At 42.7% G+C, this 134,130-nt stretch overlaps 3 protein-coding genes and 2 non-coding genes across 5 annotated transcripts; 3 read left to right on the top strand and 2 right to left on the bottom strand.

Moving 5' to 3' along the window:
• The first annotated feature begins 7,895 nt into the window (after nt 1-7,895).
• On the top strand, nt 7,896-8,014 carry LOC126033570 (5S ribosomal RNA). Its single transcript, XR_007504466.1, has one exon. It is a non-coding gene; the product is annotated as a 5S ribosomal RNA (ribosomal RNA).
• A 4,997-nt stretch (nt 8,015-13,011) lies between these two features.
• TUBD1 (tubulin delta 1) lies at nt 13,012-37,337 on the bottom strand. Its single transcript, XM_049772061.1, has 8 exons — nt 37,159-37,337; nt 31,469-31,616; nt 30,170-30,386; nt 26,092-26,323; nt 24,015-24,179; nt 21,435-21,575; nt 17,187-17,370; nt 13,012-13,143 (listed from the first exon to the last, which is right to left on the bottom strand). Exons 1-8 carry the CDS (start codon nt 37,328-37,330, stop codon nt 13,041-13,043), a joined length of 1,362 nt encoding a protein of 453 aa, XP_049628018.1. The 5' UTR covers nt 37,331-37,337; the 3' UTR covers nt 13,012-13,040.
• Nucleotides 37,338-38,984: 1,647 nt separating this feature from the next.
• RPS6KB1 (ribosomal protein S6 kinase B1) lies at nt 38,985-88,114 on the top strand. The gene is made up of 15 exons (XM_049771776.1): nt 38,985-39,171; nt 54,031-54,080; nt 55,415-55,535; nt 57,639-57,707; nt 64,565-64,712; nt 69,259-69,316; nt 70,772-70,872; nt 73,879-73,969; nt 74,150-74,240; nt 75,939-76,046; nt 76,694-76,756; nt 76,937-77,014; nt 79,372-79,479; nt 83,970-84,082; nt 87,291-88,114. Exons 1-15 carry the CDS (start codon nt 39,031-39,033, stop codon nt 87,526-87,528), a joined length of 1,578 nt encoding a protein of 525 aa, XP_049627733.1. The 5' UTR covers nt 38,985-39,030; the 3' UTR covers nt 87,529-88,114.
• Nucleotides 52,931-53,037, top strand: LOC126025089 (U6 spliceosomal RNA). The gene has a single exon (XR_007501140.1). It is a non-coding gene; the product is annotated as a U6 spliceosomal RNA (small nuclear RNA).
• Nucleotides 88,115-95,525: 7,411 nt separating the features above from the next.
• On the bottom strand, nt 95,526-113,057 carry RNFT1 (ring finger protein, transmembrane 1). The gene is made up of 9 exons (XM_049772231.1): nt 112,997-113,057; nt 110,976-111,439; nt 110,149-110,225; nt 106,878-106,978; nt 104,611-104,764; nt 103,901-104,059; nt 102,041-102,106; nt 96,522-96,623; nt 95,526-95,833 (listed from the first exon to the last, which is right to left on the bottom strand). Exons 2-9 carry the CDS (start codon nt 111,382-111,384, stop codon nt 95,699-95,701), a joined length of 1,203 nt encoding a protein of 400 aa, XP_049628188.1. The 5' UTR covers nt 111,385-111,439; nt 112,997-113,057; the 3' UTR covers nt 95,526-95,698.
• Between the last annotated feature and the right edge of the window lie 21,073 nt (nt 113,058-134,130).

Genomic DNA, 134,130 nt, shown 5'->3' with positions numbered 1-134,130 from the left:
AATATGTTGGCTCTAGGGATTGAACTTGACCTCTGTTTCTAAGGCAGGTATATCTGTTACCACCCTCTTCTCTGATATAACCTCTCCCCTCCCCCAACTTTTTTTGGGGGATTTGAACTACACCAGTGACGCTCAGGGGTTAGTCCTGGTTATGCACTCAGAAATCGCTCCTGGCTTGGGGGACCATATGGGATGCCAGGGGATCAAACTGTGGTCCGTCCTAGGTCAGTACATGCAAGGCAAACGCCCTACCGCTTGTGCCACTGCTCTGACCCCAATAGTGCTCCAACTTTTTTGTTTATTTATTTTGGGGCCACACCCAGTGCTCCTGGCTCTGCACTCAGGAATCACTCCTGGCAGTGTTCAGAGAACCATATTGGATATCAGGGATTAAATCTGTGTCAGCTGAGTGCAAGGCAAATCCTATACCTGCTGTACTATCGCTCTGCTCCCCTCACCAGTTATATTTAAGTAATAATCGGGAACCATAAAACTAGACTTCATTACTGCATTTATCATAGACAAAGGAGATGCATTCTGGTAGGAAAATATTATTTTAAAAGTGATACATATTGGGCCCGGAGAGATGGCACAGTGGCGTTTGCCTTGCAAGCAGCCCATCCAGGACCAAAGGTGGTTGGTTCGAATCCCGGTGTCCCATATGGTCCCCCGTGCCTGCCAGGAGCTATTTCTGAGCAGACAGCCAGGAGTAACCCCTGAGCACCGCCGGGTGTGGCCCAAAAACCAAAAAAAAAAAAAAGTGATACATAATTAGTTATTTCTTTTTTTCAGGTGGGAGGGGGATTTGAACCATACCCAGAAGTGCTCAAGGTTTATTCCTGGCTCTGTACTCAGGGATTGCTCCTGGTTGGGCTCAAGGGACCATGTCTGGTGCTGGGGATTGAGTCTGGATTCATTGCATTTCAGGCAAATGCCCTTCTCTCCATCTGACCCAGTTGTGTGTGTATGTGTTTTTTTCTAACCATTCTTAGCTATTTTTCATTATTGCAAAGCCATCAAGTTTCTGTGTGAGTTGTTTTCCAGTTCGTAGTTCTTTGCAGGAACCACCAGTTCCCAGTCTGCCTTTCATGTCTCTCTACTTGCTTGGCTCCCTAGAGTCTAAATGCCTGGGATTTTCTCTCTTCTCTTTGGCTCGAATGCCATATCTTCTCTGCTGTGGGCTGACACTATGTTCCCCAGAAACTCGAAATATTTACATTGTTTATCTTTAACTTCTCGTGCAAGCATTCCTCTTGTGGAAATGGGATTCCAGTTATTAACAAAGCTGACATGGCCTTGTCTCAGACATGCCAGTGTGGAGGAGTAGGAAGTTTTTCAGTTCTAAATTTTAAGTCGTAACTTTTTTTTTATCTCACATCCTTGAAACTCATAAGAAAAAATATGATTAATGCTGAACAGATTTCTCTTAAATAACTAATCATCTGCCAAATGACAAGTTAGTGGGTAAAGTCATAAGATGGGAAGAGCAAGGAAAAGTTGACCGCCAAAAGCTGAGCTCATAGAGAGAGGAGAGTGGGATAGGCACATATGGAGCATGTTTGGAAGCAAAACATTGGACAAGAATTCAAGTGTGATAAACATGGTGGTTAGGAGAGGAATCACTGGTATGTACACTGCAGAGAGGTCCAGAGGCAACAAGGAGACACTACAGACAACTTACACCCTCCACTAAAGGGGCCCAGTTCATAGTTTTTCCTCTTTCGTGTAAAGATGTACATGAAGAAGAACTTGACCAAGATAAAAAGAAAAAGTATTTATAAAGGAGCTAGAATTGGGTTACTCCTGGCTACGTGCTCAGAAATCACTCCTGGTTTGGGAATCATATCCGTCACCGGGAAATCGAATCGCTATCCATCCTAGGTCAGCTATGTGCAAGGCAAGCGCCCTACTGTGCCACTGCTCAGGCCCCTAAAGCCTTTTTGTTTGTTTGTTTTTTGTTTTTTTGGGTCACACCCGGGAGCGCTCAGGGGCTACTCCTCTATGCTCAGAAATCGCTCCTGAGACCATATGGGATGCCGAGATTCGAACCACCATCCTTCTGCATGCAAGGCAAACGCTCTACCTCTATACTATCTCTCCGGCTCGTATCAGCATTTTATATTTTTCATTTAATTAATTTATTTTTTTAATAATTATCTTTATTTAAACACCGTGATTACAAATATGATTATAGTTGTATGATTACAGTCATGTAAAGAACACCCCCCTTCACCAGTGCAAAATTCCCATCACCTAAGAAGTCTTTCAGAAATGGAGTTTAGAGAAGAAATATGGAGGTTGCTCACAGAACTCAAAGAAAGTATAAATCAGAACACTAATAAAAATCAAGAGAATATGAAGATAGCTTAATGAATTTTTTTTTTTTTTGGTTTTTGGGCCACACCCAGTAACGCTCAGGAGTTGCTCCTGGCTATGTGCTCAGAAGTTGCTCCTGGCTTGGGGGACCATATGGGACACCGGGGGATCGAACCGCGGTCCGTCCAAGGCTAGCGCAGGCAAGGCACCTTACCTCCAGCGCCACCACCCGGCCCCAGCTTAATGAATTCTTAAGAAAAGTAAAATCGGGCCCGGAGAGATAGCACAGCGGTGTTTGCCTTGCAAGCAGCCGATCCAGGACCAAAGGTGGTTGGTTCGAATCCCGGTGTCCCATATCCCCGTGCCTGCCAGGAGCTATTTCTGAGCAGATAGCCAGGAGTAACCCCTGAGCACTGCCGAGTGTGGCCCAAAAACCAAAAAAAAAAAAAAAAAAAAAAAAAAAAGAAAAGTAAAATCAGAATTTAACACCTTAATTAAAAATGTAAATAGTTGGGGCTGGCGCGGTGGTGCTAGAGGTAAGGTGCCTGCCTTGCCTGCGCTAGCCTGGACGGACTGCGGCGTCCACATAGGTCCATATAGGACCATATAGACGTCCCATATGGTCCCCCAAGCCAGGAGCGACTTCTGAGCACATAGCCAGGAGTAACCCCTGAGCGTCACTGGGTGTGGCCCCCCCCCCAAAAAAAAAGTAAGAAGCTTTCTTATAATTTACCCAGATTCTATCCCTGGTATTCCATATGGTCCACCAAGGCCACCAGTTTTCTCTGAGCACTGAGCCAGGAGTAACCCTAAGTACCATCAGGTGTGACCCCCAAACAAAACAAAGTAAGTAGTCATCTTGAGGGCCAGCAAGATAGTTCAAAGGTTAGAGTGCATCCTTTGCCAACAGGAGGGTTGAGTTTATCCCAAACACTGCCAGAAACAACCCCCAATCAGAGACTGTGCTAGGGGCATCCTCTGAGCTCTACTGTGCGACCCTAAAACAAAACAAAGGCAGCAGTCTAAGTTTATACTGTCCTTACTGCCTATGAGGGTTGCATCCTGTTTTTGTGGCAATGTCTCGATGACATTTTATACTAGATATGCCAATAACCTAAGGAAGGCATAAATGCTCAGATCTGGGGCCGGGTGGTGGCACTGGAGGTAAGGTGCCTGCCTTGCCTGCGCTAGCCTTGGACGGACCGCGGTTCGATCCCCCGGTGTCCCATATGGTCCCCCAAGCCAGGAGCAACTTCTGAGCACATAGCCAGGAGCAACTCCTGAGCATTACTGGGTGTGGCCCAAAAACCAAAAAAAAAAAAAAATGCTCAGATCTTTTGTACAAGAAAGTCATGGTTCTAATGTCTTGCCTGGTTGGCCATTTTACTGATCAAAGTATACTTCCAAATGCCACCACTTAATCTGAGTTTTGGCATCAGCTTTTTATATTATTATTATTGTTGTTGTTGTTGTAGTGGTGGTGGTGGTGGTGGTGGTGGTGGTGCTCAGGGATTACTCTTGGCTCTGCATTCAGAAATCGCTCCTGGAAGGCAAAAGGGACCATATGGGATGCTGGAATTCGAACCACCATCAGTCCTGGATCTGCTGCATGCAAGGCAAACGCCCTACCACTGTGCTACCTCTCCAGTCCTTCATATTATTTGTTTTTTTGTTTTGTTTTTTTGTTTTGTTTTGTTTTGTTTTGTTTTTGGGTCACACCCGGCAGTGCTCAGGGGTTACTCCTGGCTCCACGCTCAGAAGTCACTCCTGGCAGGCTCGGGGGACCATATGGGGCGCCGGGATTCGAACCGATGACCTTCTGCATGAGAGGCAAACGCCTTACCTCCATGCTATCTCTCCGGCCCCCATATTATTTGTTAAGTTTAACTTTTTTTGGAGGGGTTTTTTTTGGGTCACAGCCAGTGGCACTCAGGGATTTCTCCTGGCTCTGCACTCAGAAGCCAATCCTGACAGGCTCAGGGGACCATAGGTTCGTACTGTGGTGGCTGTGTGCAAGGCCTTCCCGCTGTGCTATGGCTCCAGCCCCTAAGTTTAACTGTTTTTTTTTTTTTTTTTGGTCACACCCGGCAGGCAGTGCTCAGGGGTTACTCCTGGCTCTATGCTTAGAAATCACCCCCAGCAAGCTCGGGGGACCATATGGGATGCCGGGATTTGAACCACAGTCCTTCTGTATGCAAGGCAAACACCTTATCTCCATGCAGTCTCTCTGGCCCCAAGTTTAAAACTTTAAAAAAAAAATTTTTGGTGGGGGAGAAACCCATCCCCTGCATTACTCAGGGATCACTCTTTTTTTTTTTTTTTTTTTGTGGTTTTTGGGCCACACCCGGTGGTGCTCAGGGGTTACTCCTGGCTCCATGCTCAGAAATTGCTCCTGGCAGGCACGGGGGACCATATGGGACTCCGGGATTCCAACCCATGACCTTCTGCATGAAAGGCAAATGCCTTACCTCCATGCTATCTCTCCGGCCCCCAGGGATCACTCTTGGCCATACTCAGGGAACCATTCTGAGGGCTAAATTGAAGTTAGATGAATGAAATGCAAGAAGCTTAACTTCTCTGATCCAAAATTTAAAGTTTAAAAATTACAATGTGTTTTTCTTTTGACCAGTCCTAGTGGTGCATGGGGTGTCATTCTTGGTGGTGCCTGGGGGACCATGTGGAGCCAGATATTGAATCCAGGCCTCCTGCATGCAAATCATTTGCTTAATCCTTTGAGCTAAAAATAACAATTCCAATATGAAAAGTTTAATACTATTCCAATAGAGAAGACACTTTTTTCCATGCAAATGTTTAAACCAGGTTTGCAAATATTGAGGTATTCATACATATAGTACAGCTGTGGAACATAATAGTCAACTTGCAAAAGTGAAAGATTCCAGTCATTCATTATTTATTTTTGGTTTGCACCTGCCTTTTATTCCAAGAATTGCCATATTAGAGATGCTTTGGGGGTTCCACCCTTCAGTGTTCAGGGGATATTCTTGGCTATGCTAAAAAATATCCCCTGGTGGAACCTACAGGAACTATATGCAAGGCAAACACCGTAACTTCTGTACTCTCTATAACTCTCTGGCCCACCAAAATCAGAAATAGGGCCCGGAGAGATAGCACAGTGGCGTTTGCCTTGCAAGCAGCTGATCCAGGACCAAAGGTGGTTGGTTCAAATCCCGGTGTCCCATATGGTCCCCTGTGCCTGCCAGGAGCTATTTCTGAGCAGACAGTTAGGAGTAACCCCTGAGCAATGCCAGGTGTGGCCCAAAAACAAAAACAAAAACCAAAATCAGAAATAATATATTTGGGGCTGGAACAGTGGCACAAGCGGTAGGGTGTTTGCCTTGCACATGCTGACCTAGGCGGACTCGCAATTGGATCCTCTAGTGTCCCATATGGTCCCCAAAGCCAGGAGCGATTTCTGAGTGCATAGCCAGGAGTCACCCCTGAGCATCACTGGGTGTGGCTCAAAAAACAAAAACAAAAACAAAAAATTAGAAATAATATATTTATTTCCCTTCATTAATACCCTTTGAATTTTTCTCTCAAATATAAAGGTTTTATCAAGTTTCTGTTTGTTAGTTTATTTTTGCTGTTCCATGGATCAAATTCAGGTTGACACATCCAAAGCAAGTGTTCTACACTGAGCATTTATAATAATTTTAACTAGTTAATTAACTTTTTAATTTGGGGCTACACCTGGTTAGTTTTCAGGGCTAATCCAAGCTCATTGCTAAAGGATCATATGGTTACAGAGATTAATTGGGTTTTCTTTTATCTTTTTTTTTTTGTTTTGTTTTTTTGTTTTTGGGTCAAACCCAGCAGCGCTCAGGGGTTACTCCTGGCTCTACGCTCAGAAATTGCCCCTGGCAGGCTCGAGGGACCATATGGGATGCCGGGATTTGAACCACCATCCTTCTTCATGCAAGACAAATGCCTTACCTTCATGCTACCTCTCTGGCCCTGATTAATTGGGTTTTCTACAAGCAGAACTTGTGCTCCAGCCCACTGAAGATTTACCCGAACCTTATGAAATTTTTATTTAATTTTGGGCCACTCCTTGTGATGCTCAGGAGTTACTTCTGACTCCACACTCAGCAATCACTCAGAAATTCTCAGGGGACCATATGGGATGCCAGGGACAGAACCCGGTTTGGCTGCGTGCAAGGCAAATATGTGCCCTATCCACTAAGGCTCTAGTGCCAGCCTAGACCCTTATGAATTTTTCAAAACCTCATTTCTAGCAATGTTCTTCAGAGTTTGCTTAAACCCTGAGTGAGATGATTCAGTTACAGATCTTCAAATTGATGCAGATTTGGTTTGAGAAGTTGTTTTGGTCTTTGACATTTTTTCAATGCTAAATCATTTTAACTTCGTTTTGAAAAATTATGATCTAATTAATTTTCAAGTGTACTTGGGTTCAACAAAATTGTAGCAGTGGGGTGTGCCTTTTAGCAACTGAAGAGACCACTTTTTTGCATTCCTTAGAAGTAAGATTTTTCAGTATTTTAAATCATAGCAACAGTTGATAAGAAAAACAGCAAAAAGGTAATCATTTCCATATGCAAAGAAATGAAGCAATCAATGAGGCTGTGAAGTGTCACTTCTCCCTATAAAATGAAGTCACCATTGGTACATTTAACAGAAAGGGTAACTTTTTCTATTTATTTTCCTTTTATATCTTTTCTTTTTGGTTTTTGGGCCACACCCATTTTGACGCTCAGGGGTTACTCCTGGCTATGAGCTCAGAAATCACTCCTGGCTTGGGGGACCATATGGGATGCCGGGGGATCGAACCACGGTCTGTCCTATGCTAGCGCTAGCAAGGCAGACACCTTACCTCTAGCGCCACCTTCCCGGCCCCCCTTTTATATCTTTTCATTCATTGCATGCTGCAGGCATTTTTCTGAAACATATCACACTCTTCAGTTGTCAATTTCCAAGGATGTGTTGTCCATATGAGCGAAGCCCACATATGTTTATCAGTTTTAGCAAATATGATCATTTTCTCCACTTAGTGCAATTTGGGTGAAAGGTCTAAACCCTATATAGAAAAACTAATCATCTTCTCACCTTCTAAATATATAGAAATAATTGTATTTAGTTGGATAAATTAGTTTTTGTTCTAAATTCTGAAATGTAAAAGAAAAACCCTAAGTTTTTCATGCTCAGAAAAGTAAAAAGAAGCAAGCAAACACTTATTTTCTTTTGTATTTAAACATGATGTAAATGTGTTAATAAAATCCTGAATTTGGGGCCCGGAGAGATAGCACAGCAGCGTTTGCCTTGCAAGCAGCCGATCCAGGACCAAAGGTGGTTGGTTCGAATCCCGGTGTCCCATATGGTCCCCCATGCCTACCAGGAGCTATTTCTGAGCAGACAGCCAGGAGTAGCCCCTGAGCACCGCCGGGTTTGGCCCAAAAACCAAAAAAAAATCCTGAATTTGTTTTTTGATATCATTGGTCAAACCACTGACCAACAATATCATAGGCACCCTGACACGTATTCTAAACAGCTGATTAAAAGGGAAACATTTACTCCTTTATAGAATAAAAGTAAAAAAAAAAGTCTATGGCCATACCACACTGAACGCGCCCGATCTTGTCTGATCTCGAAAGCTAAGCAGGGTCGGGCTTGGTTAGTACTTGGATGGGAGACTGCCTGGGAATACCAGGTGCTGTAGGCTTATACATACATATATACATACATATGCAAACAATTTCTTACCTAATAGAGATGTGAACACAAAGTTTGTAATGCAGTTAGGCCTTCTACCCTGAACATTGGCATAATAATTTGGCTTAGGCCTCTGAAGAATGGGCATTGCCCATACACCCCTGATAAATGAATACCATCTATGGAAACAACCACAATTGTCTATAACATTACCAGCATCCAAACCTCTATCAGGGAAGACCTACTACTGCTCTGGCATTGAGTGCTCTCAATGCCCAGACGACTCAGCAACAGCCTGCTTGCAGGGCAGATCGCTCCGCATCTAATGGTGTGCTGAAACTAGAGGATGCTCCACATCAGCCTGATTTCGATGAAAGAAATGCATAGAATCCAGAATCTTTAAATACAGGAACCTGATACCAACAACAGCTAAAGTGTGAAAAAGTTTCACTGGGACCACGGAGAATGACTCGGGTTGGACAGACTGGTGTGCCTGGAACCCAGAGTTGGTCTTATGCCAATAAACTTCAGGGGTGAGGCCTTCTTGTAATCAGGCCAAGGATTTTTTCCGTTTTCCCCATATTTTTCTGGGCCTATGCAAACAACGGCGATTGCCACTGTCACACCTTTACTATTTTTTTTAACCCTTATCCTTTAAGGAAAAAAAAAAACAATTTACTGAACTTAGAAACAAATAACTGTAGTAGAATGCCTGTCTCAAATACAGGCAGGGGATGGGAGGGGGGCATTGGGAGAGGGGAATGTTACACTGGTGAAGGGGGGTGTTCTGTTTGTGATTGTAATCCAACTATAATTATGTTATTTAAATAAAAAATATATTAAAAATGTAAAAAAGGGCCCGGAGAGATAGCACAGCGGCGTTTGCCTTGCAAGCAGCCGATCCAGGACCAAAGGTGGTTGGTTCGAATCCCGGTGTCCCATATGGTCCCCCGTGCCTGCCAGGAGCTATTTCTGAGCAGACAGCTAGAAGTAACCCCTGAGCATCGCCGGGTGTGGCCCCCCCCCCAAAAAAAAACAAAAACCAAAAAAAAACCAAAAAAAAAAAAAGTAAAAAAAAAAAATATATATATCTATATAAAGCTCACACTGTAATATTTTACAACAGCCCCCTCTTGTGGTGCAAAGTATGCACTTCAAATATAAACACATTTAAATGAACAGGATGGCTCTTTGTTTTTGTTTCTGTGCCACATCCAGGGATGCTCAGGGGTTCCTCCTGGCTCTGTACTCAGGAATCACTCTTGGCTGTGCTCAGGAGACTATAGAGAATGCTGGGGCTGAGAGGAGCGGGGCTGGCCGAGGTGTGCATTGAGCCTGAGTAGATCACGCGTAAGGCCAAGTGTCCTACTTGCTGTACTATTGTTCTGACCCCTACAGCTATTTCTTTTTTCTTTTTTTTGGTTTTTGGGCCACACCCGGTACTGCTCAGGGGTTACTCCTGGCTATGCGCTCAGAAGTCGCTCCTGGCTTGGGGGACCATATGGGACACCGGGGGGATCGAACCGCGGTCTGTCCAAGGCTAGCGCAGGCAAGGCAGACACCTTACCTCTAGCGCCACCACCCGGCCCCTACAGCTATTTCTTTAGTTTAAAACTATTGCAGTGGTTTTCCTCTGTGAACTTTCACTTCTTCCACTTGTGCCTTTCCAAATAAATATATAGTTGTGCTGTTTAAGAAATTGTTCTGGGGGCCGGAGAGATAGCATGGAGGTAAGGTGTTTGCCTCTCATGCAGGAGGTCATCGGTTCGAATCCCGGCGTCCCATATATGGTCCTCCCGTGCCTGCCAGGAGCAATTTCTGAGCCTGGAGCCAGGAATAACCCCTGAGCACTGCCGGGTGTGACCCAAAAACCACAAAAAAAAAAAAAAAAAAAAGAAATTGTTCTGGACCGCGCGGGTTCATTTGCAAATATACTTTTTAAGCATTATCCAAAAACGTTCCTGATCCTAGACTGTTCCTAGGAATAGAATCAGGATGCCCAAGATTCTGATAAAACACTCAAATTGACCTTTAGTGTCTAGTTTTTTATGTATTGCCTCTCCCCTCACCCCTTTGTCTCTCCTACCTCCTCATACCCAAACCCTGAACCATTATCTTCCCCTTATTCAACCCTTCTTATCCTCAGTTCTTAATTGGGTAGACACCAAGACTGACCTTCTGCCCCAACACCACCATCCAGCTCCTCATTGAAAGACACCCTTTTGGTCCCCAGCTCATGCCTCTACAAACAACTACAACCAACACGCCTGTTGACCCATGCTTGGTGTCCCCTCATGCCCCCTTCAAACTATGGACTGTTGCATGATACCAGAATCAGCTTCAGCATAACCCCTAGTTCAAGGACAATATAGGGTTCCGTAATGCGGCAAAACATGTCTCAAACTCAACTATCTCCTGTTGTCTTCAAATACCCTTGTTTTCTTTCTTTTTTTCTTTTTAAAACATAAAAGGGTCACATGTATCTCTTTTGTATATCTCAGATGTATTCCCTTAACATCTATAACTCTTTTTGAATATCCTCATATAGTGACAATTTTGCCCACTAGATTAGTTATTTGATTGTTTGATTTTTCCCCGTGAGATCTGTTTTATAAGCAATACCGGTAGAAGAGTAACTCTATATAAATTTCACGTTTATACCAAGTTACGGGAAATGTTGGACTTTATTCGTTGGCCCCCAGATGCACCAACAATATCTTGTGTCATTGCTTCTCTCTTACATAGGCACATTAAAATGGGAAAATAATACATATGCAAACAAGTTCTTATCGAATAGAGATGGGAACACAAATTTGGTAATTTAATTAGGCCTTTTACCCTGAACATTTGCATGATTTGGCTCAGGCCTCAGAAGAATGGGCATCGCTCACACACACCTGAACAATGGATACCATCTATGGAAACAACCACAATTGTCTTTAACATTCCCAGGATCCAAATCTCTACCAGAGAAGACCTACCACTGCTTTGGCATTGACTTACTCCAAAGAGTACTCCCAACACCCAGGCGACTCAGCAACAGTCTGCATGGAGGGCAGATCGCTCTACATTTAATGATATGCTAAAACTAGAGGATGTTCCACATCAGCCTGACATCGATGAAAGAAATGCACAGAATCGAGTCTTTTTTTTTTTTTTTTTTTTTTGGTTTTTGGGCCACACCCGGTGACGCTCAGGGGTTACTCCTGGCTATGCGCTCAGAAGTCGCTCCTGGCTTGGGGGACCATATGGGACGCCGGGGGATCGAACCACGGTCCGTCCTAGGCTAGCGCAGGCAAGGCAGGCACCTTACCTCCAGCGCCACCGCCCGGCCCCAGAATCGAGTCTTTAAATATAAGAGTCTGATACCAATTATAGCTAAAGTGTGAAAAAGTTTCACAGGGACCTTGAGAATGACTGGAGTTGGATAGACTGGTATGCCTGGAACCCAGAGTCTGTCTTATGCCAATAAACTGCTGGGGTGAGGCCTTTTTGTAATCAGGTCAAAGATTTTTTTTTCCATTTTCTCCATTTTTCTGGATCTATGCAAACATTGGCGATTGCCACTACCACACCTTTACTATATATTTTTACTCTTATCCTTTAAGGAAAAAAAATACAACTTACTGAACTTAAAAACAAATTACTGTAGTAGAATGCCTGTCTCGAATACAGGCAAGGGATGGGAAGGGGGGGTTAATGTTGCACTGGTTAAGGGGGGTGTTCTGGTTATGACTGTAACCCAAATATGATCATGTTACTTAAATAAAGGTAAAGTGTCTGCCTTGCAAGCGCTAGCCAAGGAAAGATCGCAACCGCAATTCAATCCCCCGGCATCCCATATGGTCCCCCCAAGCCAGGGGCAATTTCTGAGTTCTTAGCCAGGAGTAACCCCTGAGCATCAAATGGGTATGGACTTAAAAACCAAAAAAAAAAAAAAAAAAAAAAAAAAAAAAAGAAATCGTTCTGGGGCTGGAGAGATAGCATGAAGAAAGGCATTTGCCTTGCATGCAGAAGAGAGTGGTTTGAATCTCAGCATCCCATATGGTCCCCCAAGCCTTCCAGGAGTAATTTCTGAGCCAGGAGTAACCCCTGAGCGTTGCAGGGTATAACCCAAAAACAAAACAAAATCAAACAAACAAACAAACAAAAAAAAATCATCCTGAAGTCAGAGATAGTTCAATATACTGAGCACATGCTTTGCATGCAGAAGGTCTCAATTCTATTCCAGCACCATTTTTCCACCTTCCAGCACCACCAGGAATAACTCCCAAGCACAGAGTAGAAAGTAGAGCCTGATGGGGCCAGAGAGATAGCACAGTGGTAGGGCATTTGCCTTGCATGCAACTGACCTGAGAGGGACCCGGTTCAATTCCCGACATCCCATATGGTACCCAGCCTGACAGGGGCGATTTCTGAATACAGAGTCAGGAGTGACCCCTGATCACCACTGGGTGTGGCACAAAAACCAATCAATCATGTTTAAAAAAAAGTAGAGCTGAGTATCACAAGGTGTGACTCAAATACCAAGAAGAAAATAAGCAAACCCAGAAAGAATCAACATTCATTTTATTACTTAATTTAACAGATAGGACTTTGAAAACATGATACAAAAAGCAATATTCAAAATATTTTAGTTATAAAGTTATTTACAGGTGGTTCAGAGAGGTAGGACAGTGGGCTAAGCAAGTGCTTTTACATGTCAGAAATCTGGGTTCTATCTCTAGTACCACATAATTTCATCCCCACTATCAGCCCTGGGGGTGACCCCCACCAAGCACAGTGCTGGGAATAGTCCTGAGCACCATCATATATGACCCCAAAACAAACAAACAAACAAACAATCAATTACTGAAGGGTTCTGGAGTTGGTTCAAAGGGCTGGATCCATGTTATGTATGTGGGAAGCTCAGCTTCAATCCCCATATTCACGGGATCTTTCAAGCACTCCCAAGCATTGAGCTGGGAATAACCCTCCCAAAATAAACAAACAAAAACAGAAAAGGACTTTAGGAGCTCTTCGCCCTTTGTTCAAATTTACAGGTTGCAGTAACTGGAAACAACCTGTTCTAACAATGTGAAACTGTCCAGAAAGTCTTCTTCTTCGATTCCAAATTTTGTGTACTGATGAATGTAGGCCCTAAAAAAAAAAAGGAAGAAAACATTAAACAAAGCATTTCATGCAAATAAATAATACTTGAACAATAAATAGAGCTTTCCTAATTCATGGACATTTTGGAGATGGTAGAATCTCTTAAAATTTTTATATATACATCAATGTTTATGTCAAACATTAACAAACCCTCAAAACATTTGTCATATAACTAAAACCCAAGTACAAACGTGATTGTAATCATGGTGCTTAGATAAAGATAAATTAAAGAAACATTTGGGGCCGGAGAAATAGCATGGAGGTAAGGCGTTTGCCTTTCATGCAGAAGGTCATTGGTTCGAATCCTGGCAATCCATATGGTCCTTGAGCTTGCTAGGAGCAATTTCTGAGCGTGGAGCCAGGCGTAACCTTGAGCACTGCCGGGTGTGACCCAAAAACAAAACAAAACAAAAACAAAAAACAACGTTTATCAGTGGGGTCAGAACAACAGCAGAGCCAATTGGCCTCAGCCACTGTACAGCAGGGAAGGCATCTGAGTTGCAAACAGTTAACCTGGTTTCAATGCTTGGCATCTCATATGGTTCCTTGGGCTGATAGGAGCAATTTCTGAGTGCAGAGCCAGAAGTACTTGTGGGTATGGCTCAAAAAAATAAATAAAAACACAGGACCTCATGTGCCAGAGCGATAGCACAGCAGTAGGGCATTTGCCTTACATGCAGCTGATTTGGGACAAACCTGGGTTCAATCCCTGGCACCCCATATGGCCACCCAAACGATTTTTGAGAGAACAGCTTGGTGTAGCCCCAAAACCAAAACCAAAAGAAAAAAACAACCTCAAAAACAAAAACACAGAGCCAGTAGTAAGCCCTGAGCACCACTGGGTATGGCCTCCAAACAAACAAAATAAAGATAGCAGAGCCAGAAATTGTCCTGAGAATTAATGTGATCCAAACTTCCCCATTATATAGAAAGTGTCCATTAAGTTTCTTGCCTTTTGTTTGTTTGTTTTGGGATCATATTTGTCTGGCACCATGTCTCCAGTCTTTCCTCTCACCCCAACAAACAAACACAGAGTAACAATGAGTCTTCACTAGTCAGGCACTATAAGCACTATTTTATATATATATATATATATATATATATATATATGTTTTTGGGTAATACCCATCAGCGCTCAGGGGTTCCTCCTGGCTCTATGCTCAGAAATTGCTCATGGCAGGCTCAGGGGACCGACCATATGGGATGCCGGGATTCAAACCACCCTCCTTCTGCTTGCAAGGCAAACATCCTATCTCCATGCTATCTCTTTGGCCCCAAATGTATATATTTTTTTATTTTGAGAACCTCCCAAGCAGTGTTCATGAGGTTTGAGGGCCCACCTGCAATTCTCAATCAATCAGACTAATGGTTTTAAGAAGAGCCCAAGGATAATACACTGTTTAGGTTCTGCAGTGTTGGGGAGACCTGGATGACTCTGCCAGGGCTATACCAGATGGTGCTTTGGAAACCATGTGGTGCAGGAAATCTAATCCAGGTCAGGTCATGTAAGACATATATAATAACTGCTCTACTAGGGGCCGGAGAGATAGCACAACGTTAGGGTATTTGCCTTGCATGCAGCCGATCCAGGACGGACATTGGTTCAAATCCTGGCATCCCATATGGTCCCCCACACCTGCGAGGAGTAACCCCTGAGTGCCGTAGGGTGTGACCCAAAAACAAAAGCAAAAACCCAAAAAACCCAAAACCTGCTATACTAGTTCCTATCCCTTGTACTAGGTGTTTATAATATTTTCCTCATTTAATCCTCAACACATGCCCAGATAAAGATATGTCCTAAAATGACATGTTTAAAGTGTTACCACAAAGTGGTAGCCATGCTTGACTGTGATAAAAATTAAATGAAAATCTGGGAATAGGAGGGAAACTGGCAGAGGTTTATGGGTATAAGGGGAAGTGAAGGAATTGGTGAAGAATTCTGTCCATAAGAAAGGACTGAATCAGGGGAAAGACAAGAGTTAATTTCTGAGTGCAGAGCCAGAAGTAACCCCTGATTACCCAAAAGCAAAAACAAAAAATAAATAAAATTAAAAAAATTAAAATAAGAAGCCAGAGAGATAGCATGGAGGTAAGGCGTTTGCCTTTCAAGCAGAAGGATGGGATCCCGGTATCCCCCTGAGCCTGCCTGGAGCGATTTCTGAGCATAAAGCCAGTAGTAACCTGAGTGCTACCGAATGTGACCCAAAAAGCCCCCCAAAAAAATAAAAAAGAAAAAAAGAAAAGTCTGAATCACAGGAACACAGAAACTGAAGCAAAAACAGTCAGTGCAAAACCCTGCAATTTAGCTTTGTGAGCCTGCCTGCTTGCTTGTTTCTGTGTTTGAAAACATAAAAATGGAATGGACCCTTTGTTTGGGGACAGAGTTGGCAGAGTTGCTTGAATTCTTGGTCTGTGCAAATAAATTCCTTTTTTTTTTCTACCCACCTAGAGCTGCAATCTCCATTCCTTGAACTTTCCTTAACAGGACTGGATATCTCAATTCTTTGAAATTCATGCTAATGAATCTCAACTTCAAAAAGAAAGTTGCTAGGAGATACTGCCTCATGAAGGATATTGGGTCACCCAGGTGGAGGTCCCAGACTCATGAAAGGGTTCAGTTCCTTTCTCAGATGCCCATGGGGCCTCCTTTCCCCCTTGACCATTTGAGGGTACAGTGAAACTACCATCAGTGAAGCAAGATATAGCCTTACTAGACCTCAAATTTACCATCATCTTTTTTGGTTTGTTTTGGGGCGAGACTACAAGGACTCTGTGCTCAGGAGTGACCATGGGCGATACTTGGGGGACCATACACGATGTAAACCAGTATCAGTGATATGCAAGGGAAGGTGCCTTAATAGCTTTGGACTCTCTCTAGCTCTGCGAACACTTTGATCTTGGACCTCTCAGCCTCCAGATGTTTTTGTTTTTGTTTGGGTTTTAGGTCATAGCCAGAGGCACTCAGGGGTTACTCCTGGTTCTGCACTCAGAAGTTACTCCTGGCAGGCTCAGGGAACCATATGGGATGATGGGGACTGAACCCGAGTCAACTACTTACAAGGCAAATGCCCTACCCACCATGTTATTGATCTGGCCCCCTAGATTTTTGTTTGGTTTGGGGCCACTCCTGGTAATGCTCAGGGGTAGCTCCTGGCTCTGCACTCAGGGATTACTACTGGTGATGCCCAGGGAACCATATGGGATGCTGGGGATCGAACCCTGGTCAGTTGTATGCCAGGCCAAGTGCTCTACGTGCTTTACTATCAATCCAGCTCCTCAGTTTCCAGGTGCCTAAGAAATAAACTACTGAAGCCAGAGCGGTGGTACAAGCAGTAGGGTGTTTGCCTTGCACATGGCTAGGACGGACTGCGGTTTGATCCCCTGGTATCCCATATGGTCCCCCAAGTCAGGAGCAATTTCTGAGCGAATAGCCAGGAGTAAGCCCTGAGCATCAATGGGTGTGTCCCCACCCCAAAAGAAAGAAACTTCTGGGCCCGGAGAGATAGCACAGTGGTGTTTGCCTTGCAAGCAGCCGATCCAGGACCAAAGGTGGTTGGTTCGAATCCCGGTGTCCCATATGGTCCCCCGTGCCTGCCAGGAGCTATTTCTGAGCAGACAGCCAGGAGTAACCCCTGAGCACCGCCGGGTGTGGCCCAAAAACCAAAAAAAAAAAAAAAAAGAAAGAAACTTCTGTTATTTCTTCTGTTTATGAGCTATCCAATATATTTATTTTCATTAGATCAGCCCAAGTAAGTCAGTTACAGACCCTACATTGTGTTTAACATTACATTATCTAGGGGCTGGAGAGAGCATGAAGGTAAGGTGCTTGCCTTGCATGCAGAAGGACTGTGGTTCTAATCCTGGCATCCCATATGGTCCCCCGAGCCTGCCAGGAGCGATTTCTGAGCATAGAGCCAGGAGTAACCTTAGTGTTGCCGGGTGTGACCCAAAAACCAAAAAACCAAAACAAAAAACCAAAAAATTAATTATCTATTACATTAGAAAAGCTTGTTAACTGATGTTTTACTTACTTTGAAGCAAACATATTCCATGCTTTGCCCACAATCATATCAAGCGGCTTCACTAAGAACTGACTGTTGCTGACTAGGGTGGCGGACTTCTCATACTTGCTAAAGGCTCGCTGGGTTTTCCACACAGTGAAAGCATTGTCAGGCTTTAACCAGGAAGTATATAGAGCTGGATCTTTAAAGCCCCCTAGAGGAAAACAAAGTAAGTCATTTTTATAACAGAAATCATCAATTAGGAGCCGGAGAGATAGCATGGAGGTAAGGCATTTGCCTTGCATGCAGAAGGTCAATGGTTCGAATCCTGGCATCCCATATGGTCCCCTGAGCCTGCCAGGAGCGATTTCTGAGCGTAGAGCCAGGAGTAAGCCCTGAATGCTGCCGGGTGTGACCCAAAAAACCAAAACCAAACAAACAAACAAAACAAAACAAAACAAACAAACAAAAAAGAAACCACCAATTAGGGAAAGAAGTCAATAAACATACTTCCTTATTCCTTTCACCATGAATTTCCATTTATCTTCTTTGTTTTTGTTTGAGTTTTTTATTTGGAGGGGGAGCATATTTGATGGTGCTCAGGGCTTATTCCTGAGCACTCAGGGCTCACACTTGGTGGAGCCCAGGGAACCATATGTGGTGCTGAATTGAACCTGGATCAGCTTTGTGCAAGGCAAGTACCCTGCCCACCGTGTGTTCTCTCTAGCTTCAACTTGTATCTTTTTTGTTGTGGTTGTTGAAGGCCTCATACATGCAAGGAAATAGTTCACTGAGCTGCACCCGGTCCTTGTTTTATTCTATATTTGTTAAAACTTTTTGTTTGGGGGCAGAGAGTTAGTATAGTAAGATGCTTGCCTCATACTTGGCAACCTGGGTTTGATCTCTTTTTTGTTTGTTTTTTTGGGGGCCATATCTGGCTGTGCTCAGGGGATTCTCCTGGCTCTGTGTTCAGAAATATTTTTGGCAGACTCAGGGGACCATATGGAATACCAGGACTCAAACCCGGGTCCATCTGGGTTGGCAGCATGCAAGCAAACACACTACCACTGTGCTATTATTTGGTCCCTGGGTTTGATCTCTTGAGTCCATAACAGTTCCCTGAGCCCTGCTAGGATGTTTCCTGAGTGTAGATCAAGGAGTAAACCCCAAATATTGCTGATATGGCATCAAAACATACACACATACATACAGACTATATCAAAATTTTGTTTTAGGTGCCGGAGTGATAGACAGAGGGTAAGGCATTTGCCTTGCAGTTGGCAGATCCAGGTTCAATCCTTGGCATTCCCATATCGTTCCCTGAACCTGCCAGGAATAACTTCTGAGCACAGAGCCATGAGTAATCTAAGCACCACTGGGTATGGCGCCCTCTCCCCCCAAAAAGGGAGCTTTTTGTTTTGTTTTTTCAGTTTTGGGGTCACACTCAACACTGCTTAGGGACTACTCCTGGCACAGTTCTCCAGAGTTCCTCTCAGATGTGCTAGGGGAACATGAGATGTTGGCAATAAACAGGGGCTTCTTACAGTCAAATTATTCATTCTACTTCTTTCAGCTCTCCTCCTGGCCTTTTATTTTGCCCTAGTTAAGATAGTTTTAGGGTTAGAGATGTAGCCTTTCAGAATAGCACCTGCCTTGCATGTGAGGCCAGTGTTCAACACCTAACATACAGAAAAAAAAAAAACACAGGTTAGTTTTATAATACCTTGAGGCATATAATCCATACTCCAATTTGGAGGGGGTTTATTTTATTTTCTGAGCCACAACTAGCCATGCTCAGAACTTATTCCTGTTTCTATGCTATGGGTAACTTCTGGTTATGTTTAGGGGACCGTATGTGGTGCCAGAAATTGAAACTGGGTCAATGATGAGCAAGGCAAACGACTTAGCTCCTCTACTATCTCTCTAGACCCGTGTTCCTAGTTTTAATAAAAAGTAATTTTTCAGTGAAGTAAGATAGTTTTTTTGTAAACTTATTTAGATAGATATGAGAGGAGAGAAGGGGAGGACTTTGTGTTCAAGAGAGAACACAGTCTCTCCAAAGTGGAAATAGGCAAAGACACAGAGACAAGCAAAATGAGAGACATGTTTATAGGAGAACCTGGGCCTGAAGAGCAAGTCTAGAAAGTAATTTTTATCAGGGCTGGACAGAGAGTTCAAAGGGTTGTAACACAATGCAGGAGGCCCAGGTTTGTTTCTGTTGTTGTTGGCTTTTTATATCACACCAGGTGATACTCAGGGGTAACTCCTGGTTCTGCACTCAAAATTTTCCTGATGGTGCACAGGCGACCACACGGGATGCTAGAACTCAAATAAGTTGCATGAGAGGCAAGCACTCTCCCTACTATCATTCTCCCTACTATCACTCTGGCTCCAAGGAAGGCCAGGTTTGATCTCTGATGCTGCATGGTCCCCTCGGTACAGAGTAGGGATCAACTCCTAACTATGGTCACTAAGCCAGAAAACCCCTCTAAGTACTGCTGAATATGCACCCACCCTAAAAAAATAAGAGTAGCTCAGACTAGGGCCGGAGCAATGGCGCAGTGGTAGGGTGTTTGCCTTGCACGTGGCTGACCTAGGACGGACCACTGTTTGATCCCCTGATGTCCAATATGGTTCCCCAAGCCAGGAGTGATTTCTGAGCATATAGCTAGGAGTAACCCCTGAGCGTCACTGGGTGTGGCCCAAAAACCTAAAGAAAATAATAACTCTGACTATTCAGAGTCTTTTCACCTATTTACCATATTTGCCATATTTTTATTGTAAATAAAATGGTAATTTTATTTTATTTTATTTTTTAAAAATCATTTATATTAAAAAAAATCATTTATATTGGGGGCAGAGAGATAGTATAGCAGGCTGGGCACTTGCCTTGTGGGGAGGAGGAGCACAGTGGACAGTGCTCAGGATACTCCTGGTTCTGTATGCAGAAATCACTTTTAGGAAGCCGGAGAGATAGCATGGAGGTAGGCCATTTGCCTTGCATGCAGAAGGACGGCAACTCGAATCCCAGCATCCCATATGGTCCCCCGAGCCTGCCAGGAGCGATTTCTGAGCATAGAGCCAGGAGTAACCCCTGAGCGCTGCTGGGTGTGACCCCCCCCCCAAAAAAAAAAAAAAAAAAAAAAAAAAAAAGACACTCTTAGAATAAGCTTGAGGAGGGCCCGGAGATAGCACAGCGGCGTTTGCCTTGCAAGCAGCTGATACAGGACCAAAGGTGGTTGGTTCGAATCCCGGTGTCCCATATGGTCCCCCGTGCCTGCCAGGAGCCATTTCTGAGCAGACAGCCAGGAGTAATCCCTGAGCACCGCCGGGTGTGGCCCAAAAACCAAACCAAAACAAAACAAAACAAAACAAAGAATAAGCTTGAGGAACCATATAGGATACTAGGGATTGAACTCCAGTTGGCCTACCTGCTGTATTACAGCTCTGGTCTTTGATTCTCTAATATTGTTAGCATGAAAGATGCCACAGTAAATGTCTGTACAAGAACCCCTGGATAAGGGGCCCAGACAGAAGTCAGAGAGAGAGTTCTGGGCCAGCATGTGTGGGGTCTGGGGTTAGAGAATGGCCAGTCATTCAAGCTCACTCCTGCATAATTAGGTGACTAAAGCTCAATCATGTCTTAGACCAGAGGGAGGAAGCCACCAACAGGGATAGCAGAGTATTTAGATTTAGAAGAATTAAACCCTATCTTGCTTAAACAGCTAATTTTTTTCTCCCTCAGGGGAGAGCGCTCATGCAGCTTTTTTTGTCTCATTTTATGCTGATATAAAGGTTACACTTTGCTGTAAAACACAGAGTTTCCAAAGCTGGAGTGATAGTACAGTGAGTAAGCCTGCCCTGCAAGTGGCTAATCTGGGTTCATTCCCCAGCAACCCAAATGGTCTGCCAAGCGCTGCCAGGAGTGATTTCTTTTCTTTTTCTTTTTACTTTTTTGATTTTTGGTTTTTGGGTCACACCCGGCAGCGCTCAGGGTACTCCCGGCTCTACGCTCAGAAATTACTCCTGGCAGGCTCGGGGGACCATATGGGAATGCCGGGATTTGAACCACCGTCCTTCTGCATGCAAGGCAAATGCCTGACCTCCAAGCTATCTCTCCAGCCCCAGGAGTGATTCTGAATGTGGAGCCAGGTGGAACCCCTAATGACTGCCAGGTGTGGCCCAAAACCAACCAACCAAACAATTCAGGGTCTTCTTTCTTTCACTAAGTATGTGAGCAAAACTCACCTTTTTATGGCCCCAGTGGCTTCTGCTTACCCAGATCTGCACTGTGCACTTCTTTCCCACGCAGGATAACCAAATTTGCCAGGGAAGTATTGAAGCGCAGCTCTGAGCTCAGCGCCTTCTTGCCGAGAGCAGACTGTCCTGAGAATGGAGGCCGGACCTGCCAATCAATACCTACAACCAGAAAAAAGCAGATATTACAAATGACTTTTGGGGGTGGGGTGGGGGAGCATAACAGTAATGTTCAGGGGTTACTCCTACCTATGCACTTAGAAATCATTCTAGGGGGACAGAACAATAGCACAGTGGTAGGGCTTTTGCCTTGCACATAACAGACCCAGGATGGACCCAGTTCTATCCCTGGCATCCCATATGGTCCCCCAGACTGCCAGGAATGATTTCTGAGTGCAGAGCCAGGAGTAAACCCCTGAGTACCACTGGGTATGGCCCCAAAACAAAACAAAACAAAAACAAAAAAGAAATTACTTCTAGTGATATTCGAGGAACCATATGGGGTGCTGGGGATTGAACCCCAGTCAGCTGTGTATAAGGTAAACATCCTACCCACTTTACTATCTCTCCAGCCCTGGATGTTACAAATGATTTAAACAAGAGAAAAATGCAGCATGGGGGCCGGAGAGATAGTATGGAGGTAAGGCGTTTGCCTTTCATGCAGTAGGACGGTGGTTCAAATCCCGGCATCCCAGATGGTCCCCTGTGCCTACGAGAGGCAATTTCTGAGCATAGAGCCAGGAGTAACCCCTGAGTGCTGCCGGGTGTCACCCAAAAACAAAACAAAAAAGATAAATGCAGTGTGATTTGTATATTTTATATAAACTTTCATTTGACATTTAAGAGCTTTTTTTTTTGGGAGGGGGCCACACCCGGCAATGCTCAGGGGTTACTCCTGGCTATCTGCTCAGAAATAGCTCCTGGCAGGCACGGGGGACCATAAGGGACACTGGGATTTGAACCAACCACCTTTGGTCCTGGATCGGCTGCATGCAAGGCAAACGCCACTGTGCTATCTCTCCAGGCCCTTAAGAGCTATTTTTTTAAAAAAAAATTATTGATTGATTGATTGGTTTCTGGGACCCCAATGGAGCTCAGGGGTCCTCTTGGCTCTGCACTCAGAAATCGCGCCGGCAGGCTAAGGGCCCATATGGGATGTTGGTAATTGAACCATCAGGTCCTTCCGGAGTCTGCCGCATGCAAGGCAAATGCCCTACCACTGTGCTATCTCTCCGGCCCCTTTTCCTTTTCTTTTGGATTTTTGGGCCACATCTGGTGATGATCAGGGGTTACCCCTGGCTATGTGCTCAGAAATTGCTCCTGGCTTGGAGGATCATATGGGACGCTCGGGACTGAACCCAGGTCTGTCCTGCATCAGCCATGTGCAAGGCAAACGCCCTACCGCTGTGCTATCGCTCCAGCCCCAGAGCTATTTTTTCTATTAAATGTGTAAAACATTTTTCTGGTTCACCTAAAGTGTTTTCAACTACCCAATTCTGAGAAAAGTATAAAATAGTCTTTCCTGAGTATTTAAAGAGTGGTGGTAGGTGCAAAGACTAACTATGTAATAATAGGGATGTTCATGTAATAATAGAGATGGAACTCAAGAGATTCAGCTAAGGCAAACAAACTAGACTTTGTAGATTACAGACTGCATGATCCCTTTATAGAATATTCTGGGAAAGTATGTTTGTATATTACATTACTTTGATTAAAAATGGAATGAAAGAAAAAAAACAAACAAAAATACCAAATCTTAAAAGGGGCCGGTGAGGTGGCACTAGAGGTAAGGTGTCTGCCTTGCCAGTGCTAGCCAAGGAAGGACCACGGTTTGATCCCCTGGCGTCCCATATGGTCCCCCCAAGCCAGGGGCAATTTCTGAGTGTTTAGCCAGGAGTAACCCCTGAGTATCAAACGGGTGTGGTCCGAAAAAACAAACAAACAAACAAAAAAAAAAAACCCAAATCTTAAAAATGAAATAAATAGGGGCCGGCGAGGTGGCGCTAGAGGTAAGGTGTCTGCCTTGCCAGTGCTAGCCAAGGAAGGACCGCAGTTCGATCCCCCGGCATCCCATATGGTCCCCCCAAGCCAGGGGTGATTTCTGAGTGTTTAGCCAGGAGTAACCCCTGAGCATCAAACGGGTGTGGCCCCAAAAGAAACAAAAAACAAAAAACAAACAAAAAAGGAATGAATAGGGGTTGACGAGGTGGTGCTAGAGGTAAGGTATCTGCCTTGCAAGCGCTAGTCAAGGAAAGATTGCGACCGTGGTTTGATCCCCTGGCGACCCATATGGTCCCCCCAAGCCAGGGGCAATTTCTGAGCGCTTAGCCAGGAGTAACCCCTGAGCATCAAATGGGTGTGGCCTGAAAACCAAAACCAAAAAAATAAATGGAATGAATAATAACACACTCAGAAATCTGCAGAGAAAACAACATTTGAAGTGATTAAGAAGCACAGAGACTATAATTTTTTCTGGTGCTTCTCTGGCCTGAAGAACAAGGTCCAGTGGTTTCCATCAGCTCCGGCCAGTTCAGACCAAGAGCTTCAGAGCTGGCATCTTTCCTAGCTTGTGGGCTGCATACTTTTTAAAATACCCTTTACCTTCTTCCATTTTCGCATTAGAAATGAGCATCTGTCTCAAATGCTTCAAGAGGCCAGCCCAAGTAAATGAGCTATATGCCAGCAAGTTCTCAGACATTTGTGGAATGTTACGAACACCCAGCATCTTAAATTCAGGATGCGGAACTAAACTCTCCATTAAATCTCCTGTGAAGGAAAAAAAAAAATCAGAATTAGATTTTTGTTTGTTTACTTTGAAGCCACACCCAATCCCAATGGTGCTCAGGGGTTACTCCTGGCTATGCTCAGAAATTGCCCCTGGCTTGAGGGACCTCATGGAACGCCGAGGAATTGAACTTCGGTCTGTTCTAGGCTAGTGCACTCAAGGCAGACGCCTTACACCCTGCACCACCGCTCTGGCTCTCAGGGTTTACTCTTGGTGGCTCTGCACTCTGAAATCATACCTAGCAGGCTTGGGGGAACCATATGAGATGCAGGGAATCAAAGCCGGGTCTATCTCGGGTCAGCTGCATGCAAACAAATGCCCTTTCACTGTGCTATATTGCTCTGGCCCCAGAATTCTCTCTTTACAGTCCACTATAGTTTGGCATTTATTTTAGAATGACATAAAACAAACATAATTTTGGGGCCAGAATGATAGTATATTGGGTTGGGTGCTTGCCTTGCACATATGACCAACCCAGGTTTGATCTCTAGCATCCTAATGGTCCCTTAAGTCCACCAGGAATAATTTCTGAGAACAGAGTTAGGAGTAGTCACTGAGGATTGGTGGATATGGTCCCCAAAACAAACAAACAAAAACAAACAACCCCACCCAAATAACCTCACAATTTTTGAAAAAGAAAAAGAAATTCTGAAGCTGGGTAACAGGGAATGTAAACAAATTATTTAGCCAAATCTTAGAAAAACAAAGCAAGAATGAGGAAATATTTTATTGTCATTCCGTGTTTAGTAACTACTACTTTAGAAAAAATTTCTAGTTCTATTATATATTTATATGGGCTAAATGGTATTTTAGAATCTGTTAAGAGAAAAATCTACTAGAAAAATGAACCTGGAGATCCAGTACAGTAGGTAAGACACTTACAGTTGACCAGATTTGATCACCAGTATTACATATGCCTGCTAGAAAGTGAATCCTTAGTGCAGAATGGATGTGATATCCCCCCTGCCCCAAACAAAAGTAAAAGAAGAGAGACTGAAGCAATAGCACAGCAGATAGGGTGTTTGCCTTGCACACAGCAGACCTGGCTTCAGTCTCCTGCATCCCATATGGTCTCTTGAGCCTGTCAGGAGTAACTGCTGATTGCAGAGCCAGGAGTAACTCGAGTGCCACCAGGTGTGGCCTCAAAACCAAAATAAAATAAAAAAACAAAACAGAGCCAGTAGATATCTATCACTTCTTTGGTTTGTTTGTTAGTTTGTTTTTGGATCACACCCGGCAGTGCTCAGGGGTTACTCCTGGCTCTGTGCTCAGAAATCATCCTGGCAGGCTCGGGTGGCCATATGGGATGCTGGGAATCGAACCCAGGTCCATCCCAGGTCGACATCTATCACTTTTGAAAAGAAATTTATTAACTTCTCAAATCTTCTCAGAGATAAGAAATGCTTCAGGAAGGTTTCTCAACTAAAGAAGACCTAACATGTTTTTTTTTTTGAGGGGCGCACACCCAGTGGTGCTTAGAGGTTACTCTTGGCTCTGCACTCAGAAATCGCTCCTGGCTGGCTCTCGGGACCATATGGGACAGTCTGTCCTGGGTCTCTCCTGGGTTGGCTGTGTGCAAGGGAAAGGCCCTACTGCTATGCTATCTCTCCATATCTTTTTTTGTTTGTTTTATTGGATCACACCCAGCTGCGCTCAGAGGTTATTCCTGGCTCTATGCTCAGAGATTGCTCCTGGCAGGCTCAGGGGACCATACGGGATGCTGGGATTTGAACCACTGACCTTCTGCATGCAAGTCAAAGACCTTACCTCCATGCTATCTCTCCGGCCCCTCTCCATATCTTTAGGCAGAGGGAGGACAGGGAAAAATACCTCTGAGGTTTTCAGAAGAGAGATTTTGCTGCTATTTTCAGTGGGGGTGGGAGTGGTACACACCTAATGGATTTCTCCGGTAGTTACACAAGCCCTCTGAAGAATATGTAGGCTGGAACACACTTCCCAGCTGATGTGCAAGGACTTGATTTATATCACTGAAAGAGATCTGCTTGATTTTCATCAATTTCGCACAGATCTTATGAAGAGTGTCATTCTCATGGACTAGAAGAGCTTCCGAAGACCGGTACAAGTGAGAAAGAGTCAAAATGGAATTGTAGTTCTGAACAATAACCTGCACAGGAAGAGAGTCAGTAAGAAAGTCAGGCTAGATTAGTGGTTAAAAAGGTAGCTTCTGGGGGCCAGAGTGATAGCACAATGAGAACGGTGGTTACCTTGCACGCACCAACCCAGGACTCTTTTTGTTTTAGTTTTCTTTCTTTTGGTCACACTGGTGGTGCTCAGGGGTTACCCCTGGCTCTGCACTGAGAAATTGCTCCTGGCAGGCACAAGGGACCAGATGGGATGCCAGGATTCAAACCACCATCTGTCCTGGAATGGCTGTGGGCAAGGCAAATTCACTACCACTGTGCTATCTCTCTGGCCTCTCCAACCCAGTTTTGATCCACGGCATCTCATATGGTCCTCGAGCCTGCCAGGAGTAATTTGAGTGCAGAGCCAGGAGTAACCCGAGCACTGCCAGGTGTGGCCCCAAAACAAAACAAAAAAGATAGCTTCTGGGGTGGAAGAGATGGTACAAGGGTTAAGGCATTCACCTTGTATGGGACAAACATGGTTCAATACCTGACACCACTTGGTCCTCCAAGTGAGCACAGAGCTAGGAGTAGCTTCTGAGCACTCTCTAGTATGGCACAACCCTCCCATCCCTCAACAACTCCTTAAAAAATAAAAGGTAGGGGCTGGAACGGTGGTGTAAGCAGTAGGGCTTTTTGCCCTGCACACGCTAACCTAGGACAGACTACGGTTCGATCCCCTGGCATAACATATGGTCCCCCAAGCAAGGAGCAATTTCTGAGCACATAGCCGGGAGTAACCCCTGAGCATCACCGGATATGACCCTAAAAGCAAAATAAATAAGTAAATAAAAAAATAAAATAAAAGGTAGCTTCTGAAGGTATTTTGTCCAGGTTTACATTCTGGCTCTATGACTTTCCAGATTTTGGGGGGCAGGGAAGCAAGCCATACCCAGCCATGCTCAGAGGTTACTCCTGGCTCTGCACTAAGAAATAACTCCTGGCAGTGCTCAGGGAAACATGAGACACTGGGGATCAAACCCAAGCCAGACATGTGTACAAGTACCCACCCCCAGATATAATCTTTTTTTTTTTGGTTTTTGGTTTTTGGTTTTTGGGTCCCACCCGGCGGTGCTCAGGGGTTACTCCTGGCTGTCTGCTCAGAAATAGCTCCTGAGGCCCGGAGAGATAGCACAGCGGTGCTTGCCTTGCAAGCAGCCGATCCAGGACCAAAGGTGGTTGGTTCGAATCCCGGCATCCCATATGGTCCCCCGTGCCTGCCAGGAGTTATTTCTGAGCAGACAGCCAGGAGTAACCCCTGAGCACCACCAGGTGTGACCCAAAAACAAAACAAAAAAAAAAGAAATAGCTCCTGACAGGCACGGGGGACCATATGGGACACCAAGATTCGAACCAACCACCTTTGGTCCTGGATCGGCTGCTTGCAAGGCAAACGCCTCTGTGCTGTCTCTCCGGGCCCCAGATATAATCTTTTTTTTTTTTTTTTTTGGTTTTTGGGCCACACCCAGTAACGCTCAGGGGTTACTCCTGGCTACGCGCTCAGAAGTTGCTCCTGGCTTGGGGGACCATATGGGACACCAGGGGATCGAACCGCGGTCCGTCCAAGGCTAGCGCAGGCAAGGCAGGCACCTTACCTTTAGCGCCACCGCCCGGCCCCCAGATATAATCTTAATGATTTAAATCTCTATACCTCAGTTACCTCATTTATAAAATTATATAAAAATTATGGCAGGGGTGCAAAGAGATAGTACAGCAGGTATGGTACTTGTGTCTTGCATGAGGCTGACCTGGGTTTGATTCCTGGCTCCCTTATATGGTTTCCAGAGCATGGCCAGAGGTGAGCACAAAGCCAGAAGTAAGCTTTGACCACCACAATGTGTGGTCCAAAACAAAAACAAGAGAATTATGGGGCAGAGAGATTGTATTGTCTACTACGCTGCACGCAGCTAACCCTGGTTCAACCTTTGGTTCTTTTTGTTGTTTTTTCTGGGGCCACACCCAGGGTACTCAAGGGTTACTCCTAGCTCTGCACTCAGAAATTGTTCCTGGCAGGCTCAGGGGACCATATGGGATGCTGGAAATTAAACCCAGGTACATCCTGGGTTGGCTGCGTGCAAGGCAGATGCCCTACTGTTGTGCTATCTCTCTGGCCCCACTTGGTTCAATCTTTGGCACTGCATATAGTTCCTGAGCACACCCAGGAATGACTCTGAGTACTTCCAAGAATGACTTCTGAGCATTTCCTGCTATGACACTGAGCACAGAGCCAGGAGCAGTAGCCTCTGAGCACTACCAGGGTGAGGCTCATACCTCATACTGCCCCTACCCCCAAATTATATTAGCCTCTCAGAGTAGTAAGGACTGATATACAAGTAAAACTCTTATCTTCTTTGGTTTTTGATTTTGGGCCACACCTGGCATCGCTCAGGGATTATTCTTGGCAGGCTCGGGGAACCATATGGGATGCTGGGGATCAAACATGGGTCCTTCCCATTAGGCAGCATGCAAGGCAAACACCCTACTGCTATGCTATCACTCTGGCCCAAGTAAAACACTTATTTAAGGGCTTGATAAATAATGAATACTACTACACCTTTCTATATCATTTTCTATAATGACTTGTTTTACTTTCACTTTTTTTTTTTTTTTTTTGAGGGAGCACAGCTATTCTAAGGATTTACACTGGGCTATATGCTTAGGGAACTAAATGTGGTGCCTTGAATTGGACCCAGTCAGCAAGGTGAGCACTTTAATCTTTGTACTATCTCTCTGCCCCACTCACTTCTACATTTTTTTTGGGGGTCACACTCGGCAGCGTTCAGGGGTTACTCCTGGCTCTATGCTCAGAAATTGCTCCCGGCAGGCTCAGGGGACCCCTCACTTATACTTTATTATTTCTCTTACTGTGCTATAGATGAAAAATTGGCTTAAATATAAATTTCCCCTCAAACAAAAGAAGTGAAAAGTCTTTATAGGGTGGCAATGGCACCCCCAAGTCCCCAATATGAAGCCAAAGACCCTGCTTTCCATAAAATCAGAGAAGCAAAGCTAGAAATGGTTTTCTTTTTCTTAAACTTGATTGATTTATTGGTTTTTGGTCCACACCCAGTGGTGCTCAGAAGTCACTCCTGTCTCTGCACTTAGAAATTGCCCCTGGCGGGGCTGGAGAGATAGCACAGTGGTAAGGCGTTTGCCTTACATGCGGAAGGTCGCTGGTTCAAATCCTGGCATCCCATATGGTCCCCGGAGCCTGCCGGGGGTGATTCTGAGTGTAGAGCCAGGAATAACCCCTGAGCATTGCCGGGTGTGACCCAAAAAAACAAAAAAACAAACAAACAAAAAAATTGCCCCTGGCAAGCTGGGGGACCATATGCGATGCAGGGAATTGAACCAGTTCTCTCCCTGGGTCTGTGGCATGCAAGGCAAATGCCCTATCTCTGTGCTATCTCTGGCCCCTACCAATGGTTTTCTGAGAAGAGTTACTTGTTTGCTGTCTTTGGGATATGTTTGTTGGTGGGAATCTTTTCTGTTTTAGTTTTGGGGCCACACTCAGCAATACTCAGGGGTTACTACTGGCTTTGTTGCTCAAGGACTGAACCTGCATGAGCCACATGCAAGGCAGATGATGCCTTATCTGCTGTACTGTTACTCCAGTCCTTGCTTGGACTTATTTATTTTTTTTGGGTGGGGGCACAGCTGGCAGTGCTCAGGGGTTACTCCTGGCTCAGAAATTGCTCCTGGTAGGCTTGGGAGACCATATGGGATGCCGGGATTCAAACCACCGTCCTTCTGCATTCAAGGCAAACTCCCTACCTCCATGCTATCTCTCCGGCCCCCAAATATGAATATTTCAAATAAGTTTATACCTCACCAGTTCCATAAGGCCATATAATCTGATTCATTTTCAAAGAGTTTGAGTACTGGTCTTGCAAATTCTGTGTAATGAAGGCTCCTAGCCCCGATCCTGTACCCCCAGCCATACTCATTATAATGAAAAAGCCACTCAAAGAGTCACATTTCTCCACTTCCTTCTGGATTAGGTTCATTATAGATTCTTCATGTCTGGGTCCATGAACAGAGTAACTATAAAATGAAAAAAAAAATCCATTTCAATTTGAACAGCAATGTAAAGCATATATCAACATACAGGATAGTGAAGGCTTTTTATTTTATTTTGGGAAACTGTGCTCAGGGCTACCTTCTCTCTCTCTCTCTCTCTCTCTCTCTCTCTCTCTCTCTCTCTCTCTCTCTCTCTCTCTCTCTCTCTCCCTCCCTCCCTCCCTCCCTCCCTCCCCCCCTCAGCTGTACTCAGGTTTATTCTTGATTCTGCTCAGAGATCACTTCTGATACGCTTAAGGGACCATATGGAGTACCAAAGAATGACCTTGGGTTTATCAATTTTGTACTATTTCTCCAGCCCTCTACAGGGCATGTCTTTAATTAAAGAAGTGAATAAAAAAAGGGGGGAGGAGAGATTGTTTTGTTTTGTTTTTTCGGGCCACACCCTTTTAATGCTCAGGGGTTACTCCTGGCTAAGCACTCAGAAATTGCCCCTGGCTTGGGGGACCATATGGGACGCCGGGGGATCGAACCGCGGTCCTTTCTTGGCTAGCGCTTCCAAGGCAGACACCTTACCTCTAGTGCCACCTCACCGGCCCCATGTTTTAACTTTTTTTTAATGGTTAGGATAGGGGGCTACACATAGCAATGCTCCTGCATAATTTCTGACTGCACTCAGGAATTACTCCTGATGGTTCTCAGGAACCATATGGGATGCTGGGGATCAAACCTGGTCATCCACATACAAGACAAGCAAGCCCACATCTTCTATATTATCTCCACCCCCAACAATTTGAAGATTTTGTGCTTGTTGTAACAGGTTGTAAAAATACCATTGATTGGAGCCGAAGAGATAGCACAGCAGCATTTGCCTTGCAAGCAGCCGATCCAGGACCAAAGGTGGTTGGTTCGAATCCCGGCATCCCATATGGTCCCCCGTGCCTGCCAGGAGTTATTTCTGAGCAGACAGCCAGGAGTAACCCCTGAGCACCGCCGGGTGTGGCCCAAAAACCAAAAACCAAAAAAAAAAAACCAAAAACCAAAAAACAAAAACCATTGATTGTGCAGCTATATTTAAAATGAAGACCATGAGAACTTATTCTTACCCATATGCCCAGTTGTTTCCAGAACCTTGTTTTTGACATAAGCATGCTTGCTGACCATATTTCCATCTGCCAGAGTGGGCAGCCTTTGAGAGTATTTGATTGATAACTTTTGGTTCCATGTCAATAAGTACAGCTCGAGCAACTGGAACTTAGAGGAGGAGGAAAAAAAGAATATTAACAAAGAAATATTTCATGTATATTATTTGGGTTAAATCAGAACAGATATTTAAAAATCAAGAGAATCCATAAAAACAAAAACAAACAAAATAAAACAAGACAAAATCTAGAGGCCAGAGAGATAGTACAGAATTTTTCTTGCGCATGGCTGAACCAGGTTCTCTCTCTATGGTCCCCATCCTGCCAGGAGTGATCTCTGAATGCAGAGCCAGGAGTAAGTCCTGAGCCTGATGTGGTCCAAAAATAAACAAAACAACAACAACAATAATAACAAATTCAGCCAGAGGCTGGAGTATAGAAAAGATGTGGGGCATTTGCCTAGCATGCGGTTGACCTGGTTTGACCCCCAGCATCCTGGTCCCTCAAGCACCACTAGAAATGACTTCTGAGTGCAGAGCCAGGAGTAATCCCTAAACACTGTCAAGTGTAGGGGCCAGAGTGATAGCTCAGTGGTAGGTGTTTGCCTTGCATGCGACCAACCCAGGATGGGATGGATCTGGGTTTGATTCTTGGCATCCCATATGGTCCCTTGAGCCTGCCTGGAACAATTTCTGAGGGCAGAGCCAGGAGTAACCCCTAAGTGCTGCCAGGTGTGGACCCAAAAATGAAAACCAAAACCAAAACCAAATAAACACTGTCAAGTGTAGCCTAAAAAATATCCAAAGGTGTTAGATAAAAAAAAAAATGGTTGGAAAAAACAAACAAACAAAATAAACCAAAAAAGGGTTGGAGGAGCCAGAGCAATAGCACAGCAGTAAGGCGTTTGTCTTGCAGGTGGCCAATCCGGGATGGGATGGACTGGGTTCAATTCCTGGCATCCTATATGGTTCCTTGAGCCTGCCAGGAGTGATTTGAGTGCAGAGTGCCCTTGAGTGTGACCCAAAACCAAAAACCAAAAAAACACAACAAAAAACAAAGAGTGATCCCTGAGTACAGAGCCTGGAATAAGCCCTGACCACTACTGGGTGAGAACCCCAAACCAAGACAATAAGGACAAATAAAAAATATAAAAGCCAGGGGCCGGAGAGATAGGATGGAGATAAGGCGTTTGCCTTTCATGCAGAAGGTCATTGGTTTGAATCCCGGCACCCCATATGGTTCCCCCGAGCCTGCCAGGAGCGATTTCTGAGAGTAAAGCCAGGATTAACCCCTGAGCACTGCCGGGTGTGACCCGAAAACAAAACAAAAAACCAAAAAACATAAAAGCCAAACAAATGTCACGGAAACAATAACCTCAGGTCTATTAAGGAGGGAAGAAGAGATAAATGGGGTTGAAAGGCAGCCAGAGCTCAGATACTGAAGTTCTTGTGTACAAGGCTAAATATTGAAAATTTGGAGCTGGAAGGCGGTAAGGCCTTGCATGTGTTAGCCTAGGACAGACAGACCACAGTTTGATTCCCAGGCATCCCATATGTTCCCCCCAAGCCAGGAGTGATTTCTGAGCGCATAGCCAGGAATAACCCCCTGAGCATCAATGGGTGTGGCCCCAAAACAAAACAAACAAAAAACCAAACAAATAATAAATATTGAAATGTTATCTTTCTTTACCACTGGAAAATCAGAGGAAGAGTCAGACGTCTTTTGTTTTGTTTTTTTGGGCCACACTCAGTGGCGCTCTGGGGTTACTCCTGGCTCTAAGCTCAGAAATCACTCCTGGCAGGTTTGGGGGAATCATACAGGATACCAGGAATTGAATCCAGATCTGTCCCGGGTCGACTGCTACGCTATCACTCTGTTCCTCAGACATCTTTTTATTTGTGGAAGGAAGGCAGGAAGATTTGAGGACCAACCACAGCTGGCAGACTGGAAGGTTACTCCTTGCTGTGCTTGAGATTCCCAGAAATGCTCAGGGGACATATGGTGCTGAGGATCAAATCTGAGCCTCCAGCAAGAAAAGCTGCACTCAGCTCACTTTACAGTCCAGGGTAGAGGGCTTTTCTTTTTTCTTTCCTTCCTTCCTTCCTTCCTTCCTTCCTTCCTTCCTTCCTTCCTTCCTTCCTTCCTTCCTTACTTCCTTCCCTCCCTCCCTCCCTCCCTCCCTCCCTCCCTCCCTCCCTCCCTCCTTTCTTTCTTTCTTTCTTTCTTTCTTTCTTTCTTTCTTTCTTTCTTTCTTTCTTTCTTTCTTTCTTTCTTTCCTCCCTCCCTCCTTCCCTCCTTTCTTCCCTCCTTTCTTTCTTTCTTTCTTTCTTTCTTTCTTTCTTTCTTTCTCTTTCTTTCTTTCTTTCTTTCTTTCTTTCTTTCTTTTTTCTTTCTTTCTTTCTTTCTTTCTTTTCTTTCTTTCTCTTTCTTTCTTTCTTTCTTTCCTCCCTCCCTCCTTCCCCTCCTCCCTTCCCCTCCCTCCTTCCCTCCCTCACTCCCCTCCCTCCCTCCCCTCCCTCCCTCCCTCCATCCTTCCCCTCCCCCTCCCTCCCCTCCCTCCCTCCCTCCCTCTCTCTCCTCTCTCTCTCTCTCCTCTCCTCTCTCTCTCTTTCTTTCTTTCTTTCTTTCTTTCTTTCTTTCTTTCTTTCTTTCTTTCTTTCTTTCTTTCTTTCTTTCTTTCTTTCTTTCTTATTTTTCCCCACCCTCCCTCCCCTCTCCAGAGGGCTTTTCTAACAAAGCAGTATAGAGGTCAGAAGTGATAGGCTGGAAAACTCCAAGTGTTTTGAAACAATATGGGTAAGAGAAGACAAGACCGAACTAAGGTACTGATAGGATGAAAAAGAAAAAAACAGTTTCAGGAGATGTGTAGAAGATTAAATAATATTGATATTTGATGGGGTCCTCAAACTTTTTAAACGGGGGGCCAGTTCACTGTCCCTCAGACCATTGGAGGGTCTGACTATAGTAAAAACAAAACTTATGAACGAATTCTTATACACACTGCATATATCTTATTTTGCAATGAAGAAACAAAACAGATACAAATACACTATGTGGCCTGCGGGCCATAGTTTGAGGACCACTGGATGAGCTAGAAGGGCCCAAGTTTTTTTAGTTACTTGTTTTCACTTTTTTTGGTTTTGGGGCTATATCCAGCAGTGCTTAGGAGTCACTTCTGGCAGCAATCCGGGGAGCATGTGGTATCAAGACTTAACCAGGGGCCGGGCGGTGGCGCTAAAGGTAAGGTGCCTGCCTTGCCTGCGCTAACCTTGGACGGACCGCGGTTCGATCCCCCGGTGTCCCATATGGTCCCCCGTGCCTGCCAGGAGCAACTTCTGAGCACATAGCCAGGAGTAACCCCTGAGCATTCCCGGGTGTGGCCCAAAAACCAAAAAAAAAAAAAAGACAACCAAACAAGGGTCTCCTGTATATAAAACATGTGCTTAGCCCCGAAATCATCTTTCTGGCCTCAAAAGCCCAAACTTTAAAGAAAGAAAAAAAAATAAATGAATGTTCTTAGACTACAGATACTGAACCTGAGGTGCACATGGGAGATGCAAGTAGAAATATCTGCTAATTAGATTGGAAAGAGCAAGGTGACATATTTGAGAGTCACCAGTACAAAAAGAGAGATAATTGGAGCCAGAGAGGTGGCGCAAAGTGTAAGGCATCTGCCTTGCATGAGCTAGCTTAGGTTGGACCACGGTTCAATCCTGGGCATACCATATGGTCCCCCAAGCCAGGAGCAATTTCTGAGAGCATAGCCAGGAGTAACCCTTGAGCATCACCAGGTATGGCCCCAAAACAAAACAAAACAAAACAAAAAAACAAAAATAAAAGAGAGAGGTAATTATGAGGTAAATGAAAATTAGTCCAGGATCAATGAGAACAGAGAAAAGTCTGAGATGCGGTCACTACAGAGAAAAATTCAGAGATGAAGGAAGGGTTTCAAAGAGGGTGTTTTATAATTACATTTAATAGAGAATTTAAGGGAATTTTGAGTAAAACCATGAGCCCAGTGGTTTAACTCACTGCAAGCAGGGTGTTTTTGCCTTGCATGCAGCTAATGCAGGTTTCCAGGTTAGATTCCTAGCACCCAATATGGTCACCAAGCCTGCCAGGAGTGATCCCTGAGCATAGAGCCAGAGCCAGGGGAAACCCTTAACACTTCTAGATATGGCCCAGAAACAAACTAAAGAAAAAACAAAAACAAAAAAGGAAAGAGGTAAGAATTATGAGATAACAGAGCTAGCACGGTAGAGAGATAGTACAGCAGGCAGGGCTCTTGCCTCGCACGTAGCTGACCAGGTTTGATACCCAGCTCTCTCCTCTCTATGATACCCTGAGCACCACAAGAAGTGACCCTTGAGCAGTCAAGAGCAATCTCTGAGAGCTGCCAGGTGTGGTTCAAAACAAAACAAAACAAAACAAAGAAATAATAAAGGAGACTGGAACAATTGTATAGAGGTTAGGGCCAAATTTGCTTTAAACTTGGCCAGTGCAGGTTCAATCCTCAGCAGCCCATAAAAATTTTCACATACTATCAGGAGTATCCTGAGTGTAGATCCAGTAGTAACCTTAGAATACTGCCAAATATGGCCCCAAAGCCAAAGGAAAAAAAATACGGAAATGATAGAACTAAAGCTTTGGTTACAGTTCAGCAGGAAAGAAAGAATGAAAAGAAAGAAAGAAAGAAAGAAAGAAAGAAAGAAAGAAAGAAAGAAAGAAAGAAAAAGAGAGAAAGAAAGAAAGATAGAGAAAGAAAGAGAAAAAGAAAGAAAGAGAGAGAAAGAAAGAAAGAAAGAAAGAAAGAGAAAGAAAGAAAGAAGAAAGCTATAGTCAAGAGGTAAGAAAGAAAGAAAGAAAAAGAAAGAAAGAAAGGAAGGAAGAAAGAAAGAGAGAAAGAGAGAAAGAGAGAGAAAGAAAGAGAAAGAAAGAAAAAAGGAGAGAAGAGTAGGAAAGAAAGAAAGAAAGAAGAAAGAAAGAAAGAAAGAAGAGAAAGAAAAGAAAGAAAGAAAGAATAGAAAGAAAAGAAAGAAGAAGAAAGAAAGAAAGAAAGAGAAGAAAGAAAGGAAAGGGCCTGCGGTGGCGCTAAAGGTAAGGTGCCTGCCTTGCCTGCGCTATCCTTGGACGGACCTCGGTTCGATCCCACCGGTGTCCCATATGTCCCCCAAGCCAGGAGCAACTTCTGAGCGCATAGCCAGGAGTAACCCCTGAGCTTTACCGGGTGTGCCCAAAAACCAAAAAAAAAAAAAAAAGAAAGAAAGAAAAAAGCTATAGTCAAGAGGTAAGAAAGAAAGAAAGAAAGAAAGAAAAAGAAGAAGGAAAGAAGGAAAGAAAGGGAAGGAGAAGAAAAGGAAGAAAGAAAGAAAGAAAAGAAAGAAAGAAAGAAAGAAAGAAAGAAAGAAAGAAAGAAAGAAAGAAAGAAAGAAAGAAAGAAAGAAAGAAAGAAAGAAAGAAAGCTATAGTCAAGAGGTAAGTTTTGTTTGTCTGGTTTTAGATTGACAATATCTAAACCCTCACGTGCTAATGGGAAGAAGCCACTGGAGAGGTAAAGGTCATTAATACAGAAAGGATCGTCTTAGAAAAACAAGGAAGAATGTCTGAACATCAGGGCTTGACCTTGAAGAGGTTGCATGTCAGGGACTACATACCTCCATTTTCCTCTTCACAGAAGAATTTTTCCTTGCAAGATACTTGATATGCCTCATTCTCTTTTCTAGAGCAGAGTCCCTCAGAGTAGTGTGAGTCTTTAAATAAAGCATCAAACACTTCAAAACCAATCTGATTTCCACATTGACCAAGTTGTACTGTTACAATTGACATGCTAGGCCAACCACTAAAAAAAAAAAAAAAAAGATAAAATAAGTGAGCCAGTCAACGTGTAATAGAAAAATAGAGATTAGAAGAACTATATTAACAAAGAAAAACATTTCACTTATTAATGTATACACCAATTAAACATAATTTTTTCTCTATAGTGTGGGGATTTAGGATTTGCTTTTCTCAAATGCATTTTACGCGATGATCAATTGTTTCCTAATTTTCATTTGTAGTTATTCTCTTACTAAGTATACATTTTAAACAAACTGAAAATATGAATATTTTGAGTGAGAGAGAAAGACAGAGAGAGAAAACACATTAGGGGTAGGGTAGCCTTGCACTTAGTCAAGTCAAGTACCCAGATTCAATCTTCAGTACCACATATGCACCACTCTACTCCAGCAATATGCGTGATTCCTGAGCACAGAGCCAGGAATAAGCTCTCAGTACTGCCAGGTGTGGCCTAAAAACACTTAAAAAAAAAAAACTTAAAAAATTTCAAAACAAATGTTAATTGAAAGCATTAGTACAGTTCAACAACGTACAAATCAGTTAAAAAATGCACACTTAAATGATATTAATTTTCTTTTCTAAATAATGACTTGCTTTCTTCACCTTCTTTTGTTCTTCTGTTTACATTTTTTTGTTTTGTTTATGTTGGGACTGCACCCAGCTACGGTCAGAGGTTACTCCTGGCTTTGTGATCAAGGATCACTCCTGGCCGTGCTTGGGGGACCAGATGGGATGCGGAGGGTGGAACCCACTAGTTGTTCTCTCGGTCTGGCCCCACCAATCACCTTTCTAGCCCCATAACTGTGAGAGTGCTTACAAGAGTGTTCGACAAGAGAGAGGAAGCTGAGAAAAAAACAAAAACAAAAACAAACCAAGATGAAATAGTAGAGCAACTTTTCACTATTTTTAAAACATTAAAGACAACTTTTAATAACTACCTCCCACTAGATCTATGCAAAGAGCGTGTAAAACTTGCAAGATTCTCTGCTTGCATGTTTCAAACAACTATGCAAACTGATATCATGATTGCAAATTAGATATCATTATTCTCATGTTACAGAGAAGAAAGCAGGTTCATAAAGACTGTACTTTTTTCGAAAGACCTCTGAACTAGAAAATAACAAAACCCAAACCCACGTGCCCCACCACCAAGAGTTAAAAGCAGGAGTTCCAACTCTTCACCCTCACTCACAGAAGCCCCCGGACCAGCCGTTTCAAACCTGTTCCAACTCCAGCTAGCCAACCCTCTCATTCTACGCATGCTCACTATCAAAAGCACCCCTCATTTTTTTTTTTTTTTTTAAACCATCCTACGGAGAACGAATGCGCATGTCCCACAAACCAAGTGTTAGAGCTGGCTTTCCAGATAGGTTCACTACGCATGTTCAGTTAAGCCACTTGAGCCCCAGCACGCATGCTCCCTGTTGCTGAGCCGCTTTAGACGCTAACGCGCATGCTCCGAATACGAAGCGCGACTTCGAGTGTGGTTCTGCGCATGTCTGCCCGGACATGACACGGCCGACGATAGTTCTACGCATGAGCGGTGCCCACAGTTGGGCTTCACAGAGCTTCAGTACGCATGCTCCGTAGCGAACTGGAAGCGCCTGTCTAGGCCCTAGGCGCAGACGCACTCCGCCTAAGCAGCCGATGATGGCGGCCGCGGTGGTGGTGTCTGCGGCGGGTCCGGGCCCATGAGGCGACGACGGAGGCGGGACGGCTTTTACCCAGCGCCAGACTTCCGAGACCGGGAAGCTGAGGACATGGCAGGAGTGTTCGACATAGACCTGGACCAGCCGGAGGACGCGGGCTCTGAGGAGGAGTTGGAGGAGGGGGTGAGGCCCGGGGTCCCGGGGTGGGGTTGGGGTGGAGGCCCCGAGGTGACAGGCCAGGCAGCCCGGTGGGTCTGAAAGCTGGAGACCCGGGGAGGTGCTGGAGGAGCTGAGGGAGGCCTCCGTGCAGGGCCCCGATCCTGGGGATCTGGGCCCCTAAGGTGTGGTGAGTCCTCTGCGGGGTTGGCAGGTTCAGGATCTTCCCCTGCAGGCAGCCCCATGGAGTTGGTGCAGGGAACGAGAAAGGGGCCCGTGGTTCAATTCCTAGAGCTGCTGGACTTGAGAGTTTCGGGGTGCATGTTGGATCGCATGGGGGGCTGAGGGGACCGCGCCCGTTGGGTGTCCGTCCGTCTCCGTCCGTCCGTCCGGTCATTGCAGGTGAAAGCGCGTTGCAATGCAAGCCTTGGCGTTGCAAGACTTAAGAATTTTCTGTCTGCAGATCTCCCACTCCCAACCCTGTCTCTCTCCTCTCGGCCCGTCGCTTCTCTCCTAGCAAAGCGCTCAGCTGTTAGAAATGACAGCTGAAAACTTCTGTCCGGAGTAAGCGCTGCTTGCTGCTGCTGTTCCCAGCATCAGGAGTTTTATTTAGGGAGCAGGGGGGCTCTCGCTCTGCTGCATCTTCTCCAGGGTTGGTTGGTTTGCCTTTTTTTTTTTTTTTTTTTTTAGTAACCCCCTTTCCGTGTGACCACAGCCCTGCCTCCTTTCCAAGAGCATTTATAATAATACACGGTACTTATGACTTACTTTTTCTCCCCCCTACCCCAGTTGAAAATGTCTACATTAAAAAAATACTTTATGTAATTTGGGGATTGGGAAAAAAAAACTGTTGACAGCTGTGATTTAGCTTGCCAAAAATAATTTGCTTGAACAGAGAACTTGTGAATGGTAGTGTGAGGGCTTTCCGTGCTGTAATGGAGGCTACTAAATTTAGAATCTTTTTTTTTCTTTCCCCTAATGCAAAGTTGGTTTTCGCCTTGGCTGTCTTAGTACTTATTCTCTATTTAATATAGTTGTTGCTTTTTTTCCCTCTCAGGAGAAACGTATGAGAAAAAAATATCTTATATGGTTCTTGCCTGAAGTTTTAAGATTGTTTTGTCACACTAAGTCATTGCCTCTGAGCAAATGATCATTAATTTTAGCCTTGAAATAATTCAATTCTGAATTCAGTTGTTTAGATGCTTAAAAGTGTTAATGACAGATGTCAGGTATTTATTTATTCTAACTGCAAAAGGCGCTGCCCTATATTTCCCTAACTTGATTTTCCTCTTTAGGAAAGTAAATTGGCCCCTGCTTGCTCACAAAAGATTCTAAATAAACTTTGAAAACTTTAAGAAACTTTTTTTTTGTTTGTTTTTGGGTCACACCCGGCAGCGCTCAGGGGTGACTCCTGGCTCTATGCTCAGAAATGGCTCCTGGCAGGCTCAGGGGACCATATGGGATGCCCGGATTCAAACCACCACTCTTGCATGCAAGGCAAACTCCTTTTATCCATGCTATCTCTCCGGCCCCAAGAAACTTAAGTAGGCTAAAAATAATACTGTTTATTCTTTTGGGGGAAGGGGGGGGTCCATATCCGGCAATGCTCAGGAATTACTCCTGGCTCTGCACTCAGGAATCACTCCTGATAGTGCTCAGGGGGATGATAGAGATGCCAGGGATTGATCCGAACTCAATAGGTTGCGAACTCAGTAGGTTGCGTGGAAGGCAAGCATCTTATCCGCTGTACTATCTCTCTGGCTCGATACTGTTTTTTGTTTGTTTGTTTGTTTTTGTTTTTTGGGCCACACCCTTTTAATTCTCCTTGCTAAGCGCTCAGTAATTGCCCCAGGCTTGGGGGGGACCATAACCACCAACGCGGTCCTTCCTTGGCTAGCGCTTGCAAGGCAGACCTCTAGCGCCACTTCACCGGCCCCTGTTTTTTTTTTTTTTTTTTTTTAGCAGTGAAGTAGGTCACAGTTTGGAGGGTGGGTATTGAGATCATGTACCTTATGTATTTGGGTCCAAAAATACAGATAGTGTCTTAAATATATTACATTTTAAAACTTCTTTCACTACATATACACCATACTTTATCAGTTATATTGTCTCTATATAATAGTGACTTTGGAAAATGCAGAATAGAAAACTACATAGGAAGGCAATCTTTAGTAGTAAGAATTTACAGGTTCTGAATTTATCGAATTAAAGGAGATCAGATTAAAGGAATAAAATACTGTATTAAGATACTGTATTATGCCTTAAAATACCATATTATGGGCCCGGAGAGATAGCACAGCGGCGTTTGCCTTGCAAGCAGCCGATCCAGGACCTAAGGTGGTTGGTTCGAATCCCAGTGTCCCATATGGTCCCCCGTGCCTGCCAGGAGCTATTTCTGAGCAGACAGCCAGGAGTAACCCCTGAGCAATGCCGGGTGTGGCCCAAAAACCAAAAACCAAAAAAAAAAACAACCCAAAAAAAAAAAACCAAAAAACCATATTATGTGTTGGAATCTTGATGGAACTATTATTTTTTCCGGTATTTGGGCCATACTCTGCAGCGCTCAGGGGTTACTCCTGGCTCTGTGCTCAGAAATCGCTCCTGGCAGGCTCAGGGGACCATATGGGATGCTGGGGCTTAAACCCAGATCAGTCCTGGTTCATCTGCGTGCAAGGCAAACAAACGCACTATTGCTGAGCTATTGCTCCGGCTCCTGGATGGGACTATTTTGGCCTATTCCTAGACATTAGTTTTGCTAGGTACAAGCAAATAAGATTTGAGAAGGTATGAAGAGACCAAATAAATTGGTGAATATAAGAAAGAAAGGGGCTGGAGCAATAGTGCAGCAGTATGGCATTTGCCTTGCATGCTGCTGACCCAGCATGGACCTCGGTTTGATCCTAGTGTCCCATATGGTCCCCCCCAAACAGGAGCGATTTCTGAGCGCATAGCCAGGGGTAACCCCTGAGTGTCACCAGGAGTGACCCCAAAACCAAAAAAAAAAATAAAAAGAGTGAAAGAAATATGATTACAGTTTTCGGGAGAGGAAACTTGGGGAAGGAGCTAAGGTCATTGTAGAGGAGTTTGAAGAGTAGGCCCAAGAAAATATTTTACTTATGCTTTTGGAGTTGAAGAATTTTTAAAAAATTTTTAATTTATTTATTTTGGTTTTTGGGTCACACCCGGCAGCGCTCAGGGGTTACTCCTGACTCTACACTCAGAAATCACTCCTGGCAAGCTCGGGGGACCATATGGGATGCCGGGATTCGAACTACTGACCTTCTGCATGCAAGACAAACGCTTTACCTCCATGCTATCTCTCTGGCCCCTTTATTTATTGATTAATTGATTGTGTTTTAGGCCACACCCACTGATGCTCAGGGGTTTCTGCACTCAGAAATCAGGCTGGCGACCATATGGGATGCCGGAAATCAAACCGGGTCCCTCCCGGGTCGGCTGCATGCAAAGCAAACACTCTACTGCTGTGCTATCTCTCTAGCCTAAATTGAAGAAATTTAAAAATAATTTTTGTTTTTATTTTTGTGCCATATCCAGAGGTTCTCGGTGCTTACTCCTGGAGGGATCATTCCTGGCAAGCTCAGGGAACCATAAGTATTACCAGGGATCTGATCCAGGTTGTCCTTCTGCAAGATGAGCACTCTACTTGCTGTACCATCATTCTGGCCCCCCCATGGGTTATTCCTGGCTCTGTGCTCAGAGGTCTCTCCTGACAGGCTCGGGGGACCATATGGGATGCAGGATTTGAATCATGGTTCGTCCTGTTTTGGCCGTGTGCAAGGCAAACGCCTTACCACTGTGCTATTGCTCCAGCCCCCTCCCCCCAAAATTTTTTGAGTGTGTTATTCAAAGAGGTGTTTCCAGGTGGACTCTTGGAGAGTAATTGAGTGGCCATCCACAGGAAATTTTAGTGATATCTAGGTTTTTCAAAAATAAAATTTAAGAGTTGGAGTGAAAGTATAGCAAGTAAGGTACTTACATTGTGTACATCTCCGTCCTGGCCATGCTTGGAGACTGTATAGGATTCTGGAGAGCCAATCCAGGTCAGCCACATGCTAGGCAAGAGCCCTACCTGCTGTACTACTGCTCTTGCCCCACAAATTTTTCAAAAACCTTTATGCATATCAAAGTAATCTCACTTCTTCATTTTTTCCTTTTTTTGTTTTTTTGGGCCATACTTGACAGTGTGTGTGGTCTATTTCCTATGAGGTGCTTAGGGGTCATTCCCAATAGTGTCTAGGAGACTATATGATGCTGGGAGCCAAATCTATTCTCCCATATACAAAAGCATATCCTCCATCTCTTTGAGCTATCTTCTAACCTTGGCTTTCTTTTTATATAAAGGAAACTCCGTTGATAGTTGGAGTGTCCTCTGACTCAAATCGGCAGGCTTCATTACACAGCTTCATCATAGCACTTGCTAGTGCACATTGTTCATAATGTACCTTTATGGTATGTCAAAAGTGAATTTAGGAGCAAGAGCAATAGTACAACCGGCAGGGCTTTTGCCTTGCACACAGTGAATGTGGGTTCAGTCTCCGGCACCCTATTTGGTTTCCCAAGTCCCACTAGGAGTGAGCCCTGAGAAGCACAGGGCATGACCCCAAAACTAACAAAAGTGAATTTAAATCCCTTTAGCCATACTCACTATGTTTGTGACCTAGAATAAATTGCTTAATCTCTCTCTTACACTTTTTTCTTCTCTGTAAAGTGAGAATTTTGTGAGATAAAGTATTGAAAGTATTCTTAAAATACCCTGGCATAGGGGCCAGAGAGATAGCATGGAGGTAAGGCGGTTTACCTTTCTTGTTTTTTTTCCTTTTTTTTTTTTTTTTTTTTTTTTTTTTTTATTTTTGGCCCACAACTGGAGTTGCTCAGGGATTACTCCTGGCTGTCTGCTCAGAAATAGCTCCTGGCAGGCATGGGGGACCATATGGGACACCGGGATTCGAACCAACCACCTTAGGTCCTGGATCAGCTGCTTGCAAGGCAAACGCCGCTGTGCTATCTCTCCGGGCCCGGCGTTTACCTTTCATGCAGAAGGTCATCGGTTTGAATCCCAGCGTCCCATATGGTCCCCCGTGCCTGCCAGGAGCAATTTCTGAGCCAGGAAAAACCCCTGAGCATTGCAGGGTGTGATCCAAAAACCACAAAAAAAAAAAAAAAAAAAAAAAAAAAAAAAAACCTGGCATATTAAGCAGTTAGCAGATTCACAGAAAATTTAGCTTGTCAGTGTTACTCCTTGCCAAGGAACCAATCATTCAAGTTTACCCTTATCTCATATCTAGTGTCTTCATAATAAGTAGTATACTTTACAATGGATACTGCAGTTTTAGAATGTACTGCCTTTTTTGTTGCTGTTTTATTTTCTTATTATTTTTAGGGGGTGTTATATTTGCTGGTGTTTGGAGGCTACTCCTGATTCTCTTCCTGGGAGTCATTCCTGCCAGTGCTTGAATTGTTGGGAATTGTTGAAAGTGTTGGTAGGCCCGGAGAGATAGCACAGCGACGTTTGCTTTGCAAGCAGCCGATCCAGGACCTAAGGTGGTTGGTTCGAATTCCGGTGTCCCATATGGTCCCCCAACAGCCAGGAGTAACCCCTGAGCACCGCCGGGTGTGGCCCAAAAACCAAACCAAAAAAAAAAAAAAAAGAAAGTGTTGGGAATTGAATCCAAGGCTCCTGAATGCAGAACATGCAGTACAACTTTTTGAGCCTTATTTTCCCACCCAAACACACTTATTTCCCTCTCCCCCATGTATAACTAACTGGTCCTGGGCTGGTGACATAGGTCAAAGGGACTATATGGTGGTGCTCTGGAGACCATATGGGAAGCTGGGGATTGAACCCAAGTCAACTGTGTGCAAAGCAACTGCCCTATTCTGTATTATCTCTCCAATCCCTGAATCCCTGCTATTCCCTGCTATTGTCTTATAAACATCCTGATTGAGTGCCTTCAGAGGACAATGTTAGAACCTATGGGAAGAAAGATTGGGGGATGGTGCAGTATATATCTGTTTTGTCATTTCAGTTGGCGTAGATTGGTGAATTGTAGCTAAAGAAGAGTTTTTCTGTGGAGGTTTTCATTGGACTATGAGAATGTTAGGAACCTCTGCTTTTCTAGTGACATAAAGTTGAAGGGATAATAGAAAACTTTCCATCAAATTTTAGTTTACTAAATTAAAAAATATTTTTACTACTAAATTAAAACTCGAAATAATTAGACTATTATTCCTTTCCATGCCTCTCATATTTTGGTGGGCCTATGCAAACAACAATTGCCACTCTAACACCGTTTTTACTGTGCTCCTTTGACTCTAATCCTTAAAACGCACCCACTTAAAATTTGAGGTTAACTTAAGCTAATATGCATGTACATGGAAATGTAAAAAATTCTATGCCTCTAATGTTTAAGGAGTTACGTAAGTTTGATGGCTTTAGATTGCCTTGTGTGCTGTTAAGAAATATTATAATGTGCTACAATCTGGGAACTTGAGGGACAAAGTAATTGCACATGGATTCTGTTTTATTTATCTTGACTTTCTTTGGTGAAAGTTCAAAGTTAAGATATCAGCAAGGGGACTTCTTCTGAGAATTATGTTATGGGTGATTGTCCTTCCACTGTAACTTTACCTTATCCTCCTTCTTTGCATCTTTTGTTCTCATAATTCAAAATAAAAAAATTATAAAAAATTGGGCCCGGAGAGATAGCACAGCGGTGTTTGCCTTGCAAGCAGCCAATCCAGGACCAAAGGTGGTTGGTTCGAATCCCGGTGTCCCATATGGTCCCCCGTGCCTGCCAGGAGCTATTTCTGAGCAGACAGCCAGGAGTAACCCCTGAGCATCGCCGGGTGTGACCCAAAAACCAAAAAAAAAAAAAAAATATATATATATATATATAACAATTATATATTAAAAAGGAAATCATAAGAGAAAAAAAAAGAAATAATCAGACTATGAGTTTCAGATTTTTTATTTTCACTTAGCAATAGGGATAAAATGGTATTGCTTTGATAAAGTGGTATATTGCAGTATTCATGGTTATAAAAATTATAGGAAAATATTATCATTACTTATTTTGCATAGTAATACATTACCATAAAGCTTTATTTATTTATTTATTTATTTATTTATTTATTTATTTATTTATTTGGTTTTTGGGCCACACCTGGCAGTGCTCAGGGCTTATTCCTGGCTGGCTGCTCAGAAATAGCTCCTGGCAGGCACGGGGGACCATATGGGACACCGGGATTCAAACCAACCAACTTAGGTCCTGGGTCGGCTGCTTGCAAGGCAAACACCACTGTGCTATCTCTCCGGCCCCTCATAAAGCATTGTTAAAGCATTTTTAATAGTCTTAAGATTTTGGCAAGGTTTACCCCTTTTTTAAACGTATCTAAATTACAATTACTGAATCTTACTTATTCATTTTTGTTTTGGAGCCACACCCAGTCGTGCTCAGGACTTGCTCCTAGCTCTGTGTAGGGATCATTTCTTGGGGTCTTGGGAGACCATATCAAATTTGAGTTAGCTTTGTGCAAGGCAAGCACCTTACAGTATATTTTTTATTATATATTTTTTTCTTTTTTAATATTTTGGTGTTGCAACTATATCCAGCAGTGCTCAGGAGCTGCTGCTCCTGGTCCAGTGTTAGCTCCATGCAGTGCTGAGTGTTGAATCTGGGCCTCTCCCATGTGCTCAGCCTTTGAGCGCTCTGTCCTTAACATTGTATCTTGAATAGTAAACTAAATGAACTTTATTCCTATTCTCCTTTGTGGGTTATTGTGTTGGCATATACACACAAAACATTGGGTGGATCATTAAGATTAAGGCAACAGGATGGGGCCAGAGTGATAACACAGTGGTAAGGCGTTTGTCTAGCACACGGCCAACACAGGATGGACCCTGGTTCGAATCCCAGCATCCTATATAGTTCCCCAAGCCTGCTAGGAGCGACTTCTGAGCGCAAAGCCAGGAGTAACCCCTGAATGCCGCCGGATGTGACCCAAAAAAAACCAAAAACAAAAAAAAGATTAAGGCAACTGGAGAAAAGAAACTGAAGAGAATTTTAGGGGAAAGAACTTTTAATATGTATTATATGTTAGTTTGATGCTTCTGTGTAGAACTTTCTAAAAGTAGTATCAACTAGCATGTAAAAACCGTTTCTGTTCTAGCGGGTAATAGTAGGCAGTTATAAGTGCAGATGCAGGTGGTAAGTATTACAGGCCTGGCTGGTTTGGGGAAGTAAATATCAGCCACAGGGCACATATTTCTAGGTGGCTTAGAAGTTATAGTTTAGTGTTAACTACTCTGAGCTCTTTAATTTGGAATTAAGTTAAACTTATATTAAAGAAAAACAATTACATAATACTACTTTTTATCACAACGGAGAGAAGTTAGTCTTTTGTTTTTAACTCGATCAGAGATGATTATAGGAAGAACCAGACAGACAGACAGACACACGCCCGTGCATACAAACTTACACACATGTGCACATGCACTCACCCCTCTTTGACTATAACCATACTTCTCTTACACAAAATAAACCTAAGATTTTTACCTATCAGGGGACTAGAGCAATGGTACAGCAGGTAAAGTGCTTTCCTGGGATGTGACTGACTTGCGTTTATTCCTTGACATCTCATATAGTCCTCTGAGCACCACTAGGGGTGATAACTGAGTATAGAGCCAAGAGTAATTCCTTGAGCATTGCCAGGTGTGGTTCCAAAATTTAAAAAAAAATTGCCTATGGGGCCGGCGAGGTGTCTGCCTTGCAAGCGCTAGTTAAGGAAGGACCGCTGTTCGATCCCCTGGCGTCCCATATGGTCCCCCCAAGCCAGGGGCAATTTCTGAGCCCTTAGCCAGGAGTAACCCCTGAGCATCAAATGGGTGTGGCCCAAAAAACAAAACAAAAAAAATTGCCTATCAATTGGCTTTAGTTTAATAGTAAACACACATCCCTGTGTTAGACCTCATCCTGCCTTTCAACACCAGGAACCAGTTATGACAAAAGTCTAGTGTTGGGACAGGGGAGGCATGCACATTAAGTGTTTATTGTTTAAGAGTACAATAGGTTTTATCCCCATACTCTTTCATTGTTGTGATGACCCAGAATAACCCACACCGGGAACTCACTGGCTGTCACACTCTTGTGTGACTGACTAGTTGTGACGTCAGACATATTCTAGTTGTAATGCTTTGGTGTTATACAGGGCTTATGGGCAATTCCACTCATGGTGTTTCTGCTCATAACCAGACTATATTACTTGAGGGTAGGTTGGGTGGGTGGAGGGTTTGAATCTATATGTGTGTATATTTCTATTTTTACTAGGGGTGGTGCCCATAGGTATGGGGACACTTTAGTAGTGATGGCATGGTGCTGACCAGTGGTGCTTGTGGGCCGTAAGGGCCACACCAGATGGTGTTCAGAAGGCCTGCAATACGTAGTGCCTCATACATGCTTGGCATGTACTCTAGGACTTGAACACTACTGCAGGTTTTATGTTTAAAAAATAAACATACTTTGGGGGCCGGATAGTTAGCACAGTGGTAGGGTGTTTGCCTTGCATGCAGCCAACCCAGGATGGACCCGGGTTTGATTCCCAGGATCCCATATGGTTCCCCAAGGCTGCCAGGAGCGATTTCTGAGCACAGCCAGGAATAATCCTAGTGTACCCTGATGTGACCCAAACTCCACCTCCAAAAAAAAAAAAAACCACTTTGTTTTTAATTAGTTACTGAATTACAGTTACTCATGATTGGGTTTCAGGCATACAGTGTTTCAAAACTAATCTCTTCACCTTTTCCTTTCATTTTTGTTTGTTTCTGAGCTATATCCAGCAGCTCTCAGGGGTTACTCCTGGCTCTGCACTCAGAAGTTACTCCTGGCATGCTCTTCCGACCTTAAGGGATGTTGGGATCAAACCTGGTCAAACTCTTGCAAGGCAAATCCCTACTACCCATAGTACTATTGCTTTGACCCCTCTTCTACTACCCCTCCTCTCATTTGCCTCTCACCTACCTATCAGCCTATATGAGAGGCTCTTATTATCATTTTTGTTACTGTGGTTTACAAAGTACTGTTGCTGATAGGGTTTCAAGAATAGCACTTAGGGCTGGAGCCATAGCACAGTGGTAGGGTGTTTGCCTTGCATGCTGCCAACCCAGGATAGACCAGGTTTCAATCCCCAGCATCCCATGTGGTCCCCCAAGCCTGCCAGGAGCAATTTCTGAGCGCCACCAGGTGTGGCCCAAAAACCCCTTCAAAAAAAAAAATCAAACATAGCACTCTACTTTCAACTCCCCTCCCCCGGGTTGAACATTCTTTGTCTTATCTCCCAAACTGCAGCAAGTGGCAAGCTTCCTGCTGAAGATCAGTTCTTTTTTTTTTTTTTTTTTTTTTTTTTTTGGTTTTTGGGCCACACCCAGTAATGCTCAGGGGTTACTCCTGGCTATGTGCTCAGGGGTTACTCCTGGCTATGTGCTCAGAAGTTGCTCCTGGCTTGGGGGACCATATGGGACACCGGGGGATCGAACCGCGGTCCGTCCAAGGTTAGCGCAGGCAAGGCAGGCACCTTACCTTTAGCGCCACCGCCCGGCCCCTGAAGATCAGTTCTTAAGTTCTTTGTTTCCCCTGCCTTTGGACATTTGTTATTCCAGTATTACTTTGCTTTATATCTTGAGCATGAGATATTGTAATACTGTGTTGGTCCCTCTCTCACTAATTTCTTTTTCTTTTATTTTGGTTTTTGGGTTACACTTGATGGTGCTCAGGGATTACTCCTGGCTCTGCACTCAAAATTTACTCCTGGCAGGCTCGGAAGACACCATCAGTCCTGGGTCAGCTGTGTGCAAGGCAAAAGCCCTACCTCTGTGCTATCTCTCCAGCCCCTCTCTCACTAATTTCATTCAGCATGATAATCCCCATGTTCTCTCATGTAGTAGCAGATTTCATGACATAACTTAAGGCCAAGTAGTATTTCATTCTTTACATGTACCATAATTTCCTTATCCAGTCATCTATCATGGACATTTTGGTTGTTTCCAGATTTTGGCTGTTGTGGATATGTTGTAAGGAACATAGGGGCTCAAATATATTTATTTATTTATTTATTTATTTTTGGACCCTTGCAGTATATCCCAAGAAGTAGAATTGCTGAGTCAAATTGGAACTCAGGTCCTAAAAAAATTTTTTTTTTTTGCCATATTCATCACTGCTCATATGTTACTTCTGGCTCTGTGCTTAGGAGTTACTTCTGGTGGTCTTGGGGGGCCATATGTGATGCCAGGGATCAGACCTGAGTCAGCCATGTCAAATGCCCTCCCCACTGTACTATCACCCTGGTCCCTCAATTCCTAGATTTTTTTGTTTATTTTTGGGCCACACCCAGTGGTGTGCAGTGTTATTTCTGACTGTCTAGAAAGCACTTCTGGCAAGCTGGGGGACCATATAGGATACTGGGGATCGAACCCAGTCAGCTGGCAAACACCATCCCTGCTGTGCTATTGCTCTGGCTCCAATTCCTAGATTTCTTTTAGGAATTGTTGTGCTTGTTCTTTTTGTTTGTATGTTTTGTTTTGGTGTCATACACAACAACTCAGGCATTACTTTTGCCTCTGCACTCAGGAATCACTCCTGGAAGTTCTTGGGGGATTATACGTGATTCCAGGGATCGAACTCAAGTTTGATCTGCAAACCAGGCAAGCATCTAGTGACTGTACTATCTCTTTTGCCCCTAAAGAACGAAAGTATTTTATAGTTTTATCTTCTGGATTTTCTTTTATCTTTTATTCTTTTCTTTATTTGGATTTTGGGCTAAACTTGGTGATAATGAGGGCTTATTCCTTCTCTGCATTCAGTAATTACAACTAGTGGTGTTTGGCGGGAATCATATGGAATTGAACCTGGGTCAGCTGTGTGCAAGAAGATACTACTGCTGCAGCCCTGCTTTTAACTTTGTTGGTAGTCATTTAAAGCACAAAATTTACGGGTGAACAAGATTAATTTAAAGACTAATTTGTGGGGCCGGAGAGATAGCATGGAGGTAAGGCGTTTGCCTTTCATGCAGAAGGACGGCAGTTCGAATCTCGGCATCCCATATGGTCCCCTGTGACTGCCAGGGGTGATTTCTGAGCATAGAGCCAGGAGTAACCCCTGAACGCTGCCGGGTGTGACCCAAAAACCAAACCAAACCAAACCAAACAAAACAAAACAAAAACAAAAACCAAAAGACTAATTTGTGCCTTTGGTGAGGTTTTATTTTTGTTTTGTTAGTTTTTTGTTTTGGGGCTTTGCCTGATGGTGCTGCAGTAGCAAGGATTGAAACTGGGACTCCATCTTGCAAAGCTTGAGCTCCAATTTATGAACTCCCTCTCTTAGCTAGCTGATAATGTTTTAAGAAATCTTAGCTTGGGGTCAGAGAGAATGTTATCACTTGCTTTTCATCTTATTGATAGAGGTTCCATCCTTGGCACCCCAGATAGTCTCCTGAGCACCTCCAGGAGTAATCCCTGAGCACTGCTGGCTGTGGCCCCCAAACACAAACTCATAACCCAAAAAGAAAAATCTTGGCTTACCTCAAATCATGAAGATTTATTCCCTCTTGGGTTTCTTCTTTATTATTTAGCTTTATAGTTGGAGCTCGTAAATTTTGGTCTGTTTTCCGTCCTTTGTTGTTTTGTTTCTGGGCCACAGCTGGTGGTGCCAGTAGGACCATATGCAGTGCTGGGAATCAACCAGGGTAGGCTCTGTGCAGGGCAAGTGCCTTAACCTTTACTCTCTCTCTAGCCCTCTGTTGTCCACAGCAAAGCTCAGGGGTTTACTCTTGACTGCACTCAGGAATTAGTCCAAGGTTGTGCTTGGGAGACCAGACAGGGGTCTCAAACTCGCGGCCCTCCGAAAAACATCTTGTGGCCCTGCCGTAGAGGAATCTTTTTTTGTTTTGTTTTGTTTTAGTTGTTTGGGTCACACCCCCCAATGTTCAAGGCTTACTACTGACTTTGCACTCAAGGATCACCCCGACTTTGCATCCTGCGGCCCGCAGGTGAATTGAGTTTGAGACCCCTGCCATATGGGATGCTGGGAATGAAATGTGGATTGGTTAGATGCAGGGAAATTGCTCTCACCACTGTAATATCTCTCCATCTCCGTGTTGCATCTTTTGTGTTAATTTATATATATTGGTTAGAGAGGAGTCCAAAGCAGTATTTTTTTTTACATGTAGATATCCAGTTATACCAGTATCACTCAGCAGGCTTTATTTATTTATTTGGTGTTGGGATGTCACTCTTGACTTACTCTTACTCCCTAGACCAGTGATGGCTAACCTTTTTGAGCCCGAGTGCCCAAACTGCCGCACAATGGCCAGTCCGACCCTGTTGCTAGGTGAGCTGCAAAGCAGACACCGGCACACTTGCCTCCTTCCGCCACGCCACGCATCTTTTTTTAGTTTGTTTGTTTTTGGGCCACACCCATTTGACGCTCAGGGGTTACTCCTGGCTATGCGCTCAGAAATCGCCCCTGGCTTGGGGGAACCATATGGGACGCCGGGGGAATCGAACCACGGTCCGTCCTACGCTAGCGCTTGCAAGGCACCTTCCCGGCCCCCACGCCGCATATCTTAATTGTGGACCTTCCCGTGTGCCAGCTGCAAGGTCTTCATGTGCCACCGTTGGCACGTGTGCCATAGGTTTGCCATCGAGGTCTTAAAGGCCTAGACTGTCTTTATCCCATTGAATTGTATTAGCATCCTTGTCAGAAATTACTTGACTGTGCTCGCTTCGGCAGCACATATACTAAAATTGGAACGATACAGAGAAGATTAGCATGGCTCCTGCGCAAGGATGACACGCAAATTCGTGAAGTGTTCCATATTAAAAAAAAAAAAAGAAATTACTTGACTATAAATAAGGATTTAAATCTGAACTCAGTTCTATTTCATTGATTTGATCTTTTTTTTTTTTTTTGGTTTTTGGGTCACACCCGACAGCACTCAGGGCTTACGCCTGGCTTTATGCTCAGAAATCTCTCCTGGCAGGCTCGGGGACCATATGGGATGCCAGGATTTGAACCACCGACCTTCTGCATGCAAGTTAAACACCTTACCTCCATACTATCTCTCTGACCCCGTACCTGTTTGATCTTGATCTTAAGCCAGTACCACATTATCTTTTTTTTTTTAGTTTTTGGGCAAAACCTGGTGATGCTCAGGGGTTACTTCTAGCTATGCAGTCAGAAATCGCTCCTGTCTTGGGGGACCATCTGGGACGCCAGGGGATCGAACCGTGGTCTGTCCTAGACTAGCGCCGGCAAGGCAGATGCCTTACTGCTTGTACCACCACTCCGGCCCCATTACCACATTATCTTGACAGGGTATAGTTAGAAGTCTGTAAGGATAGGGGCCGGAATGATAGTACAGTGGGTAGGGCACTTGCCTTGCATACAGTCGACCTGGGTTTGATCCTTAGCACCCCATTTACTCCCTGTGCCTTTCAGAAGTGATCTCTGAGCTCAGAGCCAGGAGTAAGCCCTGAGCACCTCTGGGTGTCGGCCAAAAACAAAACAAAAGAGAAAGAAATCTGTAAGAATAGAACCTGTAGAAATAATTTGATAGTAATTTATAATAATGTAGTAACTGTAGTTTCACAGTACATACAATGCAATTTTTGAACAAATAGAATTTCTCAAGGAAAAATCACTGATGGTGTCTGTGGTGTTAGTTGTCATATAAAATTAAGTGTTATACCCATAGTATTGCTTCTGTACCTTAATTTATCACTGCATTTGCCTGTTATTCGAGTATATCTAATTTTTAAGCTGGTTCAATTAATGTTTATGAAATTATTCATTAAAACTTTTAAACATTTTTCAGGGTCAATTAAATGAAAGCATGGACCATGGGGGAGTTGGACCATATGAACTGTAAGTTTATATGAAAATATTTGATTATACTGTCTTCTTTACTAGTACATTATTTCATTTCTAGTTCATAATATATGTGATACCAATAATCAGTTATATATTTAATCATATTTGTAAGAATATTTGTAGGCTTAGTTTTTTGATTTTTGGCACCAAATAATAAAGTATGCTTTTTAACATGTTTGGATTTTGAGGAAAATATATTCAGATTTACATATACTGAACATAAGACTAATTTGATCTAGAATTTGTAATACTTTATTTGGCAGGAGGATCTTGCCACACACAACATTGCTCATGGACTATTCCTGGCTCTGCTCAGGAGTGACTCCTGGTACTGTTCAGGGTACCAGATATGGTGTCAGGCATTTGAACCAGGGACTGCCAGTTGTGAGGCAAGCTCCTTAGTCCCTGTAGTATATTTCTGTGGCCCTAGAATTTTGGGGTGTGCTGGGGAGGAGGTAATACTTGGTGGTATTCAGGGCTACTCCTGGTTCTGTACTCAGGGATCACTCCCCCATATAGAGGGGGTCAAACTTGGGTTAGCTCTGTGCAAGGCAAGTACTCTGCTGGCTATACTCTTTCTCGCCCTGTTTTCTCTCATTTAAACAGAGACTTATGGGGCATTTTAAGTATTTAGTGCTCTGTTTAGTGGTCAATGTATATCACTCCCCAGGTAAAAATTTTTTGGGTAGTGGTAAATTGATTTTACTTTTAAAGGTTTTAAATGGCAGAATTTTACCACCTTTTGAAAATCTTTAAATCCAGCATGTTTGGAAAATGTACAGATAAATTAGAACGAAGTTTTATAACATGACTACATATTTACATATGGGTATTTTTCAGTAGCTCCTTGATATTATGCTAAGTTGCCAAATGAAATTGCCTAATTCCTACCTAATTGCATATACTACCCTCCCCCTTAGTGTCTAGTAGAACCTAGGGGCTTATCCTACTTCAAGCATGCAACACTCTACAGCTCTGCCACATCTCAGGCCCCTGAATAAGTATTTGAACGGACTAAATTTGAATAACTGGCAGACTTTCTTCCATCTTGAATTGATAGTTATTCTAATTTGCCTCAGTTTGGGGGTGCCTGTTTGCAAAAATAATAGTACCTTTTATAAAAATGCTAATAAGCAAACAAGTAGTATGCCATCGTAATCTAGACCTCTGTCACTGAATCAGTGTAGAGCACAGATACTAAATTTGCCTTCATGCCTTTCTTGCTCTTTTTTTTCTTGATTGAATTACATTTCTCTTCTTTCTAATAGTATACTGAAGGTAATTTAACATTTTTGCAAATTTACTTTTGGTTTTGCTTTTCTCCTCAGTGGCATGGAACATTGTGAGAAATTCGAAATCTCAGAAACTAGTGTGAACAGAGGGCCAGAAAAAATCAGACCAGAATGCTTTGAGCTACTTCGGGTACTTGGTAAAGGGGGTTATGGAAAGGTAGGAAGTACTTTTAAAATGACGAGAGCTCTTTTCTTATTTTGCATAGATTGATTTTTATACTTGTTTCTAGCAGTTTCTTTAGTCTTTGCTAGCTTATTAGCAAAGGATATGATTACATATTTTGGTATCACTGCAGAGACACATAGTAATTCTTTTCTTCCAAATACCATATATGTAAACGCCTACACATAACACACTAAACAGTCAGGTAGTCAATTAGAGGATTCATTCCTAACATTCTGAACTTATCCTTTTCTCTTAGTATATGGTGCCAGGATTTGAACCTGGATGTACTGAGCTACATTTTCCCCTACCATACAAACTTCTTCTTCCTTTTTTTTTTTTTTTGTTTGTTTTAGGGTTACACCAGTTTTGGTCAGTGGTTTCTCCTACCTCTGTAATCAGGAATCACTCCTGGCAGGTTTGGGGACCCTATGGGATGCAAGGGATCAAACCCGTGTAGGCCACATGCAAGGCAGACACCCTACCCGCTAATACTCTGGCCCGAGGAACAATAATTTGAAACAAACTACTACTTATTTTCCATAGGCATGGCACATTACATTGCCTGTTCCTTAGGCCTTAATCTGAATTTATTTATTTATTTTGGTTTTGGGGTCACACCTGGTAGTGCTCAGGGGTTACTCCGGGCTCTGTGCTCAGAAATCACTCCTGGCAAGCTTGGGGAATATATGGGATGCTGGGAATCGAACCTGCTCCATTCCAGGTTGGCTGCATGCAAGGAAAAAGCCCTATTGCTTTATTACTCTGACCCCATCTGATTTAATTTTCTTTGATTTGTACTATTTGGAACAATAGGACTCCCTTAGGAAAACTGAAGAATATGAGAGGAGAGAAGAAAAATGAAGTTTTATAATTTTATCCAAAACTGTCTTAAGTTATAAACACATCTTTGCATGGTCTGTCCACAAAAACTTACACTTTGCCATTGTCTCTTGTTTTTGTTTTTTGTTTTTTTTTGGTCACACCGGGAAGCGCTCAGGGGTTACTCCTGGTTCTATGCTCAGAAATCACTCCTTGCAGGGTCAGGGGACCATATGGGATGCCAGGATTCGAACCACTGACCTTGTGCATGCAAGGCAAATTCCTTACCTCCATGCTATCTCTCTGGCCCTATTTGCCACTGTCTCTTAAAGGAGAGTTGATTCAAGTGTTAGATTTAACTTAAAAAACTCTGTTATTGTATAGTTCTAGTTTTTGCCAAGAATAACATTTGTAATATGACTTGTGGACACATTCTATTTGTTTTGGTGGAGTAGTTTACTAGTGTTAGAATCCAGGGCTTCATACAGGAAAAGCATCAGTTAATTGAGCAATATCTTTACTTTCCAAGGATACATTATATTTTTGTTCGTTTTTTTTTTTTTGGGGGGGGGGGAGTGCCCACACCCGGTGGCACTCAGGGGTTACTCCTGCCTCTGTACTCAGAACGCCCCTGGCAGGCTTAGGGAACCATATGGGATGCTGGGATTCCAACCTGGGTCCTTTCTGGGTCTGCTGCGTGCAAGGCAAACACCCTACCGTTGTGCTATTGCTCTGGCCCCCAAGGATACATGATAATATATTCTAATTCTGAATATGTAACACAATCACTCTGAGTTTTCACTTATTTTAATTTGACTGTGGTTTGAAATTATTTTAAATAGCCATTTTAAGGCCAAGGTAAATGAAACTTCAACTATTATTAATCATTTTTATGTAAAACAATTCTAGAGACATCTTCTGGATAGTTGCAAAAATGTATGAAATAGTTTATAAATTTTTTGGTTGATACTATGTTTTGAGAACCTTAATGATAAATTTTCTAAGTAAATTTTATTTGTAAAGTAACTATCATCACATTTGTCATTGTCAAATTTTGCCTCCAGGTGGCAGCAAACCCTACAGGAAAAGTTTCCTGTCGTTATTTCTCCTAATCTTTATAGTATGATTGGCTCGTTTAGCTCATCGTTTTGCTTATGATCCTTAATGGTATTGTTTTTTATAAGACCATACATGGCTGTATCATTTGTTTCTTGTAAGTAGGTTATAAGGAGTGCCACTAGCATAATTTGGCTTACAATTTTTTTTTTTGTCTAGGTTTTTCAAGTACGAAAAGTAACAGGAGCAAATACTGGGAAAATATTTGCCATGAAGGTGCTTAAAAAGGTGATTTCTTCTTTCTCCCAAGAATTCTTCATTTTTCTTCTTTCTTTTTTTCTTTTCTAAGGGTCACATCTGGCAGTGTTCAGGCTCTACCACTGTACTAAGGGTACACCCAGCAGTGTCCAGAGTCCCTCCTGGCAGTACTAAAGGATCCATATGCTGCTGGGATTGAACTCAGACCTTCTATGTACGCAGGCACTTATCCCATTGATCTATCTTTCTAGCCCTCATTATATTTTATCATTGCTATAAAATTTGCATTTTTGACTCAGTCAAAAATAATATCCCTGGGGCCGGGCGGTGGCGCTAAAGGTAAGGTGCCTGCCTTGCCAGCGCTAGCCTTGGACGGACCGCGGTTCGATCCCCCGGTGTCCCATATGGTCCCCCAAGCCAGGAGCAACTTCTGAGCGCATAGCCAGGAGTAACCCCTGAGCGTTACCGGGTGTGGCCCAAAAACCAAAAAAAAAAAAAAAAAAAAAATATCCCTGACTTAATATAAGTTCTTTGAGAATATTAAATTGATATATTAAATTGTTGTTCTATTTTATTTTTCCTTCTAGAAGATAGAAAGACCAATTTTAAATTCTTTGATTTTTGTTGTTGTTGTTATTGTTTTTGGGTCATATCTGGTGGCTTTCAGGGGTTACTCCTGGGTCTGCACTCAGAAATCGCTCCTGGTAGGCACAGGGGACCACATGCGGGGATTCAACCCACCCTCTGTCCTGAACTGGCTGCATGCAAGGCAAACACAATTACCACTGTGCTATCACTCCAGTTGTATGTTTTATTTTTTTGTTTGTTTGGGTTTTTTTGTTGTTGGTTTTTTTTTTTGGGGGGGGGGTAACACCTGGCGTTGCTCAGGGTTTACTCCTTGCTCTCCTCACAAATCATTCCTGGCAGGTTTAGGGACCTTATGGAATGCTGGGGATCCATCCTGAGTCAGTCACATGCAAGACAAAAATAACCTACCACTGTGCAATCACTCCAACCCGTATGAGTTTTTGTTTGTTTGTTTGGGTCACACTCAGCATTGTTCAGCAGTCACTCTTGGCTCTGTGCTCAGAAATCGCTCCTGGCAGGCTTGAGGGACCATATGGGATGCTGGGATTCGAACCACTATCTGTCCTCGGTTGGCTGCGTGCAAGGCAAACACCCTACCGTTATGCTATCTTTCCAGTTCCATTAACTTAATTTTTTAATTTATTTTTTCTGGCCACACTCAGCTACGATCAAAGTCACTCCTGGTTCTGCACTCCAGTCACTTTTGGTGGAACTTAGGTGACTATATGGGTTGCCAGGGATCAAACTGTATATACAGGGTCAGCTGTAAATATGCCAACCACTTCACTATTCTCCAGCCTACAGTCATTCAAATTAAAAAGCAAGTGGTAGGTGCCGAAGAGATAGCACAGTGGCCCCATTTTATTTTTGTTTGTTTTGTTTTTGGGCCATACCCGGCGGTGCTCAGGGATTACTCCTGGCTGTCTGCTCAGAAATAGCTCCTGGCAGGCATGGGGGATCATATGGGACACCGGGTTTCGAACCAACCACCTTAGGTCCTGGATTGGCTGCTTGCAAGGCAAATGCCACTGTACTATCTCTCCGGTCCCGGTCCCATATTTTTTAATTTAATTTTATCAGAACTTTTTCCTGTTCTCATTTGTACTTGTAGCTTTCTAGAATATGTGTCATTGCTAGGTTTTGCCCAAGGAATCCCCTTGACTCTTTCAGTGTTGGACCTTTCCTCCCCCAGTAGTATATCTTTCTTTTTCTCAGTCTATGCCCTTGTTTTTGGTGCTTATTTTTGGGCTATACCTGGTAGTCCTCAGGGTTTACTTCTGGCTCTGTGCTCAGGTATCACTCCTGGCAGTGTTCTGGGGACCATGTGATACTGGGGATGGAACTTGACTTTACTGTATACAAGGCAGAAGCTTTACCTGCTCTGCTGTCTGTCCAGCCTCTGTTCCCTTTTTTTGTTTGTTTGTTTTTTGGGACACACCCAGCAGTGCTCAGGGGTTACTCCTGGCTCTGCGCTCAGAAGTCACTCCTGGCAAGCTCAGGGGACCAAATGGGATGCTGGGAATTGAAACCTGGACCATCTCAGGTCTGCTGTGGGCAAGACAAATGCCCTGCCTCTGTGTTATCACTCTGGCTCCTTTCCTTATTTTTGTTCGTCGGCTACAGCCTGCATTTGAAGAGTGCATAAAGATAAAAGCTTATTTATATATTTTTAATTTATTAAAATATTTTTGTAAATATTAATTCTGGGGGACCCACATCCACACTTAATTCAGGCTTTGTGCTCAGGGATCCTTCTTGGCAGTGCTTGGGAAGTAAACATACATATTTGATTGATTGAACCTGGGTAGGCTGTGCAAGGCAAGAGCTTTAACTTCTGTCTCTCATACTTTGTTTTTCTGTCTCTATTTTGTTTATAGGCCACACCCAGCAGTGCTCAGGGATCCAGCCCAGCTTCTTGCTGGCAAAGGATGCATACTAGCCCTTGAACAATCTCCCTAGACAAAAAGATTTAAAAAAAAAAAAGAAAAAAAAAAGAAAAAACCTAAACTTTGAAATACTGTAATTTGAGAATTTCCATTATTATTATTGTTGTTGTTGTTGCTGCTGTTGTTTTTGTTTTGGTTTTTGGGCCATACCCAGTGTCGCTCAGGGTTTACTCCTGGCTATGCACTCAGGAATCGCTCCTGGCTTGGGACCATATGGGATGCCAGGCGATCCAACCCTGGTTCGTCCTAGGTTATCGTGTGCATGGCAGATACCCTACCGCTTGAGCCACCGCTCTCGCCCCTCAAGTGTTACTCCTGACAAGCCTGGAGAACCACATGGAATGCTGAAGGTCGAACCCAGGTCTGCCCTGTGCAGTGCAAATTCCCTACCTACTGTGCTATTGCACCGGCCTTATATTATTATTTTTTGATTTGGAGGCCATACCTTAGTAGTGTATACTAAGCTCTATGCTCCCAGTTCTATGTTTGAAGTGGGAGTAGACACTTCCTGTTGTTGTGTGTGGGATTATATGGTGTCAGGTCAGCCACATGCATGCAAGCACCATAACCCCTAAACTCTCTCTGACCTGAGAATTTCTGCTTTATGGCTTTATACTTACTTAGATCTGGCTTTGAAGTTGAAAATAATTATCTCAGGGTTTTGCATCATTTCCATCTAGATTTGAATGATTCTGTTGAGAAGTCTCTTTGTGTTTTTGTTTTTGGTCTTCATTCAGCAGTGCTCAAGGGTTACCCTTGGCTCTGTGCTCAGGGATTCAGAGATCAAACTTGGGTCAGCTGTGTGTAAAGCAACATCCTAACCTCTCTTGGTGTTCTTATGGAAAATCAAGATTTTATTTCTTTTTTTTTTTTTTTTTTTTTTTTTTTTTTTTTTTTTTTTTTTTTTTTGGTTTTTGGGCCACACCCGTTTGACGCTCAGGGGTTACTCCTGGCTATGTGCTCAGAAGTCGCCCCTGGCTTAGGGGGACCATATGGGACGCCGGGGGATCGAACCGCGGTCCTTCCTTGGCTAGCGCTTGCAAGGCAGACACCTTACCTCCAGCGCCACCTACCCGGCCCAAGATTTTATTTCTAATATTCTAAGAAATTACAGCGATCTGTCTCTCCTGCTGCGATTTTTACTCTATTTCTTGGGTTTTTTGTTTTTGTTTTTGTTTTTTTTTTGGTACTCAGGGGTTACTCTGGGCTTATTGTCATTCTTGGCAATGCTCAGGGGATTGAACTCAGGTTGGCATGTACTAGGCAAATACCCTGCTTGATGTGCTATTGCTCCAGCCCCCTTACTCTTGTATTTAACTCTTTCCTAGGTTTCTATTCTATGACTGGGGATATTGCTCAGTGATAGAAGTGGCCTTGCATGTGTATTTCATCTCCAGTAACACACCAAAAAAATTAGTCTTTTAGATTCTAGAAAATTTTTCTGGTATGATTTTTATTTTTTTTAAATTTCTACCTCTTTATGGGGTAAGGGGGGACACACTTGGTGCTTAGGGCTTACTTACTCTTGACTTTGATCTCAGGAATCATCCTGGTATTAGTCAGGGGACCATTTGGGGTGAAGGACTAGAACCTAGTAGGCTACATGGAAAGCAAGTGCCCTTCCTTTATACTGGCTCTCTGGCCCTAGAAAATTTTCTGGTTTTATTTATTTATTTTTTTTGGGGTCACACCCGGCAGTGCTCAGGGGTTCCTCCTGGCTCTATGCCCAGAAATCGCTCCTGGCAGGCTTGGGGGGTGGGGAGTGCCTATAGGATGCCGGGATTCAAACCACCATCCTTCTGCATGCAAGGCAAACCCCCTACCTCCATGCTATCTCTCTGGCCCCTTGGCTCTAGAAAATTTTGACCCCTTCTATTTCTATGAGAGTTGCACTTAGTTGGATGTTTCTTATAGATTTTTTGATATAATCTTATTTTTTTTGTTGTTTTGTTTTGTTGTGTTTTTGGTTTATGGGCTAGACCTAGTGGTGCTCAGTGTTTACTGTTCTAGGAATCATTCCTGGCAGGCTCAGGAGACCATATGGAATTCTAGGGATCAAATCCAGGTTGGCCTCATGCAAGGCAAATATCCTGCCCCTGTATTTGTTTATTTTGTTTTGGGTTCACACTCATTGATACTCAGGATTACTCCTTGCTCTGTACACTCAGGAAGTACTCTTAGCAGTGATCAGGGAACCTTATGGGATGCCAGGAATTGAGCCTGGTAAGCCACATGCAAGTCAAATACAATACCGACTGTGCTATTGTTCTGGTTCTCTGGTTCCTCTTTTAAGATAGTGGGGTGTGTGTGTGTGTGTGTGTGTGTTTTAAATGGGATTAGGGGTGTGTGTGTGTGTGTGTGTGTGTGTGTGTGTGTGTGTGTGTGTGTGTGTTATGTGTGTTTTGTTTTTAAACGGGATTAGGGGTTTTCCAGAGAGTTTTACTCATACACTCAAGTTGAAGGCTATCCTGCTGAGCCATGTCCCTAGCATCACCTTTAATTTTTATTTTGTTTGTTTCTGGACCAACCTAGTAGTATCAGGATTTATTCCAGGCTTTGTGCCATATTCCTGGCAGTACTGGGGGAACCATACGGGTGTGTGTTTGTGTGTGCCAGAATTGAACTTGGGTTGGCTGTGTGCAAAGGCAACACCTTAATCTCTGTATTATTTCTCTGGCCCCCCTCTCTCATTTTGAATCCTGATAGGTTTCTGAAGATGGAATTAGCTTCTTTGGTGCTAATCCTCCTTGCAAGATTTAGGTTCGATGTATTCTACTAAGTTATGTACCACTGCTCTATTCTCACTCTGTCTTCACCTTTTGAGGTGTTGGATGATTGTGTCACCTAGTTTTACTGAAGATAGATTATGTTTGGAGCCTTGTTCTGAAAATATACTGCTGTTAAGTAGAAAACTTCATTTAAAAGATAATTGAAGGTACTAGAGAGATAGTATAGCAGGTAGGGTGCTTGCCTTGCACATGGCTAACCCAGATTCAACTCCCAACAACTCATATAATTCCTTGATCACCTCCAGCAGTTCTTGTCTCTGCATTGCTGGGTATGGCTCAAAAACAAAGTAAAAAAAAAAAGACAATTTTGTTTTTGTGTTGTGAAGAAATAAGGGAGAAAAAGAGAGTAAGGTACATACTCAGAAGAGAACATGGACTTTTATCAGTGGGAAGAGCAAAGTACGCATCCCAATTTGAACGTGGGCCTTTTCCCCAGAATAAGAAATGTATGTACCCTAACATAAGAAAATAATCCTTTCAGATGCCAGCTAAAGAGACTGTAGAGTTAAAGAAAGGAAGAGATTCTGGCAAATGTCACAGTGTTTTAACTTTTTTTTTTAATCTTTACCGAAACAGCTTTCAGTTTCTTTGCCTAGGTATCTAAAGTCTTCTATTTCCTGACCTCTGCCTAGTTACCTAGTTTAATTGAACCACTTCTAATCATACTCAGATTTTATTTTTGCTGCTTTATTCTGGGGCCCACCCACAGAGGGCATAATCTTGGCTCTGCTCAGGGATCATTTCTGATGGTGCTGGGAGAGAGCAAATGTACAGGTTTGAACCCACATTGGCTACATGCAAGGCAAGTGTCTTAACCCTGTACTATTTCTCTGGCTCACTTCTAGTTATTCAGAACTATTTAGAGATTTCCATTTAGAGATGTCCTGTCCTGTCAACCTGTTGTTTTATTTTAGAGAGCTGTACCCAGTAGTGCTCAGCACTTACTTCTGGTAGTTTTGGGGGAGGGGGGGCATATCTGATGCTTGGAACTGAATCATGGTTGATGGCTTACACTTCAAATGCCCCGAGTCCCAGTATTATCTCTCTGGCTCCTATCAGGCCTCTTTTCACTGGGAATGCCTTTCTTTACTCTCCAAATTTTATCTTAGTAATTTTTCGTGATATAGCTTATGATACCAGCTCCAGGAAGAGTTCTTGCCATTTCAGATGCTGTGAGTCACCCTATTCAGCTAGACTGTCTCAGACCTATCTCCCTCAACTTAGTTCTCTTCCTTAAAATTTTGGGATTCTCTAGTGGGAGACTCCTGTTGTTCTGATTTTTTTTTTTTGATATAGAGATTAACAGCAAAGTAAATAGTGATATATGACTAAGTGTAATGTGTTTACAGATTTATTTTAAATTTTTCCCTTTTCATTTATGTGTTGACTACAAAACTATAGAGAGAGCAGATGAACATAAGTGAATATCTTCCTTTACCCTATCTCAGTCTTAAGTGAGTACCATAATTAATAGTTTAATATTGGCAAGAAATGCATAAGCGTTCTTGTTACTATGAAATAAAAGTATCTATTTTGTTCTTATGAATCATCTCTTTTCCTTTAGGCAATGATCGTAAGAAATGCTAAAGATACAGCTCATACAAAAGCAGAACGAAATATTTTGGAGGAAGTAAAGCATCCCTTCATTGTGGATTTAATTTATGCCTTTCAGACTGGTGGAAAACTCTACCTCATCCTTGAGTATCTTAGCGGTCAGTATATATAATTTGGTGTAACTATTTGCATTTGCTCCAGAAACTGGGTCAAAAAAATTTCCATAGAAAACATCTTTTCCACAATGTTCCTAAAATTGGAAAGTAACGTTGACATAAGAATTCAGATGTGACCAAATATTTTTTTTTGTTTTTTTTTTTTTTGGTCACAGCCAGCAGCGCTCAGGAGTTAATCCTGGCAGAAATCATTCCTGGCAGGCTCGGGGGACCATATGGGATGCTGGGATTCGAACCACCGTCTTTCTACATGCAAGGCAAATAAATGCCTTACCTCTATGCTATCTCTCCAGTCTAACCAAATATTTTTTTATAATGGATAGTTTTTTGTGTGTGTCACATCTGGTGGCACTTGGGTTACTCCCGGCTCTGCTTTGAAATCACTCCTGGCAGGCGTGGGAGACCATATGGGACGCCGGGTGGGATTCAAACCATCGTCCTGGATTGGCTGCATGCAAGGCAAACACCCTACTGCTGTGCTCTCTCTGCCCCTGGATTAAAAAAAAATTTTTTTTTTTTTGGGTCACACCCGGCTGTGCTCAGGGATTACTCCTGGCTCTATGCTCAGAAATCTCTTCTGGCAGGCTCAGGGGACCATATGGGATGCCGGGATTTGAATTGCCATCTTTCTGCATGCAAGGCAAATGCACTGCCTCCATGCTATCTCTCTGGCCCCTGGATAAATATTTTTATATGTCTTTTGGGTAGGGAACACACCTTGTAGTGTGTTGGAGAAACTTCTGGTTCATTGCTCTGTTGCTCTGAATGGTTCCAGGAATCGAATCTATGAGCTCTAACTCTTTGAGCTTAGCTCTTTGGTCCTTGTAGACTAGTGAATGTTTTTAAAATTTTGTTTGATTTTTGAGCTATGCCGGCAGTATTAAGGCTTATTCCTGGCTCTATATTCAGTGGTTATTTCTGGTGAGGTTCAGGGGACCATAAGCTGTGTGTCATGGATCAAATAGGGTTTGACAGTGTGCAAAACAAGCGCCTTTTTTTTTTTTTCTTTTTTTTTTTTTTTGGTATTTTGGGTCACATCTGGCATTGCTCAGGGATTACTACTGGTTCTGCACTCAGAAATTGCTCCTGCCAGGCTTGGGGACCATATAGGATGCTAGGGCTCAAACCCAGATCTGTCCTGGTTTAACTGTGTGCAAGGCAAACAACCTACTGCTGAGCTATCACTTTGGCCCCTAATTCCTCTTATTTTTTGGGGGGTGGGTGGTTGGTGGTTTGGATTTACACCTTCTGTGGGTTATTTCCAATAAGTACTGGGAGATCATGTGGTGCTCGGAATCAGATCTTATGCTTCACATATGCAAAACAAGTGAGTGCTATAACATTAAGTAACATCTCTAGCCCCTGAATTTTAGCACCTTCCCCTTTGGTTGTGTCCCCTGGCAGTGCTGGAGACTGTGATGCCAGGATCAGACTTGGGCTCCATCTTAACATATTGATGCTAGTGTTGCGATTTGTGTTAATTATATCATAATGCAAGTGTGAATCACTGGTTGTAAAGCTCTGGTGTTATTTGGTTTTTTTGGTTGAGGTTGCCTTATTGATAGGTTATACCATCTACCTGAGAAGGCATTCACATTTTTTAGGAGTTAACATCTCTTAGAAACGTGTTGCTCTCCATATCATTAGATCACAGATCTTTATTTTCAGCAAAGACATTGTAATTTTCTTTTTTATTTGTTCTTGTTTTTGAGGGGGCACCCTTATCAATGCTCACAGATTACTCCTGGCAGGGGGCCAGAGCAATAGCACAATGGTATGGCATTTGTCTTGCATGTGGCTGACCCAGGAGGGACCTGGGTTTGATCCCCAGCGTCCCATATGGTCCCCCAAGCCAGGAGCGATTTCTGATTGAGTGTATGGCTAGTAGTAACCCCTGAGCGTCACCAGGTGTGGCCCAAAACCCAAAAATTTACTCCTGGCAGTGCTCAGGAGACATATGGGATGCTGGAGATTGAACCCCAGAATGCTGTGTGCAAGGCAAGAACTCTACCAGCTATACTGTTTCTCTGGCCTCCCACATTGTAGGGTTATTTTTGTTTTTGTGCCACACCTGGAGGTGCTCAGGGGTTATTTCTGGCTCTGACTCAGGACTTACTCTTGGCAGTGCTCAGTGGACCTTATGTAATGGAAGGATGGAGCCTGGGTTGACCACATGCAAGGCAAATGTCCTACTTGCTGTACTAACACCTTGGCACATGCAGTTTTCTTAAAAAAACAACAACAACAACAAAACAATGGGCCAGAGAGATAGCATGGAGGTAGGGTGTTTGCCTTGCATGCAGAAGGATGGCAGTTCGAATCCCGGCATCCCATATGGTCCCCCAAGCCTGCCAGGAGTGACCCCTGAATGCTGCCAGGTGTGACCCCAAAACAAAAAAACAACAAAAGTCTTGGAAGCTATAACATAGAAAGCTGTAGAATTTAGTAACATTTGATAACTGTTGTCATTTATTTTCTTGTAACTTTATTTTGACATAATTTCAAATTTATGCAACAAAAGTGGTGAGAAAAGTACAAACAGTTCTCAGAAAGATTCACCCAGCTAGATTCCAGGAGCTTATTTTAGCACAGTTGTTTGTTTCTTTAGTTTTATATATATTCACAGTTATATTTTTGTGTGTTGTGATTTATGGGAATATACACACTGCATAATGTTTACTCTCTCTGGTTTACTCTCTCTGATATTTGGGGCAGCCATACATTGTTAGGGATGGAGTCCAGGCCTTTTTCTTGCTATATATATTTTTGTTGTGAGACCAGTGGAGGTCTCCAGGTAACTTAATGTGAAGTGGGGATGAGAGAGGCTGCAGTCCCACAAAAGAAACCTGCTAGTTTCTTTCTCCCGCCTCTGCCACCTAACTGGATAAATCTCGGACTGATGAAAGTGAGCTATGATCCTCTTCATGGCACGTCCCACCAGCCTTACTAAGCAGCCATCAGGCCATATCTCGTTCACCTGTTCTGCCTAGTGCAGGAGTTTTTTTCCTACTCTTAGGGAGCTGTGAATACAGGCTGGAGTGAGGAATTGCTCTTTGCAGTAAAGAAAAGTCAGTGTTAGATTTTAGGCTTTTCAGGGATTTCTCTTAGAAGAGAGTCCAACCTTCTCTGGGCTGCAAAAGCACTGTGTAAGGGTCTTATCATAAGCAACAATTTAGATTTAGAGTTATTTTGTTCTAAATCCTCATGTTTTTTGTTTTGTTTTGTTTTTGGGTCTCACTTGGCAGCGCTCAGGGGTTATTCCTGCCTCTAAGCTCAGAAATCACTCCTGGCAGGCTCGGGGGACCATATGGGATACTGGGATTCAAACCACCGATCTTTGCATACAAAGCAAATCCCTACCTCCATGCTATCTCTCTGGCCCAAATCCTCATGTTTTATTATATTCCAAGAACTTTTACTACTTCCCAAGAATTCTTTGCTATCTCAAGAATTCATTGCCTAGGGGCCCTTGCCTGTTTATCTCAATCTGTTTGAATTATCTCCTGGGCACCTTTTCTGAACTGTTGTGGAGAATGTTGCAGAGGGCACAGGAAATGACTTAAAAAGACTGGAGTACATGCTTCGTCTATGTTGGCCCTAGTGAACCAGCACTACATGATCCCAAAGCACCACAGGGAGCCATCCTTGAGTTCAGAGTATCCCCTGAATATGAACTCAGAATTTGTCCAGCACCAGTCAAGGAGAGGCCCTGTGCACTCTGGGGCATAACTGAGTCCCCCAATATATGGAGGGTGGGGGAGGTGTGTGTGTTTTAAGATTCTCAGCCACATTTTTTACGAGGCGTGTTAAGATTCTCAGCCATGTTTTTTACAAGGCTGCTGCCAGGTTTATCTAGGTTAATAGCTTTGAAAAACAATAGAATATGATTCTTCAATAATTTGCAAGGTTGTTTTACTTGTATAAAGTTTAATTATATAATTAAATTATATAGTTAATTATACATAATCACTTTTGACTAATGGAAAAAATGTTAAAGAAGTCTTTATCAGGACTTTTTTGGTTTTTGGGCCATATCTAGTGGCACTCAGGCATTATTCCTGATTCTGTGCTCAGAAATTTTTCCTGGCAGGTTTGGGGGACCATATGAATACCTGGGATTGATCCCAGGCTGGCCACCTGCAAGGCAAACACCCTACCTCTTGTGCTATTGCTCCAGTCCCAGGACTTTTTTTTTTAAACAGTCTAAGTTTATATAGAAGTAAAACCTAAACTTCTAAAACATTTCACTGCTGAAAATAGAATCCTGAGGACTTCATTTTAAAATCTGTAATTGTTTTAGGACTTTTTAATTTCAGTTTGATTTTGGGGCTATACCCAGTCTAGCTCAGCTTTACTTTGGGCTTTCACTCAGATCACTTCTGGCAGTGCTGGCGAACCATATGCAGCAAGCACCTTCCTTGCTATACCATCTCTTCACCCCTCTATCCCCCATTTTTTGAGGGACAGATCTGTTCATTAGAAGTGGATGGGAAATAAAGGTTTTTATCCTAACTATTTATTTTTACAGGAGGAGAACTATTTATGCAGTTAGAAAGAGAGGGAATATTTATGGAAGATACAGCCTGGTAAGTAAAGTTTTCATGTTTGCTTGGATTCAGGTAATGACTTATATAATTAAAAGCAAAGTACTATTCTCACTGTGGATAGCCAAGTGATTCGATAAATTGTGAAGCCAGTCAGCTAGCTACTCAAGAGTTCAAGGGGGAGAACAGTTGGGACTGGGCAGCTATTAGAGGTCACATCATTCCTTTGCCCCCAGGCCTTGGGTGGACCGCTCTTCACGCCAGTTCCTTACAGCACCACTCTAATTGGGGCTTTCTTTCCTTGAATTGGTAAGCTGCCTGCTTTGGCTGTGGGTGAGTGTGGTTTTCCAGTGAAATTTTATGTGTGGAACAATGGAAAGTATCAGAAATCATCTCCTCTTTTTTTTTAGACTTTCCAGTTCCCAAGGTGCAGTCTTAGGGAAGTGAGTAAGTCTGCACACATCATCTGTGGAATTGATTCTGTGGCCAGGATGGGATCTACCCTCCTATATCTTAGGATGGCACCTGCTTCAAATTAAAAATAGACAGAGCTTTTTATGAGATGACAGTATGGGTAACAGTAAAATCAGTTTATCCTATACGTTAATTGAATAGAAAACACTTAAATGTGACCTTAATTACCAAACTGCATTCCATTGTTTGATTTCAGGCCTTTTCTAACACAGAAGCTGCATTTAAAGAGCCTTAGGGATGAAGTACCTTTTTTTGGAGGAGGCTCTCTGAGTTATATTGGAGGCTGTTTGTGGTCCTGCTGGCTATGAAACTGCCTCAGTCCTCTAGGACACACCCTCTCCATCCTGGAGTAATCTGCAGCCTTGCAACATTGTTATGCAGCCAGTATTGCAGTGCCTTGTGCTATTCGAATCCAGACAGGGTTGATTCAGCCCTTAATTCTTTTGAGGTAGATAAATTTGAGTGTCACACAGTTTATAGTTGTGGGCTGGCTGGCAGGAGGGAGGGCGAATATGCTGGGTATGAACTGTACTATAAATATGCAGCTTTATTACACAAGGGATATGGGGGCTATTAAGGGTCAGGTGTTAAAGAATCCTTTGACACTAGACTTAATCTTTGAGAAGAACAAATCAAGTTCCTATTTCTTTGGGGATTTTAAAATTGGGGGTGGGTGGGAGAAATTTGCTTTGTTCTGATTGACTATCAGACCAATTCTTAGACCAAAACCTGACCATTGACAGTTTGGATTATTCTGGACTTTGCAATTTTAACATTTCTAATGATCAATTAAAACAGTGTATATAATGTCACTAAATAAGTGAACCATAAATGTCTTTGTTTGTGCCTTTTGGCAGTATTCTGTGCCATCTCTTTTTCCCCGTACCCACCCACCCCCACCCCTACTAATTTTTGTCTTTGGTGCATGTCTGTTTTTTTTTTCCCCAAGGAATTTTGCTCCATACATAAGCTGCTTTGAGTAGATTAATCTTTTTAATTTTATTAAATCACTTTTGTTTCCAGCTTTTACTTGGCAGAAATTTCCATGGCTTTGGGGCATTTACATCAAAAGGGGATCATCTACAGAGACCTGAAGCCGGAGAATATCATGCTTAATCACCAAGGTGGAGATATACAGTAAACAATTCTATAGTAAATAATCATCTTAAAATCCTCCCACATAGGTCATAGTCATTTTTAAAGCCCTAGATGTATTTATCTGGACATTTCTCCTTTAGAAATTATGGCATCATGATACTTGCTTGAATTTAAGAATTTAGGTATAAGTTTGATAACATTAAGTGGGGGTGGGAGATATTTAAGGAAAATTGTCTGCTCAGCTGCCTTTTTGGGGCTTAATCCTTACTCTTTGTAAATTGTCTTTTCTTTTTTTTTTTTTTTGTCTGATTGTATTTGAGGGCAACACTAATGATACTCAAAGGTTACTCTTGGCTCTTTGCTCAGTGACCACTCCAGAGCTTAGGGAACAATATGGGGCACCAGGGATCGAACTCAGGCTGGCCACATGCTAGGCAAGCACTGTACTATTTTTCCTCTGTGGCCCCAGATTGTCATTCTCTTTCAATTCCATAAAGGGAAGAGAGCCAGAAACCAATACAAATACAAATTTTGATTTTTTTCCCCCTTATATTAGATAGTGGCATAACTTTATAAATTGAGTTCTCTTTAATGCTGAGAATACATAAATATTATAAAAACACTTTTACAGGACAAATTTTATTAATGTTTTAAGAAAGAAAAAGGAGGAGCCTGAGTGATAGCACGGTGGTAGGGCATTTGCCTTGCACTCAGCCGAGCCAGGACGGATGAATCAGAAGTGTCCCATATGGTCCCCCAAGCCAGGAGTGATTTCTGAGCACATAGCCAGGAATAACCCTTAAGCATTACCAGGTGTGGTCCCCCCCCAAAAAAAAAATAAAAGAAAGAAAAAGAGAAAGGAAAAGTATTAGAATTGAGTAAAAATGTATTGTATAGCCTTGGAAATAAAGTGTTTTGTAGACGTAAGTTTTTTTTCTTTTCTCTTTCTTTTTTCACCCCTGGCAGCACTCAGGTTATTCCTGGCTATGTGCTCAGGAATTACTTTTGGTGGGCTTGGGAACCATATAGGATGCCAGAGATTGAACCTGGGTCAGCTGCGTGAAGGCAGATCCCTACCCACTGTACCATCTCTTCAGGCTCATACAGTAGTTTTTTTCTTGTTCATTTGCATCTGAAACAAAAATCAGACAAACATAATAATACTCTATAGCAAAGACAATATTGATTACAACTGCATGGTGCTACAGTGCAAGGACACTAAGAAAGGGCACTTCAGTTTACTTGAGAATAATTTGGGCTACATAGACTTCACAGTCATTCTCATTGTCAAGGAGCAATTTGCCAATCGTGCCTGCTGTCAGTCTCTGCTCCTTAGATAGTTTATAAAGTGGTACTTGAAGTAGTTAACAATTCTCATATATAGACAGTGCCAATATGAATATTTTATTATTTCTTATTTATTTTTGGTTTGGGGCCACACCTGGTGGTGCTCAGGGATTATTCCTGCCTCTGATCTCAGCAATTGCTCCTGGCAGGATCTGGAGACCATATGGCATGCTGGGAAATTGAACCTGGTTTGGCCATATGCAAGGCTTATGCCCTACCACTGTGCTATCTCTCCGGCCCCTAATAGATTTTTTTTTCTTTTTTTTTTGGGGGGCCACACCCGGCAGTGCTCAGGGGTTACTCCTGGCTGTCTGCTCAAAAATAGCTCCTGGCAGGCATGGGGGACCATATGGGACACCGGGATTCGAACCAACCACCTTTGGTCCTGGATCGGCTGCTTGCAAGGCAAATGCTGCTGTGCTATCTCTCCGGGCCCCTAATAGATATTTTCAATAACATAACATATACAAGTTGCTCTTGCTCTCTGGTCCCTTTGCTTTCTTTTTTGTTGTTTTTTATTGATGCCAGGCAGGGATCAACCCAGGGCTATCCCTTTGTTTTTAGGGCCAGTAATGATTATTAAAACTAAGTGACTGGGGGCTGGAGAGATAGCATGGAGGTGGGGCATTTGCCTTGCATGCAGAAGGATGGTGGTTTGAGTCCTGGTGTCCCATATGGTCCCCCGAGCCTGCCAGGAGCAATTTCTGAGCGTAGAGCTAGGAGTGACCCCTGAGTGCTGCCAGTTGTGACCCAAAAAACAAACAAACAAAAAAACTAATTGACTGAAAAAATTCTTTATATAAGATGACAAGTTTTTCATTCTGGATCAGACAGGATGTTGGGGCCATACCGTATAGTATTTTCTTTCCGTTTTGACCATGCTCATCAGCTATACTTTATTCTGATTTATAGTTGTTCCTGGCAGTGTTCTGTGCTTAAAGTAATGTGTTTTGCCAGAGGATGAACCTGGGACTCCCACATGTAAAGCTTGTGTCTTTCCAAACTCCTATATAGCAATTTCATTATTTTTTCTCATCTGGCAGAATAATTATTGTTGTAAATCCTGAGGCCATTTTAAGAACTAACAATTACAGTTTACTTGTGATAAAAATCTACATATTTGAAGTACAATCATACCATTGTGTAAAAGACAGATGTAAAAGGGCCATGTATCATTCCACCTATACACAATTTAGGTAGTAGGTAAAGTTTGAGCCTTAGATGGGTTATTTTACTTTTTCTCCTGTTTTCTCTTTACTAGATAAAGCCCCATCTTTGATAAAAGGTTACTGATGATATTCTGATCTTAAATAAATAATTAGCATACCATTTTATTAGCATCATGATATTCTTTAAAAATAAGTTAAAGGGGCCCGGAGAGATAGCATGGAGGTAAGGCGTTTGCCTTTCATGTAGGAGGTCATCGGTTCGAATCCCAGGGTCCCATATGGTCCCCCCGTGCCTTCCAGGAGCAATTTCTGAGCCTGGAGCCAGGAATAACCCCTGAGCACTGCCGGGTGTGACCCAAAAACCACCAAAATAAATAAATAAATAAATAATAAAATAAAAAAATAAGTTAAAGAAGAAAAAGTACACAGAAGGGTAGATTATTGCCATATATGTTACATTCAGACTGCACATATTTAAAATTCTTAGGATAATGATGATATACTCTTTTATTGTAGGTCATGTGAAACTAACAGACTTTGGACTATGCAAAGAATCTATTCATGATGGAACAGTCACACACACATTTTGTGGAACAATAGAATACATGTGAGCTGAATCTTGAAAGAAATGTAACTGGTTTGGTAGTAATAGCTAACTTCTCTGTTTAATGACGTGCTAAGTTTTCTGTAGAATGATATGATATGCTCTGTATATTGTTTATAAATTCTGTTTCAAATGGTAAGTAAATGGAACAATATTTAAGGTTTGTTATTTTTCTCATTGTAGGGCCCCTGAAATATTGATGAGAAGTGGCCACAATCGTGCTGTGGATTGGTGGAGTTTGGGAGCATTAATGTATGACATGCTGACTGGAGCAGTAGGTGCACAGTTAAAAGTTGCATGCATGCATGTATCATAATCTGTTCTGAGTGGCTATTAAATCACTGTAGCACGTGATCCTTTTTGTGCCTTTAATTTTTTTTTTTTTTTTTGGTTTTTGGGCCACACCCAGCGGTGCTCAGGGATCACTCCTGGCTGTCTGCTCAGAAATAGCTCCTGGCAGGCATGGGGGACCATATGGGACACCGGGATTCGAACCAACCACCTTAGGTCCTGGATGGGCTGCTTGCAAGGCAAACACCGTTGTGCTATCTCTCCGGGCCCACCTTTTTTTTTTTTTAATGCCAGGTATTCAACCCAAGGCATATATTTTGTACTTTTAAGAAATTTGGGGCCGGGCGGTGGCGCTAAAGGTAAGGTGCCTGCCTTGCCTGCGCTAGCCTTGGACGGACCGCGGTTCGATCCCCCGGTGTCCCATATGGTCCCCCAAGCCAGGAGCAACTTCTGAGCGCATAGCCAGGAGTAACCCCTGAGCGTTACCGGGTGTGACCCAAAAACCAAAAACCAAAAAAAAAAAAAAAAAAAAAAAAAAAGAAATTCAGTGGGTTGGGCCGGAGAGATAGCATGGAGGTAAGGCATTTATTTGCCTTGCATGCAGAAGGTCGGTGGTTCGAATCCGGCATCCCATATGGTCCCCCGAGCCTGTCAGGAGTGATTTCTGAGTGTAGAGCCAGGAGTAACCCCTGAGCACTGCCGGGTATGACTCCAAAACCAAAAACCAAAACCAAAAAAAAAAAGGAAATTCAATGGGGCTGGAGAGATTGTAATAGGGAATTTGCCTTGTATGCCGCTGACCCAGTTCCCAGTTTTGATCTCTGGCACCCAAAAAAGTCCTAAGCCCACCAGGAGAGCTAGGAATAAACCCTAAGCATGGTCAGGTGTGACCCAAAAACCAACAACAAAAAACTATGATTGGGCTTAGGTTTTCCAAAATTTAACATGAATGGTGTTTTATTAGTATTGGCTCCTTGTACTTTTCATTTTGGGATTTTGGGAATGGAATGATGGAACAGTGGATAGAGTTCTTGCCTTATACACAACTGCCCCAGTTTTGATCCCTGTGATCCCATATAGTCCCTCAAACGCCACCAGGAGTGATCCTTGTTTCACAGTCAGGATTAATACCTGAACACCCCTAGGTGTGAATCCTAAAAAAAGAAACAATAACAAACAAATGCAAACAAAACAAAACATTCCATTTGAGGTCTGAGAGAGAGTGCAACAAGGCCATTTCATTGTATACAGCTTACCCAGGTTCAAGCCCCAGCACTACATATAGTCTCTTAAACACCGTTAGGACACAGGCCCAGGAATAAGGCCCATTACTGGTAAAGTCCCAAAACAAATGTAAAACGATTAAAATTATTTAAATGATCTGTATCATTGCAGTGCTATGAAGCAGATGTCTAATACTGTCCATATTATATAAATGTAGATACAGAGCATATCTGATTCACCAAGTATCATATAGAAAATATATGGTGGCAGCTTAGTACCGCTCATGACATTTCAGTTTACCCTGTTCTATTGCTTAACTACTGTAGGTCTTTAGAAGACAACTTATTTTACTGCATAAGTTTCTGACCTCTGCTTAACTAATTTAGGAAGTGATAGTGCTGTTATTTGAAATTTGCTATTTTATTTACTAATTTTTGTCACTCTTTTTTACTCTTAGCCCCCATTCACAGGAGAGAATAGAAAGAAAACAATTGACAAAATCCTCAAATGTAAACTCAATTTGCCTCCCTACCTCACACAAGAAGCCAGAGATCTGCTTAAAAAGGTAGGGTTCTTAAATAGGCACACAAACCTTAAACTTTAATTACTAGGATTTAAGTAGAATTTAAAATGCAGTCTGAATAGGGGCTGGAGTGATAGTGGGTAAAGCACCTCGTACATAGACTACCTGGGTTTGATTCCTGGTATGCTGTGTGGTTCCTCAAGCCCACCAGGAGTGACCCCTGAGCATGGAGCCAGGAGTAAGCCCTAAATATAGCTGGGTGGCCTTTTCCCTACCCCACCCAAAAACCAACTCTATTCTGAATAAAGACTATAGTCAGATAATGAGTTTAAAAGTCTAGTTTGTGGGGGCTGGAGCGATAGCGCAGCGGTAGGGCGTTTGCCTTGCAAGCGGCTGACCCAGGATAGACCTCAGTTTGATCCCTGGTGTCCCATATGGTCCCCCAAGCCAGGAGTGATTTCTGAGCACATGGCCAGGAGTAACTCCTGAGCATCACTGTGTGTGCCCCCTCCCCAAAATAAAAGTCTAGTTTGTGAAGACAGAGACATACATTATTTAAATATTTTTATTTTCAGACAGTATTTACAGTAATTAATGGTATTTTCTCACGTCAAAGTAGCAATCATTCTATAAAGAAAAAATAAGCAGTTGGACTAAGTAAGGTTTATCAATTTTTCTTTCCTTTAAAGCTGCTGAAAAGAAATGCTGCTTCTCGCCTTGGAGCTGGTCCTGGGGATGCTGGAGAAGTTCAAGTAGGGATTGGCATGTTTAGTGGTTTGAGGGGAAGATGATGCTATTGTTAAGATTGTGTGAAGGTTGTACGTAGTTGCTTTTACGTATAGTTTATTTTGTAATTTTTAACTTAAATAGGCATTTAATTTGTGAATCTGGTAAAGTCTTGACTTCTTGATTTCTTGCTCATTTTTTCTTAGGCTCATCCATTCTTCAGACACATTAATTGGGAAGAACTGCTAGCTCGGAAGGTGGAGCCCCCATTTAAACCTCTGTTGGTATGCAGACAGCAAAATGTTTGATTTGAGAAATCTGCTGCCTTTCATTGTTCTTCTTATTGTTATTCTTGAGGTTGTGATGACCTGGTCACACACACCTAGCTTTGGTGCTGGCACATTGAGTTGTATTCACTGAGGGTCCCATACTTAGCCTAGGTGCTGACCAAGGATCTTTAGTTATGATTGAACCTGTTTTTGTGCACTTCATCTGTGTGCGCACACGTATTGTGGTCATAGTGCTCGTCGAGAAGGGGAGTCCTGGTGTTCACATAGATGCTTCCCAGATTGCTAGAGGTTACCACTATATATATATAAATTTATATAAATATTTATTGGTGCTTATAAATTTATTAAAATTAAATGTTTGAATTTATATAAGTATATAATGCATATAAAGATAATATATAATTATAGACTTTTTATGTATAATTTATTGCATCATCTGAATTACAAAGTTAAGAATTACTTATGATTGAATTCCAAGGTACAGAGTTAGAGCACCAGTCCCTTCACTAGTGCTCACTTCTCTCCACCACTGTCCTCTCTTCTTCCCCCACAGCCTGCCAGAGGCACATTTTTTTTTCTTTAGGCACTTTGGTTTATAATGCTGTAACTGATAGGATGTCATGCATATCATTTTACCACCTTTTAGAACACTGTCCTAGTCCTGAGTGGCCATGTCTTTCTACCATTGTCATGGTAGTCCTTTCCCTGACCTAATTCCCTTTTTCCAAAGCAGCAAACTTCCTACTTAGGTGGGAGGTGACCACTTCTTGGTATTACTCTCACCAGTCTCATCAGGACTTAACAGCTGTTGTGTCGTGTTGATATATACCTGAACGTGGTTTGGCCAGAAATCACTGGTGGTTATAGTCTGGCAGATCTACCAGGTGCAAACAGCGGAGCAAACAGGGTCAAGTTTGATGAATATGTGTATTAGTGTATCAGGAATCGAATTCACACCATATTCTGAATTGCAACTTTTAGATTAATAAAATTTCAGACAGAAATACTGACATAAACATTGGCAGCTGGAGCAATAGTACAGTGGGTAGGGTTTCTAGGTATAAACGATGAGAGCTACAACCACAATATTTGTGAGATGAAATACACAACCAAAGGCAAAAACAGGTTAAAATGGGCCTTGTATTGGCCCATTCAGGTTTAACCCCTGGCCTTTCATATCATTCCTTGAGCAGCTACCAGTAGTCCCTGAATGGAATCAGTCAGGAATGATCCTTGAACAGCTAGCCAGGGGTAAGCCCTGAGCTTTGTTGGGCTAGCCCACCCCTAAAGCATTAAAAACAAACAAACAACAACAACAAAAGAAATGAAAAGAAACAGACTAGGTTGTTGGATTTAATAGTAATATTCTTGCTTAAGAAAATAAAAACAGGGGCCGGGCGGTGGCGCTAAAGGTAAGGTGCCTGCCTTGCCTGCGCTAACCTTGGACGGACCGCGGTTCGATCCCCCGGTGTCCCATATGGTCCCCCAAGCCAGGAGCAACTTCTGAGCACATAGCCAGGAGTAACCCCTGAGCGTTACTGGGTGTGGCCCAAAAACAAAAAAAAAAAAAAAAAGAAAATAAAAACAGAGGGGCCAGAGCGATAGCACAGTGGTAGGGCGTTTGCCTTGCACACAGACGATGCGTAATGGACCTGGGTCAATTCCCGTCATCTCATATAGTCCCCCGAGCTTGCCAGGAGCAATTTCTGAGTGCAGAGCCAGGAGTAACTCCTGAGTGCTGCTGAGTGTGGCCTAAAAACCATTAAAACAACAACAACAACAACAACAACAAAAACAAACATGCAAAGTAGACTCTTGAGAAATCAAAAAGAATGACTCTGGGGCAGCATTAGGCTGGCCTGGTACCTATCTAAAGCATCCCATGTGGTTCCTTTTGTGCAAAGTCAGGAGCAAGCCCTGAGTACAGCTGGGTGTGGCCCAAAGCAACAAAACACAGAAACTTTGTGAGCAGAGCAGATTAATACTCAGATTTATTATTGCTGTTGTTGTGTGAGGAGTCAATTTATAGTCCTTGATATAAAACTCGGGGCTTCACAGATGCAAGGCAGACACCTGATATAATCTCTGGTCTCCCGTCTTTTGATTTTTATAAGGATTGTTAACTCTGTACTAATATCTATTTTAATGATGTTTAAGATTTGAGACTATAATTAGACTTCAATATTTTCCATTTGTATTAACATTTCTTGGTAAAATCATTCCTTTACTGCATTCATTTCCTATGAGGAATTGTATCTGTTGAGCCTTTTCCTGTATATGCATATTGCATTTGATTTTTACATACAATATAGGCGGTTCATTTTCTACTCGTTTTGTTTTTTTTTATAAAGCAATCTGAAGAGGATGTGAGTCAGTTTGATTCAAAGTTTACACGTCAGACACCTGTTGACAGCCCAGATGACTCAACTCTCAGTGAAAGTGCCAACCAGGTCTTTCTGGTAAGTGACGCATTTTCACATAGCCATGAGAAATTTTCATCTGAGGTCTGAGCTTTTCAATATTAAAATTGTGTTTGCTTGCTTTGCATTTGATATGGCTAACCTGAGCTGTAGTTTTCTTTAAATGGTTATTTTTTGTTTCTTCAAATATTTAGTGTAGAAACCTTTCACCAAATGGATGTTTCAATTAGGTTTTTTTTTTTGGGGGGGGGGGTCACACTTGGCAGTTCTCAGGGGTTATTCCTGCCTCTGCATTCTGAAGTTGCTCTGGCAGGCTCGGGGGACCTTATGGGATGCTGTGAATCGAACTGAGGTCTGTTGGGGTTGGCTGCATACAAGGCAAACGCCCTACTACTGTGCTATCACTCGACCCTGTAGTTTAACATTTTTACTCTATACAAAGGAGTTACAGGGATTGAAAGATAGTATAGGGTTAAGTCACTTGCCTTCCATATAGCTGACCCCAGTTCAATCCTTATCACTGCAGTTCCCCCAAGCATTTCTAGGAAAGACTCCCTACACCCAAGCATAGAGCCAGGATTAGGCGCTGAGCATTGCCATGTGTGCCCCCTCAAAAAACAAAAAAGGGAGCCAGAGTGATAGCACAGCAAGTAGGGCCTTTGGACATGATGGACAGAGGATGGGCCCAGATTTGATCCCCAGCATCCCATATGATCCCTCGAGCCTACCAGTAGCGATTTCTAAGCACAGAGCCAGGAGTAACCCCTGAGAACTGTCAGGTGTGGACAGAAAACCAAAACCAAACCAAAAACAAAAAACACCTTAAATCCAAAACAAAACAAGAAGTATAATCTAGAGATACCTAGCTACAAAGAAAGTTCAATTTGTGCAAATTTTTATATGTGTGTATAGCTAAATTGTAAACATACAAACAATTATTTTTTTTTCTTTTGGTTTTTGGATCATGCCTGGCAGCATTCAGGGGTTACTCCTGGCTCCATGCTCAGAAATCACTCCTGGCAGGCTCGGGGAACATATGGGATGCCAGGATTCGAACCAATGACCTTCTGCATGTAAGGCAAATGCCTTACCTCCACGCTATCTCTCCGGCCTCCGAACAATTAATTTTTTAGGTTATATCTATAATTTAAAAAAATGCTTGTGGGCTGGAGTGATAGCCTACTTATAGTGGGAAGAACATTTTCCTTGCACACGGCCTACCTGGGTTCAATGCATGGCATTCCATATGTCCCCTCAGCCTGTTAGGAGTAATTTCTGAGCTCAGAGCAGGAGTAATTGAGTGCAGCCGGGTGTAGCCCCAAATGAAAAAATAAAAATGCTTAGAATAAAAAAGTTGGGCACATGGTTCGTGAGGACATGTTTCCCACATCTCCCCTCTTAAGGTGTGGAGTTTCCTACTTTTATGATGGGTTGGTTGTTATTTGCTTTTGTGGGCACCTAAATATATTACAGTAGTCTCAGCTAAGTATCAGGAGAAATCTGATAGCAATCTATAGGCTTTGTGAGTCTAAATAGTTAACACGGAAGGCTCAACTAGCACTAGCCACCACCTAGTAAATCCTTAGACAAGGACTTTAGTAATACCATGGAGAGGGATAACAATCATTTCAAACTGACCTATGTTAATGTAAGTTTTGGTAATTCCATTTGCCTTTGTGTTTTGACAAGCAATATGAAGTAAATTTATGTTTTCATGAGACCAGCTATAGTGGTGAATTGGAGATTGAGGACTCTGTAAAGGAAGGTCAAACTGGTGCTGGGATTGGTGTCTTAATATTTAATGCCTTAAACTACTATATTATGAACAACTTGATAAATCACAGTATTACAGTAAAAATTAGAAGATAAAAAGTAGGGGTCTGAAAGTCAGTACATTGACTAAGGTGCTTTTCCTTGCATAAGGCAGATCTGGGTTTGATCCTCAGCACTGCATGTGATCTGAGCACTCTCAGGAGGGATCCCTGAGTGCAACTGAGTATGCCCCTAAACTCAACGGATAAAATAGGGTTCAGGAAGATAGCTCAGATTTGAGGATCACATGCTTAGCATGTGCAAAAACCTGTTACTGCATGTGTCAACCCAGCTCACCTATAAGTATCACCAATTACTTCCGTTATCTGGGTCCCAAACACTTAACACATATGTGCCTATAAAAATGTATTTGTGGGGCTGGAGAGATAGCACAGCTGCATTTGCCTTGCAAGCAGCCGACCTAGGACCTAAGGTGGTTGGTTCGAATCCCGGTGTCCCATATGGTCCCCCATGCCTGCCAGGAGCTATTTCTGAGCAGACAGCCAGGAGTAACCCCTGAGCAACACCGAGTGTGGCCCAAAAACCAAAAAAAAAAAAAAGAATTTGTACAGGGAGGTTAGGTGCTTGCCTGGCATGTGGCTTGACCCCAGGTTTCTATCCCTAACATCCCATATGGTCCTGTATACATGGCCAAAGTATTTCTTTTTTCTTTTTTTTTTTTTTTTTTTGATTTTTGGTTTTTTTGGTTTTTGGGCCACACCCAGTGTTGCTCAGGGGTTACTCCTGGCTGTCTGCTCAGAAATAGCTCCTGGCAGGTACGGGGGACCATATGGGACACCGGGATTTGAACCAACCACCTTTGGTTCTGGATCAGCTGCTTGCAAGGCAAACGCCGCTGTGCTATCTCTCCGGCCCAGCCCAAAGTATTCTGAGTGCAGGACCAGGGCTAACTTCTGATCATTGCTGGCTCTCCCCCTCCCCCAAAAATATTTTGATTTGTATCAGTGAATTAGAGATAGTCATGATTAAGGCATGGTGGTTATAACTTTAGCCTATTAAAACATGTGAAAATGATCTCAAGTTCACATAATTAAAGCACATTACCTGAAGCACATTACCTGTAGAAATGCAGCTTGTTCCCTATGATTTCACCTAGTTTCACACTATTGGTTATGTTCTAAAACAAACCAAAATAAAGGCCTGAGAGAGAGAGATTAAGGCAATTGCCTGCATGATCCCTCCTACCCCTTATGGGTCCCCTGAGGACCACCAGCAGTGACCCTTAAACATAAACAAGAAAAAAAAACCCTAGAGCACTACCAGGTGTGACCTAATGATCCTTCCAAAAATAAAAATAAACTGACAAAATGGTATTACTACAATCATAGGGGTTTTCAAATTGCTTTATTCTTTTTTTTTGGGGGGGGGGTCACACCCAGCACCACTCAGGGGGTTACTTCCCTGGCTCTATGCTCAGAACACGTCTTGGCAGGCACAGAGGACCATATGGGATGCCGGGATTTGAACCACCATCCTTCTGCATGAAAGGCAAATGCCTTACCTCCATGCTATTTCTTCGGCCCCCAAAATGTTTTATTTCATTAAAAAAAATCAGGAAAAAAATTCAAACCTGACTAGTTAGACAATTCTTTTTTTTTTTTTTTTATTGCTTTTTTGGGTCACACCCGGCAGCGCTCAGGGTTACACCAGGGTTACACTGGTTCTGCACTCAAATCGCTCTTGGCAGGCTCGGGGGACCATACAGGATGCCGGGATTCGAACCACCGTCCATCCTGGATCAGCTACTTGCAATGCAAATGCCCTACTGCTATGCTATCTCTCCAGCCCCTAGTTTGGTTTTTGGGCCACACCCGGCGATGCTCAGAGGTTACTCCTGGCTGTCTGCTGTCTGCTCAGAAATAGCTCCTGGCAGGCACAGGGGACCATATGGGACACCAGGATTTGAACCAATCACCTTTGTTCCTGGATCGGCTGCTTGCAAGGCAAATGCCGCTGTGCTATCTCTCCGGACCCCATAATGAACATTTTAAAATAATGTTTAAGTATACTTTAGTCCTTCTAGTTTCATAATGAAATGTGAAATGTGTAACTATAGCAAGAGAAGGTGAAGAAGAAAGTTGATCCCTGGTATCCCATATGGTCCTCTGAGCCTGTCAGGAGCGATTTCTGAGTGTAGTGTCAGGAGTAACCACAGGGCCCACTGGTTGTGGCCCAAAAACAAAAAAGAAAGATAAGCATGGAAAGAAGTACATAGAACAAAATGAGATAGGAGACTAGAGTTTCAGGTGTTTACTGTTGGTGTGTCAGAAAGTGAACAACCATCAACTTACTGATTTGGAGGACACACCTCATTGTTCTCCAGGGCTACTCCTGATTCTGTACTCAGGGTCATTCCCAGCTGTGCCGAAAATTTGAAGTGCTGGAAATTGAAGCTACATGCAAAATAAGTGCCTGACTCTGTACTATCTTTTCATCTTTTCACTTATCTTTTTTGTTCTATTTTGTTTTGTTTTTGGGTCACACCCGGCAGCACTCGGGTTACTCCTGGCTCCATGCTCAGAAATCGCTCCTTGCAGGCTCGGGGCATCTTAGGGGATGCCAGGATTTGAACCAATGACCTTCTGCATGAAAGGCAAATGCCGTACCTCCATGCTATCTCTCCCGCCCCATTTTTTACTTATCTTAAATGTATCGGACAAAATGCCATTCTGAAGTCTACTGTTATTCTCTTTCAGGGTTTTACATATGTGGCTCCATCTGTACTTGAAAGTGTAAAGGAAAAGTTTTCTTTTGAACCAAAAATCCGATCACCTCGAAGATTTATTGGCAGCCCACGAACACCTGTCAGGTATTTTCAACTTTAATATTCTGAGATTTTTTTTTTTTTTATTATTTAACTTAGACGAACACTCCTTAGGAAGTTTATGCCATATTATAATAAATGAAAGTTAAGCTATGCCCTCTTTAGCTGACATAAACATGTCATCACCTGCTCCTTATAGAGCATTTGACTAATTTTGTTATTAACCTGCTAGGTTGCTTGCTTCTTTTCTAAACATAAGCCTTTGCATTAGCAGCTGTACTTTTCTTTATTTTTGGAGGTTTCTTTTTGAGCCAAACCTGGCAATGCTTGGGATTACTCTTTTTTTTTTTTTTGGTTTTGGGCCACACCCGTTTGACGCTCAGGGGGTTACTCCTGGCTATGTGCTCAGAAATCGCCCCTGGCTTGGGGGGACCATATGGGACGCCGGGGGATCGAACCGCGGTCCTTCCTTGGCTAGCGCTTGCAAGGCAGACACCTTACCTCCAGCGCCACCTACCCGGCCCCCGGGGGATTACTCTTGACTCTGTGCTCAAGGATCACTCTTGGGAGGGCTTGGGGGAACATATGGGATGCTGGAAGTAGGAGGCCAGTTCAGCCTTGTGCAAGGCAAATTCTCTGTTCTCTGCATTATTACTCCAGCCCCACAAATGCCCTATTCTGGAGGGTTTGGGGAGGAAGGGCATTTGGTTATTCCTGGCCGATGCTTAGGCACTGTTCTTGGCTCTGGTGCTCAAGGATCATTCCTGACAGTGCTTGGGAAACCATATTTGTAGTGCCCTGGGAGTCCATTGGGATTAGCTGCATATCCAAGACAAACAAGCACCTTAACTCTTTTTTTTTTTTTTTTTTGGTTTTTGGGCCACACCCTGTGACGCTCAGGGGTTACTCCTGGCTATGCGCTCAGAAGTTGCGTCCTGGCTTCTTGGGGGGACCATATGGGACGCCGGGGGATCGAACCGTGGTCCGTCCTAGGCTAGCGCAGGCAAGGCAGGCACCTTACCTCGCAGCGCCACCTGCCCGGCCCTGCACCTTAACTCTTGTACTATCTCTTTGGCCCACAATAGTCCTTTTATTCTCTTTTATTCAATATTTATTATATACCAGCAGCTACGATTCATGTTAGGGGGACACATTATTAAAACAGGAATTGTTTATATTTTAACGAGGCTTAAAGTTTAGTAAACATTAACATGGAAGTACAAAAATATGTAATTCTAAGAAGTACTAAATGTTTTATGAAAAAAGAATATGTTGGTGTAGAACAAAGACTAGTGGGTTTTCTTGCATTCAGAGAAAGGCCTTGGATAAAGTAATATGTAAGAAAAAAAGGAAGGGCCCCGGAGAGATAGCACAGCGGCGTTTGCCTTGCTAGCAGCCGACCCAGGACCAAAGGTGGTTGGTTCGAATCTCGGTGTCCCATATGGTCCCCCCGTGCCTGCCAGGAGCTACTTCTGAGCAGACAGCCAGGAGTAAACCCCTGAGCTTCACCGGGTGTGGCCCAGAAACCAAAAAAAAAAAAAAAAGGAAACAGATAATCATAAGCCAGAAAGAGAAGTCAAGGGTCTTTATTTTGGGTAGATGGGTGGGGGCAACGTGGGCCCTTGGGGAACTATATAGGGTACAGGGAATTGAACCTGGGTTGGCTACATGCAAGGCAAGTTCCCTGTCCTCTGTACTGTCCGCTCTGGCCCCAAGAGAGTCAAGGTCTACAGTTAGAACAACTTGTACAAAAGCCATGAGGGAGGAAAAACAGCCTTTTCTTAAAAAATGTAAAGATCAGGGGCCGAAGCAAATAGCACAGTGGTAGGGGTGTTTGCCTTGCAAAGCGGCCTGACCCATGACCAGCCTCAGTTTGATCCCTGACATCTTAGATATGGTCCCCCAAGCAGGAGCAATTTCTGAGCGCATAGTCAGGAGTAACACCTGAGCGTCACTGGTGTGGTCCCAAACCAAACCAAACAAGATGATCAACATTCCTGAAATTTAATAAGAAAGAGAATGGGAAGTTTGGATAAGTAGTTATCATTTTGTTTTTGAACCATACCCAGTTTGTTCAAGGTCTATTCCCAGGTTGTCACTGGGGACAGTGTGCTGCTAGGGATGAAAGTTGGGCCTTCAGCATACAAAGCAGGTATTCCAATTTATTGAGCCACCATACTGGCCTCTACATAGTATTTTATTTTAAATGCAATGGAAAGATATTTCTTTCTTTCTTTCCTTTTTTTTTTTTTTGGTTTTTGGGTCACACCGGCAGTGCTCAGGGGTTTACTCCTGGCTCCACGCTCAGAAATCACTCCTGGCAGGCACAGGGGACCATATGGGATACTGGGATTTGAACCACCATCCTTCTGCATGAAAGGCAAACGCCTTACCTCTATGCTATATCTCTTCGGCCCCGGAAAGATTTTTTTTTGTTTTTGTTTTTGTTTTTGGGCCACACCCGGTAATGCTCAGGGGTTACTCCTGGCTATGTGCTCAGAAGTTGCTCCTGGCTTGGGGGACCATATGGGACACTGGGGGATCGAACCGCGGTCCGTCCAAGCGCAGGCAAGGCAGGCACCTTACCTTTAGCGCCACCGCCCGGCCCCGGAAAGATATTTCTAAGGGGAGGGTAAAATGACTTTTTTGGGGGTGGGGGAGTTGGCTGTTGGGCTACACCCAGCAGTGCTTAGCGGTTACTCTTGACTCTGCTCAGGAATCACTCTTGGCAGGCTCAGGGGACAATATGATATGCCAGGGGATCGAACCAGTTCTGACACAGCAAGGCAAACACCCTACCTGCTGTGTTATCACTCTGGTCTCTAAATGACTTTTTGTTTTGTTTTGGTTTTGGGCCACAACCAGTCACGCTCAGGGATTACTCCTGGCCATGCGCTCAGAGATTGCTCCTGGCTTGGGGACCATACAGGGTGCCGGGGATCAAACCCAGGTCCGTCTGGGTCAGCTGAGTACAAGCACGTGCAAGGCCCTTACTGTAGTGTTATCATTTCGGCTCCTAAAATGACTTTTGTTGTGAATATGTATTGAGGATATTATTGGGCCAAGTATAGAAGTTATATAGGACTAGTAAGGAACCCAAGCAGTTAGTCTAGGGGCAAGAAAGCTTACCTATTGTCTTTGATAATCCACACAAAATAATAAAATAGATGGTTTAATATCCCACTCCTAGTATAGAAAATGTTTCTTGTTAAATAAACATTGAGACAAATGATAGCTCTTCCTTGTCTTAAAGCCCGGTCAAATTTTCTCCTGGGGATTTCTGGGGAAGAGGTGCTTCAGCCAGCACAGCCACTCCTCAGACGCCTGTGGAATACCCAATGGAAACAAGTGGCATAGAACAGATGGATGTGACGATGAGTGGAGAAGCTTCGGCACCACTTCCAATCCGACAACCAAACTCTGGGCCATACAAAAAACAAGCTTTTCCCATGATCTCCAAACGACCAGAGCACCTGCGTATGAATCTATGACAGAGCAATGCTATTGAATGAATTTAAGGCAAAAAAGAGGTGGGCAAGGAATGTGCAAGCATCCTGCACTGTGAAACAAGGCGACTTAAAACAAGTCTCTAGAAGAGTCGGTCTCTATGTAGAACACTTTGGACAGAGGAAAAACAAAAATGGATTTTAAAAAATAAAATCAATCAATGGTGCAAAACAAAAGAAAAACTTAAGCAAAATAGTATTGTGGAACTCTTAGGCACATCAGTTAATTGATTCCTAGTGACATTTTCTCAACCGTATCAAGGATTTTCATGTCGATGGCTCAAAACTGACAGTATTAAGAATAGGTTGTTGCTTCTGAATCACTGTTGAGTTTTGATTGTGTCGAAGAAAGATTTTCCCTGTCATTAGGCAAAGTATGAAATTGCCTGTAATACTTGCAAACTAAGGACAAATTAGCATGCAAGCTTGGTCAAACTTTTCCGGCAATGTGGAATCAGAGATAAAACTTATCAATTGTTTTATGTGCAAACAACCTGAATCTTTTTTTTATATAAATATATATTTTTCAAATAGATTTTTTGATTCAGCTCATTATGGAAAACACCCAAAACTTAAAAAAACAAACAAACAAAAAAAAAACAAGAATATCGGTTGGTGAAGAAAGCCACACAACTTATGTTTCTTCTTTTGGTGAAATAATAAAATGCAACTGAATCATTGTTAACCACAGCTGTGGCTCGTTTGAGGGATTGGGGTGGACCTGGGGTTTATTTTCAGTAACCCAGCTGCAATACCTGTCTGTAATACTAGGAAACAAAAAGAATCTATTTAATCATTTCTACTTGCAGTAATGTTATGTGCTAAACTTAACTGGAAGCATTGGAAATGGGCATAAGCTGTGTGTCCTACATTTCATCTTTGTCCTAGGCCAGCAAGGCACTGGAAAAATAATGCCACCTGTTCTTATACCAGTATTTGTTTCAAGATGCCAAATGTGTTCAGCCCATGGCTGAAGAGGGTAGGAGAGTCAGGATAAAATGCATACTGAGGGCGGCAAAGAGGGAGAGAGGGAAGAGGGCAGTGCCATGGTCTACTGTGTCTAACAATCTCTTTACAGCAAATTGGGTAAGGTTTTTTTTTTAACTGTCTCTGTCTACCTTCCTTACATTTTTTTTTCCTTATCAGTTCTAAAGGGAAAAAAAGGTATAGATATTTCTTCTATACTGGGCTGTTTTTGATTAAAATATTTGATGCCTTTTTGATGAATGTCTTCCACAATAAGAAAACTTAGTGGGCTTAATTTAGGAGACATGTTAACAAGACACTATGTTTTTTGAAATTGTAGCAAAATCTACATGTAAGTGATATACAGGTATAAAAGAGTAAAAATAAAGGTAACTTTACCTTTCTTAAATTACTTCCTGCCTTAAAGAGAGCATTTCCATGACTTTAGCTGTTTGAAAGGGTTTAATATCTGCAGAGCTTTATAAAAAATATTTCAGTGCATACTGGTATAGATGACCAAACCGTTGCAGTTAAGTCTTTTTGTTTGTCTTTTATAAAAAAAAATGTCTTTAGTCTGAGTTGTGCAAAGTCCGTTTGTAATATTTTTGCAACCCTAGGATTTTTTTTCTTACATAGTTGCTGCTTGCTGTGTTCTCCAAACCTTTTTGAGCCATAGGATCCAAGCCATAAAATTCTTTATGCATGTTGAATTAAGTCAGAAAAGAGCAAAGCTTTACTTAAGTGGTAATTCAAGTGAGATGAGTTTAAATCCTATGATAGTAAAAACAGAACTATCAAAATAATTGGAAATAAAACTTTAATTGTGGCAATAAATGAATTGAGAACAATTCATCTTTGGGTACAAATCCCTTTTTTATTTTTACTTTTTTATTTTTAAATCACTTCCTCTAAACTTTCCCTTATTTTAGCATCTTTAGCTAGGAAATTAGAAGCTATGATTATGACAGAGGTAAAAAAATTTTACTCAAAGTTGCAGATCTCCAATCTGTAAGCTTATGGTGTCTGAGAAAACAACCCAGAAAGCTGTGATGATATGTATAGACTTTCAGACTGTAAATGGCTTGTGCTTCTCTGATCCTTGTTTTCAAATACTTAACTGTAGTGTTGACTGACCAGTTTCCAGCAAAATTTTCACACCAAAATGTTTCTCCTTGGTTCTATTTGCTAGTAACATTTGCACTGTGATTGGCTGGCGATACCACCCCATAGCTAAACCATTTTCATAATTAGCACTGCCAACAATAGTAACCTTCCTGCAGTAAAAGCATTAATTGCACACCTACCATTCACATAAATACAGTTTTTCAAACTTAACAGTAAGTGAAATTAATTTACTATACTGTGGCAAGTGTATTGAGAAATTGTTTCATAGATATACCCCTATTATGACTGTGAAAACACGTCAAGTGCCACTTCGGTGTCACGACAGAAAGCACACACCTATGCAATATGGCTTACCCTATATTTATTTGTAAAAATCCAAACATAGTTTAAAATATATGTCAATATTACTAGTTTGAATTTCTAAGAGGGTTCTTTATGATTATTCCAGGTAAGTATATAAGAGATTAGTGCTTTTCTTTTGTCACTTGATTATTTTGTTTAAAATTCAAGCAACTACAGGATATTTTTTTATTTTATACATGCTGTTTTTTAATTAAAGTATAATCACTGAAAAAGTTTACTAATTTTGATTTTATAAGGTTTGTAGCATTACAGAATAAACTGGGATTTATAAACCAGCTTGTGATTAACAATGTAAAGTATAATTATTGAACTTGAACCAGAATTTTAGGAAAAATATTTTTTTCCCTTTATGGTCTTAAAATAATTTGATTTTGTCAAAATTTTTCCATACTGGTTTTTTTTTTTTTTTTTGAGATAGAAGATAATTTTTTTTTTTTGGAAAGAATGCCATGTACGATATTCCATAAATTCAACATAATTATCAACATGATGCATCTTCAATAATATACTGAGCCTTGGATTTTATATTTACTATAGGACCTATTTTGGTTATCCACATATATGGTTCCTAGCTTACAAGGGCTAGATCTACAGTCATTCTTATGAGAAATGTTGAATTTATGAAGAATGGATTTTGAGGTTTTGAATTGGTTAATTTCTCAAAAATAATTAAATGTCTGAACTTATTTTTTTGAGTAGACACTAGCAAACTGAACAAAGCAGTCATAAAAGTATTTGTCACTCGACCTTTGTATGGTCCATTGCTGATTGATTCTTGCGTGTATTAAATTACCACTATCGCACAAGTTACTATCTCAGTGATTATCTGAAACAATAACATCTGAAAGATGGGGTTCATCTGTGCTATGTTTGCTCTTTATTATTTTTATCCTTTCCCAAGTTAGCTTTGCTTCATTGGTAAATTATTCAGCTGCCTTATTAGGAGTGCTATGAGGGTTAGACCTTTTCTGCTTCTTCATGTGTATTTAGTTTTACTGTATTAAGTATTTGATTTTGGATTGAATGAATGTACATAGAAATTAAATGCAAATTTGAATGAACACAAATAGAAGTGATTTTTTTTAATTATCCTAAGAATAAATAACAGTATTATATGTCAGGTACACAGTGGTTTCAATCTTTCTTTTCCATTAATACATAACACCAGATGTGGCTTGCTCTTTAAGCCCCATGTTCTCCTTCGAACACTTGCTTGTTTCTTTTTTCTGTTTTTGGTTTTTTGGGTCATACCCAAAAAAAGGGGTTATTACTGGCTATGTGCTCAGAAATTGCTCCTGGCTTGGGGACCATATGGGAGGCTGGGGGATCGTCCTAGGCTAGCGCAGGCAAGGCAGACGCAAGTGGCCCACCCCAACTCTATCCCTGGCACAGGATATGGTCCTCAAATTTTAGAGGCTCACTCCTGATTGCTGCCAGGTGTCTGTCTGCTGCTCTCCCCAAAATAGTTCATCTGAGGGGTCAAAGAGAACTAAGCACATGCCTTAAATGCAGGAGGCCTTGCTGGATCCTCCATACACACCACTGACCTGGATTTGAACCCTGTCAGGTATGATTCCTCACCACAGCCAGGAGTAAGCACTACTGGGTGTGACCCTAAACCAAAAGTTCATGTAAAAATTTTGTTTTATATAAAAACAGACGACTTTCTTTTGCTATTGTTTTGTTCAGCGACACTGTCAATGATTGTTTGGTGTGTGCATACAAATTAGTGTGTAATTTTTAACCTTTTTAAATGTTTGTATTCAACAAAAAAAAAACCAAAACAAAACAAAAAGGGGCCGGAGCATGGAGGTAAGGCATTTGCTTTTCATGCAGAAGGTCAGTGGTTTGAATCCCGGCATCCCATTTGGTCCCCCGAGCCTGCCAGGAGCGAGTTCTGAGCGTAGAGTTAGGAGTAACCCCTGAGCGCTGCCGGATGTGACCCAAAAACAAAAAAAATTCAAACCAAAACAAAATGTTTGTATTAGCTACAATGGACTTTTTTTGGGGGGGGGCGCGGCACATCTGGCCGATCTCGGGTTACTTCTGGCTCTGTATTCAGAACTCATCCCTGGCAGACTTGGGGGACCAAATGGGATGCCAGGGATCAAAGCAAGACAAATGCCCTATCTGCTGTGCTGTTGCTCCAGCCCAAATGTTCTGTTTCAAGTGAAGTGACTTTTTTTTAAAAAATAACTTTGTTTTTTGGCCCACACTCAGCAGTGTTCAGGGTTACTCTGGCTCTGCACTCAGAAATCATTCAGAACTCATTCCTGACAGACTCGGGGACCATATGGGATGTCAGGAATTCAATTGGGTACCTTGCCGTGCATGCAAGGCAAACGCCCCACCGCTGTGCTATTTCTGCCCCTATTTAGTGGAATGACTTTTTAATGGACACAAAGCCCAGTAGCTGAAAAACACTGATGTAAAAGTACACAAATGTTTTAAACTAATGCCTTATAACTAAAATATGTAGGATTCAAGCCAGTGCTCCAAAGCCTTTTCCTTTTTTAGTAAAGGAAAACAGGATATAAAGAGAAGGGCTTTAAATGTCATAACCATTATCAGTAGACAATATAGCCATACTAGATTTCTTTTTACATTCATGAAATGTAAATAGTGAAGAAAGGAAACATACTGTTTTGTGAGGTGATCATGGCATAGTGCATAGTTAACAATACTGTATACCAGAAATAACTTACTGGTATTTTTGTTTTTGGGCAATATTCAGAAGTGCTCAAGGATTTCTCCTGGTAGTACTCAAGGGACTGTGCAGTACTCTTCAAGTTATCTCTCGAGGTTCCTTATAAGCCTGTTGTCTTAAAACTAAAGCAGAGAAGTATCAGCTGTAACTAATATTGTTACTCATATACGCATAAGGTATATGATAAAAATGAACACCTTTTTTTCCGATTTTTGAGCCATATTTGCAGTGCTAAGGGTTACTCCTGGCTCTGTGTTCAGGAATCATTGCTGGTGATGCTCGGGCCATATGGATTGTCAGGGACCAAATCCAGGTTGGCCTCAAGCAAAGCAAACACCCTTCCACACTGTACTAACACTCTGGTTCTGATATGTAAAGGTTCTTTACAGGACTAAAGGGCTGAAATAACTCAAGTAGTAAAATACTTTTTTCATTTCTTGGGGGGGGGTGTGATGGTAGGAGGGGATGACCTCTATTGGTCTTGCATGTTCAAGGATCTTCCTGAGACACTCCATTAGGCAGTGTGGGGCCCCATGGTTCAACACTGGAAAGGCAAAGTGTGATCAAGCTTGTAGTCACAAATTAAAACTTGAGGCCTCAGGCGTGCAGCCAACCTTTGGAACTACCTATGTTGTTTTACTAAGTCAGCACATCTATCATACGTATATTCTAATCCCAAGTTGCTTTTCATATCCTACAACCTGCTCTATATCTACAGTTTCTGAATAAAGTCAAAAAGACAAAGTAGCTATTTTCGACTTTCTGGTATATATATATATTTTTTGGGGGGGTACTTCTGGCTCTGTTCTCAGGCCTCACTCCTGGTGCAACTCAGGATCATATGGAATATATGGGTACTGAACCCATGTCAGCTATGTGCAAAACAAGTGCCTTAATGTACTATCCAGCACCCCAATTTTCAGCTTTTGTAATTGTTAACAAGGTAGGTAGTAAAATAAAAATAAATCATGACTTGAGTAAAATGTTTGTGTTTACTACTTGTCAGTGTTTACATGAGGGAAAAAAAGCCTTTCAAATGTCCTTTTTGTCAATTTGGGTGGCCATTCCATACTGGGCTGATTTAACCTGTAGCTGGATAGTTACTTTCTGTATAGATCCATATTGTTGGTTTAGCCTTTACCTTATAAACACTACAAACTTGTTTTCTACCTCTACCTCCTGATTTCTCCTACTAGTTTCCTTTTGGCACTTACCGATTTTGATAGACGATCATACAAAAAAAGCAGGTAGAGGCCTTGTATTCTATACAAGGTTTGTTTTGTTTGGATTTGGGAGTCAAAGACCTTGATACTTACTCCCTGCTTAGAGGTTCAAGTGGAAAGAAAAGTATATTCCCTTTTCCTCTAACCTATGTAAGTACCAACAGACAAATCACTTGAGTTAAAACTTTTGGTTGCTTAAGTTTTATTTTGTTGAAACACCCAGCTGTGTTTATGTTTATTCTCAGGGATCACTCCTGGAGGGCCTCAGGAGATGTGTGTTGGGTGGGTCACATGCAAGGCAATTATCCTAACCACTGTTATTTTTGGTTGCTGCTTAATTGCTAGAGTGTGAGCTCTAATTTTTTTTTTTTTTGGGCCACACGCAATGACACCCAGAAATCACTCTTGGCTTGGGGGACTATACCAGATGCCATATATCTGCCATATACTATACCTGGGTCTGTCCTGGGTCAGTTGCGTGCAAGGCAAACACCTTACCTCTGGGCTGTCGCTCCAGCCCCCAATTTTTTTTTTTAAATTGTTGGGGGCTGGAGAGATAAGCATGGAGGTAAAGTGTTTGCCTTCCATGCAGAAGGACGGTAGTTCGAATCCCAGCATCCCATATGGTCCCTGAGCGTGGAGCCAGGAATAACCTGAGTACTGCCGGGTGGGACCCAAAAACAAAAACAAAAAAACCTATTGATTGGTTGTTGGGCCACACTCTGGTGCTCAGGGCTTACTCCTGGCTGTACTAAGTAATCGACCCCTGGAAGGCTGGAGGGGACCAAATGGAATGCTGGGAATTGAAGTGGGTCCCTCCCGGATCAGCAGAAATGCATGCTGTGGTATCTCTCCAGCTCTGAGTTCTAACTCTTTTTTTGGTGGGGGACACATCCGGAGGCACTAGGGTTATTCCTGGCTCTGCACTCAGAAATCACTCCTGGCAGGCTCAGGAGACCATATGGGATGCCTGAGATCACACCCAGGTCCTAGGTTGGCTGCATGCAAGGCATCAAACAGAGATCAGGTTTAAGGGGAACTCTTAAGAATTGATGGAGTTGGTTTTGTCACTCAATGCAGATCAGTGTAGTCAGTTATTTACAATCTGTGAATTATTTTAATAGCTATTTCAAGGTAGTCCATGACACTATACAAAAAATAACATGAATATGAAAGCTGACAACTTGAGATTCACATACAAAATTAAGTCTCACTGTCCACACTACAGAGAATGCACTATTAAAAATATATCTTCCATAATCAATCTTAGAAAATCTGATTTTATGTTACAGGTAAAATATAGCATTTAAAACCTTTTGTGTAAAAATACAAATTTTGTGAAAATTTTTAGGTTTTAGAATGGGAATTTTAGTCAAATCTAAAGAGAATAAATTCCATTTTCAAATAATATGTATTTTAAGATGTGAAAAATACTCTTCTAAAAATTTGAGGAAAGACACCTGAGTTCCTCTAAAACCACTAGTTCTAGTTAATTGCCATTTTGGCAATATTTAGAAAACAATTTACAATTGAACACTGCAATCACATGTTAAATAATTGGGATTGAGTAAATGTTGCATATACATAAAGCTGAATACTATATTTAAAGGTCTTTTATTATTTTGATAAGACTACCAGTAAGTCATATCCTGCAACAAAATAGAAATATTCCCTGTCTAGCTCTGAAAATCCATTTTCATGTTTAAATCAATAATTAAGTCACTGTAACCAAATGAAATTAGTGTTTTATGGCCTTAACAGTTGACACAACTTAATATATTTGAAGGTGTGATGAAGTAGCTCCATCTTTCCATTTATTTATATGGTCTGAAATCACAGTTCTGCACAGTGGACATGTTTTCTCTCTGGTAAACCATATGGTTATGCATTCTTCACAAAATATGTGCTGTAACGAAATTAAAAGCTAGATTTTAAATTTAACATTTTAATTTTAAATTCACATTTATAGAGATTAAAGGGATTTTGGAGAACAGTTCCTCTATTTTATAAATGAACAAATTCAAAAATAGACTGAAATTGGCAGTATGACTACTATTACTATTTCAACTGTACGATCTATTTACCCGCTTACGGCAAAAAACAGGTTATTAATAAGTCTTTGAGAGCAATTACTAGAAAGGACCTTATACATTAGTACATAAAAAGAACAGTATCTAATAATGTGGTTTTTTCCTAATCACTTTGATACCTAATCTGCCACTTGAATTTGTTTCCCCTGTATAAAAATTACTATGACTAGGGGGCCGGCGAGAAAGTGAAGCGGTAGGGCATTTGCCTTAGACGCTGAAGGACAGTGGTTCGAATCCCGGTGCCCCATATGATCCCCCGAGCCTGCCAGGAGTGATTTCTGAGCGTAGAGCCAGGAGTAACCCCTGAGCGTTGCAGGGTGTGGCCCAAAAACAAAAAAAAATTACTGTGACTAGATTTAGCTCAATTTCCAAGCTCCTTATCACAAATAGGAAATTATTAATATGTACCCCAAATGCTACTTTCTACAAATCATTGTAGTTTTTCTTCATTATAAGAGTATCTGGAGATGTATTATGTTGAGGATGCTTAAAAAAGATAATTACCTGACAGATGAGAAGAACTGGCTTCTGAAATTCAGCTTGACATATTGCACAGATATCATCCACATCTGAGCACTGTCTCTTGCTGGCAGTCACTCCGTAACTCTATAAAGAGAAGTTCTGTTAATTTAAATGTCTTTTCTGTTGGTCAAACACAGCTGATGCTCTGTTTTTCAAGTCTCCCTAGAACTAGGCATTTGAACACATTCCCTTGGGCTCAGGAAGATAGTTCAATGGCCTGTAGTGTGCATATTTTACAAACAGGCAATGGATTTGAGCCCTGGAATCACAAGCTCTCCCAAAGCAAGGTGCCAGGAATAAAGCCGACCCAGGTTGAATCCATCTCCCATAGTAAACCCTAGTACCTCCAGGTGTGGGCTCTCCCCAAATTGGGGCAGTGATAGCACAGTGAGTAGGGCTTTTGCTTGCACATAGCCGACCCAAGTTCTATCATAAGCATTTCATATGGTCCCCCAAACGTGTCAGGAGTACCCTGAGTACTTCCAGGTTTGGCCCCTCAAAAATAATAAAAGTGTTGGACAGATAGTACAGTGGATAGGGAACTTGCCTTAAATGTAGTTGACCTGGGTTCGATCCCCAGAATCCTATATGGTCCCCCAAGCAATGCCAAGAGTCATTCCTGAGAACTGAGCCAGGAGTGACCGAATATCATGTGTGTGTCGCAAAACAAAAAAAAGATAGTAAGACTTTGGAAAAGAAACTTTTTTTTGGTTTTTGGGCCACACAGGGTGGTGCTCGGGTTACTCCTGGCTGTCTGCTCAGAAATAGCTCCTGGAAGGCATGGGGACCATATGGGACACCGGGATTTGAACCAACCACCTTAGGTCCTCGATCGGCTGCTTGCAAGGCAAACGCCACTGTGCTATCTCTCCGAGCCCTCCAACTAAGTCTTAACCTGAAATACAACCAAGCATTACAATTCATTCATGCATTATATGAGAAGTGCTGCCAAACTAAGCCCACTTATTAATTATCGCAGAAGTTTGTCAGTTGAGATGTGAATCCTTGGCATCACAAACCCGGTGCTACACCTCCCAAGAGTGGCTGAAATAAAAACTAAGATTCTTTTTCTTTTTTGTTGTTTTTGGCCCACACCGGTGATACTCAGGTTACTCCTGGCTATGCACTCAGAAACCGCTCCTGGACCATATTTGATGGCAGGGATTGAACAGGGCCCTTGCTGTGTTTGGCCCCTAAACCATCCCGGGGTCAGCCGAGAGCAAAGTAAACACCCTAGGGCTGTGCTACTGCTCCGGCCCAAAAAACTAAGATTCTTTAAGATGATGATGATAATGATTTTAGAAGCTTATGAGGATAGTTAATGATTTAATTTGCAATTGAGGAAACAATTTCTCTTGGGTAAGATGGCATTTAGTAGACTAAGGCTGAGATAAGCATTTATAGATTCTTGGAAGTAAGGCATCTTTTATGTGGCCAACCCAGATATGGTCCCTGGTACCATGTGCGTAGGGACCTAAACATCACCTGAAAGAGCCCAAACTACTTCCCCTCTTCCAGTCAAATAAATAGAACATTGTACAGATAAAGATGCTCCTCTGCTCATGGTGATTGCCATTTTCCAGAACATGTATGTTGTTCTGAGGTATTTAGGAACAAATCATAATGGAATGCTATTTTCTGCTTCAGACTCTATTCTCTATTGTTTCAGCGTATTACCAAATCAAATATAGTAAAATGTTTAAAATTCAATCTGTCTTAGGAAAAAATAGGCTGTAGCTAAACTTAATAGGATGGCAGCAAAGCTTATTACTATTTTATTAACTCAATCTTAGAAAAGGGGTTAGTTTGATCACTTTGTTGGTATTTTGGTTTAGGGGCCAAACACAGCAAGGGCCCTGTACCTGCTATATTATCTCTATGGTGTCTGTTGATATCCTTTGTTTTTAAACATTCATTATTGGGGGGCCAGAGAGAAAGTTTAGTTAAGGACATGCTTTGCATGTAGAAAGCAGGATCCCATCCCTGGCACTGCATATTCTCTCAAGCACTTTTTGGAGTAGTCCCCAGCATTGCCAGGTATGGTCCAAAAACCACAAGCAAATATATAAATAAAAATAAACATCATTAGTTTGGCATTCTAGTAAGTCATTTTCCCTGGACAATAATCAAGTAATTATTTACTCAATAGACTGTAAGGCTGAGGATCAAACTCTAAAATCTGACTATCACACTTAAATACTAAGAACCTCTAAGGCTATAAAGAGCAAACTAAATGGACCAAAGAAATAGTAGAGGGGTTTTAAGACTTTTACCTTACATCCTGCCAACCCTAGTCAGAATCTCTATCATTCCATACAGTTTCCTGAGCACTACCAGGGTTATTACTGAGCACAGAGCCAGGAATAGACCCCGAGCACTGCCAGGTGTGGCCCCCAAAGAGAAAATGAATGTATAGGTATTTTCTCCCTACAATTTGTCATATCAGTAGAATCACATAGAAACTAGTTAATTAAAAAGATCTGTGTGGGAGGGGCCGGCGAGGTGGCGCTAGAGGTAAGGTGTCTGCCTTGCAAGCGCTAACCAAGGAACGGACCGTGGTTCGATCCCCTGGCATCCCATATGGTCCCCCCAAGCCAGGGACGATTTCTGAGCGCTTAGCCAGGAGTAACCCCTGAGCATCAAACGGGTGTGGCCCAAAAAACAAAACTGTGTGGGGCCGGAGAGATAGCAAAGCAGTAGGGCTTTTGCCTCACATGCAACTGATCCAGGACGAACAGTGGTTTGAATCCCGGTATCCCATATGGTCCCCCAAGCCAGCCAGGAGTGACCCCCCCCTAAAAAATCTTAGTGTATGCCAAATCCCATGCTGTGGACTAATTCTTACATATTTAGAAATTAGTGGCAGCCCCAATGATAAAATTCTAAGTGTTAGGGTGTTGGAAGTAACCAATTTTTTTTTTTTTTTTTTTTTTTTTTTTTTTTTTTTTTTTTTTTTTGGGTCACACCCGGCAGTGCTCAGGGGTTATTCCTGGCTCCAGGCTCAGAAATTGCTCCTGGCAGGCACAGGGGACCATATGGGACGCCGGGATTCGAACCGATGACCTCCTGCATGAAAGGCAAACGCCTTACCTCCATGCTATCTCTCCGGCCCCGGAAGTAACCAATTTTTAACCAATTTAGGATACTTCTTTGCTCATGCTTGTCACTCGTGGACTCCAAGTATCTCTGGACTGGCCTACCCCTACCTGTTCTGCACCCATGGGGATGGTCCCTCTCTTCCCAATAAAGCCCTCGGGTCAAAGAAGCTGCTGGCAGTTTCGGTTCTAGAGCTAGCCTGTCTGCCTGTGGATATCTTTGCCATCTGGTAGATAGCTTGTGGTGGAAGTTTTCTTGACCGTTTTTTATCTCTACAACTTTATATGGATTTTTTGCTGTCATGTTGCTTCCAGACTGCATTTCCCCAGTCCCCAATGGGGAGGAGATGAGACTTTCACTATTAGGGCTTTTGTTTGGGGGCCACACCTGGCAGTGCTCAAGACTTGCTCTTGTGCTCTGTGTACAAGGATCAATCCTGGCAGGGTTTGGAGGACCAAAAGGGATGCCAGGAATCAAACCCAGGTCTGCCAAGTGCAAGGCAAATGCCAGACCCAATTCTATTGCTTGAGTCCCTTTACTTTCTCTTTAGGCCACACGCAGCAGAGCTCAAGAGTTATTCCTGGCTCTGCACTCCAGAGTTTATCTTGACAATGCACAGGGAGACCATATGAGATGCTGGGGATTGAACCTGGGTTGGTTTGTGAAAGGCAAGTGCTCTACCACTGTACTATTGATGTTCAGAGCTACTTCTGTCTTGGTTCTCGGGTGGTTCATGATGTTGCTAGATAACATGAGATGTTGGGGATCACAGTGAACACAATACAAAGTATGTACTCCAGCTCTTTGAACTATCTCTTCACACATAAGATTTTTAAGAGCACATCTTTGAATCCTTAAGAGGCAGATTAATTGAAGGGGCAGCAGCTCATTCAGGGCATAGGAGATATGATAGGTATGATAACAGGATAGAGCCCATGATTTGTTTGCAGGACCCCTATCATCCATATGGTTCTTTTGAGTCCTGCCAGGTGCGACCCCTGAACACTGTCAGGTACAGCCCCCAAACCCTCCCAAAATAAAAATCCAAATAAAGTGCTGAAAAACTACCAGCTATGTGCTAGCCAGAAAACAATATAGAAATAAAACATATAGTTGCAATAGTTTTTTTTTTTTTTTTTTTAAATAAAAGAACACTTAGTTCCTTTTTTTTTTTTTTTTTTTGGTTTTTGGTTTTTGGGTCATACCCAGCAGCGCTCAGGGGTTAGTACTGGCTCTGTGCTCAGAAATTGCACCTGGCAGGCTTGGGGGAACATATGGGATGGCGGGATTCAAACCACTTTCTGCATAAAGTATAAGTGAAAAAAAATCTAAGTTTGAAATCTACATCTATAAAATTGCAAAACTGCCCTCCCTCCACTCAAGAAAACACACACACACACACACACACACAAAATATCTGGGTGGGACTATATCTGGCAGAGCTTAGAGGTTAGTCCTAGTTACAGGACCAGACCTGGCAAAGTTTAGGGTTATTCCTGGCTATACACTTGTGATTGCTCCTGGTAGTGTTGGGGTTCATGAGGTACCAGGGATACCTAACAAAGCATGTGCAACAGCTTAATCCATTCAGCTCTCTCTAGCCCTAAATGGAACATGGGTGTGGAGGAGGAAGTTCACATTGTAGTGCTCAAGATTTGCTCAAGGCAATGTTCAGGAACCAGGCAGTGCCAGGCATTCAATCTGGCCTCCTGCATGATTAAACTTTTTCATAATGAAAAAGTAAGCTTGGGCCGGAGAGATAGCACAGCATTAGAGCATTTGCCTTGCATGCAGCAGATTCAAACAGACTGTAGTTCAAATCCCGGCATCCCATATGGTCCCGTCAGTGCTGCCGAGAGCGACTTTTGAGCGCAGACCCAGGAATAACCCCTGAGCGCTGCTGGGTGTGACCCAAAACCCACCCCCTTCCCTAAAAGTAACATAAGAATTTCTTGGAGCTGGAGCAATAATACAGCGGGTAGGGCATTTGCCTTATACATACCAAGCCCTAAGCATCTTACCCATTGTGAGTGACCCCAATCGCTTTTCTTTACCCTCTCCTCCCTCCTTTTTTGGGGGTGGTTGGTCATACCCAGCAGTGTTCAAGGATCCTGCCAGTACTGAAGACACTTGTGTGATGCTATGAATTAAATCTGGGTGGGACTTGTGCAAAAACCTTATCTGCAGTTCTATCTCTTGGGGGGAGGGGCAATACCAATGGTGAGCAGTGCTCAGGTCTTACTCATGGCTTTGTGCTCAGGCGGGATCACTCCTGGTGGGTTCAGAGGACCATATGGGGTGCCAAGGATCAAACCCAGATTGGCTACATGCAAGGTAAATGGTTCTACTTTATGTACTATCACTCTAGCCAAAAATGTTTTTCTTAACTAGTAAAATATACTTACAGGTCGTGTAAAAAATACTTGTAAAACTCTTCTGAAAGTTTTTAGATGCCCCAAACAGTTCAAAAGCTGTAAAAGAAATAAAATAGCCTATTAATTCAGAGGGCCCTATAACTACTATAACTATTTACTAACCCCAGAAATCAAAATAAAATCCCATAATCTCAAATTCTGATACTAAATAACTGCTTTGCTTGATAGCCACTCCTAGTGGTCCTAGGAAACAAATCCAGGGCTCCTATTTGCAAAATATATACCTCAATCCTGAGACATCTCCCCAGTCTTCAGCCAATTTTGTTTGTTTGGGGGCCATACCAGCTCAGATACTACCTCAATTCTGTGCCCAGGGATTGCTCCCAGTGGTACTCAGGGATCATGCTACGCTAGAGATCAAACTAGATCAGCTGCATGCAAGTCTAAACCACTGCACAACCATGCTGACACAACTACTTAAAATAAAGGGACATAGCTCTCAAAGGTCTACATACCTGCTCATATGCACAGGGCCCTAGCTTTGCTCCCTGATAGCGCATGGCTTTCAAGCATGCCCATTGTTAGCAATGGTGGCCCCTAATGGGGAGAAGGTCAGGCCCCAAAGGGTAGGGAAGGTTTCATCAGGGCTAGAAAGAACTCTTCAGTCTCCAGCACATGCTTTGCATGGAAAATACCTCACTTCTATCTCATGCAAAACCCAAAAAGAAGTTCCATAGGGTGATCACACTGAGGAGATCAGGCAGATACAGGAAAGGACTAAGTACTCCAAATCATCTGAGAACCAGGTCTGGTCTGGTCTGTGACTTTTGGGGCTGTCTCTCCTGTTTCCTTTCCTTTAGATAAATTATGTCAAAGGAGATCCAATCTCCCAATAAAAACAGAACCAATGAATAAAATTTTAAAAAAGATGTATCTCTTTCCAGGGGTTTGGAATATGATTCAAGGGGCAGAGTACATGAAGTGCTCAGTTCCCTGAACCCTTTAGCATGATCCCAATAACTGGGGGGTGGGGGGGGGAAACCAAGATACTTCTAATTTGCCCGTATTTGTCTAAGATGGGTGTGGGTAGAAAGTGTGAAAGCCACACTGCTGGTTCTCAGGGCTGCATACAAAGCAATCAAAATAACCCCTATATATATTATCATCTTTCTGGCCCTACACTTCTTTAAGTTTCTTTTAGTTTTGAAGGAAGAGTTCTCCATAGCCAACAGTGTTCAGGAATCACAGGATCTGACACTGGGATGAAACCTGGGCTTCCTGCATCTGTTGCAGTCTGTTGAACCATCTTTCTGGGCCTTTATTTTCTATTTCCTTGTTGTTGTTGTTGTTCTGGGGGCACACCTGGTGCTGTTCAGAAGTTACTACTAGCTCTGCAGCCAGGAATCACTCCTAGTTTTTTTTTTTTTTTTTTTTTTTGGTTTTTGGGGCCACACCCGTTTGATGCTCAGGGGTTACTCCTGGCTAAGCGCTCAGAAATTGTCCCTGGCTTGGGGGGACCATATGGGACACTGGGGGATCGAACCTCGGTCCTTCCTTGGCTAGCGCTTGCAAGGCAGACACCTTACCTCTAGAGCCACCTCACCGGCCCTTAACTTCTATTTCTAAGTAGATATGGAACCTGCTGTTACTTCAAACTAGCCAAATTAAAATTTGGGGCTGAAGCAACAGCACAGTGGGTAGGGTGTTTGACTTGCACATGGCTGACCCAGGTTCGATTCCTGGCATTCCATATAATCCCCGGAACCTGCCAGGAGCAATTTCTGAGCACTGCCGATGTGGCGCACACACACAAAAAAAGCTATGACAGTAGTAGCAGCCATAAAAATCTGATTATATGAATCATATGACAACATTTATAACATTACATACTTTTAATATGAGGTAGAGTAAAGCCAGCAATATCCCAAGATTCCATCTAGTTACGTCACTAAATTCCCCATAGTTTATTAGATAACGAAACCAAACTGGTATGGGAACAAAAGTTCGGTAATACTGACATAATTCTTCTAAAAGCATGTACCAGTAACCCTGAAAAAGAAAACAAATAGAATTACCCAAGTAACACAGTAACAAATATTTTCTACTGGACAAAGAACAAGAGCAAATGGCCACAGTAATATAGATGCTAATGTCTGCCAGCCTCAGTTTGATTCAGATCTATATATGTTTCAAGTGACTGCTGAAAAATGATAGTGAAAATATTTTATGTATACTACAATGAATGAGATGTATGCATGCATGGATGTTTTAGTTGATTACAAAGATTTATGTTAAGATTTCATTTGATTATAGGAAACCATGAAATTATTACAGTCTTCAATTATCAGCTTTGAAGGGAAAATAAAGTACAAATTTAAATGTTTCCATATATGCTGTGGGATTATTTTAGATTATTCTGAAGCACATAATTCTGAATTTTAATTAAGTAGATTATTATTGAGGCACAATTTGAGTAAATGATATAATTTAGAAAACTGAAAAATTCCAAAAGGAGTTACTGAAATGAACATTAAGTAGCATCATTAGAATTTGCTCTAACATTATTCCAAAAATAATTCGAATTATTCCAAGTTTCTTACCTTGGATTTAAAAGGCATGATGAAAGAAGGCACCAATAATATAAGGCATTTAAAGCCCATGAAGAGAAATTTCAAAATGAAGTCTGTAATTCCAATAATCCAAAGTACTTCCCAGAAACTCAAATGGTCCAAAGTAGGATTTAAAAAAATTAAGCTACCAAGAGAAAAAATAAATTAAATTTACCAGAGCAACATACAAAGTACTGAGTTTTTTTTTTTTTTTTACCCCTCTGGGTTCATTTTGTTTTGCTTTTTTGAGTCACATCCAGCAATGCTTAAGGATCACTTGTGGAAGACTTGAAGGACCAAATAGGGTGCTGTGGAATCAAACCCAGGCCAGCTGTATGCAAGGCAAACACTTGATCCAATGTACTAACTCACCACCTACTACCAGTTTTTGATTGTAGGTGTTTTAACTGCAACCCAGCATCTTAATTTAATGCACAAAAGTTTTGCAAGATATTGAAATTCATGTAAAATGGGAGATTTTGCTTTTTGTGTTCATGGTGCCAGGGAATCAAACCTAGAAGCTTCCCTTACATACACAAGGAATGTGTATGAGCCAAACCCCTCCATTTTGCTCATTTTATTGGCTTGAGGCCATACCTGGTGGGGCTCAAGGGCTACTCCCAGCCTGGGGGACTGTATGGTACTAGGGATAAAAGTCAGACTTCCACATGCAAAGCATTCTATACACACTCAGCCGACCATGTTACCTCTCTGGCTCTGTATTCCTTACTTAGACTTTTGTTTGAATTTCAAATCACTTCTCCATAGCAAAAAGCAAAGAAAATTTCCCAGTTTGCCAACTTTTCTGCTTTGTAAATTAAAATGTTAATACTAGATTTTTGACACTGTCCTCATAACCAACTCCATTTGCTCTTAAAAAAATTGTACATTGGGGGCCGGAGAGATAGCATGGAGGTAAGGCATTTGCCTTTCATGCAGGAGGTCGAAACCCAGCGTCCCATATGGTCCCCCGATTTGTTTCTGGGCCACAGCTGGCAATGCTCAGGGGTTACACCTGCTCTACACTCAGGCATCACACCTGGTGCTACTCAGGAGCCCATATGGAATGCTGGGGATTAAATTCAGTCAGCTGCATCCTGAATTATTCTGAAACTTCCTAAACACCATATTGTCTTTAATTGTTCTTATATGTGACAGATGGTTTCTTTTTGTTTTGTTACCACATTTTAGGTTAGGGCGTACAAGCTTACTTATTTAGGGATCACTCCTGATGGGCTTGGGGAACCATATAGGATGCCAGGAATTGAATCTGGTTGGCCACTGCAAGGCAAATGCTCTCTCTACCCAGTCTATTACTCTAGTAACCCCCTGCTAGGCTCCCCACAACCCCCCCCTTTTTTTCTATTGTTTCTTTCCAATTTTATGCCCAATCTTTAGACTTTATGCCTACATTTATGCCTACATTAACTCCCCCCCCCACCCCACCCCCCCGTTAATCTTTTTTTTTTTTTTGGTTTTTGGTTTTTGGGCCACACCCGGTAACGCTCAGGGGTTACTCCTGGCTATACGCTCAGGGGTTACTCCTGGCTATGCGCTCAGAAGTTGCTCCTGGCTTGGGGGACTATATGGGACACCGGGGGATCGAACCGTGTTCCGTCCAAGGCTAGCGCAGGCAAGGCAGGCACCTTACCTTTAGCGCCACCGCCCGGCCCTCCCCCCGTTAATCTTAACGGTCCCCATTAATCTTGTTAAGGTTCATCATTTTTAAGTTCAATTAAATGGTATTAACACCAAAATGTACATCCCTAAATTCTACTCAGTTCATGATGTATGACATTAAGATGTCCAGAGTCACTATGTATGTCTAAAATCACATTTTTTGGAGGTGGGGGAAGAGGACAGGAGGTGTCCACATCCCAGTTCTCAAGAGTTATTCCTGGGGCTGTGATTGGCAAATCAGGATTGTAGCCATGGCTCAAAGCTAAACAAGTGCTTGAACTATAACAACACAAGTATGGATATGCAGTGTGAGGAATACTTAAAAAAAAAAAAAAAAAAAACTACTTGTGGGGCCCTGAGCACAGTGGCATTTGCCTTGCACACGTTTGACCCAGGACGACCTGGGTTCAATCCCCGGCGTCCCATTTGGTTCCCCAAGCCAGGAAATTTCTGAGCCCATAGCATAGACAGGAATAATCCCTGAGTGTCACTACCCGGGTGTGTCCCCAAAACCAAACCAAACAAACAAAAAACAAACCCCAAGCCCTGCTTGTGTACTTGGACCTCTAATTAATTACCTGTAATAAAGTGACTGAGACTGAAAGGTGTAGTATAAAAGAACAGAAGTTCCTGCTAAGAATACCAGTAACCAAGCACATTGAATCTTTGAGCACCTCTCCTGAAAAATAAACAATTTTATAAATTACTTTTATAATGCCAGAATTGTAAATACAATAAAATTATTTTCATGTTTAACAGAGCATCCTAATAGGTTAATCTTATAAATACAAAGTATTTCTTGAATTATACATCACTATACTCTATGTAACTTTAGTTAACAAACAGAACCCATTTTAATTAAAAAAATATTTTTTGGTAGTGACAGGGATTGAATTTAAAGGCTCACACATGCAAAGAAGGTGGCTTTACCACCGGACCAGATACCCAACCCTAAACAGTTTCACAAGTGTCTTGGGCCAGGGGCATAGCTCAGTTGTTAAAGGACCTGCCTACAATGGAGACCTCCAGCACCACAAAAAAAAATTGGTTTCTTCATCATATAAAAACATTACCTACGTTTCAAAGAAACCAAATCTTACACAAAAAATAGTCACAGCAAACTTTGCCTCTCCCAGTTATCTACTTACAAAACAATTATTTTGGCTTTAGGGCCACAGAAGCCACTTCTGGCAGTACAGTGGGGAACGTGCACTGCTGGGGATCAATCCAGTAGGTGAACTAGTCCTTTGAGCTAACACTCTGCCCAAAAGAGAATTTAAAACTGCATTTAAGGGGCTGGAGTGATAGCACAGCGGTAGGGCATTTGCCTCTCATGCAGCTGACCCTGGACAGACCTCAGTTTGATCCCTGGTGTCCCATATGGTCCCCCAAGCCAGGAGCGATTTTTTGACTGTACAGCCAGGAGTAATCCCTGGCTAATCACTGGGTGTGGCCCAAAAACCACAAAACAAACAAAAAAAACCCTGCATTTAAATGATCAGTTTACAAATGTATATTTTTTTAATTCTCAGACAATACATGAATATTTACTAAGACATTTTTCTTTGCGTGTTGGTAACTGAACCCAGGGCCTCATATATGCAAAGCATGTTCTGTCACAAACCTATTATCTCTGCCCAGTATTTTGTGTACATTTAGTGTAGTATAATATTCTTAGAAGTATAAGATGAGAAGAGTGAGCATAGTTTGTTTTTGTTTGTTTTTTGGCCACACTCACGGGGACTCAGAGGTCATTCTTGGCTTTGTGCTCAGAAATCACTTCTAGTAGGCTTGGGGGGCCATATGGGATGCCAGGATTGAACCCAGGTTGGCGTAGGCAAGGCAAATGTCCTACCACTGCGCTATAAATTCTATCCCAAGAGTGATAGAATGCAGGGCCCGGGAGATGCTCAATGAGCTGAACAGTGTGCTCTCTCTTCAGAGGCTAAGTTTAATCCTTGCCACTGCACGGTACCCAACAGTACTGGAAAGCATCAAGCCAGGAATTGCCTTAAGAACTGTCAGGTGCACCACCCCACCCCACCCCCAAAAATAAAAAGATAAATGACAAACTCCTAAAATGGGTTACTTTTGTTTTTAATCTCATTGGGGGGGGGGGGCCCACACTCGGCAGTGCTCAGGGGTTACTCCTGGCTCTATACTCAGAAATCGCTCCTGGCAGGCTCGGGAAACCATATGGGATGCTGGGGATTGAACCCTTGTAGGTCTTGGGTTGGCCGTGTGCAAGACAAATGTCCTACCTGCAGTGCTATCACTCCAGCCCTCAAACTGATATTTTCTGATAGTTTCGAACTACGATTTTTCAGGTCAAAATGAACCCTTTAAGTTGCTTGATGGTGTGACATTTTATAACCTAGTCCTATGTCTAGTGATTTATAGAACCAGCTTTCTTTCTTTTTATATATATGTAACAAGAAGTCTAATTTAGGGGCCATTAGGGGCCAGAGAGATAACACAGTGATAGGGTGTTCGCCTTGCATGCAGAAGGACGGTGGTTCGAACCCTGGCATCCCATATGGTCCCCCAAGCCTGCCAGGGGCGATTTCTGAGTGTAGAGCCAGGAGTAGCCCCTGAGTGCTGCCCTGTGTGACCCAAAAGCCAAAAACCAAAAAAAAAAAAAGTCTAATTTATTATGGAAAAACTTTACAAAGTTTCTTTAAAAAAGCTTAGAGGGGGGTTGGAAATATGGTGCAAGTAGTAGGGCATTTGCCTTGCACACACTAACCTAGGACAAACTGTGGTTCGATCCCACAGCCTCCCATATGGTTCCCCAAGCCAGGAGCTATTTCTGACTGCATAGCCAAGAGTAACCCCTAAGAGTCACTGGGGGTGGCCCAAAAAGCAAAAACAACAATAACAAAAAACAAAAACCCAAAAGAACCCTTAAGGGGGGGGGGATAAAAAAGAAAAAGCTTTGGTACATCTAACCAAGGGTCTCAAACTCGAGGGCTGCGGGCCGAAAACGGCCCTCCAAACAACATTTTGTGGTCCTGCCCTAGAGGAATTTTGTTTTGTTTTGTTTTAGTTGTTTGGGTCACACCCCCCAATGTTCAAGGCTTACTACTGACTTTGCACTCAAGGATCACCCCAACTTTTCCTCCTGCGGCCCCCAGGTAAATTGAGTTTGAGACCTCTGAAACAATTCAATATCTAATATTCCACGTACATTTGTTTTTTTTAAATATGAAAGTGAAACAGCTAATGTTTTTAATATTTCATTAAATCAACTCAAAACATCAAAGCAGCTGACAGATCAACAGTATTTCTATTATTTTTAGGAGAGGGTTTAGGTTTTGGGGACATACAATAATGCTCAAGTGCTACTCCCAGCTGTCCTAGGAAGATGCTCCCAGCAGGCTTGGAGGATCATAAGTTTCAAGTATTGAATTGGGGTCTGCCCATATAAGAAAGTGCCTTAACCCCTATTATCTCTCCAGCCCATTTTCTAAACTTTTTTTTTTTGGGGGGGGGGTTTGGGTCACACCCAGCAGTGCTCAAGGATTACACCTAGCTCTATGCTCAGAAATGGCTCTTGGCAGGCTCGGGGGACCATATGGGATGCCGAGATTCGAACCACCATCTTTCTGCATGAAAGGCAAATGCCTCACCTCCATGCTATCTCTCCGGCCCCATTTTCTAAACTTTTAATCTTTTTTTTATCAGGCACCCAAAATGCAATTTTGCATTAGGACATATAATTGATCCCAGGTCATTAGATAAAAGTTAACATGATAGCTGGCTGTTATTATCTATTTAACTTGATCAGACAATCTTTATTTCTCTCAAAAGAGAGAAAATTAAAGGATTTTTGTAGTTACTCATACTTACTCTTAGAAAAACCTGATTTACAATGGTTTTGTTTGCATACATAAAAGTTGTAAGCAGCCCAATTCCAAGAGAAATTCCTGTTAGAAAATAAGCTCCAGTTAATTGAAAGGGGAAAAATAAATCAAAAGTTTAAACACATTAACATAAATGTAAAGGAAACATTATTTTAAAAGCTAACATAAAAGGAATAAACTAACTCACTTAGGTTAAAATCAATTATCAATATGATAGCTGGAAATGGTCACTCAGGACAAGAATTGGGAGTTGAAAGGAGGTAAAGTGATATACATGAAATCCTTTCAGTAACAGTAGTGCAAAACCACAGTGCCAAAAAGGAGGGAGAGAGAAGAGGGTGAGAGAAGAAAAAGGTCTGCTACAGAGGCATGGGGTGTAGGGGTGGGGGGACACAAGAGGAGAAAATGGGGACATTAGTGGTGGAAAAGGTGCACCGGTGAAGGGATGGCTGTTGAAACACTGTATGCCTAAAAATCATGAACACTTTTGTAACTATATATGGTGAGTCAATTTAAATATTTTTTATTTTTACTTTTTTTGTTTTTTTCTTGGGGGGGGGGGTCCTACCCGGCGGTGCTCCGGGGTTACTCCTGGCTCTGCACTCAGAATCACTCCTGGCAGGCTCGGGGGACTATATGGGATGCCAGGATTCGAACCACTGTCTGTCCTGAATAGGCTGCATGCGAGGCAAATGCCTTACTACTGTGCTATCTCTCCAGCCCCAATTTAAATTTTTTTTAAAAGGTCAATTATCAATAAAAAAAAAAAGGGAACTAAACAATGAAATAACACATGGTCATATTATACCCTACCTGTTAGATGCTGCATGACAAGTTTCACACCCAGAATCAAAATATAGGGGAGACTTTTTTGCAGCCACTTGAAGAGATAGCGGAATTCTGAGAAGGAACTTGCGCCAGCATCTCCTGGCTCCATGGAATAATCATCAGGCAGCCGTGATGCCTCACTGTGGGAATGGCTCCGGCTGCGGCTATGACCGCATCCATGGGTACAGATGTGGGTACTTGACTTTGTATTTCGGGAGCTGAGATTTTCAGCACATTCTTTAGGCGCAGAGTTTATCTGGATACGAACATCACCGGAATGAAGATACGAGGAGGCATCTCCTGTCAATCTTGGGTGCACACACTGGGAAGCAGAGGCTCCTTCACTGCCTGTAGCTCCCGAAGAACTGTTGAGTTGGCTGCAGTTGGCTTGCATGACCCTGGAATACTTTTCCTGTACTCTAGATTCCTTTGCTTCAGCGTGCTGACTCCTGCAAGTCAGAGCAGAAAGCACGTTCAGTGGACAGTTCAATAAACAATTAACTCCACACTAAGATGCTTTTATTCACTATAACCCAGGCTGAGAAGTCCTCAGTAGATGGCTTCTTGGCCTTGAATAAGATCAAGTGAAAGCCTCAGTAGATGAGTTACTAGACTTCTCTTTTCTCTTTTGCCAAAACTTTGCAGCCAACTGTTTTGTTTGCTTTGCTTTGCTATGGAGTCACATCCAGCGGTTACAGCTGGCTCTACATTCATGGTGGTAGTCGGGGAACCATGAGATGCTGGGAATCGAACCCAGGTCAGCTGTGTGCAAGTAAAGCACCCTATCCTGTTGTCCTGTTGCTCCAGCAGCAAAACTATCTTTTGCATATCTGCTAAGAAATTTTTTTCATACGCTAGAAAAGTTCCAAACACCTCTAACCATGAAGGAAGAATCAACAAAATAGCTAAATATGGGTGCCGGGCAGAGGCATACAATGGGAGCATTTAGTACAAAATCTCATTTGAGTACCTCACTACCTTCCTCCAACCGGAGCAATTTCATCTTGATGTGGGTTTTGTACTAGACGTGTCACTAGAGTGAATCTATTTTGTTTTTGTTTTGGGGCCACCACGGCAGCGTTCAGGGGTTCCTCCTGGCTCTACGCTCAGAGATCGCTCCTGGTAGGCACGGGGGACCATATGGGATACCTGGGTTCGAACCACCGACCTTCTGCATGCAAGGCAAACGCCTTACCTCCATACTATCTCTCCTGCCCTAATTTTTTATTTCATGCTTTGCAAAGACCAGAATAGCTCGCCTCCCCGCTCCCCCTCCGTGCGTTAATGCCTCATAAACGATCATTAAAGATAACTACTAATAAACCTCGCATACGGGTGACCCATAAATGGTGTCTTGCGCTGAAACAGCTTTCCCAATGCTAATTAAAAAAAAAAAAAAAACTGTAGTTAGTTACAGGTCACCCCGAAAAGGCCACCCCGGTGGGTGGAAGAGGGGGGCGGGTTAGTTAGGCAAGAGGGTGGCCAGGAAAAAGGGCCTGAAAAGAACCCGGGGTGGAGGTGGGAGGCAGCCATGGGGGTGTGGGGGTGCTGCTGCCCCCAGGAGGAAAGAGAGGCAGGGCCTTTGCGTGGGAGGGAAAACTATGGTTCACGACACGGTTCGCCCCGTCCCGGGTCTTCCTCGGCCTGGCTTGGCCCGGGGGCCCGATCAGGGATTCCTCCAGGCTCTGCGCTCAGAAGTCGCTCCTGGCTGGCTTGGGGGCCATCTGGGACGCCGGGGATCGAACCGCGGTCCGCCCTAGTTGAGCACTTGCAAGGCGTCTGACGTTCTACGGCCGGGACTCTTTTGGATGTCTATTCCGTTAAAAAAAAAAATCCCAATCCCGGGTCCCTCCCAGCATCCTCCGCGGCACCCACCGGCGAGGGCGGGGGGGAAAAAGTCAACACGGACCAACTCTTCCGGGATCCCGGCAGAGTCTCTCAGCCACCTCGGTTCTCCTCCTCGGAGCCCCCCCTAGTTCTCGCCCGCGTCCTCCCCCGCACATGACCTCGCATGACGAAGCGCGGACCGACGCTCCGGGTGACGGCTGCAGGGAGCGGTTGCCGCCGTCGCCGCCAGGCCTGCGGACTCGGGCCACACGCAGCCCCCTCCCACCTCAACGCCGCCAGCTCAGCCAGAGACTCCGCGCGCCGGCGGCGGCCGTAGGGGCGGTGCGCGCGCGCATGCGCGTGCGCTCTCCCCGGCGTCCTCACGCGCGAACCTCGCACGGCGAAAGCCGCGACGTCACGTGACGACGATAGGCGTGGCTTTAGCGGCGGGCGTGTCCAATGACGCCGCCGGAAACAACGGCCACGTCCTGCGTCGCTAGGGAGGCCACGCCCCTTCGCCTCCTCACGCCTCGGGTCCTACCGCGTCCTGCTCCAAACCGCCCCCAACCGCCCCGCGCTGGCTGCCGGGAAAACGGCGTTGAGTGGAGTCTGGCGGACAGACACGTCAGCGCCGGCCCGGGCGTCGGGGCGTCGGGGCGTCGGGGCGTCTCTCACCGGGCGCGCGCGGGCGGCTGCGGGGTGAAGTTTGAACTTGGATTCTCGCCAGCGTCTCGCAGTGGCGCCTCACGGAAGCCCCGCAGCGTCTCCTCCCTTTCCCTTCGGCTTCCAAACCCCACGTCGGCCCCGGAGCTTGTGTGGCGAGAACGCCGCCGTCTGCGCTCGGACGTGCAGCGTCCTCACGGAGTTTTTCCGAGAAGAGCCAGGACGTGGGGCTGGAGGCGAAGTCATGGTTCAGGGAATGGGCGAACGGACGGATGGATCTTCTCTCTGTCTCTTAAATAGATGAACTGACGTGAAACAAAAATCTCCAACTCTTGAGAGGCCAGCCCGAAGACATTCGAGTGATCCTGGACCTCTGTAGCATCATCCCTGACAGCCACCAAGAGCTCGCCCATTCTGAACCTCAAGCTTGGTTTTCATTGATCAGTTTTCAGTTGCTCCTAATGAACACTCTAGGAGCCTGAGCTATTCTTTGCACAGCGGGTATAGGGCATTTGCCTTGCACGCAGCCAACCTGGGACTGACCCCAGGACGGACTGGGTTCGATCCCCCCACTGCATCACATATGGTCTCCCGAGCCTGCCAGGAGCGACTGCTGAGTGCTCGCCCAGTGTGGCCCCTCTATAAAAACAAACATAATTAGCACATGATTGCTTTCCGACAGTCCTGGATATGAATTGGGTCTGGGGCTCAGTCTTCATATGTAGCACATCTTTTCTATCAAAATTTTATTGGAAAGGGGCCACTGAATGGTTTACTACCTGGTCTAATGCCATGACCAACAACAACTTTGTCCTAGTTTGCTGAAGTGTGATTGGGGCGGGGCAGAATTTTCTTGATCATTAAATTCTCCCTTGCACTCTTATTTTGCACTGTATTTTCTCCTGTAGTAGAGTCCAACTTAATTCACTCACTCACTCTTTGAGATTATACTTAACCAAAACCAACAAACTTTTCCCTAGCTAAAAAGGCACATCTTGTCCACTGAGATCTGTTTTCCATCAAAAGAACTAAATTTTGTTCTAAGTGTACATTGTCTCTATAAACATGACAAAAGTTTGATTTCTCCATTAACAGTGACTGCCCTGTTTCATTTGGGCTCCCCATCTGGTAGTGCTCAGAGATTACTCCTGGCAGGACCCAGGTATCTTGTAAGGATCTGGAACCTAGCCTAACTGAGGTCTTTTTTTGTTTTGTTTTGTTTTGTTTTGGATCACACCCGGCAGCACTCAGGGGTTACTGCTGGCTCTACGCTCTGAAATCGCTCCTGACAGGCTCGGGGGACCATATGGGATGCCGGGATTTGAACCACCATCCTACATGCAAGGCAAACGCCTTACCGCCATGCTATCTCTCCGGCCCCTGAGGTCTTTATCAGACAATCCAAGTTGTGAATCTCTGCACTATCCCTCCCTCTGCACTTTTGTGTTCATTGCAGCACTATTCAAAATAGCTAAAATCTCAAAACGCCCAAGAGCCCAAAAAAGATGAGTGTTATCGATAAAAAATAAAACCTGGTACATCTACACAGTGGAACAGTATGCAACTGTTATGAAAAATAAAGTCATGGATTTGCTTATACATGGAGGGTATTTGCTGAATGAAAAGTGAAGAGTTGAAGACAGAATGACTTCATCTGCAGGGTATTAAAAAATAAGCCATAGTATGAGAATGATATCTAAACACAATAGAAAATGATGGGGAGAGGAGGGGCTGGAGCGATAGCAAAGTAGGTAGGGTGTTTGTCTTGCATATGGCTGACCTGGGTTTGAGCCCCTGCATCCTATACAGTCCCAAGCACCACTGAGTGTGGCCCAAAAACAAGAGAAGGAACCACTCTGACAGTAATAGTTGGAAATGATCACTGGACAAAAATTGGAAATTGAAGTAAAGTGATTTTCATATAACCCTTCAGTATTAGGAATACCATAGGAAAATTAGAAGAAAAGTGTCTTCTATGTAGGTAGGCCAGGGTGGATGGGGAGGAAAGAGAAAGGTGGGTAACTAGCGAATGGTTGGGTGTCAAAATATTGTATGACCCAAACTCAGCTTTCAACTTCTTAACTTTATCTCATGATGATTAAATTTTTTGCAACACTTTGTATAATTTTTATTGAGTTTTTATGTTAACACTTTAAAGTGATTTGTGGCAGATATAACTATATAATATCTTCATTGCCATCAATATATCTTTTTTCTTAAGCACCATGATTACAAACATGATTGTAGTTGGGTTTCAGTCATAAAAAGAACAGCCCTCCTTCAACATTCGCACCACCAGTGCCTCCCGTCTCACTCCACCACCACTTGCCTGTATTCAAGACTGTCAGTCTACTTCTCTCATTAACATTGTCATGGTAGTTGTTAGTGTAGTTATTTCTCTAACTGCACTCACCACTCTTTGTGGTAAGCTTCATATTGCGAGCTGGTCTTTCTGGCCCACAGGATGATTAAATTGTTATTTTTTTATTTTGGGGTCAGACCCAGCAGCACTCAGGGATTATTCCCGGCAGACTCAAGGGACCATCTGGGATGCCAGGGATCAAACTTAGGACGGCCATGTGCAAGGCAAATACCCTAACCAGTGTGTCCTCATTGTGGCCCATGATTTAAAAAAAAATTTTTTTTTGGTTTTTGGGTCACACCCAGCAGCACTCAGAAGTTACTCCTGGGGCCCGGAGAGATAGCACAGCGGCGTTTGCCTTGCAAGCAGCTGATCCAGGACCAAAGGTGGTTGGTTCAAATCCCGGTGTCCCATATGGTCCCCTGTGCCTGCCAGGAGCTCTTTCTGAGCAGACAGCCAGGAGTAACCCCTGAGCACCAGCTGGGTGTGGCCCAAAAACCAAAACAAAACAAAAAAAAAAGTTACTCCTGGCTCTATGCTCAGAAATCGCTCCTGGCAGGCTCAGGGGACCATATGGGATACCGGGATTCGAACCACTGACCTTCGGCATGCAAGGCAAACACCTTACCTCCATGCTATCTCTCCCACCCTATGATTTAATTTTTTTAAAAAGCAATGTTTTATGGGAGGCATTGGGCCACACTGAGTGATAATGCACTTAGAAATTACTCCTGGTGGTATTTAGAGGACCATATTGGATGCTGGAGATCAGCTGGATGCAATGCATCCTACCTAGTATATTCGCTGTTCAATCCCAAATTTTAACATGTTCTTAATATATTAGAACATATGTACATTGAAGACATATTAGTACATTCTGAAATTTTATTTCATTTTTGTTTGGTTTTGGTGCCACACCCAATGGTTCTCTGGAGCTACTTGTAGCTCTTTGCTGGAAGAGATGGAAGAGGAGGTTGCTCCCTGTGGTACTTGAGGTGACATACAGTGAAATTTTTATTAATAAATTTGGGACTTGGAATTGCATTTTACTCAGATAACTACTAAAAGGTAACCTTTGAACAAATAGTTAAGAAGATTGCTCAAGTGGACATGGCAGGTGCCTAGCATGTATGAGGCCTGGAGTTTGATCCCTAGTACAGTAGCCCTGAGCCTGGATACCACTAGGGTGACCACCTGAACATAATATTCTGGGATTACCTGCCTCTTCCTACCCTGGCCCTTTTGGGTGTGAACCATATGAAGGAAAAAAGAAAATACCGAGTTAAAAAAAAAAAGAAAATACTGAGTTGATAACAGGATTTGATAGTAACAGACTTACCTGCTAGATCTCTTTATGATAAGCTAGATCACTGGCATCTAGAATGTTGGAATAGATATTTTCTTTTTTTTTTTTATTGGGTGTGACCCAAAAACGAAAAAAAAAAGAAAGAAAAGGAAGGAAGGAAGGAAGGAAGGAAGGAAGGAAGGAAGGAAGGAAGGGAGGGAGGGAGGGATGGAGGGACGGAGTGAGGAAGGGAGAGAGGGAGGGAGGGAGGAAGGAGGGAAGGAGGGAGGAAGGAAGGGAGAGAGGAAGGGAGAAAGGAGGGAGGAAGGAAGGGAGAGAGGGAGGAAGGAAGGGAGAGAGGGAGGAAGGAAGGGAGAGAGGGAGGGAGGAGGGAAGGAGGGAGGGAGAGAGGAAGGAGGGAGGGAGGGAGGGAAGGAAAGAGGGAGGGAGGAAAGGAAGGAAAAAGAAGGAAGGAAAAGGAAGGAAGGAAGGAAGGAAGGAAGGGAATAGATATTTTAATTCAAGAAGTGCTGAGTACTTACGCATTGTCTTATGTGTTGGAGAGATAGACATAAAAAAGTTTCCACCCCATAGTAAAATAAGTGGTTAGACAAGCCTCCAAACAAATAATTATACTGTACTGGAATAAATCCTGTAATTAACACTTGTGTGGGAAGCGATGGAAGCAAAAAGTGGAAGCGTTTAATTTTGTTAAGCAAGAAATGCTTTGTATTTGTAGCATTTGAGATGAATCTTGATGTACCAGCTGAAATTTGCCAGAATATAAGAGGGCAGTTGCCAATAAGGGCATTTCAGAGAAAAATAATGTGAAAAATAGTGGTGTTGAAATACCATGGCCCTTTGAAGAATCTAGTTTAGATGTGCATGGTACATGTATGTGATAGAATACAAATAGTAAGTGAAATTTGGAAATGGTTCCAAGGTACAATGGTTCCTGTGTCTAAAATGGATTAACTTTATAATCTTAAAAGTATGGTTAGGGGCCGGAGAGATAGCATGGAGGTAAGGTATTTGCCTTGCATGCAGAAGGATGGTGGTTCGAAACCTGCCATCCCATATGGTCCCCTGAGTCTGCCAGGAGCGATTTCTGAGTGTAGAGCCAGGAGTAACCCTTGAGCGCTGCTGAGTGTGACCCAAAATCCAAAAACGTATGGTTATATGGGCTGGAGAGATAGCACAGCTAGCTGTAGGGCATTTGCCTTGCACGCAGCCCACCCAGGACAAACAGTGGTTCGAATCCAGGCACCCCATGTGTTCCCCCGAAACAGCGAGGAGCGATTTCTGAGCTCAGAGCCAGGAGTAACCCCTGAGTGCTGTTGGGTGTGACCCAAAAAACAAAAACCCAAAAATAAAAAGTATGGTTATAGGATGCAATCTGGGTCCATTGGAGGGAGGTTGACACTGGTGGTGGGAAGGGCCCTGACTTTCAGTTGTATATCTGAAATTCAACTATGATGAACTCTGTAGTTCACAATTTTTTTTTTTTTTTTTTTGGTTTTGGGGCCATACCCGGTGATGCTCAGGGGTTACTCCTGGCTATGTGCTCAGAAGTCGCTCCTGGCTTGGGGGACCATATGGGAAACCGGGGGATCGAACCACGGTCCATCCAAGGCTAGCGCAAGCAAGGCAGGCACCTTACCTCTAGCGCCACCGCCCGGCCCCCCACAATTGTTTTAATAAAATGTAAAGTTAAAAATAAAAGTATGATTTTGCTCCATTAGCTAAAAACCTAGATAAATGATCAAAGTAGATATATTTCTTTTGTTTGTTTTAGGTGCTTAGGGCTTAAGGATTAATCTTAGAGGACTCGGCACCAAGATGCATTCCAATCCAGGTCAGCCCATACAAGGCAAGCTCCTTACCGCCCTATCACTATCAGTCTGGGTCAATAGATATATTTCTTTTTTCTTTTCTTTTCTTTTTTTTTTTTTTTTTTTTTTTTTTTGTTGTTGTTTTTTTGGGTCATGCCCAGTAGCGCTCAGGGGTTACTCCTGGCTCTAAGCTCAAAAATTGCTTCTGGCAGGCACCGGGGACCATATTCAAACCACCATCCTGCATGCAAGGCAAACACCCTACCTCCATGCTGTCTCTTCGGCCCCTATTTCTTTTGTTTTTTGAGGGCCACAACCAGATATACTCAAGTGTTACTCCTGACTCTGCACTCAGAAATCACTACTGGCAGTGCTTGGTGGGCATATGGGATGCTGGTAATTGAACCCAGATTGGCAATGTGCAAGGCAAGCACCCTGCCCATTGTACTATTGCTTTGTCCTTAATTTCTTACTTAAAAGTTATTTCTGTAGTGATTAACTATCTAGAAAATAAAGATATGTATTAACTTATTTTTTTTTGGGCCACACCCGTTTGACGCTCAGGGGTTACTCCTGGCTATGTGCTCAGAAATCGCCCCTGGCTTGGGGGGACCATATGGGACGCCGAGGGATCGAACCGCGGTCCTTCCTTGGCTAGCGCTTGCAAGGCAGACACCTTACCTCCAGCGCCACCTACCCGGCCCCCTTATTAACTTATTTTTAATACATTCTTTTTATGGGTTTTTGTTTGTTTTGGGGCCACACCCGGCAGTTTTGTGTGTGTGTGTGTGTGTATGTGTGTGTGTGTGTGTGTGTGTGTGTGTGTCACACCTGGCATCGATCAGGAGTTACGCCTGGCACTGCGCTCAGAAGTCATCCCTGGCAGACTTGGGAGACCATCTGGGATGCTTGAATTTGAACCGGTGTCCTGTTTTTGCCGTGTGCAAGGCAAATGCCCTACCGCTGTGCTATCTTTCTGGCCCCTGTATATTTTTTTTTATTGTGGGCAAAGTGAATTACAAATCTTTCACAGTAATTTTTAATAGTAATAATGAATGAGGGGCATTCCCACCACCAGTGTTGTCCTCCTTCCACCCCTATTCCCAGCATGCATCCCACTTCCCCCTCTTTTACCCCCTGTAATGCTAAAGCAACTGTTCCCCCTTGTATAGATTGATGTAGATTGGGTATCATTTCTGTTGACTTTGGATTTTGTATTCAAGTCTGATCATTTTTATTTCCACCAAGTGAACATACAACTATCTGACCTTGGTACCAGACTTTTTTTTTTTTGGTTATATCTGGCAGCTCTCGGGTTACTCCTGGCTCTTGCTCAGAAATCGCCCCTGGCAGGCACGGGGGACCATATGGGATGCTGGGATTTGAACCACCGTCCTTCTGCATGAAAGGCGAAACGCCTTACCTCCACGCTATCAGCCCCATACCAGACATTTTTCTCCCTCCAATTATGATGCTGATCATGATTGATTATAATTGATTATAGTGATCATAATTGATTCTAGTAATGTGGCTCTATTGGAGATATTAGGAAGGATATGGGAGAAGTCCGTCTAGGTGCCGTAAGTATCTATTTGGAAGAAGAAAAAAGAAGAAAGAAGTAACAAAAAAAAAAAAAGAAAGAAGTAACAAAACAAAATAAAACAAAACGAGACAAGGCAAAAACAAAACAAGAAACAAATTAGGGAGTAATAACAAAATTTCAAAAAAATAAAATAAAAAGAATAAACCAAAACCTAAACCATCAGCTATGAGAAAACAAACAAACCCAAAACAACAAAACAAAACAAAACAAAAAACCCCAAAAAAAATCAAAAACAAGGGGCTGGGCAGTGGTGCTAGAGGTAAAGTGCCTGCCTTGCCTGCCCTAGCCTTGGACGGACTGCGGTTCGATCCCCTGGCGTCCCACATGGTCCCCCAAGCCAGGAGCAACTTCTGAGCGCATAGCCAGGAGTAACCCCTGAGCGTTACGTGGTGTGGCCCAAAAACCAAAAAAAAAAAAAAAAAATCAAAAACAAAAGCAAAAACAAGAAAACAAGAAAAAAAAAAAAAGCCCAGACCAGCAACTTCTTAAAAAAGGATTGTGATTTTTTGTTGGTTTGTTTGTTTGTTTTTGGCATATGCACAGTAAATATTGGGGAAATTAGACCGGGAATTCTCTTGGCCTAAGAGATACAACCCTTGAAGCATACTGCCATGGGAACAACTATAGGTTTCCATACTTACTCTTTTACACACCCCAAAGTCTTTTTATGGTGCCAGAAGACTTTCTGCTCAGATGTGGATGATGACATCCCACCTCTATAGCTGAAGATCTTATTTGTGTAGGTCATAGGGCAAAGACTAGGAGGTTTTTTTTTTTTGTGTGTGTGTGTTTTTTTTTTTTTTTCAGTTCTAGGATTTCTGTTCCATCACTGTTGTTGTAATAAGTCTTCTGTAATTAGTGGACTTGGTTTTTGCTCAGATCCTAAGTCAGAGCTTAGGCTATAGTCTTTCAGCATGGTTCCAGATGTTCTGCTCAACTGCAGTTGTCAAAGTCAGACCTCTGGGATTAGAGATCTTGGTTTTTGTACGGCCTCTCTGCATTCCTTTTTAACCTTACAACTTGTATTTGTGATTTGTCTTGAAAATGCCCTTAGCCCCAGTAGATGAGGACAGTAGCAAAAATGGAGGACATCTTCCATTCCCATTGTACACGAATTATATATTCAGGCCCACCCAATGGAGGCTGGAGGGACTCCAGAAGGAAGAGGTAGGGTTGAGGCAAGGCAAAAGAGGGAGACTTCTAGCCCAACCTTGTGCTCCTGGTCTTGATTCTTTATTGGTCCACCTTCAAACCCTACTCAATGACTTTCCCAAGGCATCTTTATAAATGCGTTTACATTTGAGAGTTCAGAGAACAGTCACTCAGCAGGAGGCCTAGATTCTATTCCTGGCCATATAGGATCCCTTAAGCACTACCAGGAAACCTTGCCCCCACCCACCAGCGCCAAATAAAAAGAAGTAAAAATTTTTAAAAATGTATTTACAATTGACCTTAAAGTAACTTAGGCACTTTACATTGAAAATTATTTTGAGGGTCCAGAGTGAAAGTACAGTGGATAAGGTGTACTTATCCATCCAGGTTCAACCCCCAGCCTTCTTCTACATGGTCTTTTGAGCATTTCAAGGGTGATCCTTCAGTACAGAGCCAGGAGTAAGCCCTAAGCATTGCCCGCATGGCCAAAAAAGCCAAAAAGAAAATTGAATTTATTAAATCTGAAGAGTCTGAAAAATGTATTTTATCTCCTTTCTTATAGAAGTACTTTACAGTAAACTTTAGATTTTTCCTAAGCTCAGGCTTGTTTAATGTCCTCAGAGGTCTTGGTATATACAGTGATTATTAAAAACAAGGATGGTAGTTCCAAACTTAAGGGGTTCAGCTTAGAAAAATTGTTTAATCTTGTTTTGTTTGAGTTTCCTCATCTAAGTGGGTTGTTTAAAATTTACATAATTATATGGCGGCTGGAGCGAATAGCGTGTTTGCCTTGCATGCAACAATTCGGGATGAACCTGGGTTCAATCCCCGGCATCCCATATGGTCCCCTGAGCCTGCCAGGAGCGATTTCTGAGCTCAGAGCCAAGAGCAACCCCTGAGTGCCACAGAGTGTGGCCTCAAAACCAAAATAAAATAAAATAAAATTTACATAATTGTAACAAAATACCATCATATCATATCATAATCATAACAACACATATCAACATTTATTGATGTATTTTAGGGCCTGTGAGATAGTTCAATGGGTTGAGTGCATTCTTTACAAATTGGAGGCTCAGGGGTCAGAGCAGCAGTATGGCAAGTAAGATGCTTGCCTTGCGTCTGGTGTTCGATCCTCAGCACCACCAGATGTGCTTCTTTTTTTTTTTTGGGGGGGGGGGCCACACCCGGTGGTGCTCAGGGTGCTCAGGTGCTCAGGGTGCTCAGGGTGCTCAGGGTGCTCAGGTGCTCAGAAATAGCTCTGGGCAGGCACGGGGGACCATATGGGACACCGGGATTCGAACCAACCACCTTTGGTCCTGGATCGGCTACTTGCAAGGCAAATGCCGCTGTGCTATCTCTCCGGGCCCCAGATGTGCTTCTTAAGTGCAGAGCCAACTACTCCTTTAAACATTGCAGTATGTTGACCTCCTAAAAAGCAAAAAGTAATCGATATTTCTCTATATTCCTTTTTTTTTTGTTATCTATTTTTGCAGTAGCAGGGCATACTCACGTGTTGGGCATACTTTGGTTTAGGTTCAGGATGCTCCAGGGGGTGCACATCTGGTGGGGTACTTTTAGGGCAAACAGTTGTAATGTTTGTGCACCTTATGTTTGTAGCAAGTGCTGGAGGTTGCCGAGACTTGGAAGAATCAAATCAAAATGTTCTCCTTTAATCCAGGACCCCTGCATGCCAAGCTGTGCTCCAGTTCAGTGATATATTTCTCTCTGCCCAACAATTGCTTCTACTAATAAACAATTTAACACTTTAAATTATTTTTACTCCCAAACATTTTTTGAACTCTATGAGCATGTTCATCTCACTGAGCAAAGATTTATTAAGTTTGGAATCAGAGCAATAGCATAGTGGGTAGGGTGTTTGCATTGCACGTAGCCAACCAGAGACGGAACCCACTGGCATTCTATATGGTCCCCGAACCTGCCAGAAGTGATTTCTGAACTGAAAGCCATGAGTAATCCCTGAGCACTGCTGGGTGTGGCCCAACCCTCGCCCCCTCCCCCCCAAAAAAACACCTCTACTTAAGTTTGTGTTGTTTTTAGCAATCTACTCTTTAAAAAAATGCAATTGGTGAGTATTTCCTAGTTCAGCTGTTATCAGAAACTCTAAAACGCCTTTCTTATATATTTTTTTGTTTTTGATTTTTTTGGGGGGCCACATCCAGCGGCGTTCGGGGGTTACTCCTGGCTCTGCACTCAGAAATCGCTCCTGACAGGTTCAGGGGACAATATGGGATGCAGAGAATTGAACCCGGGTCTGTCTCAGGTTGGTAAAGTGCAAGTCAAACGCCCTACCGCTGTGCTATCACTCTGGCCCTAAAAGACCTTTCTTTCCCCCCCTCTAGTGTAGCATTGTCTAAAGCTATGAAAGTCACAGCAAAATATAGGGCAGTGTAAAATTAGAAACTGCTGCTGATTGTTTAGCAGCAATTACTGCACTTGCATTTCTCCTTCTTTGTACCAGCACAATCTGAAAGTCACCTTTGTGTTCCAGACAAGTCTAATTTTTAAATAATAGCTTTGTTGATATATCATGTAAGAACATAAAATTTACCCTTTCTAAGTACAATTCAGTGAGTGTCCATCTATTTATAGTTGTTTTAATGTTATTATTAATTTAGAGCATTTTTTCATTCAAAAAATCCAGTTATATATTTGGTAGTCTCTCATTTTTCATATTCTAACCTTTATTTGAATATTTCTCATATTCTAACCCCTAGACTTTAATCTACTTTTTTTCTGTTTATAGATTTGCCTCTTCTGGACATTTCAAATGTCAATACTACAATATTATCTGTACTTTTTTAGTGTAGGGGCCACACCCTGTTTTTTTTAGAGTTTACTCTGGTTGTGCTCAAGGATCATCCCTGACAGTGGTCTGGGGACCATAAGTAGTTCCAGGGATCAACCCAGAGTTGGCTGTGTGCAAGGTAAGTGCCTTAACCTTTGTACTCTCTCTTTTTTGGGGGGGGGGTGTTTGGGTCACACCGGCAGTGCTCAGGGGTTACTCCTGGCTCTATGCTCAGAAACCGCTCCTGGCAGGCTCAGGGGACCATATGGGATGCTGGGATTCGAACCACCGTCCTTCTGCATGCAAGGCAAAAGTCTACCTTCATGCTATCTCTCTGGCCCCACTCTGTTTTTGAAGGTATTTTTAAAGCATTTAACATGTGTGTATGTGTGTTTAATCCAGTTTATTTAATTTCTTTCTATGATTGCTGTGCTTTTGATATAAAAGCCAAAGAAACCATCCCCTAACTCAGTTACAAAAATTTATTTCATTTTTTATAAGAGTTTTACAATTTTAGGAACCAGAGTGATAGCCCAGTGGGTGTTTGTCTTGCACACAGCTGAGCCTAGTTTGATCCCTGGCATCCCATATGCGCATTCCCTCCCCTGCCCCAAGCCTGCCAGGAGTGTTTTCTGAGTGCTGAGCCAGGCATAACCCTTGAGTGCTTCCGGATATGGCCCTAAAACAAAACCAAACAAAAAAGAGTTTTACAATTTTAGCTTTTTCATTTAAGTCTGTGACCCATTTTTATTTATTTATGTGTATGATGTGAAGTTGAGGTTCAAAATTAAGTTCTGGTAAAAGGATATTTGATTTATTCAAAGATAATCTTGTTCTCATTGAATAAGCTTGACATCATTGTTTTGAAAATTTGTTGACCATAAATATAAGGGTTTATAACAGATTCTAATCTCATTTAATTGTCTATGATTTTTTTATTTGAAACCAAGAATAGCAGTACATTAATTCTATTCTTTTTGGGGGTTACTCATGGCTCTGCGCTCAGAAATCACTCTCAGCAGACTCAGGGGACTATACGGGATGCTGGGGCTTGAACCTGGTTGGCGGCATGCAAGGCATACATCCTACCTGTTGTGCTATCTCTCTGGCCCTTGTTCTTTTTTTGGGGGGGACACCACACCCGGTGACACTCAGGGGTTAATCCTGGCTATGCACTCAGAAATTGCTCCTGGCTTGGGGGACCATATGGGACACCTTGGGATCAAACCATGGTCCATCCTAAGTCAGCACGTGCAAGGCAAATGCCCTACCACTTGTGCCACTGCTCCAGCCCTTGTTCTTTATTTCTTGATACTGTTTTGTCTGTTTGAGGTTTCTATATTCTTACCACTTTATTATAGCTTTAGTATCTTTATATATACAATATAATATATTACTTTTGTAGGGGGTTGAGACCATATCAAGTGGTCCTCAAGAATTACTTCTAGTTCTGTGTCCCATTGGGGTCACTCCTGGATATGCTCAGGATACCATATGCAATGCCAATGATTGAATTGAAATCAGATATGTGCAAAACATGCACCTTATTTCTGTATTACCTCTCTGACTATGTTTCTTTTCTGTTGGAATAGTCTACATTGTATGAAATCCCATTTTCCTTTTCATCTCTTTTTCTTAGAAGCCTTTTTTGTTGTTGTTGTTGTTGTTTTGGGGTTACACCTTCTGGTGCTCAGAGATTACTTCTAGCAGGCTTGGGGGACCATATGGGATGCTGGGGATTGAACCTAGGCCTGCTACATGCAAGGCGAAAGCCCTACTATTGCTCTGGCCCTATTTTCTTTAAAATTTTTGTTTTGCTAAAAACCATAATAAGTAAGCAAGGTGCTTGCATTTGTACAGTGAGCAGGGCACTTGTCTTGTATGAAACCAACATGGGTTTGATCCATATTATCCCAGATGTCCCCTGAGTCCTGCCAGGAGTAATCCTGAGTGTAGAGCCAGAAGTAAGCTCTGAATACCAGTAGGTATGATCCTAATCCCCTCAGCCCCCTATATTTTAACTCTGTAAATTTTTAAATAGCATTGTGATTTACAAAATTGCTTATAATACAGTTGTTTAAGGAATTCAGTGTTCTAAAGTTAGTCTTACCATCAGTGTGACCTTTCCTTCACCAATGTCCCCAGTTTCCCAGATACCCACCAAGCTTGCCACTTTGCCACCAGTGGTCCTCCTTCACCATTGCCACCAGTGGTCCTGCTTCACCACTCCTCTACATCTCTCTGTAGAGACATCAGTCTGACACAACTTCAGGTATTTTGGTGTTGGGAATGACATCACCAGGACCTTTTTTGGAGTGAGTGCAGGCACTCTCCACTCCTGCCTTTTTGTCCTTCCTGAAGGCCTGGCAGCTGAAAACATGCCCCACAAAAGCTGTAGTATTGGCAATAGTGAATGGAATTTCTGGACAATAGGGCTGCAAATACAGCTGCGCAGCAACTTCAAATTTTTGTTTGTTTGTTTGTTTGTTTGTTTTTGGGCATACCCAGTGGCACACTGGTGTTACTCCTGGGTTTTCACTCAGAAATTACTCCTGGCAGGCTTAGAGGACCATATGGAATGCTGGAGTCTCACCCAGATCAGCCGCTTGCAGGGCAAATATTCTACCCGCTGTGCTATTGTTCCAGCCCCAGCAACTCCAGTGTTTCTTTTCCTGACCCCCAACTCCAACTCTTTAAAACTGTCATTTCCCTGGGAACATGCCAATTTAGACACCAATGTATATTTGAAGCCACCTAATATTCAGAAACAAAAGAAGTAACAATGATCAACTAGCAACAAAACAACCCTTTGACAATGACCTTACTGCAAGATACAATAATTTTCACAAATATTCTTGTTGCTGTACTCTTTCTTCCTTTTTTTTAGAGAGCGGGGACACATCCAGTGGTGCTCAGGGGTTACCTCTGGTTATGCACTCAGAAATTGCTACTGGCATGCTCAGGGGACCATATGGGATGCTGGGAATCATACCTGGGACCATCTCAGCTCGGCCACATACAAGGCTAATGCCCTTCTACTGTGCTATCTCTCTGGCCCCACTTCCTTACTTTTTTGCGTTCTTTTTTGCTTTCTTCTTCCTTTCCTTCTGTCTCTTCAGCCTCTCTTTCTTACATTTTTTGCATTCTTTTTTGCTTTCTTTCTTCCTTTCCTTCTCAATAATTTTGCTTCTGCTTACCTGGAAACAAACATATTATGATCAACTATGTTAATTATGTAATACATAATCTTTCAATAAAGTAATTTATGTATTAAAATATACATTAAAATAAGATATTCTATAAATGAGAAATATTTTTGTTAATTAAAGTAAAAGCAGAGAACTCAAAAGTATTCATCTTCATTCATCCACATTACTCTTTTGAGACTTCACAAATTGCCTAAGTTATTACATAATACTGCTTAAATGCATATTTTTTAATTAGATCCCAAGTCCCATTAGAGAGAGACAAGATAATGACAAACAGCTTTTCATATACATATATAAAATGGGCACTAAATAATGTTTGGTGAAGAAGAAGAAAAACATATTTGGACTGCAAATAACAATAAAACAAGAGTTAAGAGGGGCTGGAGAGATAGTGCAGCAGGTAGAGTGCTTGCCTTTCATTTGGTCAACCCAGGTTCAATCCCCAGCTTCCCTGAGCACTGCCAGGAGTGATAGGTTCACTCCTGTTAAGATCTAGCTCTCTCTCTCTCTCTCTCTCTCTCTCTCTCTCTCTCTCTCTCTCTCTCTCTCTCTCTCTCTCTCTCTCTCTCTCTCTCTCTCATCACACCTGACTTGCGCTCAGAGGTTTTGCCTGGCTTTGCACTCAGAATTCAAAACACTGTCTGTCTTCGATTGGCTGTGTGCAAGACTAACGCTCTACCATTGTGCTATCTCTCCGACCCTACTATAATTTCTTAATCCAATACAGGTTTTAATTTTTTTCATGTAACATAAATAATGGAGGGGCTGGAGAGATAGCACAGTGGTAAGGCATTTGCCTTCCATGCAGAAGGACGATGGTTCGAATACCGGCATCCCATGTGGTCCCCCGAGCCTGCCAGGAGCAATTTCTGAGCATAGCGTCAGGAGTAACCCCTGAGCGCTGCCGGGTGTGACCCCAAAACCAAACCAAATCAAACAAAAACAAAACAAAACCAAAAAAATATGAAGAATGGAAGCAAAAGATGAGGAGGACTAGTGTGGCCACTCCTCTATGCCATTGGTGGGGAGAACCTGTTTCCTTCTAGTTAGTTTCTTTGCCTAGTCTAACAGCTAAATGAGCACAGAACAGATTACCATGAGGAAAAAGTTTAGAGTTTGTATGTATGGGGGGTGTCACAGTAATAGAACTCGAAGATATGTAAAATAGTAAGTTTTTGTTGTTGTTGTTTTTTTTAAGTCACACCCAGCTGCGCTCAGGGGTTACTCCTGGCTCAACACTCAGAAATCGCTCCTGGCAGGCTTGGGGGACCATATGGGATGCCGGGATTTGAACCACCATCCTCTGCATGCAAGGCAAACACCCTACCTCCATGCCATCTTTCTGGCTTCAAATAATAAGTTTTTATTTAAAAAAGTATTTTAATCTTTTTGTTTTTTTGGAACTCACACAGCAGTACTTAGGACTTGTTCCTGGCACTTTGATTAGGTATCATTTCTGGTGGGCTTGGGAGACCATATGGAATGTTGGGTATCAAACCTGGTTTGGCAACTTGAAAGGCAAGCTCCCTAACCACTGAAAGATCATTCTGGTCCCATTTATTTATTTTTTATTTATCTTTTGTGTGGATTTTGGGTCACACCTGGCAGTGCTCAGGGGTTACTCTTGGCTCCACGCTCAGAAATTGCTCCTGGCAGGCGTGGGGGACCATATGGGATACTGGGATTTGAACCCATAACCTTCTGCATGAAAGGCAAACACCTTACCTCCGTGTTATCTCTCTGGCCCCCCATTTATTTTTTTAAATTGAACAATGTTTATTTAATATGGCAGCAGTGTATTTAAGTTTATAGTATTGGTTTACAAAATTACTGAAATCATCACTATCAAGTTTTTACTTCTTTTAGACAAAGAAAAATTTATAAGAAAATGTATTTGGACTTGTAACTTAGAAAAGAAGTACAAAGATAGAAGGAAACTTTTTTTTTTTTTTTTTTTTTGGTTTTTGGGCCACACCCGGCAGTGCTCAGGGGTTACTCCTGGCTGTCTGTTCAGAAATAGCTCCTGGCAGGCACGGGGGACCATATGGGACGCCAGGATTCGAACCAACCACCTTAAGTCCTGGATCGGCTTCTTGCAAGGCAAACACCACTGTGCTATCTCTCCAGGCCCAGAAAGGAAACTTTTTAACTTGGGAAATTTATTTTCTGATTCCAGAATGCAAAGGAGGATCAGAATGTCCTGCTTATACTTTCTTAAAAGTACATTTAACTCAAAATAATCAGTCTACCAAAGTGTCATCTTTTGTAATGGCCTGCCCTGAATCCCAATCTCTATCAAAGATCTAGCTTTCTCTCTTCATGTTCCACACTCCTTGTATTAGGATTTTCTCATGCAAGACTGTCACACTGGCAGTACTCAAGGTCTATTCCTGACTCTAAACTTAAGAGTGAGCCCTAGCAGTACATGGGGGAACACATATGGAGTGCTGGAAATTCATATTGCAGTTGACCACATGCAAAGCAAGTGCCTAAAGCCCTGTATCATTTTTTTGGTCCCTGGTAGATCTTTTTTTTTTTTTTTTTATCAAGAATACAAAAGATTTTCTGAAAGTTCTATTAGTTTATAATAATGTCTTGAGCAGGATGCAGGTACCTATAGTTTCAAAAAAGTCAAGAGTGAAGCCAGAGTGATATTATATTTGTTCTTTGTTAGATTTCCACAGAGTTTAATTAATTTCTGGACTCCTCATTCTTTATACTGATCAATTTGTTTATTTTTCTGCCAATATAATGCTTATTTATGGCAGCCTTATTTTAAATTTAACAGATAATAAGTCTTCCTTTACTGGCCTTTTCCACATATTTTAAAAATATTCTTACTTATCTTCCATGTGAATTTTAAAATTACTGTTCAGTGGGTTTTTTGGGGAGGATACCTAGGATGTTCAGGGGCTACTACAGGCTGTGTGCTCAGCAAGGAACCTTGGTAGGAATCATGCTGTGCCAGGGTTTGAGCTAGATGGATACAAGGCAAGAGCCTTACCTCTGTACTATGTTTCTAGTCCCCTGGTTTCATAGTTTAGTAAAGATTTAATTTGTGTGATTTTATTTTGTTGTAAACATTTTGCATTTTTTGTTTTGGGGACATACCTGTCAGTGCTCAGTCTCAGGCTGACTCCTGGCTCTGTGCTCAGGGATTACTGCTAGAGAAACTTGGGGTGCTGGAGATAAAATCTAAGTTGACCATGTGCAAAGTAAGTTCCCTACCTGCTGTACTATAGTTCCAGTCTCCTTTCTTCCTCCTTTCCTCTGTCTCTTTCTCCCACCTTTCCCTCATCACTCCCTCCTTTCCTTCTAATTATGTTCAGTGTTTACTCCTGGCTGTGCTGGATGAGTGGATGGTGGGATGTATATATTGGTAAGCATAAATGAAACCTGGGATCAAACTCAGAATGATATGTGCAAGGCCTTAAAGACTTTACTATCTCTCCAACTCTGATTCTTCTTAAAAGAAAAAAACTACAAACATGCTTGTAATCATGGTGCTTAAAGATTTATAAAAATTAAAAAATTTAAAAAAGAAAAAGAGAAGGAAAGAAGGAAGAAGAAAGAGAAAGAAAGAAGAAAGAAAGAAAAAGAAAAAAGAAAGAAAGACGGAAGAAAGAAAGAAAAGAAAAGAAAAGAAAATTCTGAGTCCAGGGAGATAGCTCAAAGTGTTGGAGCAAATGACTTGTTGGTATTAGGTCTCAGGTATGATCCCTAGCTTTACCTGAGTACCTAGCAAGAATCACTGGGAGTAGTAGCCTATCAACCTCTGTGGACTTTCAGAGAGGCCCTGTGAAAGAAACATCTAGCCACTTGTTTCATTGCCTTTACCCAATAATCTGCCTTTCTCCTACTAAACTGGGATGCAAGTTTTAGCATATGTTAAATTCAGATGTGTTGGGATCTAAATGTGGTCTTTGTAATTTGTTCTATTTTTATATTGAATTATACAGGATTTCTAGTCTCTGAATACTAGGATTTGTCCAATCTTTTATTCCCTATAAACTCAGTATTTTTCTTTCATTTTGAAATGACAGCAAGATTGCATTACCTGAGGGTAAAGATTAACCTTTATAGAAGATGGCACAGATAAAATTCAAGAAAAGAAATGGGGGGGGGGGAGAGGAGTAAGATATGAGGTTTATGGGTCAGGGCGCAGCTCTGAATGGGAGAGAGGACTGCAGGCAGGAAGGGTATTGGAGACAGAAAGGAATTTGGAAGTCGGAAATGGTGTTTACCTCTGAACCAGAACTGTTGACACCAGAATGGTCTGAAGCATTTGCTACAGGCGCGTCCCCATCCTACTCACCTGTGCTGCTTCCAGTTAAGTAACAGGGACCTCATAGGCTGGGTTTCTGGATGCCAGGAGATGAGCACTGGCGCTGATGTTGCTGCCTTTTGGAGAATCTGCCCAAGCCAGTCTCAACCAACCTGTCAGGTTTGTCACAGCAGGAAGGAGCAATGACAAAAAGAACAGCTCGCTTGCGGCTTAAGTGACGGTCTTCGCTGTCCTGAAAATGTGAAGAAATCTTTTCATTTTAAGAATCACTGGAGCCTCACATGCTAGGCATATTCACTGGCAAAGGAAACCCAAATTATTTTCTTGGCAATCACCAAGATATCTTGTGTAAACACTTTAATAACACTTGTCTCTCTTGTAAAAATGTTGTTACATATGTCATGATATTAAACTTTAAAGAAACTCTTGGGGGTAGGCAGTTAGTACCAAGTCATTTTTTTTAGATTTATCAGGGGAAAAGGAAACAGATCCAGTACTTTTTTCTTTAGTATCTCTTTGAGGTTATTTTCACCCTAACATCTCAGGACTCAGGAGGAATACTAGGAACTCAAATATTTGTTGGAAAAATGCTAGATAATATTTACGTAATGTTTTCAGAAATGAGAATCTTTTGGCTCCCTACTTAGAAAAAAAAAGTCTTTTTCTGAAATGTTATAGATTAGTTACTATAAATAGAAGGATTTTTGTTGTTGTTGTTTTTGGTGCCACACCCAGCAGTGCTCGGATTACTCATAGCTCTGCACTCAAATCACTCCTGGCAGGCTCAAGGGATCATATGGGATGCAGGTGGATCAAACCTGGGTCACCACCCCCCCCCCCCCCCGGGCTGTCCGCATGCAAGGCAAACACCCTACCTCTGTGCAATCTCTCCTGCCTCAAATAGAATGTTTAATAAGAGTTGCTCCCACTTCTTTTTGGTGGTTTTGGTTTTCTTTTTTTTTTTTTCTTTTTTTTGTTTATGGTTTTGAGCTATGCTCAGAGGTTATTCTGGGCTCTGCACTCAGGAATTAGTCCTGGTGGGGCTCCTGGAACCATATAGGGGTACCAGGAATAGAGCCCTTTTTGGTTGCATGCAAGCCTAACATTCTCTCTGCTATAATATCTTTCCAGCCCCTCCAGTCCTTTTTTGACTAGGGAATGATTTCTGCAATGATCAAACAAAGATATTTTTATTTGGAAAAACAACTAGAATTGGTCCCCTAAGCAGTTATCCACCCTTATAGGTTTCCACAGAGTGGCCTACTGGGGCCATAGAATGAATAATCCATGGAGCTGGTTGTAATGCAGCGTGGAGTTTGGGGACACTTTCTGTTTGTTCACTCAGAGAAGGTAAATTTCCAGGGAAGAGGGCCCGGACAGATAGCACAGCAATGTTTGCCTTGCAAGCAGCCAATCCAGGACCAAAGGTGGTTGGTTCGAATCCCGGTGTCCCATATGGTCCCCCGTGCCTGCCAGGAGCTATTTCTGAGCAGACAGCCAAGAGTAACCCCTGAACACTGCCGGGTGTGGCCCCCAAAAAACCAAAAAAAAAAAAAAAAATTCCAGGGAAGAAGAGTACAGAATTTATTTCTGAAAAGGGGGTGGAAGGTCAAATGTTTAGTAAAGTTTTGTTTTTATTTTTTTGGGTCACACTTTCATGCTCCAGGTGCTTTTGTTTATTTGTTTTGTTTTGTTTTGTTTTGGGGCCCACCCAGCAGTTCTCAGGAGTTACTCCTGATTTTGCACTCAGGAATCATTCCTGGCAGGTTTGGGGGACCATATGGATGCCCAGGATTGAACTTGAATCAGCTGCATGCAAGGCAAGTGCCTTACCTGCTGTATTATTGCTCCATTCAGTGACCACACTTTTTCTTATCCTTTTTTTTTTCTGGGCCATATCCAGTAGCGCTCAGGCTCTGTGCTCAGAAATCTCTCCTGGCAAGATCAGGGACCAAACAGGATGCAGGGATTGAACCCAGGTTGGCAGTGTGCAAGGCAAATGCCATACCTGCTATGCTATTACCCCAGCCCTTAGCGATCACTCTTGGTGGTCCTCTGAAGTCCACGAGGTGCTGGGCTTCCTTCATGAACTTGGGTCTCTTGCATGCAGTGT

This window comes from Suncus etruscus, chromosome 1 (genome assembly GCF_024139225.1).
Source record: "Suncus etruscus isolate mSunEtr1 chromosome 1, mSunEtr1.pri.cur, whole genome shotgun sequence".
Lineage (NCBI taxonomy): Eukaryota > Metazoa > Chordata > Mammalia > Eulipotyphla > Soricidae > Suncus > Suncus etruscus.
The sequence above is the reverse complement of the archived record's forward strand: the minus strand, read 5'-3'. Positions and strand labels throughout refer to the sequence as shown.

Coding starts and splice junctions, on each gene's coding strand:
- TUBD1 (XM_049772061.1), bottom strand. CDS start 37,330: ATGTCAATTGTAACAGTACAACTTGGTCAATGTGGAAATCAGATTGGT. Junction 31,617..37,158: donor CTGTGAAGAGGAAAATGGAG/GTATGTAGTCCC, acceptor TCCTCCTCTAAG/TTCCAGTTGCTCGAGCTGTA. Junction 13,144..17,186: donor TGGAATATGTTTGCTTCAAA/GTAAGTAAAACA, acceptor TTTTTTTTTTAG/GGCCTACATTCATCAGTACA.
- RPS6KB1 (XM_049771776.1), top strand. CDS start 39,031: ATGAGGCGACGACGGAGGCGGGACGGCTTTTACCCAGCGCCAGACTTC. Junction 64,713..69,258: donor CATCCTTGAGTATCTTAGCG/GTCAGTATATAT, acceptor TTATTTTTACAG/GAGGAGAACTATTTATGCAG. Junction 69,317..70,771: donor TTTATGGAAGATACAGCCTG/GTAAGTAAAGTT, acceptor TTTTGTTTCCAG/CTTTTACTTGGCAGAAATTT.
- RNFT1 (XM_049772231.1), bottom strand. CDS start 111,384: ATGCAAGCCAACTGCAGCCAACTCAACAGTTCTTCGGGAGCTACAGGC. Junction 104,765..106,877: donor TCTCAGTCACTTTATTACAG/GTAATTAATTAG, acceptor TTCTCTTGGTAG/CTTAATTTTTTTAAATCCTA. Junction 104,060..104,610: donor TCATGCCTTTTAAATCCAAG/GTAAGAAACTTG, acceptor TTTCTTTTTCAG/GGTTACTGGTACATGCTTTT.